This window comes from Eubalaena glacialis, chromosome 8 (assembly GCF_028564815.1).
Source record: "Eubalaena glacialis isolate mEubGla1 chromosome 8, mEubGla1.1.hap2.+ XY, whole genome shotgun sequence".
In the NCBI taxonomy this organism is placed as follows: domain Eukaryota; kingdom Metazoa; phylum Chordata; class Mammalia; order Artiodactyla; family Balaenidae; genus Eubalaena; species Eubalaena glacialis.
The window spans coordinates 86390004-86534182 of NC_083723.1; the positions used below are offsets into that span (position 1 = coordinate 86390004).

Genomic DNA, 144179 nt, shown 5'->3' on the forward strand with positions numbered 1-144179 from the left:
TCTAACTAGGGTGAACAAGACTTTCTTTCCTAATGAGTAGTTTCCTCATTGGTCTTACTGCTTTCAGACTCTTCTCACTTCATTTAATGAATCTTTGTAAGATTATTGTACTAAAACACTACTTTCATAAAATAATTGGCCTATTGTAGAACTTTAAATATCTTTCAGTTATAGTACAGGCTTCTAGGGTTTTTGTTAAAAAAACAAAACAAAACGAACAAAACCAAAACCTTATTTCCTGGGCCCTACCAGCAACATTCTAATTCCCTGCTTCTATGCTAGGGCCCAGGTATTTGTTTTTATCAAGCTTCCCAGATGCTTCTGATTATAGCCAGGTTTGGAAATCATTTAACTGCAAGATAAAAGCCCAGAGGCCTTAATAATAGCTGTTGTCTATTGCACAACCACTATAACAACTGTCTTTTTTTTTTTTTTTTTTAAGGGGGGGAAATAACATTTTAATTATTTATTTATTTTTGCCTGCATTGGGTCTTTGTTGCTGCACGCGGGCTTTCTCTAGTTGCAGCGAGTGGGGGCTACTCTTTGTTGCAGTGCACGGACTTCTCATTGCAGTGGCTTCTCTTGTTGTGGAGCACAGGCTCTAGGCGCGCGGGCTTCAGTAGTTGTGGCATGTGGGCTCAGTAGTTGTGGCTCATGGGCTTTAGAGGGCAGGCTCAGTAGTTGTGGTGCATGGGCTTAGTTGCTCTGCAGCATGTGGGATCCTCCCGGACCAGGGATTGAACCCACGCCCCCTGCATTGGCTGGTGGATTCCTAACCACTGCGCCACCAGGGAAGTCCCCCGACTGTCGTTCATTGTGTTTATTGTATCTGAAATGCCAAATATTTCAAGTATTTCATATATATCTTGTAATTACCTCATAAATATGTTATCCCAGTCTAAGGCTCAGAAAGGTTATGTAGCTTATCCACACAGAGCATAACTTTAAGTTACAGCATGTGCTAGAATTCAGATTTCTAACTATATTTATACAGTGGTCCCCCCTTATCTGTGGAGGATACGTTCCAAGATCCCCAGTGGATGCTTGAAACCACAGATAGTACCAAAACCTATATATACTGGTTTTTTCTATATATACATACCTATAATAGAGTTTAATTTATAAGTTAGGCACAGTAAGAGATGGTCAACAATAGCTAATAATAAAGAACACTTGTAACAATATACTGTAATAAAAGTTATAAAAATGTGGTGTTTCTCTTAATCAACTTCTTCAACTCTGCCAGAAATGTGGCAGTGGCTTCTTCATTGGCAGACTCAGCCTCTCCAGTAATTTTTATATTTTTCAGTCCAAATCTATTCTTGAATCTGTGTAACCATCTCGTATATGTAGTAAATGGCTTGGTGTCACTTGTTTTAGGGGATCCCTTGCTTGCTAAGTTTTCATATAAGCTCTATGCTTTCTGGCGCGACATGTTGCCCTCAGTTGGAACACACTTTATGTTGATGTCTTTCACCCACAATTTTAATGCCTTTTCCATCCTAACTAAGCATTTATTATACACTGTGGCTGTAACTTTGCAGTTTGATGTGCATCAGCAAAACTAGCACAAATTTCTTTTTCCTTCTCTATTTCACGGATAGAAGATTCCTTCTTACCATAGATCTTAGCAACCTCAGCATACAATTTTTTTTTCCCTTGTTAAATCAAGACGTTCACCTTTTCACTTAAAGGAAGTACTTTACATCTTCTCTTTGGCATATCTGAATTGCCAGCATCGCAACTCTCGTGCTTTGGGGCCATTATTAAGTAAAATTATGAAGTAAGGGTTCCTTGAACACAAGCACTGCAATACCACAACAGGCGATCTGATTAACTGAGAAGGCTACTAAGTGACTAACAGGCAGAATACACTGGACAAAAGGATGAATCATGTCATGGGCTGGACGGAGCAGGACAGCACCAGAAGGTGTGAGATTTCATTATAGTACTCAGAACTGCACACAGTTTAAAACTGATGAATTACTTCTTTCTGGAATTTTCCATTTAATATTTTTGGACCGCAGTTGACAGCTGGTAACTGAAACCTCGGAAAGCAAAACTTGAGATAAAGGGGGACTACTGTACTGCCCTATGATTCTCTAATATGCTTTTTCATTAAAAACTTAGGAAGTCATTTTAGGGTCTCTGTTTGGCTTTTTCTTCCATTCAGATCAAATTATGTTTTGTATTCTTGCTTTGCTTCTGCTGTTTTTACCTACCTTGAAGTTGCATTCATCCATTAATGAAGGCCCAGCTCAAAAGTACTCATTCGGGAAACTACCCAACTGAGTCTTTGATCCTTTCCTTGCCTTGAACTCCTTTGACTACTCTCTTAGTAGGTAACAGCATTGTCAGTTTTTAAAAATGTATTATCAGTTATTTATGTTTAATATTACAAATATTGTTGGGGTAGTGTTGCAGTATTGTGATGGGTGGCATGCTTTTTTGAGCCTTCCACTGATCTTTAGCTTTACTATATATAGTACTGATCTTGAGTAGAATGTTGTTTTTATAATGAAATATGTTAAAGACCTTGATTATGGAAAGAAGTAGAATTTGCTGTTTTGAGGTATCAGATTACTTTGGTTGCTTCAGTAGCTCAACAAGGCAGGCTTTTCAAATCTTTTGTTGTAGAGTAAATTTATAAACATACAGAAACATTTATCACAGTCTATTAATAATTTCAACAGTAATAATTTACAATGCAATTTTTTACAAGTATTTTCTTAGGAACTGTATTAGTCTGCTAGGGCTGCCATAATAGAATACCACAGATGAGGTGGCTTAAACCAGTGGTCCCCAACCTTTTTGGCACCAGGGACTGGTTTCATGGAGTACAATTTTTCTATGGACCGGTGGCGGTGGGGGAGGGGTTGGGGATGGTTCAGGTGGTAATGCCAGTGATGGGGAGCGGCAGATGAAGCTTTGCTTACTCGCTGCTCACCTCCTGCTGTGCAGCCCGGTTCCTAACAGGCTGCTGACCTCTACCGGTCCACGGCCTGGGGGTTGGGGACCCCTGGCTTGAATAACAGACATTTGTTTTCTCACAGGAAAGTCCAGGATCAAGTTGCCAGCAGGTTTGGTTTCTGGTGAAGGGTCTTCCTGGATTGCATATGGCCACCTTCTCACTGTGTCCTCACATGGCCTTTGTGCACTCATGGAGGGAGAAAGAGATATCTCTAGTGTCTCTTTCTCTTGTAAGATACCAGTCCCATATGATGGACCCCACTCTTATGACCTCCTTTAACCTAAATTACCCTCTTAAAGGCCCTATCTCCCAAATATAGTTACATTGGGGTTAGGGCTTCATCGTAAAAATTTTGGGGGTACACAATTCAGTCCATAACAGGAATTGAATTTCTGTTTTCCTGTATGGTGTTGTAATGTAGATAAGCTGTAGAAAAATTTTTAAAAAACAGGTAATAATGAATACTTTATTTCTACCTACATTTCTTTTTATTAGGCAAGTAATGCTAAGCTGAATATCAGTCAAACATTTTGTGAGTCATGGGATTCAATATTCTGACAAGAAATGGCTTTTATGTCTTTAAGAAGCTACTTTGAGAGGTATATACTGGAAATAATTTGAATTCTTTGACAAAACTGCTGTGTTGTATACAGAATGCATATATGTCATCAGTGCACAAGATACAGTAGTGACTGATTAAAATGGACTAAAGTTAATCCTTTAAAAATTTTTAGTATGTTCTTGATATTTCTTTTCTTTTTTTTAAAAATAAGTTTATTTACTTATGTGTTTATTTGGCTGCGTTGGGTCTTTGCTGCTGCATGAAGGCTTTCTTTAGTTGCGGTGAGCGGCGTCTACTCTTCATTGAGGTGCGCAGGCTTCTCATTGCGGTGGCTTCTCTTGTTGCGGAGCACGGGCTCTAGGCCTGCGGGCTTCAGTAGTTGTGGCTCGCAGCCTCTAGAGCACAGGCTCAGTAGTTGTGGCACGCGGGTTTAGTTGCTCTGTGGTATGTGGGATCTTCCCGGCCCAGGGCTCAAACCCGTGTTCCCTGCATTGGCAGGTGGATTCCTAACCACTGCGCCACCAGGGAAGCCTTACTTGTTTATTTTTGCTTTTTTAAATGTGGTCTCTAGAAAATTTAAAATTACATGTATGACTTGTGTTATATTTCTAACAAAGAGTGCTGATTTAGTCTGTTAGAAACTCACTGCCTTCTGAGATAGCACATTCATCTTTGAATAGCTGTAACTGTTAATTTTTTTCTTACTATTTTTAAATTTTTTATTTTTTATTTTTTTTATACAGCAGGTTCTTGTTAGTTATCCATTTCATACGTATTACTGTATATATGTCAATCCCAATCTCCCAATTCTTCCCCCCCTCACCCGCCACTTTCCCCCCTTGGTGTCCATACATTTGTTCTCTACATCTGTGTCTCCATTTCTGCCCTGCCAACTGGTTCATCTGTACCATTTTTCTAGGTTCCAAATACATGCGTTAATATACGATATTTGTTTTTTTCTTTCAGACTTACTTCACTCTGTATGACAGTCTCTAGATCCATCCATGTCTCTACAAATGACCCAATTTTGTTTCTTTTTATGGCTGAGTAATATTCCATTGTATATATGGACCACATCTTCTTTATCCATTCGTCTGTTGATGGGCATTTAGGTTGCTTCCATGACCTGGTTATTGTAAATAGTGCTGCAGTGAACATTGGGGTGCCTGTGTCTTTTTGAATTATGGTTTTTTCTGGGTATATGCCCAGTAGTGGGATTGCTGGGTCATATGGTAATTCTAGTTTTAGATTTTTAAGGAACCTCCATACTGTTCTCTGTAGTGACTGTATCGATTTACATTCCCACCAACAGTGCAGGAGGGTTCCCTTTTCTCCACACCCTCTCCAGCATATGTTGTTTGTAGATTTTCTGTTGATGCCCATTCTAACTGGTATGAGGTGATACCTCATTGTAGTTTTGGCTTGCATTTCTCTAATGATTAGTGATGTTGAGCAGCTTTTCATGTGCTTCTTGGCCATCTGTATGTCTTCTTTGGAGAAATGTGTATTTAGGTCTGCCCAATTTTTGATTGGGTTGTTTGGTTTTTTAATATTGAGCTGCATGAACTGTTTATATATTTTGGAGATTAATCCTTTGTCCGTTGATTCATTTGCAAATATTTTCTCCCATTCTGAGGGTTGTCTTTTTATCTTCTTTGTAGTTTCCTTGGCTTTGCAGAAGCTTTTAAGTTTCATTAGGTCCCATTTGTTTATTTTTGTTTTTATTTCCATTATCTAGGAGGTGGATCAAAAAAGATCTTGCTCTGATTTATGTCAAAGAGTGTTCTTCCTATGTTCTCCTCAGAGTTTTACAGTATCTGGTCTTACATTTAGGTTTCTAGTCCATTTTGAGTTTAGTTTTGTGTATGGTGTTAGGGAGTGTTCTACTTTCATTTTTTTACATGTAGCTGTCCAGTTTTCCCAGCACCACTTATTGAAGAGGCTGTCTTTTCTCCATTGTATATCCTTCCCTCTTTGTCATAGATTAGTTGACCATAGGTGCGTGGGTTTATCTCTGAGCTTTCTATCCTGTTCCATTGATCTATATTTCTGTTTTTGTGCCAGTACCATATTGTCTCGATTACTGTAGCCTTGTAGTATAGTCTGAAGTTAGGGAGTCTGATTCCTCCACTCGGTTTTTTTCCCTCAAGACTGCTTTAGCTATTCAGGGTCTTTTGTGTCTCCATACAAATTTTAAGATTTTTTGTTCTAGTTCTGTAAAAAATGCCATTGGTAATTTGATAGGGATTGCATTGAATCTGTAGATTGCTTTGGGTAGTAGAGTCATTTTCACAGTATTGATTCTTCCAATCCAAGAACATGGTATATTTCTCCATCTGTTTCTATCATCTTTAATTTCTTTCGTTAGTGTCTTATAGTTTTCTGCATACAGGTCTTTTGTCTCCCTAGGTAGGTTTATTCCTAGGTATTTTATTCTTTTTGTTGCAGTGGTAAATGGGAGTGTTTTTAAATTTCTCTTTCAGATTTTCCATCATTAGTGTATAGGAATCCAAGACATTTCTGTGCATTAATTTTGTATCCTGCAACTTTACCATATTCATTGATCAGCTCTAGTAGTTTTCTGGTAGCATCTTGAGGATTCTCTATGTATAGTACCATGTCATCTGCAAACAGTGACAGTTTTACTTCTTCTTTTCCAATTTGTATTCCTTTTATTTCTTTTTCTTCTCTGGTTGCCGTGGCTAGGACTTCCAAAACTATGTTGAATAATAGTGGTGAGAGTGGACATCGTTGTCTCGTTCCTGATCTTAGAGGAAATGCTTTCAGTTTTTCACTGTTGAGAATGATGTTGGTTGTGGGTTTGTCGTATATGGCCTTTATTATGTTGAGGTAGGTTCCTCTATGCCCACTTTCTGGAGAGTGTTTACCATAAATGGGTGTTGAATTTTGTCAAAAGCTTTTTCTGTATCTATTGAGGTGATCGTATGGTTTTTCTTCATCAGTTTGTTAATGGTGTATCACATTGATTGATTTGCGTATTTTGAAGAATCCTTGCATCCCTGGGATAAATCCCACTTGATCATGGTGTATGATCCTTTTAATGTGTTGTTGGATTCTGTTTGCTAGTATTTTGTTGAGGATTTTTGCATCTATATTCATCAGTGATGTTGGTCTGTAATTTTCTTTTTTTGTAGTATTTTTGTCTGGGTTTGGTATCAGGGTGATGGTGGCCTCATAGAATGAGTTTAGGAGTGTTCCTTCCTCTGCAATTTTTTGGAAGAGTTTGAGAAGGATGGTTGTTAGCTCTTCTCTAAATGTTTGATAGTATTCACCTGTGAAGCCATCTGGTCCTGGACTTTTGTTTGTTGGAAGATTTTTAATCACAGTTTCAATTTCGTTACTTGCGATTGGTCTGTTCATATTTTCTATTTCTTCCTGGTTCAGTCTTGGAAGGTTATACTTTTCTAAGAATTTGTCCCTTTCTTCCAGGTTGTCCATTTTATTGGCATAGAGTTGCTTGTAGTAGTCTATTTATTTATTTATTTATTTATTTATTTATTTATTTATTTTTGGCTGTGTTGGGTCTTTGTTGCTGCGCGCACGCTTTCTCTAGTTGCGGTGAGTGGGGGCTGCTCTTTGTTGTGGTGCGCGGGCTTCTCATTGCCGTGGCTTCTCTTGTTGTAGAGCACAGGTTCTAGGCGCACGGGCTTCAGTAGTTGTGGCACACGGGCTCAGTAGTTGCGGCTCGCGGGCTCTAGAGCGCAGGCTCAGTAGTTGTGGCGCACGGGTTTAATTGCTCCGCGGCATGTGGGATCTTCCTGGACCAGGGATCAAACCTGTGACCGCTGCATTGGCAGGCGTTTTCTTAACTGCTGCGCCACCAGGGAAGCCCTGTTGTAGTCTCTTATCATGCTTTGTATTTCTGCGGTGTCCGTTGTAACTCTTCTTTTTTTCATTTCTAATTTTATTGATTTGAGTTCTCTCCCTCTTTTTCTTGATGTGACTGTCTAAACGTTTATCAATTTTGTTTATCTACTCAAAGAATGAGCTTTGAGTTTTATTGATCTTTGCTGTTGTTTTTTTTTTTTGTTTCTATTTCATTTATTTCTGCTCTGATCTTTATGATTTCTTTCCTTCTACTAACTGTGGGTTTTGTATGTTCTTTTTCTAGTTCCTTTAGGTGTAAGGTTAGATTGTTTATTTGAGATTTTTTTGTTTCTTGAGGTAGGCTTGTATTGGTATAAAATTCCCTCTTAGAACTGCTTTTGCTGCATCCCATAGGTTTTGGATCGTCGTGTTTTCGTTGTCATTTGTCTCTAGGTATTTTTTGATTTCCTCTTTGATTTCTTCAGTGATCTCTTGGTTATTTAGTAGTGTATCGTCTAGCATCCATGTGTTTGTGTTTTTTACGTTTTTTTCCATGTAATTGATTTCTAATCTCCTAGTGTTGTGGTTGGAAAAGATGCTTGATATGATTTCAATTTTCTTAAATTTACTGAGGCTTGATTTGTGACCCAAGATGTGATCTATCCTGGAGAATGTTCCGTGCACACTTGAGAAGAACGTGTAATCTGCTGTTTTTGGATGGAATGTCCTATAAATATCAATTAATTCTATCTGGTCTATTGTGTCATTTAAAGCTTGTGTTTCCTTAGTAATTTTCTGTCTGGATAATCTGTGCATTGGTGTAAGTGAGGTGTTAAAGTTCCCCACTATTATTGTGTTACTGTCGATTTCCTCTTTTATAGCTGTTAGCAGTTGCCTTATGTATTGAGGTGCTTCTATGTTGGGTGCATATATATTTATAATTGTTATGTGTTCTTGGACTGATCCCTTGATCATTATGTAGTGTCCTTCCTTGTCTCTTGTAACATTCTTTATTTTAAAGTCTATTTTATCTGATATGAGTATTGCTACTCCAGCTTTCTTTTGATTTCCATTTGCATGGAATATCTTTTTCCATCCCCTCACTTTCAGTCTGTATGTGTCCCTAGGTCTGAAGTGGGTCTGTGGTAGACAGCATATATATGGGTCTTGTTTTTGTATCCATTCAGCCAGTCTATGTCTTTTGTTTGGAGCATTTAATCCAGTCACGTTTAAGGTAATTATCGATATGTATATTCCTATTTCCATTTTCTGAATTGTTATGGGTTTGTTTTTGTGGGTCCTTTTCTTCTCTGTGTTTCCCACTTAGAGAAGTTCCTTTAGCATTTGTTGTAGAGCTGGTTTGGTGGTGCTGAATTCTCTTAGCTTTTGCTTGTCTGTAAAGCTTTTGATTTCTCCATCGAATCTGAATGAGATCCTTGCCGGGTAGAGTAATCTTGGTTGTAGGTTCTTCCCTTTCATCACTTTAAATATATCATGCCACTCCTTTCTGTCTTGTAGAGTTTCTGCTGAGAAATCAGCTGTTAACTTTATGGGAGTTCCCTTGTATGTTATTTGTCATTTTTCCCTTGCTGCTTTCAATAATTTTTCCTTGTTTTTAGTTTTTGTCAATTTGATTACTATGTGTCTTGGCATGCTTCTCCTTGGGTTTATCCTACCTGGAACTCTCTGCACTTCCTGGACTGGGTGGCTATTTCTTTTCCCATGTTAGGGAAGTTTTCGAGTATAATTTCTTCAGATATTTTCTCGGGTACTTTCTCTCTCTCTTCTCTTTCTGGGACCCCTATAATGCAAATGTTGTTGTGTTTAATGTTGTCCCAGAGGTCTCTTAGGCTGTCTTCATTTCTTTTCATTCTTTTTTCTTCATTCTGTTCCGCAGCAGTGAATTCCACCATTCTGTCTTCCAGGTCACTTATCCATTCTTCTGCCTCAGTTATTCTGCTACTGATTCCTTCTAGTGTATTTTTCATTTCATTTATTGTATTGTTCATCTCTGTTTGTTCTTTGATTCTTCTAGGTGTTTTTTCTTTAATTCTTCTAGGTCTTTGTTAAACATTTCTTACTTCTTCTTGATCTTTGTCTCCATTCTTTTACCGAGGTCCTGGATCATCTTCACTATCATTATTCTGAATTCTTTTATGGAAGGTTGCCAATCTCCACTTCATTTAGTTGTTTTTTGGGGGTTTTATCTTGTTCCTTCATCTGTTACCTAGCCCTCTGCCTTTTCATCTTTCTGTCTTTCTGTGACTGTGGTTTTTGTTCCACAGGCTGCAGGCTTGTAGTTCTTCTTGCTTTTGCTGTCTGCCCTCTGGTGGATGAGACTATCTAAGAGGCTTATGCAAGTTTTCTGATGGGAGGGACTGATGGTGGGTAGAGCTGGGTGTTGCTCTTGTGGGCAGAGCTCAGTAAAACTTTAATCCGCTTGTCTGCCGATGGGTGGGGCTGGGTTCCCTCCCTGTTAGTTGTTTGGCCTGAGGTGACCCAACACTGGAGCCCACCTGGCTCTTTGGTGGGGCTGTTGGAGGACTCTGGGAGGGCTCTCACCAAGGAGTACTTCCCAGAACTTCTGCTGCCCGTGTCCTTTTCCTCACGGTGAGCCATAGCCACCCTCCACCTCTGCTGGAGGCCTTCCAACACTAGCAGGTAGGTTTGGTTCAGTCTCCTATGGGGTCACTGCTCCTTCCCCTGGGTCCCGGTGCGCACACTACTTTGTGTGTGCCTTCCAAGAGTGGAGTCTCTGTTTCCCCTAGTCCTGTCGAAGTCCTGCAATCAAATCCCGCTAGTCTTCAAAGTCTGATTCTCTAGGAATTCCTCCTCCCGTTGCCGGACCCCCAGCTTGGGAAGCCTGACGTGGGGCTCAGAACCTTCACTCCAGTGGGTGAACTTCTGTGGTATAAGTGTTCTCCAATTTGTGACTCACCCACCCAACAGTTATAGGATTTGATTTTATTGTGATTGCACCCCTGCTACCGTCTCGTTGTGGCTTCTCCTTTTTCTTTGGATGTGGGGTATCTTTTTTGGTGAGTTCCAGTGTCTTCCTCTCAATGACTATTCAGCACTTAGTTGTGATTCCGGTGCTCTTGCAAGAGGGAGTGAGCGCACATCCTTCTACTCTGTCATCTTGAACCCTCTTCCTATTTTTATATGTATCTGTCTTTGATATTTGTATTCAGATGTACTCATTTACTCCTTAAGACCAAAAAGGTATCTGATTTCTGCCTTTAATATTATTATTTAATAGTTTAAAAACAGTTCTCTCTCTGAATCTTTTGTGCCAACTTTTAGTCTTTCCATTTCTTTTAACAAGGAAAATGTTATGTGGCAGGTGGTTATATCCATCCAACCATTGTTACTCCCCTCTGAACTTTCTTCATTTGGTACATATCCCTGCTGACACCTTGAACTGAAATGAATATCTTGTGATTTTAAATTGCAGTTTTGAATAAATCTGTCTTGTGTGTCCGTCTACGTGCTATATAAATCTATTAACGAAGCCTAAAGTTAAGTTATCTTTTAGGGTAACTTTATTTCCTTACTGACATGTGGAGCATAGTGTCAACTAAGGTGTCTCTACCTTTTCCACTTGTGCTGCTATTGTTTCATCTTGCTTCTTCAACACTTTTTTTTTTTTTTTTTAAACTAGAGGAACTTCTTGATTGAGTGGGTGAAATGTGTTCCACCACCTCCTCCTTACTATTTGCAGTCACATTTTGTAGTTCTGCCCTTAACTGAAACTTTATCTTTCAGATTCTGGTTTGAGCGTGGAGAAAAGGACAAGGTTTGGATCCACATATTTCCATACGGAATTTCATTTGTGTTCTGACTGTGTCATATAAAGTATTTGTTACTTTTTCAGCTTTTATCATGTGCACACTTAAAGTATATCTTTTATGTTTTTATCAAAATATTTTTTTAATTATTTTTTTATAAATTTTATTTTATTTATTTTTTAATTTCTTTTTGGCTGCATTGGGTCTTTTGCTTTCTCTAGTTGCAGTGAGCGGGGGCTACTCTTTGTTGCGGTGCACGGGCTTCTCATGGCGTTGGCTTCTCTTGTTGTGGAGCATGGGCTCTAGGGGTGCTGGCTTCAGTAGTTGTGGTTCACGGGCTCTAGGGGTGCTGGCTTCAGTAGTTGTGGTTCGCGGGCTCTAGGGCACAGGCTCAGTAGTGGTGGTGCACGGGCTTAGTTGCTCCGCGGCATGTGGGATCTTCCCAGACCAGGGCTCGAACCTGTGTGCCCTGCATTGGCAGCCGGATTCTTAACCACTGTGCCACCAGGGAAGCCCTCAAAATATTATATAATGTTATCTGGGCTTAATTAGGGCTGGATCCTTGTGGTGTATAATTCTGTTGAAATTGATATACAACTAATCAGCTATTAATCCATCTTATTTTATTTGTACTCCACCCTTTATTTCTCTACCTTGCCCATATTCACATCATGATTGAAATCTTGTCAGAATTATCTGTGTAATTTCTTCCTTTGCAGTCTAATGAACATGTCAGAAATGGAAAATAAAGAAGATCTGATTTATCAAAAAGAAAACCTGTAGTGACTTGTGAATATGACTTCATTTTCTTTCTATGTGATTTTTTTTTTTTGGATGGAAATGCTTCAGGTTCCTTAATAATAACTTGGAAAATAGAAAATAGTATAAAAGTGAATTATCTCCAAATCCAGTTAGCAAAATACAACCAATGTTAACATTTGGATGTATTTTCTCTTTGACTTTTTTCTTTGTAAGCTTTTAAAAACTTTAATGATGGTGGCATATGATTACATTTCTCTTGGGTAAATACTTAGGTTAAGTTATAGGTAGGTGTACATTTAACTTTTTAAGAAATTGCCAAACCATTTTCCCACATAGATGTTAACATTTATGTTCCCATCAACAGTGTATAAAAATTCTAGTTGGTTCACATATTCACCAACACCTGGGATGGCCACTCTGACTAATTTCAGCCTTTCTAGTGGAATTGTAGAGATACCTCATTGTGATCATAATTTGCATTTTCCTAACGACTGATGTTGAGGATCTTATCATGTGCTTATTGCCATCTGTATGTCTTTGGTGGTCTGTTGAAATCTTTGGTCCATTTTTAAGTTGTGCTTGTTGTCTAATTGAGTTGTATATTTTAGATACTAGTCCTTTGTTGAACTATGCAAATAACTTATTTCTCATCATACCTTTATCTACTATCTGTCAATAATTCTTGTCTGTTACAATTATTACTGTGCTGTTTACCTTAGTAGTGATTTTCTGTTTCCAATTTTTTTTTTTTTTTTTTTTTTTTGGCCACTCCTTGTGGCTTGCAGGATCTTAGTTCCCAGATGAGGGATTGAACCCAGTACATGGTAGTGAAAGTGCCAAGTCCTAACCACTGGACTGCCAGGGAATTCCCAATGCTACATTTTTTAATGGGAATTCTTTTGTAAGGAAGAATTGTTCTGTTCTATCTCATGCATTCATTCATTCAATTATTTATTAATATTAGGACACATGAATGTTAATTTTATCATTGCTTATTGCTCCAATTGTCCTGAATTTGACCATTGGGAGCTCTTTCCCATTAGCTCCTATTCATCTTTCAACATGCCTCATCATTTTTTTTGGAGCACTTCCTTATTTTCTGGTTCGTCTTTTATTTTTCTTCCTTAAGCCCTGGAATTGATCATTTTCCAAGGAGTTCAGGTTCCTTTTATTTCAGAATAGTATTTAGAAGCCAAGGTCTCAGCATTAAAAGTGCTCATTACTCCTGGGGTGTCTTTGCTTCTAGGTGTTTTGAACATAGATCTAGGAAGTTATATTTTTGTGTACATTCACACATCTGCACTTCTATACATATCTATGTATATGTATAGATAATATATGTAATATATATGTTAACATAAATATATATGTTTATGTATATTAAAAACCATGAATTCATACTAATACACCAATTCTAATTTACTAACACAAGATTCAGTCTAGCCTTTCTCTCTTCTTATTTGTAACTCCTTTCTCTAACAGTGGAAAACCTGACTCTCATCTACAATTTATTTATTTGTTCAGTTCTGGTATACACATAAGTGTAGTTTCAGAATTGCTGTTATAAATATATTTACTTACTAGAGTATAGTATCGCGTACATTTCTTTTTGTCTTTAGTCTTTTTTTTTATTTTTTATTTATGGCTGTGTTGGGTCTTCGTTTCTGTGCGAGGGCTTTCTCTAGTTATGGCAAACGGGGACCACTCTTCATCGCGGTGCACGGGCCTCTCACTATCGCGGCCTCTCTTGTTGCGGAGCACAGGCTCCAGACGCGCAGGCTCAGTAGTTGTGGCTCACGGGCCTAGTTGCTCCGTGGCATGTGGGATCTTCCCAGACCAGGGCTCGAACCCGTGTCCCCTGCATTGGCAGGCAGATTCTCAACCACTGTGCCACCAGGGAAGCCCCTGTCTTTAGTCTTATACTATACAGTCAACATACTGTTTTCCAGAGTTATGTTCTTTTCTTACCCACCTTGTTCATTGGTGTTATGTTACTCATTTGAAGTACAGTTAGTTTTATTTGTTACTGTTTTTAGTCCATTTTGAGCTCTTCTCACATCCTGGCTGATTTTGGTTATTTTTTTCATTGGAATATGTGAAACATTATTGTGGTGTTAATAGTCAATTCTGTAAAACAGTATGTCTGGAAGTATCCCTTCCACCTCTCATATCATTTATCCTATTCTCATTTTCCTTTTCTGCCATTTAACCACCCATCCATATGGGTAACCAATCTTAATAATTTCTTGCTTAGTTTTTAGTTTCTTCCTATCTTTTTACACAAATGAGAAGATACATGTAGGAAAGGAGATATAAAAATTATATATGTAAGGTAGTATATTATAGACACTACATACTTAATTCTATAACAGCTTTATTGAGATACAATTTACATGCCAGAAAATTCAGTTCTGTCATTTTTAGTATATTCACAGAGTTGTGCAACCATCATCAGTATCTAATTTGAGGACATTTTCATCAGCCCAAAAAGAAACCCTGTACTTATTAACAATTACTCCCATTCTCTCCTATTCCCAGGTCTAGGCAACCACTAATCTACTTTCCATCTCTATAGAGTTTTCCTATTCTGGGCATTTCATATAAATGAAATCATTCAATATTTTTTTGCAACTAGCTTTTTCACTTAGCATGATGTTTTCAAGGTTCATCTATATTGTATTGATAGCATGCATCAGTACTTTGTACCTCTTTATTACTGAATGATATTCTGTTGCATAGATAATACCACATAATTTTGTTTATCCATTCATCAGTTGATGGACATGTGGGTTATTTCTATTTTTTGGCTATTGTGAGTAATGGTGCCAAGAACATTTAAGTAACAGTTTTTATGTGGACTTATGTTTTCAGTTCTCTTGGATCTATACCTTGGGATGGAATTGCTGGATCATAGGGTAACTATGTTTAACTTTCTGAGGAACTACCAAACTGTTTGCCAAAGCAGCTGTAGCATTTTACATTCCCACCAGCAATGTGTGAAGGTTTCAATTTCTCCACATCCATGTCCACATTTGTTATTGTCTGTCCCTTTAAACTATAGTAGTAGGAGTGAGGTGGTATCATTGTGGTTCTAATTTGCATTTCCCTAATGGCTAATGATGTTAAACATCTTTTCATGTGCTTAGTGTCAATTTGTATATCTTCGTTGAGGGAATGTCTGTTAAAGTGCTGTGCCCAATATTTAATTAGGTTATTTATCTATTTATTGCCCTGGCGATTACAATTAATAACTGATAACATTGTAATTTGGGTTATTACCAATTTAGTTTCAGTAGAATACAGTAATTTTGCTCCTGTATACTTTCATTTCCTCTTCCCTCCTTTGTGCTCTTAGTGTCATACAAATTACTTCTTTTTACTTTATAAACCCAAGAATACAGTTTAATAATTATTGCTTCATGAAGTGTTCCTTTAAGTCAGGTAGAAGAGAGTTGCAAATAAAAATTATATTTGTACTGTCTTTTATGGAGTATTTCTTGTAGGGCATATCTGATTGTGAGGAATTCTCTCAGTTTTTGCTTATCAGAGAATGTCTTAAGTTCACCTTCATTTTTGAAAGATACCTTTGGTAGATACTGAATTCTTGGTTGACAGTCTTTTTGTTTTAACATCTTGAATATGTCATCCATCTACTTTCTGGCCTCTGTGGTTTCTGATGACATGTTAGTCATTATTCATTTTAAGAGTCCCCTGTATATGGTCATTTAAAGTCTCTCTTGCTGCTTTCCTGATTTTTTGTCTCTGTTTTTTGGCAGTTTGATTTTGATGTGTCTAGGTGTGGATCTCTTTGCTTTTTTCCTGTTTGGAGTTGCTGAGCTTTTAATGTGTAAACATATTTTTCTTCAGATTTGGGATGTTGTCTGCCTTTGTTTCTTCAAACATACTTTTTGCCTCTTACTCCCTTTCTCCCCCTGTCTCTTTCCCTCTCTCTCTCCCTCCTCCTTTCCACTACTTCAGGGACTCCCGTTATGTGTAGGTTGGTATGCTTGATTTTGTTCCACAGTCTCTGGCTCTGTTCAGTTTTTTCTTCACTCTTTTTTTGTTTCTGTTCCTTAGACTGGTAAATGTTATTTGACCTATCTTCAAGTTTGCTAATTCTTCTGCTAGCTCACATCTGTTTTTGATCCTCTCTCTCTAGTGAAGTTTCATTTCAGTTATTCTGCTTTTCAACTTGAGAATTTTTATTTGGTTCTTCTTAATAATTTCTATCTCTTTATTAATTTTCTCTATTTGGTGAATGTAGTTCTTATACTTTTAGTTTTTTAGACATGATTTCCTTTAGTTATTTGAACATATTTTAAATAGCAGATTTAAAGTCTCTGTCTAATGTCTGAGTTTTCTCAGGGTTAGTTTCTGTTGATTGCTTTTTCCCCCTCTGAATATGGGTTATGCTTTCTTGGGTTTTTTTTGCATGTCTGATAATTTTTTATTGAAAACTGGACATTTTAAACAATACAGCGTGACACCAGTGGTCAGATTCTCCCTCTCCCCTTTCTCCTCCACCCCTCAGTGTTTATTTATTATTGCTGTTTGCTGTTTGCTCGTTTAATGACTTTTGGGGAACTAGTTCTATAAAGTCTATTTTCTTTGTCCTGTGTTGTCACTGAAGCCTCTGGTTATCCTAGTGGTTATTTGTGGGGTCTTGCAGGGAATCATCACATAATGATAAACAGGTCACATAATGTTCTTTGGGAATGGGGCTCTGAAGGAGCCTATTCTGCCTATTCCAGTTGCTGACAGGGTGCTAATTTTTGCCATGATTGCCTGCTGTGGGTTTTCAAGGCTACTGTAGAGCTGATGAGGGAAGATAAGAATAGGCGAGTTAAAATGCAACAAATGCTGCAATTTTTACTGAGATTCAGCCCTTTTTCTTGAATAAGCGCTCTTTGGATTGCTGCAAGCCTTTTGTTAATTTCCAGAGTTCGGAAGAAATTTTCTCTTGCTTTTAATGAAGGAGAGAATTTTCTGAAGTCTTTGTTCTGCTAATTTTGTTAATGTCACTAGTCTATATCCTTTTTTTTTCCAGTGTATACATAAGAGAATGTTTAAAGGTAAATATTACTGCATCAGCTGTCTAATAATAGTTTTTCTATTCAGTATGTTGTTATCTGTCATGTCTGTTCTCCTAAAACTTTAATTTTAATGGCTGCATGGTGTTTTAACACATGGGAGTACCATAATGTATTATTTGTTTCACTTGTTTTTGAAACTTTGGTTTTTATGATTTTTCATTATCATTAATAGTGTTTTGTTGAATGTTCTTTTATCTAAATCTTATAAATTTGTAAGATTATAAATTCATGAAAGTGGAATTTGTTGAGTGTGAGAGCATGAAAACTTAAGTTTTTGATGCACATGGCCAAATTGATCTTCAGGGAAGTGGTTTCAGTTTATATTCTACCAGTCATGTATGAAAGTGCCTATTTTCCCATATCCTCACTTACTACTGGGTACTGCTATTCATTTAGTTTTGTGCTCTCTAGTAGATCTTTTGGTAATGATGAAAATGTCCTATATCTATGAAATTTCTATTTCTATATCTAGTAGGGTAGCCGCTAACCACATGTGGCTCTTGAGCACTTGAAATGTGGCTAGTCCTAAATAAGTCATGCTATATTTCAAAGATTATTACAAAGGAAAAGGAAGTAATGAATAATGTAAAATGAGTCATAATAACTTTTTATATTGATTGCATATTGAAATGATAATATTGTATATACATTGGGTGAAATAAAATGATATTAAAGTTAATTTCACCTTTTTACTCTTACTTCCATGATGTGTCTACTAGAATATTTATAATTACATATGTCATTCACCTTACATTTCTATCAGATAGTGCTTGTCTAGACTCTAGACCATTCTTCCTTTAAAAAAAGCCCTGCTTCTTTAAAGCTTATGCTATTTAACAACAGTATTTTCTCACCTTTCTTAAATTTGTCAGTTACCACATCCCTGTTTTCTCCTTATTTGTTAAAGATGTCACCAAACACTCAGTTTTTCTTTCTACCCCAAGCTCTCTTACCATTCTGGGGCATTTTTAGTGCCCATGTGTAAAACTTGTTCAATAATTTAGCTTCACAGTATCTGGATTATGGTTGAGCCATCATTTTAATGGCTCCATGTGATCATCATCTGGAACTTCTGTTCCACCTCTGAAATCTTAATTGTATGGCTCATTCTATTCACAATTTCATATTCTTTGCTGTCTCATTTCCTTACTTCATACCTTGGATCCTCGACTCTCTCCATTTTGTTCACTAAATCACTTCAACCATACTTGTCAGCTCCCTTGATCCCTTGTAGTTCTGTGTACCCTTTCTGCAAAATAACAGCTTCAAATAACAGCCTATTGGCTTACATTCAAGTTACAGATTACTGTTGGAGTAAAAGATCTCGTGGCTTCAGGGATACATTCACACAGATCTTCAGCCTAAACTAGTGGACAGAATTCCTTGGCTGCCTGCTGTGTATTCCTAGCCCTTCTTTTTGTTTTGGTGGTTGCTCATTCAAATCTTTCTCTCTTAAAGTTCCCTGGTCCATCCCTCCTCTTTTAGGATTAGCAGGTGATTTTTTTTTCTGGAGTTTAGAGAAAATCCTGCCCATCATTCCAGAATGTTATCTGTATCCTGGTTTACCTTCCTTTCTTCAGCTGCTTGTGTAGGTCATCTTTTTTTTTTTTTTTTACTTAATTAACTTTATTTATTTATTTACTTGGCTGCATCGGGTCTTTGTTGCTGTGTGTTAGCTGTCTATAGTTGCAGCGAGCGGGGGCTACTCTTCATTGAGGTGCACAGGCTTCTCATTGCGGTGGCTTCTCTTGTTGCGGAGCATGGGCTCTAGGTGCGTGGGCTTCAGTAGTTGCATCACGCGGGCTCAGTAGTTGCAGTGCACGGGCTTAGTTGCTCCGCAGCATGTGGGATCCTCCCGGACCAGGGATTGAACCCGTGTCCCCTGCATTGGCAGGCAGATTCTTAACCACTGTGCCACCAGGGAAGTCCCTGTCTAGGTAATCTTTTTTTTTTTAACTTATTTTTTACTTTTTAAAGCATTTTTAAAAAATTTATTTATTGGAGTATAGTTGATTTACAGTGTTGTGTTAATTTCTGCTGTACAGCAGAATGACTCAGTTATACACGTATATACATTCTTTTTTATATTCTTTTCCATTGTGGTTTATCCCAGGATATTGAATATAGCTCCCTGTGCTATACAGTAGGACCTTGTTGTTTATCCATTCTATATGTAATAATTTGCATCTACTGACACCAAACTCGCAGCATTTATTAGCATTTAAACATGCAGCTATCCTTTTTTTTTTTAAATTCCTAAAACTTGCATAACCCTTTATTGTCCTCTAGCTTCTACCTTATTGCTCTTCTATTCACAGATAAGCATTCAGAAAGAATTGTTTACCCTTACTGCCTGCAGTTAGTTATTCACTGCTTATTTAATTCCAATCTGCCTTCATCTATCTTTCCCCTGTCTTTCCACTGCTCTGACAGTGGTCCCTGATAATGATATATTGATTCTTCTATGTCTCTATATTGACCACTCCAGAGCATTTGGTACAGTTGACCACTTCTTGAAGGAGGCCACTACAGTTGACCTCCTTGAACTGCTTCTAAGAACTACTTTCCTCATTCTTCTTCTCTCTCCCCTTTTCCTAGGTTTGTGTAGGTGATAGTGGTGGTGGTAGTGGGATGTTGGTGTTGGTTCTGACCTGCTTCCTACTTTGTATACTGTAACTGGATCCATACCCATGGCCTTCATACCGTTTAAATGTTGTTGACTTAAAATGTTAATATCTGCCTAACCTAGACATTTCTAGAACTTCTTTTATATATGTAGCTGCCTACTAGATATTTGTCTCCCTAAAGCCAATTTAGCACCTTAAACTCAAATGAGTTTTGCTTTTAATGATTGCAACAACCGTTAATCCAGTTGCTCAACCTAAATTCATAAACTTGAGTCTTACCACTCACCCCACAAGTTACAAAGACTTGTCAGTTCATGTCATTAATATCTCACCCAGCACTGTCCATTAGAAGTTAATGCAAGCCACATATGTAATTTAAACTGTTCTAGTAGCTACATTTAAAAAGTAAAAAGGAACACGTGAGTTTAACTTTAGTATCAGATTTTATGTAGCCCAGTATAGCTAAGATTTTATTTCAACCTGTAATCAGTATAAAAATTGACATGCTTTATTCTTTTTTTCATAATTGGTCTTCAAAACCTGGTTTGTATTTTATACTTAGAGCATATATCAATTCAGACTAGCTAAATTTCAAGTGCTCGATAGCCACATGTAGCTAGTGGCTACTGTTACGGACAGTAGCATTCTAACTTAATTTCTCTTCATCCCCACTGCTTCTGTCTTCCCTGGGCTACTGCAACAGATCTTGGGATTGCTACCATTATCTCCTGCAGTTCATCCTCAATATTATTGTTAGTGGTAATTTTCTAAAATATGAATGTGACTTGGCATGTGAATTAATGTGATTGTGCAATTTTCTGCTTCAGATCCTTTAATGCTGTTCATAAGTTTTCAAGATGAAGCCTAATCTAAGTTCTTTAGTGTGGCCAACAAAGTCCTTTATAATTTGGCTTTTGCTTAACTTTCCTACCCTGTATCTCCTGGACCCTGATAATGAGTTGTATTGAACTATTTGTAGTTACCATAAAGAACTGTGTTCTCTCCTCTTGCTTTTGGACCTTTACAGTTACCAATTAGCCTGCTTATATTCTCTAGCACCTACCCACATTTCTCATCAGACTAAGGCCTACTAGTCCTTCAGGATCTGAAGGATTTGACTCCAGGATAGGAGAAAGCACCCTTTTTTTCATTCTCATAGCCGTCTTTCTGTGCTTGCCTCCATTATAGTATTTATCACTGTGTTAATATAATTGTCTTCTAACTTACCTGACCTCAGATTCTTAGTTTTATAAGCAGGGACCTTGTTTTTATTAGCTTTTACATCCCTAATTACTAATACAAACATTGTAAGGGTCCAGTAACTGTGTTGATTGAATGAGTGTGGCCAGTAATTCTGTGAGTAGAGATTTAAATTCCAAGTTCAGAGCAAAGAAAAAAATGTATTTAAACTTTTAAGTTATCTCATTCTTACATGTGTTCATACAATTAAATATTAAAATCTTTTAGGTAGATTAACCAAGAATCCAGAATAAGATTAAGAAAGTAAAAGTTGGTTCCATTTGTACACAATTGTTCATCTCAGTAAAAAGGGAGGAGCTGGGGGCATGCAAACTAAGATATGATCTTTAGAGAAAATTGGGGAGGGAACATCAAAGTTAACATTTAGGACAAGTTTATTATCTTGTAACATCTTAGTGTTCTTGTTATATTAAATCTAGAATCTAGGTATTTTTACACCAGTTATATTTAAAATATTTAAGACATTTAAAAAGTGAAGTTCTTTAATTTTCCCCTTGAATTATGTAAGAGATGGGAGGAATTTGACTGAGTGCTAGACAGTTTCATCTATGTGTATGATGTAAGACTTTTGTTAGTAATAATGAGTAGACAAGTAAATTTATGTATCTTTTTTCTTTTGTAGTGAGTAGTTGTTTTTTGTATTTAGAATTACGTAAACTTTAGGTGAAAGAAATTTAATTGTATTTGTCAGTATGTGAAACAGCATACAGTTTGTCTATGTTTTAAAATCCAAAGTGGGGTACAGCTTGAACTTGAAATTATTTAGGAAAGATCAAATGTTACCTTTGAAATTTTAAGTTACTGATGTAAACCTTCCTTGGATCTTTGCAGTCTGTTTTTTTTTTGTTTGTTTGTTTTAATTGTAATTACTAAGGGGAGAAATAGAATCCTGGTCATATTTATGTAATTCGGGGCTGAATATCTCTTTTTGTAAAGATGAGGAGAGCTGAAGGTTTATAGTAGATCCTACCAAAAATGCTTTAATTTTCCTCAAATTCCGACTTTTGTCACTTCCAGCCTGTCACAACTCAATTTCGTTGTTGTTATTGAAAAGCATATTTAGCAGTTTTCAAAACAAGTTGCTGCTTTTCTCCTTTGGAAAATATATATTGATTTATAAATATTAATATTTATAGATACTAATATTCAAACCTTTAAAATGATAACGGATTTTCACATGCCAAGATTTTGATAACTTTATTCTTTGGAATAAGAACAAATGGCAAGAGAATATAAACAAATCTCAAGGGTTCCAATAATCTGTCAATTGAAACCTTTTTGAGGTATCTTGTTCTTTGAATATAATTGATTTCTAGAAGTCAGTTTAAATAAGTTAAACACTGAAATTACTGGATATTGTATTTAAGTTGATTTTTCCACAGGTAGTGAAATAGCAAGCAGTGGAAATGTAGCTTGATTTTCTTAAATGTGAATTTTGGCATAGAGATTTGGCATATCTTTTAGATAGTAACCAAAAGATTTTGTAAACATACTCTTTTAGAAAAGGTGATTTGATAACTGTTTCTTCTTATGTAACTGATGTTTGAAATCAAGTAATACTCTTAAGACCTAGAGGTATTTTGGGTGAATATACTTTTATCTACATTCGCATGCTTATAAATGTCACAGTTATATCACTCAGGTCTATAAGTAATATTTCTTTATTCAGAGGTTATATTTCATACTGGCACTGTGAACATTATATTTGTGCAGAAAAAGAATCAGTGTAGGTCTTCTGAATTATAGACTGTGGTTGATTTTAGAATTTGGGGTAAGGAAAGATTCTTATGAAATGTGAAAAGTCTGTGTGTTTTAGTCAACCAGTGTTATATTATTGGTGTATTTCCTAAGTCTGTCTTTTGTGTTGAGACACAGTTTCTTTCTCAGAAGAAATTTTCCTGAAAGTATGTTTTTGTCATTTATCTTTTTTAATAACTCCTGTGTATCAGCACTCTGTTAGGAATGTAGAGATGAATATGACATGATTCTCTCCTGGGAAATCAGTTGTGTAGGGAAACTGGCAAGTAACATGTTTAATTTTAAAATAATTTAATTTAAAACGTGAAATTATTTAAAATGTTATAGTAGTTATATACAGAGAATTATCTACTCTCAACCTAGTCACTCTTCTTCCTCACTGTTACTGAGACTGCTTTTGTGCAAAACTACCAGTAATCTTATTTCCAAATTTTATGTTCACATCTCTGGTATTTCATTTGACTTTTCAGTAGCATTTAACACAAGTGAGTGACCTTGAGCCAGTCCTAGTTTTCCTTTCTCTTCACTGACTGATCAATCTTTCTCATTCTTTCTCTGCCTAACATCTCAATGTTGGAGTGTTCCAGGACACTGTCTAGACCCCCTTTTATCTATAATCTCTCTTTGGGAATCTGATCCTTTCCCAATACTATCTATATGCTTATGTTTCCTAAATCTATATTTTCAGCACCAACCAATCCTGGAATTTCTGAATTCATATGTTTAACTGCCTACCGGCCATCTCTTCTTGAATATGTAACAGACACCTCCACTTAACATGTTCAAAGCTATTTTTGATTCTGGTGATTTTGGCCCCCACCGCCCACTCTTTTCCTCCCCTTTGTACCCTGTTTCCCTGGAGATATCACTAGCCATTGAGTTGTTCAAGCCAAGTACTTAGGAGTTATCTTTTGTCTCTTTATTTTTTGTCTCTTTTTCTTTTGCCAGTCCCATCTAACCCACCGGCAATGTCCTGACGATTCTTCTTTCAAAACATATTCTGAATCTTCATCTCTCTTTGCATCCATACCATCTAAATTCAGTATACCCTTTCTTTCTTGGACTATTGCAGTAGGCTCCTTACTAGTTTTCTTATTTCCATTTCTTCTCTTAGCAGTAAGAGCTATCTTTAAAACACAAATCAGGTCAGGTCACTTGCCTGTGTAAAACCCTCCAGTGGCTTCCCATCATGCCTAAAATAACATCCATATTTCTTACTTTGGCTGGGTACCACATGATCTGGCCCCTGCCTGCCTCCCTGACCTCATTTTTTGTCACTTATCCCCTGGTCCACTACCTCACCTCATTGTAGTTCATGTACCTTCTTTTTGGTCCTGAAAGTACCAAGTTCATCCCCACTTTAGGGCCCATTCCTTTGCCCTAGAATGCTTTTCTCCCTTTTCTTAATTCAGTCTCCTAGTTGTGCCTGAGACTGTTCTAGGAGTTGAGGATAAAGTAATAAATAAGACACAGGGGTAGATGGAGGTGTTTTTCTTACACCTTTTTGTATGGTGGGTTCCTTGAATATGTAACCTAAAATATTTTCTCTGAAACTTCTTCAGCTCTCCCAGATGGCTTCCTCTTTTTGATGCCACAACTTACGTAATTCATTTAATCTGTACCTTGATGGAGTTTACATTTTAGTTGGAGGTAGGGTGGGTGGAGATCACAATAAACAAGATTTTTAAAATGTATGTTAAATGGTGGTAAGTGCTAAAGAGAAAAACATAAAGCAGCAAAGTGCTGAGATGAGGAATGGGTTGTAATTTTAGATAAGGGTGGTCAGGGCAGTCCTCTCTTTGAAGGTGGCATTTGAATAATCATCATCATCTGTTCTAGGTTGTGATATAACTCATAGATTTCTTCAATGTAGAATAAAGACATACCCTTTTTAAAGACATTTTGTCCAAGGATAGTCTGTTTTCTTCTCTATGCTATATTATTTGCCTTTCAGTTTTTACAGGTCACATTTACTTCATCTTTCCATTTGTTACTGCTTGCCATCTTTAGCTTCCTTCCCTTTCCTGTATCTACAAGTTTGCATTTCTTCCAGTTCTTAACTTTATTTTAATTACTTGAAATATAGCACTGTATAAAGATTTTAACTAAAACATTGGCATTTATCTGAAGTGAGCTGTCTTAATCCAGTGACTGACAAAGCAAAATTGTATGAAATTTACATTTTTTTCTTCTTGGGATTTAAATTTGGCCCCTGTATATCTTCTTGAAACATCATACTTTACACTTTTTTCACCATTTCTTGTAAGACTTCAGGTACAGGGCATAGTAATTGTTCTTTATAAAAAGATAGATAGGAGGCCTCTGATTCTGTGTTTGATCAGGAGAGCTGCTGAAATGGATTAAAACTCACTGGGCCTTATATCCGACAAAAAATATTACCTTGACGTGAGTAGAAAAAAGTCTGCCTTCAATTTATTTGTAATTTACCTCTAATTTGTTGAGTTACATGTAAGTAACTTTCATTTTTTTCCCCTCTATCTTTTACTATGTTCCAATGGATTTCTCTCCTGTTCGACTGAATGTGCCGTGTATGATTCTTGGAATTCCTCGTTTACTGTTCCTCTGTGGATCTGTCTGTTGGAATCTGGAACACTGGAATGATGGAAATGTGTTCTTTACAAAGTAGCTGTGAGTATGCTACATAATTTATAGAGAGGCTTTTTTCTGGTCTAAGTTAAATTTCAGTTACAGTTGGATGAAATATGAACCAAGGAAGCCTTAAATTTGATGCATATTCTTAGCTCTGCACATAGTAGGCTTTCAAATATTTGACTTTAAAATATTCTGATCAGTATCCTAACTAGTATATTTAAAATTAGCCTTTCAATTTAATTGGCTTACTTATCTTCTCAATATTTGTCTTAAAAATTAGTTTATATGAATTTTAAAAAAGGTAAAAATATTATGGATGGAATATTTAGTTACATATGTGATGCTAGTAAGGAATGCAGATTGCTGTTCTTTGTTAAATCCAAATGTATTGAATTAGTAATTTGATCCCATATGAGTTTTTTTGATGAGAATTTAAATGTGGCAAAAATCTTTAAGAAAAATGTGTACCTCTTAGGAATATTTTGCCATTATATTTTAATGAATGAGTAAGACCTACCCCTAAGTAAATTAATCAGTAAGATTCTACTCACTCAGATGGTCTGAACTATGGACAGTGTTTCTCACCAATGGGTAAGTTGAAAATCAGACTGATTTACTATGCCAATTTAGAAGTAGATTTCTTTGAATTACTCATGAAACTTATTGAGGTCATCAAAGAATCAAAACCCACACAGAAAACTGAATTGAAATTTACTTTAAAACCTGGATAAATCTGATGTCCCTGATGATAGAGGCAGCAGGCTCATGTAAAAACCTTGAAGTGACATAATTGGACCTAGTATAACAGTTTGAAAGATAATGTTACTGATTGACATTGATCATGAGAGCTTTTAAGAGTTCATGAAAAATTTTAAACTCCACGTTTTGATTTTACTTCATGAATAAGAAGATAAATTTCAAGAAACTCCTGCCTCTGGTAATTAGTATGAGCAAAGGGGATGATTAAAAGAGTCCTTAATATAATTTTAAGGGGATTTGAATTTTGTATTGTGAAAAATCCTTTGTTTTTTTTTTAGTTGATTGGTTAGAATCTTATTATTAGTAACTTACTATAAATTGAAATCTTTGCTCTGAGGCAGGTTTCTTTAATTTTTATTTTATTCCCTTGGGTTTTTATAATTGTCTATTGTCAGTCAACTTGTGCTCAATTCATTTTGTCCATTTTTGCAATTAACTAATACTTTTATTGGTAACACTATAAAATCAGTTTGATTCACCATGAATAGTAGTTTATATAGTTTTCTAAAAATAGGTTAATGAAGGGAATTTGAAATGTGTGACAGAAGTGATTTGTTGATATATGAATAACCGGACTCCTTTTGCTTTTCTCAGCAACAGAAGAACCTTGAAGGCTATGTGGGATTTGCAAATCTCCCAAATCAAGTATACAGAAAATCAGTGAAGAGAGGGTTTGAATTCACACTTATGGTTGTGGGTAAGATATGATTTCTCACTAAAATTGAGTTTTGATATGTTTCCAACTATTAATGAACTCTGAATGATTTGAGAAAACAATAGCCCAAATAACTGCAGGGATCATGTGTTATATTTTCTTTTGTTATGCGAATACGTTTTAAAATTTAACTTGATGGTGTAAAGGGATTTCAGTATTTTCTTGCCTCTTTCTTGTAGATGGCACAGTTTTGGAAACTCAGTAAAAGTTGAGAAGAGGGGTGGGGGGTGTAGTGGTTGAATAGAACTCTGGAGAAGTTCTCTTCAATCGATGATGCTACAAAAGGAAATAGCATCTGGTGGTTACTTATTACTCCAGGATAATTTTATTCTCTGGCTCAGATAGTGTAGTGAAGCCATATCACATGAGTGTTTAACTTAAACATATGTTCTCTGAATTTGAAAAAGAAGGATGGCGTAGAGGATCCTAATCATGCAAATGATTACCCTGGGAATTCATTCATTAAGTATAAGCCCTGGAATTAGTGAAATATGATGACTCTCCTTGTTCTTTAGTTCACTCTCATTTTTCTTATGAGTGTGTTTTATCCTATGAGCACCTTTCCCTGCCTGTATTCCATTTTAAGAGATTGTCAAGGGTTATTTTGACTGTAGGTTGGTAACATAATCATTATATATGCAAAAACACTTTACCGTGTATAAGATTAGTTATCTTAAATGACAATCTTAAATGACTTTATAATATTTTCACCTCATATAGACTGACTTTATAACCTAGCTCCTCAGTTTGATGCAATTTTGTTGTATTTCTCTATTTGTTTTATGAAGGTAAAAGGCAGAATAGTGGATTGACTATCCATGACAGAGAAAATTGAGTTGATGCTGGACCTTTATGTACTGTGCATTAAATTTTGCTAATTACATTCAACTCCTGGTATTTTTATTTTGGTGTTGAATTAGATTAATTGAATTAGGTATGAAATACCCCTTCATTGAAGGGAAGAATATTTTATCAACTGACCAGAGTATTTTACCTGAGGGTAGGTTTGTGGCTGTTTGGAAATATCTGCATTGTAATAGTTCATAGTTAAAACATGGTGGTACAAAGTCTGCAAACTTGATACTTGGTAGAGTTGGTTAACTTGTCTGTCTCTGGTTGAGTAAGAAGCATAGTATACCTAGCTTGCAAGCTGCTGGTGTAGAGCAGAGGTGTGGGTCTAAATAGGTGGATAAAATATGCAGGACATACCTTTTCTTCCATAGATTGGTAACATAATCATTATATGTGAAGAAATACTACATCTTACCTGTACTATGTAATGTTAGTGATCTTAAATGACAAACCGTAGACAAATATAAGATCATTTTTTAATTTGTAGAAAACTTCCTAGGTGCATTAGGAGAACCATAGCAATTTCCAAAAAAATTTTAATATTAAAATTTAAAGAATAACTTCTTGAATGTATACTTAGTAGAGTAATATCTGGGGGTCCAGGCCAGATATTTGGTTTGAAATCTCTGTGACATTTGTCCAGATGAAATAGTTAATAACCAGCTGTATTTAGAATAAATACACAATCTCTGAATGTTACTTATTTGTTTTTCTGGTCAGTCCTTTTGTCAACTACAGCTTTTGTTTTTCTCTTCTTTGATAAGACTTCAGCTGCAGATAAAGGAGAATGGGTGTTAATATTGTTATTCTGTTATCCCCACTATACCTTGAACATTACTGTTTAATTAGCTGTCTTTGTATAGACTTGTTGAGTGCAGGGTCTAAATCTTTTCATCTACATAGTTGCAGTGCATAACACATAAAAGTCACCTTTTGGAACTTCCCTGGTGGTCCAGTGGGTAAGACTCTGTGCTCCCAATGCAGGGGGCCCAGGTTCAATCCCTCGTCGGGGAACTAGATCCCCCATGCATGTCACGACTAAGACTTCGCATGCTGCAACTAAGAAGTCCGCGTGCTGCAGCTAAAAGACCCTGCATGCCGCAACTAGGACCCAGCGCAGCCAAAATAAATATAAGTTAATAAATAAATATTCTTTAAAAAGTCACCTTTTAAGTAAGTATTTAATACATTGTTTTTCAGACTTTAGGCCAAATCTAACAACAATCTAACATTGTTTGTAAATCACAGAAAGCTAAGACTTACCATACTTTAATATTCTTGACTTAGAGACTACAAGCTATTCCTTATGAGCTAAGTCCTCATTTTTGAGATATATGCTCAGAGCAGCTTTGGCTCTTATAACAATTCTTGGTTTGAGACTTATACATTGATACAAACTGAGAATCTATATTTAACAGTTGATTTCTTTATCTCTTTGTCCTTTGTTGGGAAACCTTTATCCAGTAACCTTGCTTCATAAGCAATATTTAGTATTTACTTGAGTGACTTTTTTGTATAAAAGAGGCATAATTTGTTTTCCCATATTTTCTTCCCTAAAGGAGCTAATAATTTTTATGACAATGTAAAGTATACATAAAAAGATAAGTAACATTTTTAGTAAGTAAATACAAGTCAGTAGAGTCATACAAAAATTAAGAACCATAGATGTTTAAAGGTATAGGAGAGCTTTTCCCTGGTTCCCTGGTTGGAATTATTATTGCCTTACTTGAGAAGGAGGTATTAGGACAGATTTTTGAAGAATAGAACTGGGATAGACATTGAGCGGGCAGTCCAGTTGGGAAAACAATAACCAACCCCTACATAACTTATTATGTGCCAGGGAATATTTCAAGTACATAAAGTACTGATACTTTATGTATGTAACTCATACAGTCCTTAACAGTAACCCTATGATATAAGTATTATATTATTGTTATCTCCTTTTTAGAGATGAAGAAACTGAAGCATGGAGATGTTAGGTTACTTGCCCATGGTCACACTGCTAGCAGATGCCAGAACCAAACCCGGTCTGTTTCTCAGTCTGGTGTGTTCTTAGGCACTATGCAGAGGCTCATTTGGGAATACTGGATATAGTGCAGAGTTCAGTAGAGTGCGTCCAGTATGCCTTGAACTTGTATGATTCCAACTAGATATTGTTTTCCCTAAAAAAATTAAAAGAGGCAGAGGGACAGACAGAGAGAGAGAAAGAGGAAATGAATGAGAATTTTAGAGAAAAAGAGTGCAAGCAATTTTTTCTGCCATTCTACTGGAATGAGTGCCTGTCCTAGGGTAGGCATGGTGGGAGAGGTGAATTCTCTGTTCCCCCAGTCATTTTCAGCTTCCACATACTTTTATAGTGTGAGCATCTCACCTTGCTGAGTTAGTCTAGGTGCCTTAATATAAACTAGTTACTTCTTATGTGCTCAAAGAAACAGGTATCTGCTTTAGTGCAGGAAGAAAAACAAGTCAGTTTATATGTAATTGTGCATTATGGATGATATATTGGGGGACAGTTCAATATTAATTTGCACTGCATGTTGATTTTAGGATCTGACCCCGAAGTGGTAACTTTATAATAGTTGGAAATAAGGCTGGAAGGGTAGGCTAGCCTAAATTTTGAAGACCTTCATTGCCTCCAGGATAAAGAGATTGGAATTCTTGATTTTGACTCTTTATTTGAAAATTTACTTTAAAACCCAGTGTCAGACATATCAAATAATGAAGACAGTTAGGTCTCTAATTCAGCAAGTGTCAAACCTATTCGGGCTTGGAACTTGAAAATCGTTTGTGTGCTTCTTAATTTTTGCTCTGAGAATAAAATATTAATTGTAAAATCTTGATTTTACTAGAATCTTTCAAAGAGGTAGAACTCAGAAAGATTGTAGACTGCTTTATCTGACCAGAAAATATTTTGAAAAACAAGTGGCATTAAGTCTATTATTTTGGATTCTTTGAAGATAAAATTCACAGTTCAATCATTTTTATAATATTAAGCTTTGCTAAATTTTTTTTTTTTTAATTAATTAATTTATTTTTTGGCTGCACCGTGCAGCAACCAGGGATTGAACCCACACCCCCTGCACTCGGAGCACAGAGTCTTTTTTTTTTTTTAATTTTATTTATTTATTTATTTATTTATTTATGGCTGTGTTGGGTCTTCATTTCTGTGCGAGGGCTTTCTCTAGTTGCGGCAAGCGGGGGCCACTCTTCATCGCGGTGCGCGGGCCTCTCACTATCGCGGCCTCTCTTGTTGCGGAGCACAGGCTCCAGACGCGCAGGCTCAGTAGTTGTGGCTCACGGGTCCAGTTGCTCCGCGGCATGTGGGATCTTCCCAGACCAGGGCTCGAACCCGTGTCCCCTGCATTGGCAGGCAGATTCTCAACCACTGCGCCACCAGGGAAGCCCCTCAATGTGATTTTAATAATATATATAGGTTAATCCTTGAATTATAATTTTTAATCTATTTTTGCTTTTCATTCATATTCTGTCTTTGAAAATAGACCATTTAAAATACTCTAATGTTGAAAAACACAGCCACCCTTTTAACAGCCTTTCTGAGAGCCCTCAGATGAACTCCATAGTATGTGGGCTAAATTAAGGAAGAGAGGGTGAGAATGCTGATATTTTTTTGCCATAAGAAAATTGTCCTCTTGATATTGAATATACTCAAGATTCATTGTGAAGGTGAACTGAAAAGTTAGGAAACATTTGTTGATTTTCATTAGCTAGACTTAGGTACAAATATGAGATGGTTACATAGTCTAAAAAGACTGGGCACTGTATGCAAAGAAAGGTGCTTAGGACTTTAAAGACTAGGTAATAAAGGGAGCAACTTCTTTACAGATAGAAATAGAATTTTCACACAGGAGATTATTGTGTGGTTTTCCTCTTGGTTTGGCAGACTGCTTTTTCTTGATCCTTAAGGGGCAATTTCTAAATCTTCTTTAATCTAAGGCATGGAGATCAAATACTATTGTTGGTCAAATTGGTCCGTCCTTTTCCTAGGTAGTTCTATCACATGTCTCTGAAATACAGTTTTAAATATGAAATTGTCTTACTGTCTCTTCTTCCTAGCTGTGACTACAGACAGCCCAGTACCACAGGAAGTCAGAATTTCCCCTTCATACTCTTAGTCCACCAAAACAAGTCCACTCTCCAAAGCATTTGTAGACTGAGTTTTTTTCTGTGTTAGGAACCAGGTTTACTCTGTCCCAAAGCAGGACGTTTTCTATCATTACTTTTTTGGGTGCTCAGCTGGTGGATTTTGTTGGCAAGATAGTTTTAGGCCAATATATCATACTTGTTTCACCAGTGTAATACAGAACCTCAGAATTATTTTAAAGGTCGGAAAGTTATAACCTGCCTCCCATGAAAGGCCTTGCAAAGGTGGTTGAAATTGTTGACGTTGTTAATTTTACCCCAATTTTATTTTTCAATAAACATAAACATATTTTAAGTATATAATTTTCATGCATTTACATGAGTCCTTTTGACATATTTTACTATATAGGAGTAATAATTTAAAGCAGTGCCTAAGATACTAAAGACTATGGACCTGATTTTTTAGGGGAAACAGGGTGACTAAATGGGTTCAGTGACTGAACTTCCTGAAATGTCATTGAGATTTTTATCATGTATTTATTTTCTGGGGAGAGATTGCATATTTAGATTCTCAGAGGGGTGGTTATTCACCTAAAAATTGAGAACTATAGGTACGAAGTATTTTATGTAATTGGAAGTATGTGGCATTGATTTATTGATTCTTGTGCTGAAATAATGTTTTAATTAATTTAGTAACATTTCTAAACACAAAAGTTACAATTACAGTATACAGCTTTTTTTCCCCTGAAACATTTGAAATGCGTGATCCATCATTGCCCCCTAAATACTTGTGTATTTCTCTTCCTCAAGGATCTTCTCGGACATAACCATTAATGTACCATCAAAATCAGAAAATAGCAAATGTATGTTTGTATACATGCACACGTATATATAGACACACACCCACATATATACTTTTATATCTATAGTTCATCTGCATCTATTATGTATGTTGAAAATCATTAAGTTCACACTGATATCTACAATTTCAGTTCATCACCACAGTGGTCATTCTACTTTTCATCTTTTCTCTAGTTGTAACATCCTTCTGATGGTGAGAAATCATTATCCTTAATACGTTTACTTTTTTTTTAATTGAAGTATAGTTGCTGTACAATATTATATAAGTTACAGGTATACAATATAGTGGCTCACAATATTTAACTTAATATGTTTACTTATTTGATCAGTTCCCCTGTATGTTAACTAATTTCCTGCCATGTCCCCCAGGCTTTTCTCTTCCTCTCTCTGATGGAGTATCCCTATCCCTACTCACCCCTCTCAAGTGCTGTGACACCCTGTGGCAGGCCACTCTTCTCATGCTGATGCCCTCCTCATCCCTTTTTGGGTTCAGGCCTTCTCCCAGACCCCCTTGGAACCTGTCCTTATCTTGCAGACTCTGACACCCTGCTCTGGGCCACTGTGGCTCTCCCTCCAGCATGTTCACCTGCCATTCTCAGCCTCAGATAATGATTTCTGGACTGAATTTTCAGGAAGGAAAGTGGAAGAGAAAGAGCTGAAATAATTTTGAAGGGTTTAAAAACTAATATTTAACTGTATTATAGAGTTAACTGGCATATGAATAGAAGAACTAATTTGATTTTTTTATTCTTATGTTAAAAAAAGTAAAAAAAAAGAAAAGATAAAATTGTAGTTTGGGGCTACCATAGAAAAAAAAAAATGACTAAATGGAGATAAAACTCTGGAAAAATTTAGCCTGGAAATGAAAGTTATTTGCAGGTGTGTATAGTGTTGTAGAGATACCATTGGTTACATTTACATATATTTTGACAAACTGAGTTTGTAAAACTTTTGTATGACCTCCAAATTTATTAATAGCTGAGACAAATAGGTTAATATTTAGAAGGAAGAAAGCTTTCGACTTTGGGGCTCTGTTCTTATACTGCCTAGAACTCTCAAGCGAGTAGATGATAAACACAAGGTAATTGTGCATATCAAGGAATCAAATGTGTAGCATAACTTGTGGTTCATTCTTAACTAACTCAAGTTTTTATGATAGAAGACTATGAATTATTTATTATGTTACAAGTGGTAATATTTATAGTAATAACATAATAATATTTCCATAGAATTCCTGTCATGGTCCTGAGAATAGATTTTAACTGAATGGTCAGTAATTCAAGTGACACACACTGATCAGCAGTAAAGTGCTAAGAGTTATAGACTAAGCTAATGATATAAAAATGAAAAAGACCACTTCAACTCTCAAAGGTATTTCCAGGGAAACACACACTACTAATTACAATTTAATTTAATAAATGTTTCAGTAGTATACATTTAACATGCCATGTAAAGAGGGGAGTTATTATATGGGCTTAATGGGGAAAACATCTTATTTGTCTGAAAGGATAGAGTCCTGAAGCCAGTAACTCATATTGTGCTTGCATTTCAAATGCATTATTTAGTTTGGAAATTTTGTAAAAGAGTTATTTATTCTTATGCTTGTTATTTTGTTGTTAGCATACCATGAAAATCAGCTTCTATATTTAAACTAACTTAAATCTACCTTATAATACTAAGTACAGCAACTGTTAAATTAAAAAGAATATTGTGCTTAATCTAGCTTCAAACTCCAATTTCTGCCACAAATGGTCATTTTGAATCTCAGTTTCCTTATCACAACAGACATTTACCTGGTCTTTCTAAACCACTGAGATTTAAAACAAACAAACAAAAAAGCCATGCCCTCTAAGAACCTGAGTGTATGGGATGGGGGTAGAGTGGAGACACTTGGACAATAATACTGTCTGCTATTTGTAACCACCTCTTCCTCACAGAGGGCTTGAGATAATTGTGTATATAAATGTACATTGTACATATACTATATATATATAAAATGTACCTAGTAAATCTGTAAACTAAATAAAATGTTAATTTTAAGCAAATATTTGTTAGTGCATTTTTACGACTTAGTTTTAAGATCTAAATACCAGGCATGAAGAGAAGAGAAAGATCAGGGATGGTTGAGAATGATATGGCAGTTAATAGGTTAAATACTTGATTAATCCTTACTTTGAACTTCTGCTTTAGTTGAACTCCTTTGATTATTAAACATTTAGAGTACATGTGCCCTTACTTTGCAATTCAGTATACACATTGCTGGGCAAACCTTTTTTTCTGGTGAGAGATTTAGCTAATTTGAAAGATGGTTGAGAACTTGTTCTTTTCTCATTATAAATAAGGTTTAGCTGGGTAGCTTGCATTCTTGTTAACAAAATTGATTTTTGTATTTGCTATTATGTACATTTCAATAAAGACATGATGTTTAAGTATTTTGCTCAAGTTACTTATGTGACATCTCTGATTATTATTTTTTTAATTTTTAATTAACAAATTTTTTTTTTAAATTATTTATTTTATTTATTTATTTTTGGCTGTGTTGGGTCTTCCTTGCTGCGCGTGGGCTTTCTCTGGTTGTGGCGAGCAGGGGCTACTCTTCGTTGCGCTGCGCGGGCTTCTCATTGCAGTGGCTTCTCTTGTTGAGGAGCACAGACTCTAGGCGCACGGGCTTCAGTAGTTGCAGCACGTGGGCTCAGTAGTTGTGGCTCGCAGGCTGTAGAGCGCAGGCTCAGTAGTTCTGGCGCACGGGCTCAGTTGCTTGGCGGCATGTGGGATCTTCCCGGACCAGGGCTCGAACCCATGTCCCCTGCATTGGCAGGCGGATTCTTAACCACTGAGCCACCAGGGAGGCCCTAGTTTCATTTTTATAAGAGAAGTGAAAAACCTTGATTCCTGTGAAACAGTCTGTGTAGACTTCTTTATTTTAATAGTTTTTTCTCCAGTTAAATCTATATTCAGTTACCTGTTAGCTCTTACTAGATGCCTTTTACTTCTCTAATACTAATTATTTTATTTCTTACTTCTAAGCTTATTTATCCTCCTGTATTTTCTTTCCTTTTCATTCAAATTCTAAACCAGAGGTTGAAGATTTCATCTTTTTAAAAGAACTGTTCCACATTTTAGCATTACTTAAGTGCTCATTGGTTTGCTTGATTAGTTCCTATGGATGTCTCAGTGAAATGCTGCTTGCTTGCTTGCTCTCTGAAGCCATCCTTGATTTCCTTCAAACTGTACTTAGGTGTTCTTTATGTATTCCTACTGTATTTTTTGTTTAACTGTAACTATAGCTCGTTTCTCAACAAAATTACACTTTTTGAAGGCAAAATGTCCCCAGTTCTAGCATTTAGCAGCTGTTCAATAAATAATAAAATGAATTTATGTCTTTGCTTTTTATCAATTGTAATAGTCCATCAGAGGATAGCTGTTGGAATGGAAAAGCTGTAGGATGTTGGGATGAGATTATTCATCTGAGTTAAACCTTTTTGCTCCTTGGCAGGTTTTTTTTTTCAAGCTGGATCATTAAATCAATTTAGTGAATCATTTTAAAAAATGAAAAATAGAAATGATTAGAAAATAGACTGCATTTTGCTTAGCAAGAGTATTGTTTCATGAAAGTTTTAAATTTGTACACATACATTTATACAATACAGATAAGTATACCTATATATTTGTGTATACTGCGTTTGGATGCAAAATGTATGTTTGGGGTTTTTTTGTTTGTTTGTTTTTAACTGTAAACTGTGGTAAAGTAAGTTGGAAAGCCACTGCCCAGTGGGAGAGTCCAGTAGAGAATATCAAGAGAATTCGTTTAGAAGCAGATTTACATGAAGAGCAGAATTGAGGACTAGGAGTTAGAACACTGCTGTTCTGGTATCTCTAAGGACTATTCCAGTTCTAATGTTCTGAAACTCTACATAATTTAGCAAGATGATGTAGAACACATTGTATGTGTTCATTACACAGTTTGTGTAATGAAATGGGTTTTCCCAAGCTGCTAATGATAGAACTGAGGAGCGTCTGTGGTTAAGTGTTTATGTGCAATATACAAAGGAAAAATCCTCAAGGTTTAAGCTGCCTATGAATTTTCTACTTAACTAATACAGTAATACAGTATTATTTATATCAGTTGCTATAACTATATATGGTTAAGGAAAAATAATTTACCAAAGAATTATATGGTATAATGTCTCAGTGTGTTTCATGTGTCAGATATTAATAAATATTTCAAGGAGTTGGTGGAAATGATATAAGGCTGTAGAATTGAGGAGGTGCTGGGTAAAACAAAGATAAGCAGTTTCTTTAATTGTAGGACTTCTCAGACCCCTTATAATCCCAAGGACCTATAGGAACGTGACTTTATTATAAATAATTATTGATCTAACTTTTTTCAAAACCTTATGAACAAACATTTCATGAATGTTTCATTCTTAGGCTTGAAGTGTAATATTCTTGAATGATGATGGCATGGGTTTCATGGGCTAGACTTCAAAGATAAAGAGGACATGGGTTATTTTAACCTGCTGATAATGTTAAACTACAGGTATAATATTAGACTCTAGTTAATTACTCTTATTTTATAATTTTCATAAAGTATTTAACATCTTAAATTGTGTTAACAATATTTTGTTTTAATAAGAACAGAAAAAAATTTAATTCCAGTTATTTCCTTTTAAAGTCAGTAAAATAAGGGAATGATAATGACTTTGTTGCAGAACGTTTATAGTGCATTTCAAAGTAAAATAAATGTGTCGTTAATTTGGATCATTTAACAGATCTTAAAATATTATGTTAATTATAAAGAAATAGAAAATGTTACGGATAGGTATTCTGTTTATATTTATTTATTAATTTTGTTTTCTTAAGCTAGGATATGTGATTCTGAATTTTGTTATTCTTAAATGTTTCCTAAATAATAATGATAAATAACTTGATTGAGGTTCTTTCCACAGATTCTTTAAGTAGAGTTGGAGTTGATGGGACTAATGTAACTCAATTATTTTGCATTAGCAACGCTATTGCTTTCCCTTTAGTAAAGCCAGTGAGCAAGAGTCTATTGTAGTTATGTCACCTTGAGAGTATTAGGACAAAGCTACTATATTTTGTATTATGATTATAGGATATCTGACATTTTGGTTTGGAAGTAAATATCACTCTACTAAAGATAGATAGGAATTAATAATTTAATGTTCAAACTCAGGCATAACTTCCCTGCAGTCAACATTTCTTTTTATTTATTTTGAGGCTAGTACCTGTTAGAATCATTATGTTGTCAACCTTACCTTTCTACTCTGTTCTCAAATGTCTCACATGTTTATTCCCCCCAAAAAAGAAAAGTTTATAAATATAAACATTTTTATTTTCTAAAAGATGTAAATTCTAAAGACATTTAGTAAGGTGAAGTCCCTTTTTCTCCCTCCTTCAGTTCCAGTCCCTTCTCTAGTGACAAGCATTATTAAGTTGTTACAAGTTTTCTGGCATTTTTCTATAATTTTATATACACTAGTCATTCCCATGTAGATTTCTTTTTTATATAAATGGTACTGTGCTGTAAATACTGTTCTGTGAATGTTTTTTTCCCTATCATTTAATATATTATATTTATATTCATGTCTGTACATAAAGTAACTCATTCTTTAGAGTATGGGATATTCCATACTGTGTGATTATCATGATTTATACAGTCTACTGTTGATGGACAACTAAACAATGCTTAATTTCCTTGAATTTTTAGGCACACGTATAAATGCTTGTATAATGTACATTTCTAAAAGTGAAATTGCTGGGTCAAAAGGCATGTGCATTTAAGTTGTGATAGACTGCCAAATTGTTCCTCAGAAAAGTGATACCATGGCACAAAAACAGAAACATAGATCAATGGAACAAGATAGAAAGCCCAGAGATAAACCCACGAACCTATGGTCAACTGATCTATGACAAAGGAGGCAAAGATATACAATGGGGAAAAGACAGTCTCTTCAATAAGTGGTGCTGGGAAAATTGGACAGCTACATGTAAAAGAATGAAAGTAGAACACTCCCTAACACCATACACAAAATAAACTCAAAATGGATTTGAGACCTAAATGTAAGACCGGACACTATAAAACTCTTAGAGGAAAACATAGGAAGAACACTCTTTGACATAAATCAGAGCAAGATCTTTTTTGATCCACCTCCTAGAGTAATGGAAATAAAAACAAAAATAAACAAATGGGACCTAATGAAACTTCAAAGCTTTTGCACAGCAAAGGAAACCATAAACAAGACGAAAAGACAACCCTCAGAATGGGAGAAAATACTTGCAAACGAATCAACGGACAAAGGATTAATTTCCAAAATATATAAACAGCTCATGCAGCTCAATATTAAAGAAACAAACAACCCAATCCAAAAATGGGCAGAAGACCTAAATAGACATTTCTCCAAAGAAGACATACAGATGGCCAAGAAGCACATGAAAAGCTGCTCAACATCACTAATTATTAGAGAAATGCAAATCTAAACTACAATGAGGTATCACCTCACACCAGTTAGAATGGGCATCATCAGAAAATCTACAAACAACAAATGCTGGAGAGGGTGTGGAGAAAAGGGAACCCTCTTGCACTGTTGGTGGGAGTGTAAATTGATACAGCCACTATGTAGAACAGTATGGAGGTTCCTTAAAAAACTAAAAATAGAATTACCATATGATCCAGCAATCCCACTACTGGGCATATACCCAGAGAAAACCATAATTCAAAAATATACATGCACCCCAGTGTTCATTGCAGCACTGTTTACAATAGCCAGGTCATGGAAGCAACCTAAATGCCCGACAGACGAATGGAAAAAGATGTGGTACATATATACAATGGAATATTACTCAGCCATAAAAAGGAACGAAATTGAGTCATTTGTTGAGACGTGGATGGATCTAGAGACTGTCATACAGAGTGAAGTAAGTCAGAAAGAGAAAAACAAATATCGTATATTAACGCATGTATGTGGGACCTAGAAAAATGGTACAGATGAACCGGTTTTCAGGGCAGAAGTTGAGACACAGATGTAGAGAACAAACGTATGGACACCAAGGGGGGAAAACCGCGGTGGGGTGGGGATGGTGGTGTGCTGAATTGGGCGATTGGGATTGACTTGTATACACTGATGTGTATAAAATTGATGACTAATAAGAACCTGCAGTATAAAAAAGCAAACAAACAAAAAAACTAATACTAAACTTTTTTTGGGTTATTTGTATGGAAATATGTTAATATAAATGTTTCAGACATTACATAAAATTTCTAAAAATCTTATATGTTCTGGTATAATGTTGTAAGTCATAATTCTAGTTATTACTTTAAAATGTATATCTCAGAAATAACTAAATTTCCTTGTCAGTTGCATTATTATGAACTTTCATCAAATCTTTAACCATGGTCATTTTTAAGTCTTTTGTCATTTACAGACAGTTCTGGGTGTACTCTGATGCTTTTGCAAAAATGTTCCTATAAAAGGGTTTCATCTTCAAGGAATTCATGGAAAAGACTCTGACGAGTACATGTTTCTGGTAACTGACTATACTGCTGAACTGAATGAATAAGCATTTTCAGAACTCTAATGGAAAAGTGCTAACAAAAGATCAAGATGAAAAAAAAAATTAATTACATGGGACTCAGTGAACTGATGAGGATGATTATAATTTTTGTGACTTTCTGTTTGAATTAAAAAAAAAAAAGAAAAAGCAATAGTGCAGCGATGGGGCGAGGTCCTGGTTCCTCCTCAAGGAATATACACAGCAATACCTTTGAGTTCTTCTGTGGAACTAAGGCTCCCACCCAGGTGGAAGATGGTAACTTCAGGCTGAGCACAAGATTCCTGGAATGTCACCCTGTTACCTCACCACCAACCAATCAGAAGAAAGTCTGCACACAGTGGAAGATAATAAAGACCCTGACCCCCTCCGCTAATGAGTCTCCCTTTAAAAACTTTCATGGTTGAGCAGAATCTTTGGAGTTGGTTTTTGGACACAAGTTGCCAGTCTCTTGCATAAAGCAACCTTTCCATTCCTACCAGCACTTGTCTCTCAAAAGTATTAGCTTTTGAGCAGCGAGCAGTCAAACCTGAGTTCAGTAACATGGGGGCAGGAGTCTACACACCACCAAGCAATTCTCGGACACCATCTGAGTTTCCTACAATCAACTCAATTCTGAAACTATCTACCTGGAGATAGCATCAGATTCTACAAGTTAAAGGCTCAGTCCTATAATACTGCCCCCTTCCCCCAGTTGCCACTTCAGACACCAGTCACAAGTCCAGGTCTTTCTGACCCACCAGCTGTGAAGTCGGAGCTTCCAATGACCCCTTCCTTGAGTTTCCATACCAGGGAAGAGCTAAATAGGACTCCTTGTTGGATCTGTTTCTTTGAGTTTAACCTTTGCTTTTTGTTGCTTTTGTTATTATAATCATACATAATGGCCTGCCTCGGGACCCTGACCCTCTGTCTGAATGTTAAACCAAAGTGCCTTTGTTCAGGGAAACATCCTGACCCTGTCTACCTGTGAGTTGCTGCAGAAAAGAGGAAATTAACACCTCCCCTCCCCGAGGCTGGCCATTCTAGGAGATATTTGCAAGGCTTATGGCCTTTTTACTTTACTTGCTCACCTCCTCCCCCCTCTCTGTTCTATAAAAGAAACTGGCATTCAGATCAAAATAATGTGGTTTTTTGGGGACCCTTGTCCGCCATCTTCTCGGTCTGCCGGCTTTTTGAATAAAGTCGTTACTCCTTGCCTCAAAAAAAAAAGAAAAGCGATACCGGTTTACAGTTTCAAGGGCCACTCTGAAGGTTGATCTATTTTCTTTAGGCTTAATTAGGCACAGGTTTTTCTCTGAACACCACTTTAGTCATATCTCTTAGGTTTTTGTATATATTACTCATTTTGTTTGTATTTGAGTAGTTTTTCAGATAAGAAGAGTTGAGGGGAGATACTGTTTTATGTCTAAGTGGGCAAATGGATTGTGTTATTTTGTTGTTAATTTATAATTTCACTGCATTGTAGTCAGAGAATATGATCTGTAGATTTCTGTGTTTTTCAGTACTGATTGATTTTCTTTATAGCCAAAACATGATCTGATTATGTAAGTGCTTCATAGGTATTTGAAAAATATGTTTATTCTCTGGGTAGGAATTTTTGTATTTTTTTGAAAATCAGCCATATTAATTATTTAGATCATTTCCATTTTTTAATCACTTTATCAGTATCTGAGAGGCCTGTTTGCCTTTCACTGTATATGTTCTCTTAATTCCTCATTGTTTCTAAGTTTTTGTCTTATGGAATTTGTCCTTTTCATTTATGTTATCCAGTTTATTGACATACAGTTATTAATAGTACTCTTATAATTTTTTTTATTTCTGTAAAATTGGGAGTAATATCCACACTTTCTGATCCACACTTTCTGATTTTTTTTGTTTGAGTGTATTGTTTAATTTCCTTATATGTGTTAATTTTTTCATTTTCTTTCTGTTATTGATCTCAAGTCTCATTTCCTTGTGATAGGAAAAGATGATTTAAATCTTTTAAAGTTTATCAAGATGTACTTGGTTTTATGGTCAGTCTTGAAAAATACTCCCTGTGCACGTGAGAAAAATGTGTACTTTGGTGTTGTTGAATGGAGTATTTTGTCTATGTTTATTAGGTCCAGTTGGTTTATAGTGTTGTTCAAGTCCTCTGTTTTCTAATTTATCTTCTGTCTGGTTCTTCTATCCATTATTTAAAGTGGAATATTGAACTCTCCAATTATTATTGTAAAACTGTCTATTTTCCCCTTCAAAATTTTGTCAGTGTTTCCTTTATATATTTTGGGGCTCTGATGTTTGGTGTATATATGTTTATAATTCTGTAATAATATCCACGTCATGAATTGACCCTTTTATTGATAATAAATCCTAATTTGTATCTTGTAACAATTTTTTACTTAAGTCTCTTTTGTCTGATACAAGTATAGCCATCTCACCTCTTTTGATTACTGCTTACATGGAATATCTTTTTTATCCTTTTACTTTCAACTTGTGTGTGTCCTTAGATCTAAAGTCTTTAGATCTTACAGATAGCATACAGTTGGATCGGGTTATTTTAGCCATTCTGGCAGTCTGTGCCTTTGATTAAGGCATTTAATCCATGTACATGTAAAGTAATTACTGGTAACAGAGAACTTAGTTTTGTCGTTTTGTTGTTTTCTGTATGTGTTACAGCTTTTGAATATATCATTTTCTCCTTTACTGCCTTCTTTTGTGTTTAGTTGATGTTTCGTAGCATCGTGTTTTGATTCCCTTTCTCATTTCCTTATTTGTATTTTCTGTAGATGCTTTCTTTGTAGTTATCATAGAGATTATATATAAAATCTTAAATTATAATAACCTAACTTGAATTTATACCAATTTAATTTTAATTACATATACAAACTACTCATATACAGCCCCCACATACTTTTTTTTTATTATTGATGTCACAAATTGTATCTTTAAACATTGTATACTCAATAACACAGACTTCTAATTATTTCTTATTCATTCGTCTTTCAAGTCTTACAGAAAATGTAAAGTGGAGTTAGAAACCGAAATTACAATAATACCAGTTTTTATATTTGTCCATGTATTTACCTTTACTGGGGATGTTTATGTGGCTTTGAATTATTGTCCAGGGTTCTTTCATTTCAAATGAAGGACTCCCTTCAGCATTCCTTGTGGAGGATGTGTAGTGATAATGAATCCCCTCAGTTTTTGTTTATCTGGAAATATCTTAATTTCTGCCTCAGCTTTTCAGCACGATTTTGCCAGACATAGAATTCTCATTTGACAGTTGTATCATCACATTGTCTTCTGGTCTCCAAAGTTTCTGCTGAGAAATCAGCTGCTAATCTTATTGATGATACCTTATATGTGATATGTTGCTTCTCTCTTGCTGCTTTCAAGATTCTCTTTTTGTCTTTGTTTTTTATCAGTTTTATCATGTGTCTCAGTGCGGGTTCCTGGGTTTATCCTACTAGTTCAGTGAGATTCTTGGATTTGTAGATTCATCTCTGTCATCAAATTGGGAAAAAATTTGGTCATTTTTTTTTTCCTTCAAATAATCTATTTGACCCTTTCCCTTTTTCCTTCTAAAACTCATACTGTATATAATAGTTCAATAAATGGTGTCCCACATAGATCCCTTAGGCTGTGTTTACTTTTCTTCATTCTTTTTTCTCCTTAGACTCAATCATTTTAATTGTCCTGTCTTCCAAGTTTGCTGATTCTTTTTTAGACATGCTCAGTTGCTTTTGAACCTCTCTAGTGAATTTTTTCAATTGTGTTTTTGAGCTCCAGAATTTTTGTTTTTCTGTTTTGTTTTGGTTTGGTTTGGTTTTTTTACACAATTTCTATTTCTTTGTTAAATTCTGGTTTTGTTCTTACGTTGTTTTCCTGATCTCCATCAATTGTTCATTGTTTTCTTTAGCTCTTTGGACATATTTAAGACAGCTATTTTGTTTAATTTATTATTATTATTTTTTTGCTATTTAAATTTATTTACTTATTTATTTGGCTGTACCAGGTCTTTAGTTGTGTTATGTGGGCTCTTAGTTGCGGCATGCGGGATCTAGTTCCCTGACCAGGGATTGAACCCGGGCCACCTGCATTGGGAGCGCAGAGTCTTAACCGCTGGACCACCAGGGAAGTCCCTAAATTTATTTATTTAAAAAAAATTTTTATTGGAGTATAGTTGATTTACAGCATTGTGTTAGTTTCAGATGTACAGCAAAGTGAATCAGTTATACATATATCCACTCTTCTTTGGATTCTTTTCCCATATAGGCCATTACAGAGTATTGAGTAAAGTTCCCTGAGCTATACAGTAGGTCCTTATTAGTTATGTATTTTATATATAGTAGTGTATATATATAAATCCCAATCTTCTCATTTATCCCCCCAACCCCCATAACCATAAGTTTGTTTTCTACTTTGTTTCTACAAAACTCTATCTCTGTTTTGTAAATAAATTCATTTGTACCCCCGTTTTTTTTAGATTTCACATATAAGAGATATGATATTTGTCTTTCTCTAAGACAGCTATTTTAAAGTCCTCATCTAGCAAGTCCACTATCTATGCTGCTTCAGGGATGGTTTCTGGGATTTTGTTTTGTTCCTTTCTATGGGCTATGTTTTCTTGTTTCTTTGAATGCCTTGTGATTTGTTGTTGTTGTTGTTGTTGAAAAATATGCATTTGAAAAACCTCACCCTGCCCTGTCTTTGCAGACTTGGTCATATGTCAGGGCAGATGTCTGATGATTAGCTGGGCATGCTCTGAGCCTAGAGATCCAGCCTAAAGTGAAAGTTTAATACCTTTTCACAACTTTTCTGAGCATGTTTATTGCTTGAGCCTGTATGTGGCTTTCTCAGTTCCCCCTGCATACATGGTTTCTTTTGAATGTCTTAATTCTCCAAGGAGTTTTACCTCAAAGTCTCCTCAGGGCCTTAGGTGGTCTGTTGTGTCTCTCCACCCATAATTTTTTGCTTCAGGCATCTGTAGTCCTCCTGCACTTTAACCAGCGATGCCCCGTGCTTCTCCAACCTGAAATCCCAGTTAGGCAACACTAGTCCTTCTGACAGCCCCAAAGAGGTTAGAATGTTTTATCTGAGTAAAGTCTGCTCTGTTCCTTCTTGTTTGAGGGAATGACGCTGAAAACTCAGCCTCTGTGCACTGGTGCTGAATTGAATCTTGGAGACAGAGTTTTGGGTGAAGTAGAAAGTAATAGCTTTATTGCTTTGCCAAGCAAAGGGGGACACAGCGGCCTTGTGCCTCGAAAACTGTGTGTCCCAACCAAGGAGGATTTGGTGAGGAGTTTTATAGCAATGGTTCAAGGGCAGGGTTGCTTCTAAATGAAAATATTGTAGATACTTCTGATTATCCCCAAGTACTTGGGTTTTATTCTAGTCTTTCCTTCTTTATTCAAGGTTTAAGAGTTTAGAAAGAAGCAGGTATGGGGAACCTATAACTTATTTTCCTGTGACTTAGAAATTTCTACGTCTAGAAGAAAGGGTATCCTTCCTCATTCAAAGGGACTAAGCCCAGACCACCTACAATGGTTCTTACCTTTCTTTCTTTTCTTTTTTTTTAAATTTTATTTATTTATTTATTTATTTTTGGCTGCGCTGGGGCTTCATTGCTGCACACGGGCTTTCTCTAGTTGCAGCGGGTGGGGGCTACTCTTCGTTGCAGAGCACGGGCTCTAGGTGCATGGGCTTCAGTAGTTGTGGTGCATGGGCTCAGTAGTTGTGGCTCACAGGCTCTAGAGCGCAGGCTCAGTAGTTGTGGCACACGGGCTTAGTTGCTCCGCGGCATGTGGGATCTTCTCGGGCCAGGGAATCGAACCTGTGTCCCCTGCATTGGCAGGCGGATTCTTAACCACTGCGCCACCAAGGAAGTCACCCGGTTCTTACCTTTCTTGAGAGCCAATATCAAAAGAACTCAACCTAGAAATAGAAATAGTAAGGTTAATATTGTGATATCAGTTATTTAGGCTAAAGATGCCTATTAAACTCACTGAACTATTAACAATAACTAGATTCTTTAACCTGGTGCCATATTAATTGATAATTATTATATGACTTTTAATCTATTTTAACTTTGTATTATGTATATCCTGAAGCTGTTTACATTTTAGTAAAAAATATCTGTACATTTGGTATGTTGTACTAGACTTGACATGAAGGGTCAGAGAAGAGTATGTGAATCTTAGTGGAAATCGTGTCTTACCTCCCTCCTTTCCTACTTCAAGCAGGAGCATTTTTATAAAAAGTAATTACCCATGATTTTTTGGAGTCTGGTTTATAGAGAAGTACCCTTTATACTTAAGCTGATTGGTATATGGGTAAATTGGAAGTATTTTTTTGTGGTTCACTTTTGTACTAATATGCATTGTGATTAATTTTTCTTCTTTTTATCAGCAGATTTCTACTTTTCATAGCTGCATGATTTGTTGCCTTGGTCATTCATTGTGTGTAATAAACGTTTATACTTCTTTTATTTTTTTATTTCACTGAAGCAGCAATATATAATCCAGCTGGGATGTTTCCTTCATGACTAACTTTTATCTCTAGGAATACATTACTGTTAAAAATGGTGACTACAGATACATTACTTTTAAAGAACACAGATGGTAGAATTATAAAGGTAAAAATCCTTGGAAACATGAGTCTAATTTGATAGATAAGAAAATGAGGGCAAAGAATTTATTCTAATAGAGAGTCTTTATAGTATATTTTCTAATGTCACTTCCTTGTCCCACTAAGAAGTACTTGCATAAAAGCAAGTTTGATTATAGCATTGGTTGAATATTTAAGCTTGATAAGGTAGCTGAGTTTAACAGATTTCCACCTCTATTTCTTTTAGGTGAATCTGGACTGGGAAAGTCAACATTAATCAACTCATTATTCCTCACAGATTTGTATTCTCCAGAGTATCCAGGTCCTTCCCATAGAATAAAAAAGACTGTACAGGTATGTATATTGTTAACTTATGATAAGGTGGGGTAATGTTAACAGATACAAAACACATTCTATAACTTGTATTATATTTCCATAGAGGTAGATTTCAAGTTTGGCCTTAGCCAATGTAAAGTGGTAAACATGGTTGCTGATAAAAAAGAGAGATTGATTTATTGAGAGAAGTGCAGGTAATTAGAGGAATTTTCTTGATTAGAACCTTATAAATTTGTCTTGAGGAACCTCCTAGAGAGTATACTGGGATGTAGTAACAGCTGGAGTTATGCTGCATTATGGTAGCTACTTGTCATATGTAGTAGCTATTTAAGTTTGCATGAGTTAAAAGTCAATAAAACTAAAAATTCACTTTCTCAGTTGCACCAGTCACATTTCAAATGCTCAGTAGTCATATGTGGCAAGTGGCTACCATTTGGGGCAGCACAGATATGTTTCCACCATTGCAGAAAATTCTGTTGGACAGTGTAGAGAAAACATGATTCCTGTGGAAGCCATTATTATTTAAATACAGTGTTCTGTATTAGTGAGTGGCATGATACCACATGGTAGTTGAACGGCAATAGCAATTTGTTAAGGCTTACAAGCTATGTGTGGTCTAATTTAGTACTTCTTGATCTTTAATGTATATTCAGATCACCTGGGGAGCTTGTTAAATTTAGTTCCTGTTCTAGTAGGTCTGAGGTGGGCTGAGATTCAGTATTTCTAACAAAATCCAAGGTGATGCTCATGTTGCTGGCCCATATAGTGAAGTGCTAGACTCTCTAGCTCTGCATTGTCCAGTACAGTAGCTGGTAGCCACATGTGGCTGTTGAGCTCTTAAAATGTGGGTAGTCCAAATTGAGATGTTATGCAAGTATAAAATACACCCCAGATTTTGAAGACTTAGTTTGTAAAAAAAAAGAATGTTATTTCATTAATAAATTTTTCTATTGATTACATTTTGCAGTAATGATAATTGGTTATATTGGGTTAAATAAAATACATTAATTTCACCTGTTACTACTTTCTAAAGTGGCTACTGAAAATTTTAAAATTATGTGGCTCACATTACATTTTTTTTGGGCAGCACTGCTCTAAACTATTGATTGAAAAAATTGTTGGTGGATTGATGTGGTAATACACAGCACAGAAGCGGAAGAGAAGTGGAGAAAACAGTTCTGGCAGGAGCATGTTTTATTGAGGCAGTGACTCTGGAGCTGGATATTTTATTTCTCCTTTTTAAAGTTTTCTCTGTTTTAGGAATTAAAAAAAAATTTTTTTTTACATTTGTTTATTTTATTTATTTTTGGCTGCGTTGGGTCTTCGTTGCTGCGAGCGGGTCCTACTCTTCGTTGCAGTAGGCACGCGAGCTTCAGTAGTTGTGGCACACGGGCTCAGTAGTTGCGGCTTGTGGGCCCTAAAGCGCACACTCAGTAGTTGCGGTGCGCGGGCTTAGTTGCTCCGCGGCATGTGGGATCTTCCCAGACCAGGGCTCGAACCCGTGTCCCCTGCATTGGCAGGTGGATTCTTAACCACTGTGCCACCAGGGACGCCCAGGAATTTTAAAAATATCCTTCATGGAGCTTGAGATTTCAAATTACCTGCAAATATGTGTTCTGTTGATAAAAACTTGATACTGTACTGCATTGCTTATTTTGTGATGCATTGAATATTTTAACCCTAAGCAAGAAGATATACTTTTAGCTTTCTTAATTTAAGTATTTAAATCCAGGATTAGTAACTAGGTATGTAGAAATGTTAAGGGAACCCCACAGTGTAGATTCCTAAATTCAGTAATATTTACTGTAAAATATCTGTTAAATATTAATGGTTATGTATCTACGAGTGGTATTCTTGGTGATTAGTGCTGGTGAGGAAATTTTCTGAGTCCTCTTTGTAGTTTTAGCACATAGCATAGTGCCAGGTCTAGATTAATAATAATAAAACAACATTCCGTGAGTCATTAACATCTTCCAGGTACTATTCCAAACACTTTAGATGCATTTACTTATTTAATTCTTTCAGTAACTTTATGAGGTAAGTGGTATTCTTATCCCCATTTTACAGATGTGGAAATTGAGGCACAGAGATGGTGATATGCCAAGATCATGTAGTTAGAGTACCAGAACTAGGATACAAATCTAAGCAAATCTGGTTTAGTCTGTAGTGTATCAACTGTACTATCTTTATACTGTAGATATTTAATAAGTGTTAGTTTAACAGATTAACCATTTCTTAATAAGTGGATTAGCTTTTCTTTACTTTTTAATAATGTTTGGTCCAACAAGTTGTCAATTTTCTTTGATTTATATTGCCTTTGCCTTTAAAAATCTTACATTTGGAGATATTTTGTCTAATCCCAGTTAGGCAATTTAGACAAAATGAAGACAAAATGATTTGATCGGTGAAGTCATCACTTCATAGTTATGTAATATATGAAAGTTTAGTTTAAAAAAAAACAACCCAGAAAATTAGGTCATAAGGCTGATCTATCTGATGCTGGCAAGTAAGGAATACTTAAGAGAAGTGTTTTTTTGTTTGTTTGTTTTATTTTTAAAATATCAAATGGTGCACACATAATGTTTGCTGTTGCTTATTAGATTTGAATTTTCCAGCTGGACTCTGGAGGGTATTGACTGACTGTAGGACTAGGCTTGAAATTCCAGTAAACTGCTTGGTGGATGATGGGAGCCAATTAACTCATAAAAGTTTTGTACCTTACCATGTTTTATTTTACTTTGTTTAATAAAGGCAAATGGACAATATTTCTAGCTCTCTTGATTCACCCAATGCAGTGATTTTTGCTAGTGTCTGAACAGGTGAAAGTATTGGCACATGCAATCTAAGGAATTCATCACATAGAAATCTAGTTTAACATGCTCTGCAACAAAGTATTTGCTCAAACAATGAGAGATTGTTTTACTCCCCCTCCCCCCAACCTAGTTCTTACACTTGTCCACTTTTGGCTTATTCTGCTCTGACCAAACCAACCTCCTTGTTGTTCTTTGAACAGGCTAATCCTACTTCCACCACAGGGGCCTTCCACTTCTGTTTCTCTGCTTGCAGTGGTTTTCCCTGAGATATCCTCATGGCTTGCTTCATAATTTTCATCAGTTCTCTGCTTAAAAGTTGCTTTCTTAAGGAGGCCTTTCCTGACCACCCTATAAACTCCTTCTAATTCCCACCCCAGGCTCCAAATGTGTAAGCTCTATAAGGGTAGGAACTTCACTTTATTCACTGCTGCAAGCTAAGTTCCTAGAACTGCATCTGTTATACGTTAGCATCCCATATTTGTTGAATGACTGAACAAAGAAGTTTTAAAAATTTATAAGACTTAGTGTTTAGTTGGGATATTTCAAACTTTGAGGGTCTTTGAAGTTTTGTTTATCTTTCTTTGGGTCTGTGAAGTTTTATAAAACACTATCATAGATTAAGTGGAATAATTTTAAATTTGATTATCTTTTTTGAAGTTTTGTTGATTATTTTTATTTTGTCTTGAGCAGAATTTTTTTAATTTAATTTTTAAATTGATGTGTAATTTGTGTACTAAAAGGGCACAAATTTAAGCATAGAACTTGATGAGTTTTTATATATGTATTCATATATCCAGTTAACCACACCCAGATTAAGATATAGTATGTTTCTAGGACCCTGGAAGGCTTCCTTATGCCTCCTCTCACTCAGTATTATACCCACCCCCAAATTAAACACCTTTCTGACTTCTATCTCCATAGATTAATTTTGTCTGTTCTTGAACTTCATTTAGATATATTCCTGTCTGATTTCTTTCACTGAAGATTATGTCTGTGGTATTTATTCATGTTGTGTAGCTGTAGTTCTTTTCATTGTTGCATAATATTCCACTGCATGAATATATCACAGTGTATCCCCTCTGTTGTAGATAAGCATTTGGGCTTTCACTTTTTGACTAACATAAATATTCTTGTATACATCTTTTGGTGGACATAAGTACTCATTTCTGTTGTGCATGTGTGTGTGCATAAACACATTTCATCATTTCAGTTTATTTTCTTTGATTTCTTATGAGATTGAACGTATCTTTTATACTCATTAATTGTTCAGATTTCATTGAAGTGCTTGGACCATCTTAATATTTCCTATCTTTTCCTTCTTAATTTGGAGAAGTGTCTTATCTAGGTGATGGTCCCTTACATTTCAGTCATTGCAGATAATTTCTCCCAGGCTGGCATTTGTTAAAGGTGGTGGGAGAGGCTCTCAGTTTGTAAGAATTCTGTTTACATTGGTCTGTCTCCAAAATAATCCTGTCTAAACTCACTTTGCCTTCCTTTTTAAGATAACACAAGTGTCCTCTTCTATTGTGAATATCTTCCTAGTTCTCCCTGTTTTGAAAACAAAGGAGTAATTAGGACTAAGGGTATCTCTAGTAAGATTTTTAAGACAAAGGCTTGTGTACCACTGTTAAATCTCCCCCCTTTACCAAAAGTGAGACATTAACATTTGAGAACTGGGTTGATCCTGATTAGAATCCCAGAGAAGTCCTCTTTCCTGACTATACCATGGAGGTATTCCTTGATATACTGGAAACAAGATGAAGATCATCTGAACTGTTTTCTTCACTTACCCAGGAGAGAACATGACATGTTCCTAGTCATTCGGTGTAGTTAGAGAATAGAATGTAGTTTTCTTTTACAGTTGACTGGCTTTTCACCAAGCTCGATAATCTAGCAGATGATCTGCTCTTAGAAGCTCTTAAATTCTTTTAGTGAAGAGTGATCAGAAGTATTACATCTCAGCCCAGACATATTAGACCAGGAAAAACATACAATCCTGAGTTTCAAAAGGCAAATGTCTGCAATTTCCCTGACCTGAAGCCTTTCTGGAACACTTCCAACTGTCAAAAAGAAGAAGAAGAGAAGAAACATCTGTGATGTGGCCAAACAGGGAGTGAAATTTTAATAAAGACCACAATTTCATAATCTCTTCCCTGAGCATTGTTTATTTACAAGAGGCTTATATCTTAAAGAAGAAATTCCTTCACATTCACAGTCTTGGAAGGAAGGAGAAACCATCTACTCTGAGCAGAGAAATGATTCTGAGTTTCTGGTATATCAGTGGTTCTGATTTGAGTGAACTTTCAGTAATAGATAGAAATCTTCTGAGATTAATTCCCAACCTCCTATCTTTGGCCTTAGGTACCTGAGCTGTGCAGTTCCAAATGTGAGCTGACATTCTAGTCCTGTAGTTCTTTATACCAGTGGTTCTCAAAGTTCAGTGTGTATCACAATCACTTGGAAGCCTTGCTCAAACAGATTGTTGAGTCCCCCTCCCCAGAGTTTTCTGTTTGGTAGGTTTGAGGCAGGGCCCAAAGAATTTGCATTTCCAGTAAGTTCCCAAACTATGCAGCTGCCAGTCTGGGTACTATACTTTGTGGACCACTCCTCTGTAGTGTTTCTGGCCTGCTGCAGACTGGTTTCATCCTATCTCTGTGGGAAGAAAGAGAGTGAACTGTTTTTCCTTAGTTCTTTCAGAATATTTCAAATTGAATGAAATGGCACCATGTTACTTTCCCTTTCATTCATATATATATTTTCCCAATAGACTGATTAAAATAAAGTGATAGAAAAAATTGAACACTTGAGCTCTACTTCATATTCCAATCTCAAATATAGGCGCTCAGATTAACAAAAATTTTAAGAAAAATATTACAATGTTGTATATATGGTAGCAAATTTTATAGTTTTGTTATATTTGAAAATATATCTTATTTCATGTCAGCAAAAGGTTGCCAGCTGTCTCCTAGGGAAAGACTGTCCTTTATTCTGAGACTAAATCCATTTCAGTTTCTTTTGTGAAATGACAGTGGTAGTTTTTTTTTTTCAAGTTCTTTGTTGGTAGCCTTATGTTGGTCCCCTTTAAAACATTTTTTCTTCGTCTGTGAAGTCTAATAAATCACTATTTTAGATTAAATGGGTACAAAAATTTTGGAGGTGAGAAGAAGTGAAAACAGTGAATCCTATCCCTAAGATAACATCTTATGACTCCTTGAAACATTTTTACAGAGTCCAATTAGGAAACTCTCCTGTTGATGTTGGTCCAGTTTTGATAGTTTTTTGAACCAGTCATACACAGAACAGATGATTGAATGCTTGTCTTTTACCAGGTTTGAGGGCTTCAAGGATGATGGACACAGAGTTCTCAAGGATGTCACAGTCATATGAAGGATATAGCAAACAACTATGATTTAGTGAGAAAGGTGCTGCTATAGGGTGGTATAGGTGACCTTGGCAAAGTATATTTTAGTGAAATAGTAGGAATAGAGGGGCAGATGACAGTGGGTTGAGAAGTGATTTGTGAGGCAGTGAAGATGGGGGTAGAGCTATGAAGAAAGGGATGAGAGGGAATACCTAGAGGTTGAGTGTAGGGGACAGAGACAGTGGTTTGGTTTTTATTTCCAAAAAAGACCTGAGAATGTTTATATCCTATGGGGAATCACTCCCTAAGAGATAAGAGATTGAAGATACAGGGGAAATAGTCTAAATATTTGTCAAAATGACTCTAAAATGGAAATTGGTCAGATCCCCAGCATAGATTGAGAAATTAGCCTTAGGAAAAAAAGGGATCTATTCCACTGAACAGGAGGGAAGATTCAGTGTTGCTTCAAACAAATTGGGGATGCTGTTGGGAACTCTCCTACACTGTTGGTGGGAATGTGAATTGGTGAAGCCACTATGGAGAACAGTATGGAGGTTCCTTAAAAAGCTAAAAATAGAGGTACCATATGACCCAGCAATCCCACTCCTGGGCATATATCTGGAGAGAACTCTAATTCGAAAAGATACATGTACCCCAGTGTTCACAGCAGCACTATCTAAGACATGGAAGCAACCTAAATGTCTACTGACAGATGAATGGATAAACAAGATGTGGTGTATACACACACACACACACACACAATGGAATATTACTCAGCCATAAAAAAGAATGAAATAATGCCATTGCAGCAACATGGACGGACCTAGAGATTATTATACGAAGTGAAGTAAGTCAGAAAGAGAAAGACAAATACCATATGATATCACTTATGTGGAATCTAAAAAAATGATACAAATGAATTTGTTTACAAAACAGAAGCAGACTCACAGACTTAGAAAACAAACTTATAGTTACCAAGGGGGAAGGGGGGGGATTAATTAGGAATTTGGGATTAACATATACACACCACTATACATAAAATAGATAAACAACAGGGACCTACTGTATAGCACAGGGAACTATATTCAATATCTTGTAATAACCTATAATGGAAAAGAATCTGAATATATATATATATATACACACACACATATATACATACATACATACTTTGCTATACACCTGAAACAATGTAAATCAACTATACTTCAATTTTTAAAGATTAAATAATAAATAGCAACAACAAATTGGGGGTGCTCTCCTCTTCCAGTGGAGATCAAGTGCTTTGCTGAGCATGGTGGCAGAGATTGTAAGGTAGAGCTTGGGAAGAGCCATACTGGGAGGGACATGAGTTGAAGGAGCAAATAAAAGCCATACTGTGAGAGGCATGAGATGAAGGAACAAGTAAAAGGATCATCATATGGCATGGAAATTACTGTCAAAGTTGAAGTTTATGAATTTTATGGAAAGGTATCTGAGCTGGAAAGGAAAAGAAAGGATTTAGGAGGGGGCTTGCTAATAGAAAATGAAACGGACAAGGGGATTAAGATCTCAGTGTAAGGAGACAAGGGAATGAGGTATAGTGGTTCAGAGAGTGGAAGGCAGAATTAGAATCTTCAGATCAAGTGTCTTTTCAGCTAGTTCTGGGTCTTGATGAGAGGGAAGTAGTCTTTAAGCATAACTATTCTATTGGTCATTGCCTCTTTAAGTTTCTTGTTGAACATAATGAAGTGTTTAAGATGATGTTTGTCTTTTGAGTTATTAAATAATCAAAATAGATTTTGTGTTTGAGCTAAGTGGAATATCACAGGCTGTTCAAGTATCTACTATTCAAGTCTCTGCAGAGTTTTGGCTATAATGCCACCTCCTGAGCAAGTATAGTTGGAGGTAAACTCCTGACAGAAAATTTTAACCCTCTCCTCAAATTTTAATATAGTTAATTAAGTAACACTTTTTATTTATCTTTAAAAAATGACTCAAACATTAAGTTAGAAAAGTGTAGTGTATTTAATAGTCTTTCAAAAATGGAAGAACTGAAGCTGTATAAACAGTGAAAGTTTGACTTTTTCTTTCTCTCAGATTGAAAAACTGAAAATATTAGAAAAAAGTGTGGGTTTCTGGAATCTAGGCATCCAAAAGAGGCCTTAATTAATTAATTATACATAGACAATAAAATAGGCTTTAGTTTTATTTTTCAGAGAGAAACTCAGTTGAAAGTGCCCTTGATTCATTCTTTTGGAACTCTGAGTGATGCCATAAAATATGCTGATGTGACCTGCTTAAGTAAAGTGCATGGGAAAGTGGCCATTTGGAATAGATTTCTTAAGAAAAGTTTGAAATTCCTGGACTTGAACTAATTTGTTTTCCATGGATCCCATGAGGATACTTGCAAAACCAGATGATAGGATACAGTTGGATCCTGTGAATGGCACTAGTTTACAGTTATGTTTTCTGGATTTCTTCCATATGTTGCCGTCTTCTTTGTATTTGACCATGTATGGATACACAGAATTTCATAGGCCAAAGAAGAAAAGAAGCTTTATAAACAGACTCGTTAAAGCATATAAAATACAGATCTTCATTTTTCTTGTCATTTCAATAAACAATTAAGTTGTTCAACTAATTTTTTTTAAACAAGGAAACAAAAATCTTAAAATTTAAGCGGTTATGGTGTGTGATTAGTGTACAACCTAGTACTGAAGGTAGAAATGGGCTTTGTTTGGTAATAAGGGAACCAGAAATGGTTTGGAGTAAAATCAGGAGATGATTCATGTAGAACAATTACATTTTTGCATCAGTTCTAATATACGGTACTGTGTCATTTAAAAGAATTGTTAGGTGAAGGCCTGGTATGATTACTTTGGATATTTCTGCTTCAATGACAGTTACCATAAACGAATAACCTGTTTTTATTGAAGGAGATGGAGGAGAATTAGATATATATTGACATGTTAGATTTGAATAGATTATCCGTTTTTCTTTTTTTTTTTTTTAAATGGAGATATAATTGACATATAACCAGATTGTCCTTTTTAACTATAGAGGACTACCAGATATATAGAATGTGAACTTCCTAAGCCACATGAAGTAATATCACTTAATTTTTTTTAGTTTTGATAATGTGCCCTGATGAGTCTGATTATTTCTGCAGTTATTTGGTTTCCCTCATGTTATTACAGTAAGCTGATATCAGACAAACTGTATTATCTTAGCTATGTGGTGTGAAACAGTGGTCTCCCAAGCAGTGTTGCAACCATTGTTGATATTGAAGGTGACCAGAAAATATTAGAACCCTTATTTATTGATGTTTACTTTTTTAATTTACGAGAAATTGACACTAATATTTAATGTTCAGATTGCCAATTGTGTATGTTTGGTAGGTAAATAAACATACTTATATTTGGGATGTTTAAAATTTTCACTGATAGTTTACACTAGGATCAAAGCAGTCTGAAGACCATTGGTCTAAAAGATAAGAGCTTTGTCCCTTATTTGTCTAAAAGATTGGAAGCCTCGCCATGGACATGCATGTCCAAATCTCAGGCAGTATTTTCGGTTTCAGCAAGTTTTTTTTTTGATAATACTCTTTTAACAAAATAATTTTTGATTGCTATCAGCCTTCACTGTCCAATTCAGTAGTCACTAAGCCACATGAAGTTATTTGAATTTAAGTTAATTCAAGTTAAATAAAATTAAACATTCAGCTCCTCAGTCGCTCTAGTCACATTTCAAGGGATAAGTAGCCACATGGACAAGCAGCTGCCATATTGGATAGTGTAGACAAAGAACATTTCCATCATTTCAGAAAGTTCTATTGGACAATGCTGCTATACACTTTCTTGCTCAGCAGTCTTAGTCTCAACTCCTCGTCCATCAGCTAACATCTGTAAGAAAATGTCGAAGGGAAATGGAAAGACATCATCATTTCTGTAATCTCTAAATGTGAACCAAACTTTTTCTACCCAGAAATTAGTCGCTCTTCCTTTCCAAACACTGTTAACCAACATAAATAGTTGAAGTTGCTTTTCATGTGATTACCTTTCCCTCTTTTTTAAAACAAATTTATTTATTTATTTATTTATCGCTGTGTTGGGTCTTCATTTCTGTGCGAGGGCTTTCTCTAGTTGTGGCAAGCGGGGGCCACTCTTCATCGCGGTGCGCGGGCCTCTCACTATCGCGGCCTCTCTTGTTGTGGAGCACAGGCTCCAGACACGCAGGCTCAGTAGTTGTGGCTCACGGGCCCAGTTGCTCCGCGGCATGTGGGATCTTCCCAGACCAGGGCTCAAACCCGTGTCCCCTGCATTGGCAGGCAGATTCTCAACCACTGTGCCACCAGGGAAGCCCCCTTTCCCTCTTAAGTCTAATAGTACTTATTGGTACCATAATTTGTACCATCTTATGGCTTGTAGCACTCAAAGTTTGAGTATAATTCTTGCCTCTTAAGTTAGCTTATCAGCATAACTGAAACCTCTAGTTTTAATAAACATTTGATATAAATTGAATGAAAGCCTATCTTTTTCTAGGAGAATGATTCCCCTTTTCTGTTTGAATCAGTGTTTGCTTTATGTAGCAGCAGGGTATGCCCAAGATGAATGATTTTTACATTCTAAAACAGTTTGGGGTTACAAAAATATCTTAGACTGTAGGAGGAAATGTTGTTATTGTTTTTAAGTCCAATACCTTTTCTCAAATAGAACGTTTTTACAAATTATAAAGAGAACTGAAGATTTTAATCAGAGTTAGTAGGGTTTTACCCTACCAGAATACATTTTTTTTTCAATGCCTTGACCTTTGCTGATTGCTTTGGCCTGAGTGTACAGTAACACATTTGAGAAGAGAATTGTATCTTAGCCATAACGTAAACACAGTATAAATAATTACAGCCATGCTGAGAAAGATTTGCAAATGGTAATAAGTTCACTTGAGTAATTGGTTTGGACTAAACTAGATGGAGATAGTGCAGGAAAACGTTTACTGCAAATGGTAAATTAAATGTACTTGTCTGATTAATAACATTTGATCTCTATGAATTACTTAATCATTCAAGCACATTGTTTATTTGTATTATTAGATGTGCATTTAGGTTACATACGTATTGTATGGCTTTAGTAATTAATATTATTTTATCAGTTCCTGTTTTCCTTCTCTGTACCAACAGTGAGCCGTAAACCCACTATTTACATATGTGCTTTTCTTTTAAGTAACCAAGACTTCTAACAGTAATTGATTCTAAAGAAAGTGTGTGGGTGGGTCGATTTAGTTTGCAAAAAGCTTCCCATTTGGTTTTGATTAACACTCATCTCCCTACCTCTTACGTTGTAGGAAACCAAGGATATAATGTATGGTATTAATATCTGTATCAATGACTTTTACAGGTGGAACAATCCAAAGTTTTAATCAAAGAAGGTGGTGTTCAGTTGCTGCTCACAATAGTTGATACCCCAGGATTTGGAGATGCAGTGGATAATAGTAATTGGTAAGAAGGGTTTGTCACTGCTGCTTTCCACTGCATTTGGGAATGGGAGTGGTTAGACTTTTTGACCTTAACATTTTAAAACTTCTCATCTTAGTGAAGGTCACTGAACTTTATGTAATATGACTTGGGTTCATATATCAACTTTGCCACTTACTTGTCATGTTGCGTAACTTCTTTGAACTGATTTCCTCTTCTATAAAATGAAAATAACACCTTTCATAGAAGTATTTTGAAGACAGATTCTAAAACATAGATAAAAGAATTCTCATTATTATAAGAAACTTGAAACTTTTCATTCTTTACTATAATTTTATCCATTTTCTATCACATCCTAATTTAAACCTGATTTTAGACCTTCAGTTTTTCCATAAGTCATAAGTGAAGAAAACATCCATGGCTTTCTAATTGGAAGCAATATCTTAGTAGCTTATAAAAAATATTTTAATTTTTCTTTGAGTTCCACACTGTTGTTTTTATTTATTTATTTATTTATTTATTTGGCTGCGTTTGGTCTTTGTTGGGGCACGCGGGATCTTCGTTGGGGCACGTGGGCTTCTCTCTAGTTGCGGCGAGCAGGCTCTAGAGTGCGCAGGCTTAGTTGCCTCACGGCATGTGGGATCTTAGTTCCCCAACCAGGGATCGAACCTACTTCCCCTGCATTGGAAGGTGGATTCTTAACCACTGGACCACCAGGGAAGTCCCAAGTTCCACATTGTTTTTTGAAGTAAATTTCTGTCAACTTTTGAAACACCTACGTAACAGTTCATTATGAGGTTTCTGTATTGTTTAATCTTTTCATTTGAAATATAAAACTCTTTGAATATAATTTTTCGTATTGTAAAGTGTCTTAGCATTGATATACTTATTAATGCAAATAATATGATAATTTAGTTGTGTTTGACTCTAAACAGTTTTCTTCCGTTTGGAAAGTTTAGAAATAATGAATCAAGATTTATTCAATGTAATTTATATCTGTTTTTGAATCAGTATATGTAGAATAATTTGAGATGTCTTCCATTGGTTACATTGGTTTTGTGTATTTAAAAATATTGATTATTGCCCTTTAACAGAGTCATCAGTTGTATGTTCATATGTAGAATTACAACTTAATTATTTTATTTATCTGCATTCTACAGCTGGCAGCCTGTTATCGACTACATTGATAGTAAGTTTGAGGACTACCTAAATGCAGAATCTAGGGTGAACAGACGTCAGATGCCTGATAACAGAGTGCAGTGTTGTTTATACTTCATTGCTCCTTCAGGACATGGGTCAGTACCTTGATGCTTCTGATAACCTTTTTTGTTGTTGTTGTTTTATTATTACTCATCTTTGGGTGCGTATTTTAGTAACCCTCATCTCTATGGAGTACATTTAACTTTACCAGTTGTAAAGTTCCAAATTCCATATAAAAATGGCTTATAGGAAGCCTTTTTTTAAGTCCTAGACAAGCTAACAATGATTTTACTTCTTAGTTTGTCATGCATAAGACTTTACCTGCTTCATGGAAAGGAATATTGTTTCCATCATGTTTGGTGTCTCAGTGTGGCTAATTTAGCTTTCTTTTTGACCAATCTGCCACTAATTGAACGATCAAATAAGGAGAAACAGCCATAAAAATTAGCTAGACATATTCTAAGAAACTCCAAAGATGTTATTTACTATAGATCTGGTAGAGAAGGCTACAAAAAAAACTTAAATACCAAGGTTCTCATGTGCCATTTCTTTCTTCACTAAATCTACTTGTCTTCTTGTTTCACCTTAGCTGTCACAGTCAGATTGTTTAAGTATCATATCATCAGTACTAACCTTCTACTTATTAGGAGTTAAAATTAAGATCTGAGTATCTAGACATTTATCTGATCTGATTGTTCTGTTTGTTAGTACGGCCAGCCTATACTCCTTGTTTTGTTGTTTGTATTTCTTTGTCATTTTGAGTAGATATGTGGGTCATTGTCAACTGCAGATGTTCGTAATTACTCTTCTTTCATCTTTGGATAAATGACTCAGCATAACTCCGCCACCTGATGATTGTAACTCCACCATCTCTCCACCAGAAGGAACTGGACTGTTTTATAGCATCAGACTAAATAGCATTAAGTCATCTAACACACAAATTACAGTAGTGTAAACCAGTCCCTTCAAAGGAGTACCTTTCTCTTCTGTTTTTTGCTTTTTTCACCTTTTGCCTAGATAGGCTAGTGCCCATTATCACCATCTTGGTTGAGCAGAAAGCCTTAATTATTTAGTTTACCATTTTTGCACTGTCTGACTGTAGTGGTGCAAATGTTTCTTCTTTTATTTCTAATATTATTCTACAGTATTCTCAGAAATTTACATATTTAAAGCACAAAATTGACTCATCTACTTAAAAGGCTCAAAAAAAAAATTCTCAGAAATACCACAGTGTATAGCTTTTTCTGTGTCCTTGTTAGCTTCTTCCTGAATTTATATATATACATATTTTATCATTCTAGTTTAACTTGTTAAGGCTTTTTCCTGGAAGCCAACAGGATAAAATCTTAACCTGCAGTTAAGTCAATAGAAATTTGTCAGTTTATATCCAGTTTTATTATTTTAGATCTTTTGGACTCTCACCAAGATTTAGTAATTCTCATGAAATCACATTTCTCTTATTCCCTACGGGAAAATATATTTCTTAAAATTGCATGGGAAATACGATTTTTTTATTTAAAGAAAAAATTTTGAAATTATGTGTTGTGGCTTTGGGCCATTTCTTGTTTGTCACAAGGAATGAGAGTTCCAAATTTTAATTTCTTATGTATAAAAATGTGATTTTGAGTAGTTTCTCAGCTTAACTATTTTTAGAAATGGAACAAAGTTTTGCCCATTGGTATGTGCTGCTATGGATTAAGTGAAAGAATATGACACTGAATTTTCCGTAGAGAGTTCCAAATTCCCTGCTCACTACATAGTGAAATTCCAGGCAACATAATAGATGAATTAGGACCTTTCTGTCTTATCTGGGTAATCCCTGGATTCCCTTTTTAGACGTTCTGTTTTTGGAGTAAATATAAATTGGTGCAACAGCGTATTTTTGGTGTCCCCCATCTCACCCCACCAATTGTAGTCACTGAACAAAGGGTTAGTTTATGATTTCAGCTGTTGTTGCTTCATTTTCTTTGTTCAGTGATTGGTAACTGACTTGGAACTTGAATTTTGTTTTGTTTTGTTTTTAATTTATTTGGTTGTGCCAGGTCTTAGTTGTGGCAGGTGGGCTACTTAGCTGCAGCTCGCCAGCTCCTTAGTTGCGGCTTGCCAGCTCCTCAGTTGTGGCTTGCCAGCTCCTTAGTTGCAGCATGTGAACTCTTAGTTGCGGCATGCATGTGGGATCTAGTTCCCTGACCAGGGATCGAACCTGGGCCCCCTGCATTGGGAGTACAGAGTCTTATCCCCTGCGCCACCAGGGGAGCCCCTGAACTTGAAATTTTAAATGGTGTTTTTACAAACCTTTTGAATGTTGATTGCCACTTTGAAAAAACAGTGTCACTCAGTGAGTTTTATATAGGTTTTTTTTCCCTTAGAAATATATATATGTATGTATATTTAATAAATACTTGTCATTTGCCCTCTAGTCATTTTACTTATTTTGCTGTAGGCTTTGAGGTTAAGTAGTCTTTTCCCTCTAATTTGGGTTTATCTTTTAGAAATTCTAAAAAGGACTTTCCATTGTGTAAAAAAAACATTTAAAAACTAAATTTGTTGGAAAAGATGACCTGAAATAAAATTAAATGGACAGAGGAAAAATTTCAACCAGAATGTAATCTACTGTGAAATAAGTGTTTTCTGCTGTTGACATTTTGTATGCTTCTGAAATTTGTATTCTAATTTAAAAGGGCGGAACGATTTTATCGGGGCTTTAATGAAGGTTACATTTAAAGTTTGGTTTTTTTTGACTGATTTAAATGTACTTCAGCCCTGTTGTTTTATATTTGAGAAGCTGACTTCCCCAATTTCCTTGTCATGGCTATTTTCAAACATCTTTCTCTTTAAAAGTTGAAATAATATAATAAATGTTCTGCAAATGTTGTTTTAAGTGTAAAATCTTGTTAACTTGGATTTTGATTTTAATATTTTATATTAAATGCTCTTATGATTTATTAAAATTTTAGATTAACTGATTCTGTCACCAGTTTAATGAGGTGGTAGTGGTGGTAATTTAAATCTGTCATGAGTATAATCTGGAAGGTGAACCCTAAAAATTTACAAATCTGAGATTGATTGACTGGGCCATGGCTTTTATATTTAGTGTCGTGATATAATGATTGATTAAAACAAGCAAAACTTAAATTTTTTCTCAAAAATCGAAAGGTTTTTCAGTTAGCACTAGTGAGGTAAGGGTGCTATTTACAGATAAATTTAGTGTTATTTCAGCCACACACTCTTTTCTGAAGTTTTTTCTGTAGTGTTCTCTGAATGCCAATATCAAAATTCAGAGGATTTAAGATGAGAATTAGTATTGGAGGTAGCTATCTTATTTCTCTGTATCTGCCTTCCTGCCTCCTTACCCCATCTTTCTGCCAGTCAGCGTCACTACCACAAAGAAGTATAGTATTATTTGTTAGTAAAAAGGAATACCTCATTAGTCTCTGGACCCCCAATATGCCCAACATTGTATATATATTAAACTATAGTACTCTAAGAGAACCCTAAGAAGGGCTTTCTCTTTATTTTAAAATATTAGTCAATAAAATTTATAATGAAATTAGATCTTTATTCCATTTTCCTCATGTTTTATAAAAGTTAAGGAATACCACATTTCTGTGCAAAATATTGCTGTTACTTTCATTTATTTTTGTAGATTAATTTTTAGTCTACAGTGTGTTCTAGATGTGAGGAATAGCTGGTTTTTATTTAAAGTTATTCAAAGATGTAAGGAAAATCACAGCAACTTACTTTTTTAGTCAACAGATATTGGATACCTTCTCAAGTATTGACACTGTATTAGATATAAGAGATACAGATGAATGAGACAAAGGCCTTGCTTTTGAGGATCTTCTAGTGAGAAGATGGGAAAAACAAATACATAAGTAAGCAGTTACTATGTGGCAAATTAAGTGTTGTGATCCCTTAGAAAGATGCCTAGTCTTAGGTTAGAGAAGAATTCCCGGAGGAAATGAGAATAGTAAGCTAGGTCCTAAAGGATGACTAGGAATTAGGCAAGCCAAGTAGAAGGGGGATGGGAATGGAGTGTGTTCCAGGCAAAAGCAGTAGTAGCCTATGACCAGAGATCAAAGTATGGTGCTTTCAAGGAGTTGTGAGAAGTTCAAAAAGGCTGGCACATTGGAAGTAGGAGGTAGCAAAAATGCTAAGGGATGCTAAGAGATGAGGACAGCTGGAGAGGCTATGTTTTCACAGGCCTTGTAGGCCACACTAGCTAAGGAATCTAGCTTTAGTAAGGTTTTTAGTCAAGGAATGACCTGATGATCAGATTTGGATTTTAGAAAAACCATTCTGACTGCAGTGTGCATGGTTTGGAGAGATAGATTCTTGTCATTATCCATACCAAAAGTATACTTTGGTGGCCTGAACCAAAGTAATGGAAATGGAGATAAATATATAAATATCTTTATTTGTTCAGCAGGTCCTGGGGAATCTTTGTAATTGAGGATTAGAAGAAGGAGGAATTCTAGGTTTCAGACTTGAGTAATTGGGTGGATTGTAGTGCTGTTCACTGAGATAGAAAGCACAGAAGGGGAGGGAAAACGTGGGGGCTCAGATGAGCTTTTGATTTTGAGGCGCCAAAATGGGATGTCCGAGTAGTATTTCCACTGGGTGGACACAAGCCTGGAACACAGGAGTGAGATCTGAGCTGGGTATAAAGACTCGGGAGTCATTGACCCATAGAGGATAATAGAAGTCATTGTAGTTAATGATAAGCTTACAGAATGCAGAGTGAGAAGAGAAGACCTTCTAGAGAATTCTGAGGAACATACCTATTAAGGAGACTAGCTTACAAAGAGGATCCTGAAAATTACCCTAAGGTAACAGCTTGTGAGGGAGTAATGTCAATGCTGCATAGTGGGCAAATTAAAAAATACTGGTACACACCACAGTATTTATGAGTTGGCTGCTGCTAATTAATTTGCAGCATGGTAGTATTTGGTGACCTTCTTGAAAGTATAATGGCAAAGTGGAGGCGGCAGTTAGAGTGTAATAGGTAAAAGGGATGAAGAAGAAGATTCTCTTTTGAGCCTCTTCTCTGAGAAATATAGTTGGTAGCAAGAAGTGACGGAGGACTAAATTTTTCATTTAAAAACAAAACAAAGATTTCCCAAGTTTTGAGTAGTAAATGTAGAGACTACTGTAGGAAAGCCTATTAGGAGCCCTTCTGGTTTTTCTAATTCTTCTTTAGGGCCCAAACCCTATGACCAGGGTGTTAAAGGGCAGGAGTCAAAGCCTTCTTAGCCACTCCAATGCTTCTTGAAATCCTGTTCTTCCTAACTGTTGCTGGCCCAATACACCTTCAGGGAGTGTTTCTGATGAGTAAGTAAAGTAGTTCCAATGTATGTAATTTAACATTGGGATGTGAAGAATCTATTCTCCCAAACTGATCAATTCAGTCATATTTAATATTGTGTATTTCAGACTTAAACCATTGGATATTGAGTTTATGAAGCGTTTGCATGAAAAAGTGAATATCATTCCACTTATTGCCAAAGCAGACACACTCACACCAGAGGAGTGCCAACAGTTTAAGAAACAGGTAAGTAGAATGAGTTTGAACTCTTGGGTTTCTAATACCATTCATGTAATTTGCAGTTTTTCGTATTTTCAGTATAATGTATTACAGTGTATTCCTCTTGCTACTTTACTATATGGTTGTTTACACTGTATTAAAAATAACTCTTGAAAATAGTCTTCTGCTTTAGTTTTCTCCTTGGAGCCCGTAAGTATTATCATATGCCCTTATCCTTTCAATTTAAGTAGGCTATTTTAGATGTTTCCGTATAGCTTCCACCAGCACCCCTCCCACACCCTTTAGAATTACTTTCCTAGACTGAATTCCCAGGAATAGGATTTCTTTTTGAAAGGGTATGATTATTTTATCTCCCTCCCCCACCTACCCATTTTGTCATGGTGCTTTCCCAATAAAACAATCAAATTCATTTTATAACGGGTGTATTTGTTCCAATGTCTTGCCAGCATTGTTTGTCATTTTTATTTTTAAAACTTTTTTGGAATAAAGTGGTACCTAATTTGATTTAATTTAATTTTCCAGAAAATCTGAACACTTTAAAGCAGGGGTTTATTTTTCCCTCATTGTTGTGTTTGGTTTATTATATATTACATTTTATGAAATGTAGGGTCAGTTTCTGGAACTATTATACTTTCCTATTCCACTTTCCTATTCCAATTTCCTATTTTTAAATTTTAGGCCAGTTTTATGTCTTTTAAACTGCGGCTGTGTTGCATAATATTTTTAAATAGATCTTAGAGTTAATCATCTCTTATTGTCCTTATAGTCCCCTTTGTAACAAGGTACTTTGGTTCTTCACGTTTTTCAGTATGAATTTTAGAATAACTTGAAACCTATTACAAAAACAAAAACCTGTGGAAATTTGCTTCAAAATTGTGTTAAATCTGTATAAATTTTGAGAATGTTTTAGTGTATCATTTTTACTACATATATCTGGTATTTCTACCAGGAGTATATGTTTTTATTTTATGTTTATTCACTCCATTTTTATTTTGTAATGTGCTGTTTCTAAGTTCAAATACTAATCATATAATAACATTTCTCCTCTTCTGTCTTGATTTGTATGTACCTTGATTTGTATTTGTTCTAAGAACTAAGAGATAAAGACGAATAAGCAATGATCTCTACTTCCGGATTGGTCACATTGTAGGGTTGTACAATTTTCTTTTTCTTCATTTATGCTTTTAAAAAACGTTTTTTTTTTTGTTTGTTTTTTTTTGATAAATTTATTTGTTTTATTTATTTACTTTTGGCTGTGTTGGGTCTTCGTTGCTGCACACGGGCTTTCTCTAGTTGCGGCAAGCGGGGGCTACTCTTCGTTGCAGTGCACGGGCTTCTCATTGCGGTGGCTTCTCTTGTTGCAGAGCACGGGCTCTAGGGCATGCAGGCTCAGTAGTTGTGGCTCGCGGGCTCTAGAGCACAGGCTCAGTAGTTGCGGTGCACGGGCTTAGTTGCTCCACGGCATGTGGGATCTTCCCGGACCAGGGCTCAAACCCGTGTCCCCTGCATTGGCAGGCGGATTCTTAACCACTGCGCCACCAGGGAAGCCCTTAGAAACGTTTTTAACCAAGGGTGTTTATCAGAGTCATCTAGAGAACTTTTTCAAAATGAGTTACTGGACCATATCTCTACCAGTTGGTTCTGTAAGTTAAGATAGGGCTTTTGTATTCATTATTTTGAAGATGCTCACTCAGGCCATTTTAATATACAACCTCTGACTAAGAACCACTGCTCCTAGAGCTAGCTGCTAGTGTTCCTTTTTTCTTCTAGTCATGTATTTGACATCTCATCGTTTATCTTCTTGGTTTTTTTTGTATATAGACATATATAACTCAATTGTAAAAGATATGTGGTCCTATTTTTCTCAGTGGCAGTTTTACTTCTGTCTGCTTTAGTAACTGTGTCGCACATTTTGTTTAGGTTCCCTTTGCTGCTGCTGGGGACCCCGGCAGTGAGAGTAGCGCTGAACTACCAGTACAGGCAGGGAGCTAGCTATAGGTATATTAGCCATCAGTTTGTTATGAGTTTGAATAGGGTAGGTATTCAACATTATTTGGATGTCTGTATTCTTATTAGAATTTGGAGTGATTTTGGACAAGTTAATTTAATTTGAACTAGGTCATTCTGATGTTATTAATAAGTTGTCTTTCTTTTTTCTGCACTCTCATTGATTATTATTATAAACTCATTAGCTTCTTAATTTCCAGGGCATGTTTTCTCCCTGTATGCTTGCTTGATCTTATATGTGTTGCTCCTTGATTTGTGTGTATGCACATGTACATGCAAGGATATTTTCTGATAAGTGTGCACTTTTTTTTTCCTGGAGCCAATGCTATACTTAATTTTACTTACCTTTGCTAAATTCTACTAAAAATTTTAGGTGAGTTTAAGCTTTGTTGATTCAGATGAATAAAACAGTTGGTAAGAGTTTATCTAGAGGAAGTATCTCAGTCATTATAAATAAATGACCTAAAGCCATTAGAGTAGAAATCAGCTAGAGAAAGCCCTTTCTGGGTTCTTACATCATTTTTAGAACTCTTTTGGTATTATAACCATATGACTTTAACACTTCTGAAGTAATTGGATTTTGAGAATGGTACCTTTATATATCAACTTTATGGTTAAAAAAAGACTAGCATAGTACTTTGGTTTTAGATTACATTTTGCATCATTGAAAAACAGTACAGGAACTGGAACTGAGGACTCAGGAATTTAAGAAGAGTAATAAGGCTAATGTACTAAAATTATGTGTGATGCTCTTTTGCTGACTTCCTCTTTCATTTTAGATAATGAAAGAAATCCAAGAACATAAAATTAAAATATATGAATTCCCAGAGACAGATGATGAAGAAGAAAATAAGCTTGTTAAAAAGATAAAGGTAGGTTCATTCCCATACATATACTAAAATGTTTTAGGAACTTAAAAATACTATAATAGCTGCTGGAAAGACCAAAAATATCAGCATTTTTAAACAGTTGACTTACAAAATAAATAGAGAGATTATTCAATATTGAATTCAACTTTATGATTAACTTTGTTGTTTGGCTATTATGTATCATAAAGCATTATATGGAATAGAGAGATGAATAATGTAATTCTTGTCTTCATGTGGTTTTCAGTTAACTGATTTCATATTTTATAATTTCCCCCCCTGAAAACAGGTAATGGGAAAGAAAAGGGGGGCGTAATAAGAAGGGAAAGGATTTGTTCTTAAGCACTGTTATGCTTAATCTTTGTTTTAAGAGCCAGAAATATGTTTTCTTTTGTCCTTTCATACGAATCAACCAAAAATCCATACCGACATAATTTTCTGTATTTTTAAATTATAGTGGTTTCCTAAGTACCCTGGACCTAAAAATGATGTACTGATTAGTGGCATTCTCTGCCTCCAGGGCTGTTAGGGTTGGTTTGTGATCAGGTAGGCAAGCTAGCCACAAGCCTCATTTTTTTCCTCTAACTGCTAATATATTTTTTATCCTTTTTAATTTTTCCAATATGGGGCAGCTTCTTTTTGGAATGATGTTTTAACAAATAATTTGATCAGCATATGCCTTAGTATTCTTAAATTTTCAGTGAAAATATTTTATTTATTGTTTACATTGGTGGCAATGCCATCTAATGGCATCTTACTAAATAGTAATTGAATGGCCTATAAAAATGAATGCAGAAACTGTCGGGGTAATAATTTTTTTTGCTTATCTGTTGAGTAATGTAACTTCTTTATTCTTGAATTTGTGAGGACTACAGAGATATATTTGAACAATAGTACTTTGTTTTATAGGACCGTTTACCTCTTGCTGTGGTAGGTAGTAATACTATCATTGAAGTTAATGGCAAAAGGGTCAGAGGAAGGCAGTATCCTTGGGGTGTTGCTGAAGGTAAGGTTTTCTTCAGTGAATGGCTTTCTATAAGATCTCACAAATGTGATTAAAAATATTTGTATTTATAGTAAGTAGTATGATATGCATACTGCATTGATATAGTCTAGATTTTCAAAGATAGTTCTGAATTCAGTTTCATTGAGTCTCATTTCCTCAAGTTTCTCAGACCTTGTGTCCTACTAAGTCAGGCAAGTATGTGTTAAATCTTAAAGGTGTAGTACTTTAGAAGCCACTTGTCAGTACCCACCCTCCCACCTCTGCCTCACCATTAAGTCTATTCCTGTTTTTTTGTTTGAAAACTCTTATAATGCAGGAATTCTTTACGTGGGGACCAAAGATTGCTTCCAAGGGATCTAATAAACCTTCTGAAATTGAGAACAATTTTGGAGAAAAGGCCTGTCACTTTTATCTGAGTCTCAGATGGGTCTGGGACCCTCAAGCATGAGAACAACTGTCAGAAGCTCAATTAAAACATTCACAGTTTCTTTTCCTCAGGACAGAAGTCACCTTTTTTGGCATCACATCTTTAGAGCAAAAAAATTTCATTATTAAGAGATCCTCTACTAGTTTTTAAGGAGTGTTAAACAACAATAAAATCTTAGTTATAGCATGAATTCTCAACAAGCCTTCTTGGCAATAGACATGTTTCCCCAAATTTGTGTTTCTTATACTGGTTTTACTAATATTTAATCTTATGTGTTATAGTAACTTGGAATCAAGATTTGAGTCATGATTGTTCTATTTGTTGGTATTACTTTGAAAAATTCTGTAATTTTTAGAATATTTTCCAAGTTACTGTTGTTATCAGTGACTTTCCCTACCAGTGATACTCTGCTCATTCCCAGCTCTGTCATCGCCATGTAACCTTCAGTTGCTGAGCTGAGGCTTTAGAACTAGTACAGCCCTTAGAAATACGCACAGAAGAAATTGCTTTGTATCTTTAGTTTTAGGTACCTCCCCCACCAAAGAGTGTTCTTTTAGTGATACGTTTTTAAAAAATAAAGAACTTTAATGTTCTTGGCTCAAGTTTTCATCTTGGTTCCCTTAGGGAGGTTTTTCTAAAGTGATCCCCTGCTCACCCCCAACACTGAACTTTTTAAATGCATTTTATTATGGAATAAATATATTTTCAACCAATAAAGAGAAATATATGATGTCCTCTTTCAAAATGTCAAAATTGTTTGCTTTTGGAGAGCTCATTTGTTAGGTTTATATTTTATCATTGAGGATTAAACTACAGTAAAGTAATATAGTACAGTCGTCTGATGTGCCCTTAAATTAAGTACTATGTTACAGTGTTAAATCTTAATGAAAAATTGATCTAAGCTATTTTGCATATTCTCTCATTGTTGTTAACACCCAGTTTCCTTTGAAAAGACTGGGTTTAGTGGAAATAATGTATGTGATCTATTTTTTTTTTTTTATAGTTGAAAATGGTGAACATTGTGATTTTACAATTCTAAGAAATATGTTGATAAGGTAAGTGTGAGTAATAATGAAAATAACATAAATTTTTTCTTTCCCTAAATAAAATCAGAGTTAGACAGATTTAACTTTTTGTCTTCTATAAATTTAGCTAATTTAAAGTGGTATCTTCATTCTCGCACTGAAGTAAGCACTGCAGTAAGCACTGCATGGAGACAGCTTGGGTTATTTTGCCAAGGTTTTGAAGTCAAGAGCAAAAATACAAAATAGGCTGTGTGGCTAGGGATATATAGGAAAATGGGTCTCTTGATCATTATACTTTGTGTTAAGGTTTAATACTGAAAGAGGTATGGAAAGTGGAAAGGAAAAGGCTTTTGCTCTTCTTTAATGTGAAAACTGTGGAAGGGAAGGCTAAATTTTGGGTCAAAAACTTGACTTTGAATATTTAAAAATACATAGCTTGGTAGCTGGTGAGTGGAGCGTTTTTGTTACTGGAACACTGTGAACAAAACTGATCTTCCTCCCAGGAGGGAAAACATTACTCCTAAATTGTACTTTGTGCACCTGATGAAAGAGAAGGAAAGCATGTGAGAACAGGACATTGAGGTTTTTCTGATTAGAGGACCTGAATTAGAAAATCAATAGCAGAGAGGAAATCCTGAAGAAAAAGTTGAAAAGAACCAGAGACATAAGTGGGAAAGGAACAGAAAGGGGATCAAAATGAACCTCAGTGTTTTCATGCTGAGATAAATCCCTTTCTCATGCCATTTCATACCCTTTTGCTACTTCTCTCCTCTCTCATCTTGCTTGCTTCTCCAGACCCTCACTATGTACTATTCTCTTCAACCTCCAGTTTTGGATGGCCATCTTAAGTTGGTGTCTATTCATTTTCATACTATCCACTTTCCCAAAACACAGGAATCTCTTTAGCTATGTTGAAGTAGTAACATGCATATTGATGATAATTGGAAATCATGGAACAAGAATAAGATCATTCTTAAAAATGGGGGAAAATATGAGTCAAACTGCTACCTCAAGAAATATACAAGAGGTGAAAGTGAATTTTGAAATCAAAGAGATTGCCATGTAATTGGTTTTTCTCAAAAGAGCTCATGACAAGATGTTTTGGTAGAAAGTGGATGACGGAGTTAATTCAGCCATTGGGGTTGCCATGCCTCACACAGTGGGAGAAGAGCAAATGCATATGAAAGGGTGGTCATCTCTCGGTTTTGAGAATACAACACTTCAGGTTCTGTTACGAACTCTTTCCTTTCACTTCCATTTTTAAGATGTGACTTCAGAAGAACTAATAATCTCTTATGACATTATGTAAGGAATGTTTCATAAGTATTAATTGCCAGTACATTCCCTCTGATTTTATTCTTTTCCTCAATTTTAAATCTATGCTACTTGCCTAGTGCCTGACACAATGATATTCTATAACTTTGTCTTATGTGTTTTTTAAATATGCAATCAATAATTGCCTATATACCTAAAATACTACAGAAAGGAAGGCTAGTTACTGAGTCAGAAGCTAGACTTTGAACATTTGAAGGTACACAGTGACATCTGGTGAGTGGGACTCACTAGTATGGAAGCATTATAAGCAGGAAGGACCATTCCTGCAGGAAGATTTAGTACAGGCAAGCAACAGGACAATCATACATGTATGAATATATAAAAAATTCTAAAATTATGTAATATATAAGTAGATGTGTGCTGTGATGAGGTTGCTTAGATGTATTAAAGAAACTCAGAGTAAGTGGTAAGTGGTATGTTATCATGGAGTGGGTCAGATAGGAAGAGATTCATGGAAATAGATGCCTTAAGATGGATTAGGATAAATACAGTCCTTAAATGTTTATTTGTGGGATTGGGAGTGGTCCTACTTAACATTTTTAACAAGTAGGATGAAGATATTGACTTCAGCTCCTTGAGGTAGATGATTAGGCAATTTTGCTTAATAAAAAATTCATTTATTTGTTAAATTTGATTTAGCACACTTGTTTTTCTTTCCTAAGGCATAAATGTTCACTTACGCTAGATGTTCATTTGGCTTCTTAACACAATTTTTCATTTATAGTCTTTGAGACGTGTAAAACATCCTTGATAAGTATGGTTTGAAAATGGTAAGCTTAGGAATATTTTACTTTATTGCTTTTCCTTTTAAGTTCGGAGGAGAGATGAGAAAGATGTATGTATTATGTAGCTCATGTCTTTATGATAAAGGCACCTAGTGGATATTTAATAAATACATGAAGGAAATATCAATGCCAGTGTTCCATATGTCTGTAAGTTCCAAGTATTAAAATCCTGCATGTTAAATTTAGGAGTAGTGGTTGCTTCTAAGAAAGATTCAAGTTCAAAGCTGTGTCACTTTGCTAATTAAGAGAACTAGCTGTTGCAGGCAAACCAAGGAAGACAATGGAAAGAGGAAAACTTGATAAAAATAGTTTCAGGGTGTGACAGTGGACAGTGCAGAAATCAAATAGAGAAGGAAAACAAAAGGAGAGAAGAGAGTGCTTTGTTATCAGCAATAGGAAGTGGAAAAGATGAATAAATTCTGGAAACTGTGGAGAAAACTATATTACTAACTAATTATTTTCAGAGTGGAGGAACGGGTTGATTTTTAAAAGGATAAAGTAAAATATTTAAGTAAGTGCAAATAGAGACTTTTATATCCTGAAAAATACCAGAAGCAGGTAATCATAAAGAAAGTTATTTTAGTGAAAGGGAAAAATACTTCACTATCTAAAATGTTGATGACATTAACAAAAATAGTTTAACAACTAGTTAATAAGTCCACCTTATTTTTATTTTATACATCTTGTATTTCAGCTACTAAAGTACTTTACCTCAGGTCCTTTAGTTATTTTTCAGTGATTCATTGATGAGATAATATATAATATTTAAAAATTACAAGAAGATTGTTTCATATTGGCACAGTTATTATTCTCTGCTTAGAGAAACTGATAACAGTAATTCTAGAAAGTCAACAGTGTTTATCATAACTCAGCTTCAAATCAGTTCTTTTTAAAGGGCCCATTATGTGCTATCTGTGGCAAGAGTACAAAAGGTGATGGCATGTTTTTTGTAAAAGGGGGTGTTTACAATATAGTTGAAAACGTTATGTGGTGTCACCTATAACATATACTGGTACCAAAAAAATGACTGACAGCCAAGGAGAAAGTTGTCCTGGGTTAGAGTGGTTTGACTTCGAGACTGCAAAGAGAGCTCCCAAAGCAGTAGAATTCTGAAGTTTGAGAGTCAGTGACAAATTAACATGAACTATTCAGTCCCAGTCATTGGATACACTAGGAGTAAGGAACTGTCTGACTTGACTGACGTACAGAAGGATAGAGCTTTAGGTGTAACTCTAGTGGCCATAGAGAGGATATATTCATCAAGGGACAGAGTATAAAGGGAGATGAGGCTTGTGGAAAACCCAGTCTTAGAAATAGGAGGAGTTAAACTATCAGAAAACTGCATGGAAATGTCCAATACTAGGTGAATCAGAGTAATTGAACATCACATTCTGTTTACAAAAGGGAAAGTAGTAGTAACTGTTTCCTGGATATCAGGAAGAAAAAATACAGAGTAACACCTTTATGTTTGTCTCCCATAAGGGGATTTTGGTAAAGTGGTGGAGATGAAAGATGGGGGATTGCAGGTGCAGGAATGGATGTTGAGAAAAAGGAAGATCAAATGATACAGAGTACTCCCACACCACGTATATCCAAAAACACTGCTGCATTGGTAAAGGATACCGTAGAGCAGCTCAGGGAGTCTTTTAGCATCTTGAAACATTAAGGAATGATGAAATTGTCTCATGTATTGTATAGTTGTCTCCTATGGATTGACTTTATGTATGATAGATATGCTAGGAGCAGACATTCATTTAACCAAAATACCACATTTACTGGACAATTTGAATAAACAAATTTACTCAAAATTAAAATTCCCCCGTTTGCATCCAACTTGATATGTGATCTAAAGTGTCCCTATGTATTACCTGAATAAAAACTCAAATATTAATAATATTGCTAAAAGGAAAGCAATTTCTTTTGATTTGTGAACTTTAGTAGGAGCTAATCTACTTTTCCTTCTCTAGTAAAATAAAATACATACTAAAAAGGTAAATACTCTTCTCTAGAAATGTCATTCTTTAGTAACTGCTTTGAGAAGATTTATGCTCCTAAACTTTCATTTGGAACCTAATTTTCCATTGGTGTCAAGTTAGCTCATTGTGTCTTACTCTGCCTTACATGTGAATAAAGACAGATGAATGCCATCTTCCTTAAGAATAGTCTTTTGCTCATTTTAAGTCTGAAATTTTTGTTTTGCTAAAATTTTGAATTTACACCAAAGCTTTCTTAATAGAAACAAACTCTTGATGTGTCATTTATTTATGACAGAACACACATGCAGGACTTGAAAGATGTCACTAATAATGTACACTATGAGAACTACCGGAGCAGAAAACTGGCAGCTGTGACTTACAATGGAGTTGATAATAACAAGAATAAAGGGCAGCTTACTAAGTAAGTATACATTGTTTCCTCCAGAAAAGGTATTATTTATGTAGTAAGTAATCATATTGTTTCATCACTTTCCTCTTGGCTACTCAATAGAAAATTGGGATAATGTTCTTTAGGTACAACAGCCAAATTTATATTGTCAAGCTTTGTTTGTTGGAGGAAGTGTAGTTTTATAACCTTGTTCCTTAAGTGAAAGAGCCATGCATTCTCTTCTGGTCTTTGCCATCATCTTAATAATCTACGTAACACATTTAATAGATCCCCAGTTAGAAATCAAATAGCTCCTTCAGCATTTTTTTTTTTTTAAGGGAAGAGAACAGTTTCTACCAAGTAACCCTTAAACCCATTTTACTCTTAAGATAAACATCCCATAGTCTCTTTAAGGAGACTAAACATAGAGCTTCTACCTTTTATTATGTCTTTTTAAAATAAACCATTTTGGAAGCAGAGTATTTACTAGAAGATTATATAGAAATAAGGGACAGGACCAAACAAAAGGAACATTTAATTATTGTAGTCTTGGTTACCTTTTCTATTCCTATTGTGTATTTCCAGGGAGTAAATTAGCTGGAGTTTGGATTTCTTCTGTTGGTTGTTAGAGTGGTGTGAGTGACTCCTGAGTGTATAGCTTCACCCACCCGAGCTAGTATCTTCAAGATGTGGTTTTATGATGGTGTAGGGAAAAGAGATGTGTGAGGAGGCTGGTGAGTTAGCTGGTATAGACTTGGTAACCATGTCTGTGCCCTGTTTTTCCTTTATTTGGGGTTGTTGAAGACCGTAAGTATTACAAAAACCATTTTAACAATGTATGCACATTTTTAGCCAGGTGTTATGTATTGATACTATTAGAGGATAATCCTGAAGGATCTTCTGCATAATAAATAATAAGGGAAGCAAGTTCTCAAAGTAGCAATACTGTGTTATAGTGGTCAGCATTCCTTATAATGGAAGAGAAAAATGTTCCTTTTTGCTTTTTTAGTTATGTCTCCGCAGTGGCCCTAAATTCCATAAGAAAGTGCACAAAGCATTAATAATCATTGGCAGAGTCACAAGCAGTTCTCTTTTAAAACTGATCTTGGACCTAACTCTGTGTTTATTTTCTTCATGATGTTTGGGTTATAGCCCCTAATCTCTTTCTTAATTTTTAATTTCTTCTTACACTATTATTAGTGTGCTTATTTGAGGAACTTTATTGATCAGTTTTTAGATTTTCTGGCTTTAGAGATCTCCCAAGAGCAATTGCTTTTTTTTTTTTTTTTTAATTAATTTGTTTATTTTTGGCTGCATTGGGTCTTCGTTGCTGCACTCTGACTTTCTCTAGTTGCAGAGAGTGGGGGCTGCTCTTCGTTGCAGTGGGTGGGCTTCTCATTGCGGAGCATGGGCTCTCTAGTGCAGGCTCAGTAGTTGTGGTGCATGGGCTTTAGAGCGCAGGCTCAGTAGTTGTGGCGCGCGGGCTCTAGAGCGCAGGCTCAGTAGTTGTGGTGCACGGGCTTAGTTGCTCCGCAGCATGTGAGATCTTCCCGGACTAGGGCTTGAACCCGAGTCCCCTGCATTGGCAGGCGGATTCTTAACCACTGTGCCACCAGGGAAGTCCCAGAGTAATTGGTAAAAAGGTAAATTTCTAGACTCAGTCATTAGCAAGAGATTCTGATTCAGTACATGTGGGATGGGCCTGAGAGTTTGTATTTTTAATGAGCACCCTAGACGATTTTTTGTTTTTTGGGGTTTTTTTTGGCCATGCCGCACAGCATGTGGGATCTTAGTTCCCCAGCCAGGGATTGAACCCATGCCCCCTGCAGTGGAAGTGTGGAGTCCTAACCACTGGACCTCCAGGGAATCCACGCCCCCCCCCCCCCCTTTTTTTTTTTTAACCCTTGATGGTTTCGATATAGGTGATTAGTAACGCATGCTTTGCAAAACACTGACTTCTAGGAATTTACTACTGCTATTTTAAAAATTGATTTTTTTAAGTATTTAAAATACAAGATTCTACTTGAGGTAAGGTTCAGTGCATGAAAAAAGGCAACGTTTTTAATCTATTTCTTTTTAGCAGAATTTGTATCAAACAACTATTATTTAGCACAGAAATATAAAGATCCATCATAGTGAATATTGTTCATAAAATTGAATCCATTTTAAATGCATTTCACTAGTTTATGGACTTTTTAACTGTTTAAAAGAAAAACGTACACAATTAAAGCCACTGGTAATTTTATAATATGTTAAAGCAAAATGTACTGTCAGTACATATCTTTCATTAAATGCATACATTAAATGTATGCACTTAATGTTCGATTTTTTTCTTTTAAACATTTGTTTATGTGCTAGAAATAAGGAATTTTTTTTTTCCATAGTTTGAATTTAAGGCTTTTAAAATAGTGCTATTGGGATATTTTTTACTGTTGGATGCAGGTAAGGTAATTCAGAGAAAAATGTGAACCTTATAGTGTTGTTAAAAATTCTTCTGCATATACAGAATTCTAGTGTGGATTACTTGAGTTAAACTATAACCCAGGTGAAAACATGAAAAGTAGGATTCTATTGGAAATGTATTTCTTAATGAGATGAATCATGTCTAAACTTTGCCTATGAAAATAATAAAAAAGTTTGTACTGCTAAAAAGCAGATTGCCCCAGGAGTTAGTATATTATTTAATTTTACTTTAAGTAATAGAAAAATAAATATTTTTGAAGATTGAACCAACCGGGGAATGGTTGTAATTAGAACAGGTATTGATATATGATTTGTTAAATTAGGTTTTTACTACTTTATTGAATGATACATACTGAATCTGAAAGAAGTCACTTGGAATTTTTATCCTTTGATTGTATCTCATATTGTCTTGAAAATGTTAGCTGTTCATTCCAGTTGAATTTTTGGGAAAAAAAAAAAATCAGTACCAGCAATTTACGGTGCTTTAGCCAATGTAAGGTGCCTTTCTTTATAGCTATGGACCCATCCACAGATAACTGAAAAGAATGGCTAATATTTAAATACGTAAAGTAAGCAAATGTGAGTCTGGGCTTCTTACTGATGTTCTATTTGTATTGCTCCCATGGGACTTTTTTCTCCCTAGCAATGCATCCTTTGATAATGGTGGCACGGAGAGATTGAGGTTTCAGGGAGCTCAGAGTGGAAAAGGTAGTCATTAAACAGAAATTGCCAGTTCTCCAGCCACCTCCCTTTGCTATATATCTTAATTCAGAGCATCCTGACAGGGACCCAAATACCATGTTTCTAACACCTAACACCACACCATGCCCTTAATAGAAACATATTTAATACTTGGAGATACACTCTTACAGGTTTATGTTATAGTGTTTGATTAATCATTGAAAGAGACTTCTCTCTTGTCACCTGGAGGTTTTCATACCTTCAGGTACAGTGTACCTTAGTAAGGGATAGGTAAGAAAGAGTAGGTCTTTCTTCTGTAATGTGAGAAACGGACTATCTGTTAACTTGGAAATTTTCCGGTAGATCACTTTAGGCAAAACTTTGTATGGAAGTTGAGGATCTGGAAATTGATTCTCTTAAAACTGCACAGACTTGGGCTTCCCTGGTGGCGCAGTGGTTGAGAGTCTGCCTGCCAATGCAGGGGACATGGGTTCGAGCCCTGGTCTGGGAAGATCCCACATGCCGCGGAGCAGCTAGGCCTGTGAGCCACAACTACTGAGCCTGCGCGTCTGGAGCCTGTGCTCCGCAACAAGTAAAGCCGCGGTGGTGAGAGGCCCGCGCACCGCGATGAAGAGTGGCCCCCGCTTGCCACAACTAGAGAAAGCCCTCACACAGAAACGAGGACCCAACACAGCCATAAATAAATAAATACAATAAATTAAAAAAAAAAAAAACTGCACAGACTCAAGTAACTCTCTTCATATAAATAGAGACCTCAGTTTGAAGACCACTGAACTTTGGTCCTTTAAAAAAAAAAAAAGTGGTCATTTTATCACTTTCTTTATTACTTCGTATGGTCTCTAAACAGCATCTGCAGGGAATATGAGAAAGAAATAAACTTGAGAATAAGGTCATTTATTCATCTGATTGCTGATGGACCTGTGTTTCTTTTTTTTTTTTTTTTTAATTTATTTATTATTTTTGGCTGCATTGGGTCTTCATTGCTGGGCACGGGCTTTCTCTAGTTGCGGCGAGTGGGGGCTACTCTTCGTTGCGGTGTGTGGACTTCTCATTGCGGTGGCTTCTCTTGTTGCGGAGCACGGGCTGTAGGCACGCGGGCTTCAGTAGTTGTGGCACGCAGGCTCAGTAGTTGTGGCTCGCGGGCTCTAGAGCGCAGGCTCAGTAGTTGCGGCACACGGGCTTAGTTGCTCCGCGGCATGTGGGATCTTCCTGGACCAGGGCTCGAACCCTTGTCCCCTGCATTGGCAGGCAGATTCTTAACCTCTGTGCCACCAGGGAAGCCCAGACCTGTGTTTTTTAATTGTTCTTATATAATATATAGACATATACATACATATACAGATATACATCTATTTAAAATTTATAGTTACATTAATCTTTGGCAGTGTACGCTCCATAGAGTGCTAATTACACTTGGTTTTAGTATATAAGTTAATTTTTTTTAATGTTAAGCATAAAGTAGATTAATTTATCTTATATTTAATTTTCGGAGCCAGTTTTGGATGGACTGTAGAGTGTACTGAACCATGGGTTAAAAATAAAAATATTTGGTATTTGGTTTATATGTTTGAAAATGTGCCTTTCTGTTATGTTAGTGGTCCTCGACATCACATTGTATACCTTAAACTGAGACCATATTATATGTCAATTATATCTCAGTAAAGCTGGGGACAAAACCCAAGATTTAGATTATATGGTTAAAATCTGAAACATAGCTGAGCTTGTCTCATCAAATACTGATTTGTCTCAAGGCTGGAGTCTGGAAAAGTGAGCTCTTTTCTTAGCAGCTGTTCGGGTATTACTTGTGTCTGGCAAAGAAAATATCAAGTCATCTGTTTTCCTCAGGGAGAGTATATCTTGCCCACCCCTGTCCGGAGGGTGGAGGATGGTTAGAAGTAACAGAAAGGGAGGTCAGGTTCCAAATTAAAAGAGATTCAACAAGATTGTAAAGGAAAGTGGAGAATTAACCATGTCAAGATTGCAGATCTCTTAAAGTAATCCCCAATAAGGGGAGGGTTATCCTTTTTTTTTTTAAATTAACTTTTTTTTAAAAAAATATTTATTTATTTATTTATTTTTGGCTGTGTTGGGTCTTCGTTTCTGTGCGAGGGCTTTCTCTAGTTGCGGCAAGCGGGGGCCACTCTTCATCGCGGTGCGCGGGCCTCTCACTATCGTGGCCTCTCTTGTTGCGGAGCACAGGCTCCAGACGCGCAGGCTCAGTAGTTGTGGCTCACGGGACTAGTTGCTCCACGGCACGTGGGATCTTCCCAGACCAGGGCTCAAACCCGTGTCCCCTGCATTGGCAGGCAGATTCTCAACCACTGCGCCACCAGGGAAGCCCGAGGGTTATCCTTTTTTGTTCAACATGCTTTTTTAAAGTTTTACTTGCTTCTTCCTTCGTGGTCTTCCTTACATCTTTTACAGGCATACCTTGTTTTATTGCACTTTGCTTTATTACACTTCGCAGATAATGTGTTTTTTACAAATTGAAGGTTCGTGGCATACTGCATCAAGCAAATCTGTCTTTGCCATTTTCCCACCAGCATTTGCTTTCTTCATGTCTCTGTGTTACATTGGTAATTCTCGCAATGTTTTAAACCAGGGTTCCCCAACCCCCAGGCCGCGGACTGGTATTGGTCCATGGCCTGTTAGGAACTGGGCCGCACAGCAGGAGGTGAGCGGCGGGCAAGCGAAGCTTCATCTGCTGCTCCCCATCGCTCCCCATTGCTCGCATTACCACCTGAACAACCCCCCCAGCCACCACCAAGTCTGTGGAAAAACTGTCTTCCACAAAACCGGTCCCTGGTGCCAAAAAGTTTGGGGACCGCTGTTTTAAACTTTATTATTATTATATTTGTTATGTTGATCTGTAATCAGTGATATTTGATGTTCCTACTACGACTCACTAAAGGCTCAGATGATGGTTAGCATTCTTCAGCAACAACATATTTTTAAATTAAGGTATATACATTGTTTTCTAAGACATAATGCTGCTGCACATCTAGTAGACTACAGTGTAGTGTAAACATAACTTTTATATGCTCTAAGAAGCCAAAAAACTTGTGTGACTCACTTTATTTCTATATCTGTTCTGCTTTATTGAGGTGGTCAAGTTGGAGTTACCTCTTCCCCATATATTAATTTTATTTTTGTTTTCTACAGCCTTCTGCATCTGTAGTCTTGGGAAAACTCTATGGATAACTGAATTCCTATTAATGACTGAAAATACAGTTTTCTAAAGGCTAATCCTCAGAACTCTTTTGGTACATGACAAAGTTTTCATTGATCTAAAGAGATATAAAGACAATTTTCTGAAATTTGTCCCAAGTTTTTCCAAAAAAAAAATAATTTATTCAGTTATATCTTTTACTCTTGTTCATGTGTCCTTTCATGAAAATATAATGATAGTATTGTTTTATTTACATTTAGTTTTAACACTCTCACTTGGCAAAATAAAATGCTGGTAACAATTGTTTCCCAGAATGTTTGGAAATTTTTGTTGCTCTTTGAAATTCTTATTTTAAGTGAAATTCCTTTGGAAAATTTTGTATGAAAATTGCTACATGTCTGTATACATAGTGACTTACCACACCACTGAAGCAAAAATATGTAAATGTACTTGCTTAATGAGTTCTTCAGGAAAGACCACACGTAATTTAAATGAAATGTGGTTGTCTTTCCATTACACTCAAAATGTGGGTCATGTAAGACAACCACAGTAGGGCCTTACTGGGTCAGCCTTAAGTGTGGTCCTTGCTGTGATTCTATTGTTGGTCACATGAAAAGGGTAAGTCATCTGGTGGCTTTCAGGAACTGTCACCCCTTGAATAGATCCCTGAAAGGAGCTAAGTTATATCTTTGGGGATTTAATGTGCTGTTCAGGTTATATTGTAGCCTTTTTTAAAAAAAATTTTTTACCAGGTCTTTTCATTTTTTTTGACTGAGTTGCTTTAAATTTCTCTGACAAGTTTAAGTTTATAAGCTTTAGCTTATCTACGTGTGTGAAGAAGAGTTTTCATTAAAAAGCAGGCAGGTAATGATATAATTTAAATGGTTTTTCTAGTCACCTAATAAAAAAAACTATCATTTGAGAAGAAAAATGTGATGACAGAAAGTGATCCTTTTTCCAGGATCATACACCATGATCAAGTGGGATTTATCCCAGGGATGCAAGGGTTCTTCAATATACACAAATCAATCAATGTGATACACCATATTAACAAATTGAAGAAGAAAACCCATATGATCATCTCAATAGATGCAGAAAAAGCCTTTGACAAAATTCAGCACCCATTTATGATAAAAACTCTCCAGAAAGTGGGGAGAGAGGGACCCTACCTCAACATAATAAAGGCCATATACGACAAACCCACAGCCAACATCATTCTCAATGGTGAAAAACTGAAAGCATTTCCTCTAAGATCAGGAACAAGACAAGGATGTCCACTCTTGCCACTGTTATTCAACGTAGTTTTGGAAGTCCTAGCCACGGAAATCAGAGAAGAAAAATAAATAAAAGGAATACAAATTGGAAAAGAAGAAGTAAAACTGTCACTGTTTGCAGATGACATGATACTATACATAGAGAATCCTAAAGATGCTACCAGAAAACTACTAGAGCTAATCAATGAATTTGGTAAAGTTGCAGGATACAAAATTAATGCACAGAAATCTCTTGCATTCCTATACACTAACAACGAAAGATCAGAAAGAGAAATTAAGGAAACAATCCCATTCACCATCGCAACAAAAAGAATAAAGTACCTAGGAATAAACCTACAAAAGGAGGTAAAAGACCTGTACTCAGAAAACTATAAGACACTGATGAAAGAGATCGAAGATGACACAAACAGATGGAGAGACATATCATGTTCTTGGATTGGAAGAATCAATATTGTGAAGATGACTATACTACCCAAAGCAATCTACAGATTCAGTGCAATCCCTGTCAAATTACCAATGGCATTTTTTACAGAACTAGAACAAAAAATCTTAAAATTTGTATGGAAACACAAAAGACCCCGAATAGCCAAAGCAGTCTTGAGGGAAAAAAAACAGAGCTGGAGGAATCAGACTCCCTGACTTCAGACTATACTACAAAGCTACAGTAATCAAGACAATATGGTGCTGGCACAAAAACAGAAATATAGATCAATGGAACAGGATAGAAAACCCAGAGATAAACCCACACACCTATGGTCAACTAATCTATGACAAAGGAGGCAAGGATATACAATGGAGAAAAGACAGTCTCTTCAATAAGTGGTGCTGGGAAAACTGGACAGCTACATGTAAAAGAATGAAATTAGAACACTCCCTAACACCATACACAAAAATAAACTCAAAATGGATTAGAGACCTAAATGTAAGACCGGACACTAAAACTCTTAAGAGGAAAACATAGGAAGAACACTCTTTGACATAAATCAGAGCAAGATCTTTTTTGATCCACCTCCTAGAGTAATGGAAATAAAAACAAAAATAAACAAATGGGACCTAATAAAAAAAGCTTTTGCAAAGCAAAGGAAACTACAAACAAGACAAAAAGACAACCCTCAGAATGGGAGAAAATATTTGCAAACGAATCAACAGACAAAGGATTAATCTCCAAAATATATAAACAACTCATGCAGCTCAATATAAAAAAAAAACCCAATCCAAAAATGGGCAGAAGACCTAAATAGACATTTCTCCAAAGAAGACATACAGATGGCCAAGAAGCACATGAAAAGCTGCTCAACATCACTAATTATTAGAGAAATGCAAATCAGAACTACAACGAGGTATCACCTCACACCAGTTAGAATGGGCATCATCAGAAAATCTACAAACAACAAATGCTGGAGAGGGTGTGGAGAAAAGGGAACCCTCTTGCACTGTTGGTGGGAATGTAAATTGATACAGTCACTATGGAGAACAGTATGGAGTTTCCTTAAAAAACTAAAACTGGAATTACCATATGACCCAGCAATCCCACTACTGGGCATATACCCAGAGAAAACCATAATTCAAAAAGACACATGCACCCCAGTTCATTGCAGCACTATTTACAGTAGCCAGGTCACGGAAACAACCTAAATTCCCATCGACAGACCAATGGATAAAGAAGATGTGGTACAAATATACAATGGAATATTACTCAGCCATAAAAAGGAATGAAATTGGGTCATTTGTAGAGACGTGGATGGATCTAGAGACTGTCATACAGGGTGAAGTAAGTCAGAAAGAGGAAAACAAATATCGTATATTAATGCATATATGTGGAACCTAGAAAAATGGTAACGATGAACCGGTTTGCAGGGCAGAAATAGAGACACAGATGTAGAGAACAAACGTATGGACACCAGGGGGGAAAGTGGCGGGGTGGTGGTGGTGGTGGGATGAATTGGGAGGTTGGGATTGACATATATACACTAATATGTATAAAATAGATAACTAATAAGCACCTGCTGTATAAAAAATAAAATTAATTTTTAAAAAGTGATCCTTTTTCCTGCATTTTCTACATTATAGGCACAATTTTGTGTTACAGTTTTCTAAATATCACTTTAATAAAAATGACTAGAATTGGGGTGCTAATTAATTTAAAAATTAGATTTGAAACATCATTTTGACTGGTGAGAGGCTTCCAAAAATTCATTTTAGATACATGTAACCATTTTCTTATAATACTGGAATATCACTTCATTTGGTTAAGGAGTCAAGTATTTTTACAAGGCTGAAAAGCTTGAAGTATCTCAAATGTGAAATATTGCAAATTTCTTTGAAAGTATACATATTTAAATAAGTTTAGAAATTTGAGCAGGCTGTCAGAAGATAATCGCACAGCGTATTTATTTTCATAATGATTTGGTATAGGGATTACTGACAGAATTTGGAAAAGAAATTAACTAGCTTTAACAAATTTGGCCATAAACTTTTGTTTTAGGGCCCATACTTTCATTGTGAAATCTGTGGATTTGCCTTTAGTTGCTGCTTTTAGTTTGGTTTACTTTAAGTGTGCTAAGTCTCTGTATTTTTTGTTCTTTTAGATATGACACAGTTGAAGGCATGTAAGTGGTTATTTGTTTTTCCAAAGACATAAGCAGTTTTAGTATGTGAAGATTTTTAATATTTAAATTTTGAATTTAAAAGCAAACTTCAAAACATCATAGCATGTTTCTCTGCAGTCTTCTATTTTCCCCCAAGAGTTATTTAAATAATAATCTAGATGACAGTGTTTACTCTTGGTAAGGTGGTAGCCTTTTCATGTGCAAATTATACTGCAGATTCTTTACATTTATATGGATTGCCTTATTCCTCCCAAGGATGAAATTAAATGAGCATTTTATAGATAGGTTATTATAAGTAAGAGTATATATTTAAAATCTCAATTCTGTGTGAATTCTAATTTATTTTTTTAATTTCTAGTTTTTTATAATTTGTTTACAATATGTTTATTTGTTTTCAAATTGCAGCAGTATTGTTGGATAATCTAAGTTGCTTAAACATACAGTTTCAATTATTTAAGACTGCCAATTCATAAATCGTTATTAGAGTATTTTTTTTTCTAGAACCTAAAAATGTTTTGGGGAGTGGCAGAAGTGAGTTTTACAGAAATCAAACAAAAGCTTTGAACCCTCTCACTGGAATAATGCTTGCATGAATACACAACACAAACACACATTTATTTGGTATGTCATTTCAGGGCATTCATTGACACTCTGCCCAAGAGATCCGAGGCCCCTATATTAAAAACACCTGCCATAAAGATGAGAAATATATTAATATGAAGGACCTTATTGGCTTTTAATGAAATAATGATATTTACGCTTTAAAATTTATTTCAGTTTACCTCACTTTTTGAATGTTGATTCTTCTTCTAAGTTAATGTTTGGTTTATTTTCATTTTCAGAACTTCTGATTAGTTGTTTAATTAAGACATACTGAAGGTTTGTAAGTTTTCTTTTGGTGAAGGAATATCCTTTAGTTAAGTAACATTTTGTTCTAACTTACACTAACTGCAAAAACAAATCCTTTTGGTCACAACAGTACATTACATCTTTGTCCTTCCTTTTTGCTAAGAAAAATCAGTAGCCAGTGTTCTTTCTGTCCTGTTGCTCGTTTAATATTTTCCATCTTGCTCTCTTGTCCTCCTCCTTGAGAGGGAAGAATAGTGTTGTAATGGTCAAAATACTCAGCCTTGTAAGGAGAGAAGTCACCATAATCAAGAGTGTGTCAAATCAGGATTAAAGTGACTAGCCTTGAAGTTATGGATAAAATACAAAGCCTGACTTTGTTTTTAAGCCATGATTTAACTTTTTAACCACTTTATTGAGATAAAGTTCACCAATTTAATATGTACAATTAAATGGTCAAAGCCTGTTTTTGTGGAGGCAAAATAAACATGTTTTATCAATAAAGTCAGAAAAGGGCCTACCTCTTTTAAGTTGTCCCAGTGTATTGAATTGTTTTTAGAGATCGTGAAAGCCACAGAGCCCACCTTTCTTTCCTCCCTGGGGCTGTAATAGGTTACTGATACTTCGGCATTCTCTTGTGTCTGTAAATATACTAGCCTTCACATAAAGCTCATTTGTAGTATTTTTCAACATGAAAATTTTGAACAAAATTGTGCAGAGATTTGAGTCTGTGGAGTTTAATGTCAATAGAGTGAACTACTTTTATTTAACTGTGCTTGTGTCTATTGTTTGGCATTTCAGAAATGTCAAGATATTCATTTGCTTCTTCGCTGTCTCTCTCTCTCTCTCTCTCTCTCTCTCTCACGTGTGTGTGATCACTGACCATCTTTAAAACTTAAGACACTAAAATATTTGACATAGGTGGAATGAATTTTTCAAGAGCATTAAAATTACATTAAGTGGCCTAGAAATACTCTGCTTGCCTAAACGGAGGGTGTTCTCGGTATTGCCTGGTAGTTTTTTCTAGCATATCAATTCAGTAACCAAAATAGGTTTGAATTATTGTGATGTCAGTAGTCATCTAAAAGGAGCATTATAACACTTGGAAAATTGTAGAACTAAAAGTATTCTACATTTATTGACTTCATTAACTCAGTACCTTTTTTCACATTAAAATTTTGTTTAAAATACAAAATTAAGTAATTTTCTTCTAGTTTTCCTTTCTAAGAATGTATTTAGGGAATGTGTCCTTTCCATTTTCCTTCTACAGTTTATTTTATGTGTTATCTTTAGATTTGATATGCATTAGATTTAGAGAAACATTCTGCTAAGAGTTGCCTTTGGTAGATCTATTTTCATAATAATTATTCACTAGAGATTTTCAAGTTTAGCTATGAAACTTCATGGAAGGAAGTTCTAAATTGTAAATATTTATAAATTTTAAAAGTTTCTAAAGAATTTTTAACATGTTCATATATAAAACTTCAAATCTGTGTTCCATGTCATTTAAGGTGGTGTCAGAATAATTGAAAAATTATTTTGAAACTTATTTTCAAAAAACAGCAGAGAATTTAGTAATGGCACACAGCAGCTCATTTGTTTTCATCACTGTTTCAGAGTTTTGTATTACACTTTTCATTTTTAGACATTTAATGATTATCTTTAATGTTCACAGGAGCCCTCTTGCACAAATGGAAGAAGAAAGAAGGGAGCATGTAGCTAAGATGAAGAAGATGGAGATGGAGATGGAGCAGGTGTTTGAGATGAAGGTCAAAGAAAAAGTTCAAAAACTGAAGGACTCTGAAGCTGAGGTAATCAACCTAATATTTTCACCTTTTATAGGCACAGTATTCCTTTAAAAAATATCTTTAATAAAATTCATAGATAATATAACCTTTCTCCAGATTTTTTCAAATATAATACGCTAACATAATAAAATGGAAAAATAAAAGCAAGCACTATGTTTACAATAATATATATTTTAATATGTACTTGAATACAAGTATACTTGGTAGGAAGACATAGTAGAAAACTTACAATAAATTTTATTAGCTATAATTAACAACTAATAAGAAATGAAATTATAAGCCATTCCATCTAGTCAATATAAGAAAAGTAAAGATCAGAGTTTTGGGTGGATGTAAGAATAAAAACTAGTGTTAGGGTAATAATAATAGAACAGACTTACTTGCATATGAATGAAAAAGAAAGAACCTTAGTTAAACTATAGGCATGCCAGGGTAAATTACAGACAGAGGAAGAAATGAAGAAATGTGATTTTTATAAATGAGTTGGGCCTTATTTGTAATACAGTGTCAACGTAATTCCCACTGTTACAAAAATCAGGTAGGGTAGTGACAAAGCATTCCAGCAAGCTGATATACTACCTTGGAATCTCTCTAGATGTTGAGGCATATATTTAGTTTCTATTAATCAAAAAGATCATGAAGACATGTCCTTCAGTAAGTGATAAGAAATAAAAGATGGAGAAAAAAACACACTAACACAAGCACCTATACAGTAAGTAGTTGGCTTGATGTCCAAGAGCAGTAGAAGAAACTCTAGGTAAACACAAAATAAATCAACAATTTCAGTATAATTTCTCAGCACAGATTTATTATCATTGTGCTGAAAATTACTTTTAAATATATGGGATGACATTAATATGAAATACTTTTAAAATTACTTTTAACGATAAAATTCAGTGAGATCCCTGTGTTTATATGTGGCTCCACTAATATAATAATATCTGTGTTTAAATATATTAAAAGGAGACTCCGATCTAGTCTGTTAGATCCTTACAGTTGGTCTCTTTGCTTTTGTAATGAATTACTGCATAAAATACATAAACCTTCTTTGACTAAATACGTAACCAAAAGTACTCTGATCCACTGAGTAGATGGAATGCATGGAGTAAAGTATTCAGTAATTTTGAGGAAATGTTTTTATTCCACATTAGATTTCTCTTAAATCACTGGGCTTTTCATGTAATCTCTTATTAAAAAAAACTTTCACTGTTGTTATATTTATCATATGCTTAATTCAGTGGGGATACAGAATAGCTCCTCCTGGTCTAAGACTACCAAGCACTGCAGAACTAGCATCCCTGGCATCTGTTATTAAGATGACATTTAGGAGATTAAGTTTAGTCTTTTTTATTAATTAGCTTTTTGTTAAATCTATCCATCTGAGTCTCTACCCCTTCACTAATTAATAAATAATCTGGAAAATCCCTATCAGAAGGTGAATAAAAACAGGAGTAATCAACAGTCTGCATTATCTCCACACTTAGATTATGGTGAAAATCTAAAAGGAGTTGAATTTACATTTGGTATAGACATATTTTAGGGCCTGCTCCTAAGAGTAAATGTTATAAACAAATAATTATAAAACTGTAGTTATAGAACCCTTTGAGAGTTTTTACGATTACTGTGAATGGTGAAAACAGAGTTTTCCGAAACTTAACTGCTCTTTGAAGGATAGAATCTTTATTAACATTAAAAGGACCTGTAAAGAGATCTGGACCAAGTTTCTGCTAATTCAGTAAGCCATATAAGTATGTAAATATATAGGTGAAGAAACCTATTTAACCTTGTTTAATACTGTTTTTTCTCAAGTGCTAGAAATATTTGTTTGGGGCACAGTTGCTAATATCCAGCAGCACAGCGTATCAGGCACATTCATGGATTATGTCATTTAATTCATACCACAGCCCTTCAAGATGGGTATTATTGTCCATTTCCCTTTTTTACATGAGAGGAAAGATAAATTAACTTGGTCTATGCTGCATAACTGTAAGCCATTATTTGAATACACTTAACTTTGTTCTTAATCGCTAGACAAGTCCACAATCATATATCCACAATTTCAGAAAACTGCAAAACCAGACATAGAACTAATAGTTTTATCCCACTTGATGTGAATATTTATATACTTCACTGCAAAAAATAGTAATGTATTTGGTTATAGGTGTTACCTTAGACAGCCCAGGAGTTGTTTTGTAAATAGAGTATATAGACCTTTCTAAGTAGTATTGGCTTTCTGAAATCTGAAAAATTTTGAACTATGAAACACATCTAACCCCAAGGGTTTCTAGGAAGTGAGGGATTGTGACCTGTACTTTTAACCTACATGCAGTTAACACAAAGATACGTATATGTGACAGAAATGTACAGGTAAAGAATGATGAACACTGGTGAACCTATGGTCCAGCTTAAAAAAATAAGGCATCATCAGTTCATTTGAGGCCCCTTTGTGTCTCTCCCCTATTGTATCCCTCTCTCTCCTTCTCAGAGGTGACTATTCTGAATTGTGTGTATATAATTCCCTTGCATTTTTTTTTTTTTAATAACCAAAGGCATTTTCCTGTGTTCCTATTTTCTGACATTTTCTTAGTAACTTGTTTGCTATCATCAGGAAGATGTTACCTCAAATTTGATTCATGTTTGCTTAAATATATCTTAGATGGTTTTGTTTTGTAAGAACTGCATGAAATAATTTGGAATGGGAATGAATATGAAGTCACTTTTTGTGGGTTTACAAAGTAATTAAGAAAACAAGTTGTATGCGAAATTACAATCCAAATTCAAGATGTTAATTCATTGGTGTAATACAGTCTTTAATAAAACATAGTTCCTGGACATCTGAAAGTTTTTTAATATTAATAGTTCTTAGTTATTCGTTGTAGTTTTTTTTTTCTATGACTGTTTTCCTCAGAAATGGATTAACTAGCACCTAAATGAATTATTTAATGAACTATTAGATAAGCTCTTTGTTTCTGCAGTTACTTTGCATGAGTGTTTTCCACCTTTCAGCCAGCATTCTTTATAGCATTAATTCTCAATGTAGAAAGAACCACCTGCTTTAGAATCACGGGGGCTTGTTGAAAATGTAGATTTCTAGACTTAACAAAAACCCAGAGATTCTAATTCAGTATGTCTTTGTGAGGTCCAGGATTCTATATTTTTAACAAGCATTCAGGTGATTTGTACGAAGACTGATACTTGAGAACCACTGCTTTATAAGAATCGGGGACCTTATCCCGTGATCTTGTAACTCTTAGATCCTCATCTATTTGCTTTCTTTTCACTTGTCTCAGCTTTCTGAACTTGGAATTACGAGACAGGTTCGAATCCTGGTTCTGCCACTTTTTGACTAATGACTTTGGGCAAGTGACATAAACTCTGCAACTGTTTGGTCATCTATGAAGTGGGAGCAGTGGTGTCTTCCCTGCCCAGCTTCCTACATGTTTTGTGAGTAAGGAAAAATGAGATGATAAGATAGGGTATGCCCATTATAAAGTGCCACACACTGTAGCTTATTGTACTCTTTTTTTCCCTGTTTACCAAGATTATTGTCTTCGATCACTGGCCTTTTGGGTGGTAAGTCCTATAGGCAGAGGAATTTTAGACAGTGCTAAAATTTTAGACAGTGCTAAAACCAGGTGGTACTTTGAATTTATAGCATAAGAACTGAATGCTCATACTGTTAACATTAGGATGCCTGGATGAAATGTACTTCTGCTCCTGATTTCTCAAACAGTTTTATTTTATATATTGTGCTCTGAATTAGCTCCAACGGCGCCATGAGCAAATGAAAAAGAATTTGGAAGCACAGCACAAAGAATTAGAGGAAAAACGTCGTCAGTTTGAAGATGAGAAAGCAAATTGGGAAGCCCAACAACGTATTTTAGAGCAACAGAACTCTTCAAGGTATCTAATATCAGATTCCCAAGAAATGTGTGTATTAATGCTTTAAAGAATTATTTTCCTATTTATTTTAAAAACATTAAAATAACATTTAAAAAGACATCATCCATTATCATAAATCCCAAGCACAAACAATTTTCATGGATGAATCTTTTATATAGATGGATGCAGTCTGTCTATTATAACAGTATTTTTTTCACTGTAAACATTTTCCATGACTTAACAATCTTCGTAATTATAATTTAGTAGCTTCATAACATTCTCTTCAGTTGACTCACCATAATCAGTTGCTTACCTTTTCCCATCAAATGTTGGACATAATGGTTGTATTTAATTTTTGGCAAACATAGAGAACACTGCTACAAAGATCTTTTATACATTTAGAGGTATGTCTTTATTGTGTTGAATTATTTCATTAAGATAAAATTTTGGATATCTAATTCCTAATGCAGCTAATTAGTTACTCTTAATTTACACAAAAATCAGTAGTATTTATACTTTGGTTTTCTTCTTTTCCTCATTAGTCCCATTTAAAACTGAAAAGTTGTATCCCTATAAGGATTCTACAGTTTACCCTCACTGCTAAACATTTTCAAGATTTTCAACACTATCCTTCTATTAACTTTTTCCCCAAGGAAGAAGAAAATATATTTGTAAAAGCGAAGCATTTCAGAATACAAATGGCAGTAGGAGAAAAGGATACCCTGGTTGATGTCAGTTGATCTTTTTTGATTTGCACTGTTTCATTTAGGAAAAATTGTGCTTGTATATTAAAAATGGGTTTTTGTCATGTTTTTTACTGTTTGTATTGGAATTTTGTCAAATATTTGTCCAAGAAAATAATATTATAGACTAGCATTGTCCTTATTGTTAACTTTAAATCTTCTAATTTTTAAATGAAAACGTAGTGTTTGAAAATCCAACACAGTTGTAGTTGGTTTAGCTATTGCTACCATATGTTATCTATGTTTATAAAGTGGTCACTCATTTTGATTATTTTCCTTTAATCATTTAGAACCTTGGAAAAGAACAAGAAGAAAGGGAAGATCTTTTAAACCCTCTTTTGACCACCAGTTACATATTAGTTGCCAACATGCCAGCTTGGACATCAGTGTTTGTTGGATCCGTTTGACCAATTTGCACCGGTTTTATCCTTAATGATGGATTTAACAGCATGACAAAAATTATTATTATTTTTTTTTGTTCTTGACGGAGATTAAGATGCCTTTAATTGTCTAGGGTGTTGTGTACTTAGAAACTAACAGCTCTAAGTACCTTTCCTATGTTTTCTTTTTTTATTAAACAGATGTCTTCAATTTAATGCAAGAAAACATTTTACTGTTGTACAATCATGTTCTGGTAGTTTGATTGTTTACAGGATATTCCAAAATAAAAGGACTCTGGAAGGTTTTCACTGAGGATAAATTGCCATAATATGATGCAAACTATGCTTCTTTATGATAATTATAATACAAAGGTTCCATTCAGTGCAACATACACAGTAATGTAATTTAGTCTAACACAGTTGACCCTATTTTTTGACACTTCCATTGTTTAAAAATACACATGGAAAAAAAAAACCTATATGCTTACAACGCACCTAGAGCTTTTTTATAACAACCTCTTTTTTTGTTTGTTTGTTTTGGATTCTTTAAATATATATTATTCTCATTTAGTGCCCTCTTTAGCCAGAATCTCATTACTGCTTCATTTTTGTAATAACATTTAATTTAGGTATTTTCCATATATTGGCCCTGCTAAAATAGAATATAGCATCTTTCATATGGTAGGAACCAACAAGGAAACTTTCCTTTAATTCCCTTTTTACACTTTATGGTAAGTAGCAGGGGGAAAAAATGCATTTATAGATCATTTCTAGGCAAAATTGTGAAGCTAACAACCAACCTATTTCTGCCTATGTGCAGTCTCTTTATTTTACTAGAAATGGGAATCATGGCCTCTTGAAAAGAAAAAAAAGTCACCATTCTGCATTTAGCTGTATTCATATATTGCATTTCTGTATTTTTTTGTTTGTATTGTAAAAAATTCACATAATAAACAATGTTGTGATGTAACTGAGCGTGGGGTCTTAAATATTCTCCAGTTGATATACAAGAGTGTACAGTGTGTTTGGGAAGAAGCTTTTCAGCTTGAATTTGCCTCCTCCATGATTGTAACTCTTACCTTTGCTCTTGTATGTTTGTTTCATTTAGAGTGCATACGCCCTGATTTTCTAACTAACGGGATATAGTATCTCTCTACTCATTTCTGTCTCCTATTAACACGTTATTTCTCTGAGAATGAATTTCAACTCCCCAGGTGAACTCACAAGTCCTTGGACTGAAATTTTTTAACTGGAAGGAGGGTGGTATAATTTCTTTTCACTATAAGATCAAATGATATAGATTTTAACAAAATGCTTTATGATATTTTAAGTATAATTAATGCAACACAGTTTGTTACCTTAAAAAGTTTCACCGTATCTGTTACTTTTTAAAATTAATGATCCAAGCAGAAGGAAGTAACTGATATTTCTGATTAGTCAATATTTTTGTTTACATCAGAGGCTGATGGGTTTAAACAAATCAGTATGCTTGAAAGATCTTGTTGCTTTTCAAAGATATATAAAGTGTAAAGCATATTAGGAAGATTATTCACCTTACAGAATCTTGACTTTACATATAAGTTCACCCTGGAGTGCTATTTTTAAAGCAGATCTTATAGGGCATTAAAAACATGATTTTAAGAATACTGCAGTAAATACTTATCCTTATTTGATGGCCATCACTAGTTAAAGATTGTCTTGGAAAACTTTTGTTAATCCTAAAATGCTTTCTGCTATTGCAGAATATACTGTAGTGCAAATGGCTTTTTCTTTTGGCTGCATTGGGTCTTTGCTGCTGTGTGCTGCGGGCTTTCTCTAGTTGTGGCAAGTGGGGGCTCCTCTTCGTTGCGGTGCGCGGGCTTCTCGTTGCGGTGACTTCTCTTTTGTTGTGGAGCATTGGCTGTAGGCGTGCGGGCTTTGGTATTTGTGGCTCGCGGGCTCTAGAGCGCAGGCTTGGTAGTTGTGGGATCTTCCCGGACCAGGGCTTGAACCTGTGTCCCCTGCATTTGCAGGCGGATTCTTAACCACTGCGCCACCAGGGAAGCCCTGCAGATGGCTTAAAAAAAAAAAAAAAAATTGGCTTTTATTTCAAGACCAGAATCAGATATTCAGGAATAACTGTAAGTAAACGTGCAGGGTTTTTTTTTTGTTTGGTTTGGTTCTTATATTAAGAGAGATTGGGTTAACACCCCTAACCAGAAAAGTTTGGTTTTAGGAAGTTAAGAATAACCCACTGAATTTGAAGACTGCAAAATGAGGAAGTTTATATTGACCACCTGCCTAACTGGTAAGTACTGCTGCTTCTAGAAACAGGTTCTCATAGGTGCCATTTAAAAATTCTGTACATTTTGATAACTTTATAAAGCCACCTTTATTCTACTTCCCTAGTGAAAACTTTCAGTAGTCTTTATCCATGTCATGCCTAAGGTTTTATCTGAATCTGATGTAGGACCCATACAACTTGACTGGGTCTTTTGATGGTTGGCTCCAAGCTTTTCAAGCATACTGAGGGCTTTTTTGTTATATGGCCTGTGGATTTTTGAGAAGTGTTAGATGATTATTCACAATACATGTAACATTCAGGAAGGCATAAGGAAAGGCCAGCTTGTAAACAGCAAAATGGGCAATACCTAGACTCCATTGTCAGAGGCATTATATAATTGAAGTCACTCATTAACCACTATGCTATCTTTCTAATTAAGTGAGGCTGACCAAGTATGCACTAATCCCAGTGAACATCTTGGGCACCACATGGCAGAGTTTTACTGCCACCTACTGGAAGTAAGATCTAATTGTTTTTATCAAGTTCACCAGTAACTGGGGAAGTTGATAATAAATTGGACATATGGCTTATTTCTGTGTAGCTCAGGTTGTAACTTTGAAAGCTGAGGAGATAGAAACTCCTGCTTTTCAGACTCATTAGCTTAGTGTCACAGTACAACCGACAGATTCTGACTCTGCACCTTTTGTGCCTTTTATTCTCTTGGAGAAAGACCTAGGAATGTGGAGGTCAGGGTATAGTAGGTGAGAAAAAATAAGAAGGAAAGAAGGTTGTCTGATAACGCAACAAGAGCAAAGTGTTGACTTAGCAAGTCATCTAGATCACTGTTTCCAAACCTGATCCTGTTTCCTTACGAAAATATTTTTGAACATGTATCTGTGATTATAATTGTTTAGTAAATTGTATACATGTAGTACTATGTTAATGTGAATATTATGAAACAAAATTTTAAAAATTGAAAAAAAGTTTAGCACTCTTCCCAAGCCCAGTGAATTATTTAATACACTCTACTTTGGAAGCCCTTGATTTAGTATGGTTGTAGGTAGTATGTAGATGATTAATATTCAGTTATTGTTGAATCCCCAAGGAAGTCCTAGTGAATACTGCTGTGGTATCCTACTTGATGTTAAAGGGAAGATTATTGTCTGCCACTCCAGTAAATTGAAATCCTTTCTAATAAATAGCTTACAAGTGAAAACAAAAGTTCATGTCCTTCATTTAGGATATTTACCCTACCCCACACAGTCAGCTAAATGGTTTATGTGCATTATCTTCATTTAATCCTTAATAGATACCAGTGTCATCCTTTTCCAGATGTGGAAACAGCTTTGGAGATGGTTAGTGACTTACCCTATAAACGGGTGGTAACTGGCAGAGCTGGAGTTTGAACTGGTCTTGGCAACACCAGGACCTGTGTGCTTCAACCTTATGCCATATGACCCCCTGGTGTGTGCTAGAAAACACTGGACACACTAATCATCTAGGTTCAAATCCCATCTCTGTATAAATTATGTTACCTTTCCTTTCTGAATATTTGTTTCTTAAGCCATAAAGTAGGGCCCATATCTCCCTTGCTGGTTCAGAGTGAAGATTACATTGTGACTGCACATGTGAAGGTGTCTGGACCTTGAGAGATTATCCTTGAATTTTAAGAAAATTCAGTTAACACAAAACCAAAAACAGTTCCAACACCTCCCTCCTCTCCCAGAATGTTGATGGATGTGGTGATGCCAGGGCCATGACAAATCAAAAGTATTGTCTTTTCCCACTTTTAGGGAAGTTTGCATGGTGCCATGATAAGTCTCCAGACCTGCTTCTTTGTACACAGCCTTTTGGAGTTACTAAATGAGGTATGTTTCAACAGTAGGGTACATCATGGAAATAAGGTAATTCTGGTTAAGAGCAGGTTTTCTGCAGTGCTAGTAATGGGAGTTATAAAACTTGAACTTCTTTGTAAGTAATGCTGAGATGGTTTATCAGTATCTCATCTATGAAAACATTGCTGCTTTTCCAGCAAACTTGGTCCCCATGATTTGGGATTAATCCATAGAATGTTCAGAGTTTAGTGTCAGCCGTTTTCAACAGAAAATAGGGACTGACAATTTCCTGTGTTCTTTAGAAGACTTTCAAAGCTTCACAGGAAGAATGAAGACTATTCTTGGCCTGAACATTTGCCCCATGGAGTGCTGGGCCCAGCCAAACAGCATTGTATTAGCAAAGGAGGGTCAAGTGAAAGGAGACCTTGTTCTGTTCCAGGCTCTCAAAGGGTAGCCTGAAACCCCACTGGCCACCCAGATGCAGTGTTTGTGGACCTGCTGAAACCTAATGCCATTCAGGCTTCCTGAAATCCTTTGGGATGGGGAGAGGGAGTAGTAGTTGACACTTCTGAGAATAGAGATCTGTGAGGACTTGGCATAAGGTGGGAGGCTAATTGGCGGAGATGGTAAGACGCTGCCAACAAGTGTCTATTTTTGGTTCTCTTCTTCAAAGTGAGTCCTTAGCTTCCTAGCTTACAGGTGTGTTGCAAGGAACAGTGTTTCACCCTGGCTACTTACAAGGAAACAGACCACAGAAGCCCCACGAGTAGGAGTCTGCTTCTCATCCAAGTGTGCAGTACTGAACTAGGTCTAGCAGGGGCTTACAACTTTTCCCCCCCTCATTTAATTCTGTTGTCTTTAAATTTCACTGGGCTCTTTCATATTTAAATGTATGCTCCAAGCCCAGAACAGTTCCCTGTGTTTGGGGTAAGCTAGTAATTTAAGCAACTTGGCAAATGGTGGGTGAAGTGATAGGTGCCGTGGCACAGACCCCAGAATTAATGTGAGCTTTTTCCCCTTGGTTTTCAGAAGTAAAGGAATATATGTTTTGTCTGGTTGGGAGTGGGGGTAGCTGTCAATTTTTTCCCTAGGGATAAATCTCTTGATTATACAAATCTATGGCTTAGTGTGGTTTACGTTTCAAACCAAAAAAAAAGCAGTGTTGTAATTAACATTTTAGGAACACAGTTCTTTCACTCAGACACCAAAATTAAATCTTCCTTAGACCTTCGGGTTACTGGGTAAAGGTATAAGAAACTCAAGTTGGCATTTTCTCTCCCAAACCTCTACTTCATTAGTGCTTAATTAGGCCTCATCCCTCATAGTCATGCTTGGAAGATGGAGTAGAGGCCACTGAGGCAAGCTCACTTCTGTGAACTCTTCATTCAGATGGGATTGACCCAAGTATAACCCATGCCCTGAAGAGGAGATGGGCTTTCTCTCCAACTTGTACTATGAGGACTGAGGAACTCATCCTACCAAATGTGAACATTTTGACAGTATTCAAACTGGGAAGAATTCCTATTTATCAAAGGAGAGAAAGCTCACTTGGAAATTGAGGCAAGGGAACAAAATCATCGAAAAGCGAAGCAACAAGTGTTTGTTGAGTACCTGCTATGTGCCAAATACAGAGTTCACATAGATTCTCAGTGAAAGATCAGTAGAATTTTATGACATGGCCATTTTAATCCCTCATTAATAACAAGTAGACTAGAATGGATAAAGAAGATGTGGTATATATATTCAATGGAATAGTACTCAGCCATAAAAAAGAAGGAAATAATGCCATTTGCAGCAACATGGATGGACCTGGAGATTATCATACTAAGTGAAGTAAGTCAGAAAGACAAATATCATACGATATCACATGTGGAATCTAAAAAAATGATACAAATGAATTTATTTACAAAACAGAAACAGACTCACAGACATAGAAAACAAACTTATGGTTACCAAAGGGGAAAGGAGGGGGATGGATAAATTAGGACTTCGTGATTAACAGATACACTACTGTATATAAAATAGATAAACAACACAGACCTACTGTATAGCACAGGGAACCATATTCAATATCTTGTAATAACCTATAATGGAAAAGAATCTGAAAAAAATATATATATATAAAGCTGAATCACTTAGCTGTACTCCTGAAACTAACACAACATTGTAAATCAACTATACTTCAATTAAAAAAAGCAAAAAAAAAAAGACTAAACTTTAACTGTAAAATTATATAATATTTGTATTAGTTATCCATTGCTGTATGCAAAGCAACAACTGCCCCCTAACCTTAGTAATGATAACATTTAAACTAATAATAACATTTGTTTTCTTAGTTTTTGCACATCAGGAATTAGCTGGGTGGTTCTGGCTGGGGGATGGCATTAAAGATGTTGGCTGGAGGGCCTGCTTACAAGATGGCTCTGTCAGATCACTGGCGAGTTGATGTCAGGAGCCCTCAGTCCCTTACTACATGGACCTCTCCATAGGGCTTCTTGAATGTCCTTCTGACATGGTGACTGGTTTTCTCCCAGAACAAGTGATCCAAGAGAGATCAAGGTTTAAGTCACAATGTCTTTTATGACCTAGCTTTGGAAGTCACACAATGTCCTTTCTTCAATATGCTATTTATTGCTGATGCAGCTCAGCCCTGTTCAGTGTGGGAGGCAGCTGTACAAAAGCTGGAGTGCCAGGAGGCCACTGCTACAATATTTTATCTTTTTGTTTAATAAATAGTTTTTCAAATTTTTGTTTAATAAACAAAATTATTTAAGTATTTTGTTTAATAAACATTTTTACAAATAACGCTGCAGTGAACATTTCTGTACACATCTTCTTGCCCAAATATGCGAGTTTCTATAGGCTTATGTATCAACATCAACAAAGTCAGCAAGTCTGTGCCTTTTAGGTTCATAAACCTCTGTCAAGGTTTCTGGGAGGCATCACGAAGAATATTTTATCCACTGCCTCCTCCCCACTCAGATCAGATGTCCCTACAGGCCCAACCCATGGCCTTAGTTAACTCCAGGCTTCCATCTTTACAGTTTCAACCAGAGAAGAGAGCAGGAGTTCTTCCCCTGCCCGAAAGTTTGAAAAATCTCAGGGAAGAACTACAACAGGTCCAGTAGGGTGGGTGGCAAAGCCGTGGTCACAGAAATAAGAACTGTGAGCCAAACAGTACCCCTGCTCCCCTGCAAACTTGTCTCCCCCTAGGGATTATGGGTAAATGAGGTACCAATTCTGCAGCCAACCTGGGCATTTGAATCAGTTCACCCCATGCACACCCCACATTCCAGCTCGGGCTTTGCTTGTGTTGGCTGTTGTGGAGCTCCACCTGGCCTACAACCTTCTTCCCTACACCCAGGCAGCCCCCGAACCTTGGCCCGCATGAGACTGCACCTCTCTCCCTCCCTCCTTGCTGCCCACCCTGGGCCAGGGTTTACACTGGCCCCTACTCCATGGGTCATGGGTGCACCCAAAGCCCACATCTCAGCACTTCCCCCCTCAGAGGGCTGGCTTCCCGTTGGTACCCACAACAGATTGTCAAATACCTCCTCCCCATTTATAGATTTTTTAAAAAATATATTTTATTTATATTTATTTTTGGCTGCATCAGGTCTTGGTTGCGGCGCGTGGGCTTGGTAGTTGCAGTGCGTGGGCTTAGTTGCCCCACAGGATGTGGGATCTTAGTTTCCTGACCAGGGATCAAACCCGCGTCCCTTGCATTGGACGGTGGATTCTTAAACCACTGGAACACCAGGGAAGTCCCCCCATTTATAGATTTTTAATGAACTTTTTTCCTTCTGATTTTCAATTTTGGCAAAAAGTACTTTTTTCCAAACCATTTTTGAGTCATTTGAAGCCCAATGCCCTTTATATTAAATACTTAGGTGTGTATTTCCTAGAAAAAAGGAAATTCTCATATAATAGAATAATAATCAAAACTTGATGAAATTTAATGAGCTTTTAATAAAACTTAACATTTATAGATCCTCTTTGTCAGATCACTGACAAGTTGATGTCAGGAGGCCTCAGTCCCTTGCTACATGGACCTGCTTGAGTGTTCTTATCTTCAACTGTATATTTGTGTGTTCATATTTATGTACACTGCACTTTGCATTATGGCCCAAAGCTCCCAGTTCTGGCTGTTGTGCTTGCATATTCCTTCAAATTTAAAAGGAATCAACTCAGCATCCCTGGGCCTGGACCTCTTCATCACCAATAAACCCTGTGAGTTGATTGGATGGGATCAGTGGCCAGGTTGACACCTGAGCCTAGGTGTCACTTCTCTCTCTACCATCCATTCATTCGTTCGTTCATTCTCATTCTCTCCATCTGACCTCTGAGCACGGGACAGCCAGGTGTCCTCTGCCCCACACCAAGAGTTCCGCTTTCCGCGGTGAGACAAAAATGCACCGCCACTTCAAGGGGGCTTCGAAGATTAAGGCAGCGGAAGGTAGTGGCCCCAGCCAGGCCCCACCGGTGCTGGGGAAGGCGGGCTCCGTGCTGCCCCCTGGCGGCCTAGAAGCCCGCGCAGGGCCTTGCTCCCCATGCAAGTAGCTCGCGAGGCTGCCCTGCGCCTGTCCAGCCACTTCCCTCTCGGGCCTCCCATCTCTTGGGGTCAAGTGGGGGCTAGGATCTGTGGAGACAGCCCCTGCCTTACTCCCACGGGCCGCCATTCGAGCGTCAGCGGCGGATGGTGGCTGTTGGGACAGAAGGTGGCAGCATCCTCACGCACCCTGTGACCCTGCGCCAGGAGGTGGCTTTCCAGGGGGCTCCCAGGGCACCCGCCAACCCTGAATTCCACGCCACTCAACTGTTGGATTTTATTTTGTTTCAGAAACACTTCAAGACCTTTTATTATTTTTATTTATTTAGGGAAGAGTTTTAAGAATGTTACAAAAGTAACTTAGGGAAAAAAAAAGTAACTTAGACTCTTGAAACAGAACATTACAACCAAACATAAAGAAAACAATAACAGTTTAAAGGTTCCTCAAAATGTTAAACATAGAATTACCATATGACCCAGAAATTCCTCTTCTGGGCATATACCCAAAAGAAGTAAAAGCAAGGACTAGAGCAGGTATTTGCACATCCGTGTTCATAGCAGCATTATTCACAATAGCCAAAAGGTGGAAGCAACCCAAGTGTCCATGGACAGATGAAAGGATAAACAGAATGTGGTGTATACATACAGTAGACTATATTCATCAGCCATAAAAAGGAAATTCTGACACAGGCTACAACATGGGTGAGCGTGCTACGTGAAAAAAACAGACACCAAACACAAAAGGACAAATGTATGATTCCACTTATATGAAATATCTAGAATAGGAAAATTATAGGGACAGAAAGTAGACCAGATGTTACCGGGCCCTTGGGGGAGGGGAAATGGGGAGTTGTTGCTTAATGGGTACAGAGTTTTGCTTTGGAATGTTGAAAATTTTTGAAAATGGTGGTGATGGCTGCACACTGTCAGTGTAATTAATGTCACTGAATTGTACACTAAAAAACGGTTAAAATGAAATTTTCATGTTATATATATTTTCCATAATTTAAAAAATAGTTAAGAAAGAGAGAAAAGAAAACATTGAGTTTACCTCTCTACCTACCATTCTACCTCTCTGAGGCAGGAGCAGTCAAGTAACTTAACTGGAGCCTGAAGTCATGTAAATGGAAGGGATTGGATTTGAGCTGATTGCAAACCATGCGAGATCACTATGGACAGCTTGTCTCTAAGCATCCAGCAGCCATGGTCAAGTGCCTTCCACACCCTCGCATCTCCCTGGGAGCACCAGTTGGTGAGTCATCACTGCTTCATTCTTCTCCCTTTGCTTTCCAGTGGGGACTGACCATGGCCTGGACCTGGTCTGGGCTTTAGCATACTGGCCCCAAGTTTCCCCAAGACAGAGACTGACAATGACCGTTCTAGAACCCAGTGCAGCCAGTTCAAAGCCCAGATTAGCATAATGGGCAGGAGGCCTTGGTGGCCTCCCAAGGCTCCTCTCTCCTCCTTAGGCCCCATGGCTGGGGCCACCATGGCCACCTCATCTCCAGAGACCTTCCCCTCTCCTGCAGCCCCCTCCTCATGCCCTGCCCTTCTGAATTCTCAAGCTCCCTCTCCCCATCCCATCACTGTCTCCACCCACTCCTGTTCTTACCTCAGAGTCTCCACACTCTACCTCACCTCCCTCCCTCCCCAACCCTGTGTGCATTGCCCAACAGGCACATCAAACGTCTGCTTATGTATCCAAAAACTGGGAGGAGAAAAGTTTGCAGGTTGATATTTTTTTAAAGAGACATCAAATTATTTTCCATGGGAAACCAAGATTTTGTCAGAATCCTGGATTTTTTTTGCACTGTTTACAATTTTAAATTGGTTTTTATTTTGAATTGGATGGATGGGGGGCAGGGTGCTAATCTTTAAGGGTTTACAGCCTCTATGCATTTTGATCTGGCCCTGCCCAGCCTGCCTGGTGGTGGCTCTTCTCCTTCTTGCTTCTTGCTTACTCTCATGGGGGCCTGAACATCACAAGGAGGCCAGATCTGAGAAGAGCTGGGAGAGCAGGAGGTGGAAGGAAAGGAGGTGGAAGGAACCTTCAGCCAGGGGAGTTTGCTCTCTTTGCAATGTGGTGTAGGGCAGCCCGAGTGCCCAGTGGAAATGCTTAGGAGTAATGGGACTGGGTCAGGGAGAAGTTAGGGTCAGGGGAGGATGATCACCCTAGTGGTGCCCATTTTGGGCAGTGGTCAAGGACAATACGGCATCAGCTCTCTGGTGGCTGGGAAGGGGGAGACACTGACCTCTTCCTGAGTATCAGCCTGGCCTAGGAGTCGCCAGTGACCTTACCATGTCCTCGGTGGATGGGGGAACCTCTCTGGAAAAGGGGTTTGACACACACTCATGTGCTTCTCCTGGGGTTGTGATAGCACACAGTGGGCCCTCACAGGGTTATTTTGGCCACTTGAAAAGCCTGCTGACCTTGCCTGGCAGGTAGTCTATTTATAGGAATGGATGTGTGGGTGGAAGCCGGTCTGTCCTCATCCCTCTTCTCTGGAGAAGATGAAGGGGGGAGCAAGTGTGTGCCAGGATCCCACTTTGGGAGAGCTGGGAACACAACTCCCAGTGGGCACCAGGGGGCAGCACTGGCCCAGCATCAGGCTCCTTCCACTGAGTAACCTTTCCTGGCCTCAGCAGCTGTAGTGGCACTAAGTTCCAGGGGCTATATTAATGTTTTTGGATTTTAAGAAATAAAAGGCATTTTGAGGGCCATGAACTTGGTGTGGGCCCTTATAGCATCAGGTGGAAAAACTTGGTCTGAGGGAAAAAGCATGAGACAGGTTCTGCTCTCCAACTCTCTGATGAGAAACAAGCCCTTCATCCTCTCTTTGCCTCAGTTTCTCCATCTGTCTGACTGGGGTGATCTCTTCCTCACCTACAGCTTAAGGAATTCTTATACTAAAAGGAGCAATTGATGGGAAGTGATTTCCCCATGTTTAAGGCAGTTGGCCTGTAGTCATGGGCATTTCTACAGTGAAGAAATGTGCCAGTGTAGCACCTTTACAATTGGATTCATGAGTCCATCCTTTGGAATTAATTTTCCATAGTTAGAAACATGTAGCAGATGAGTGATGCTTCCTGCTTCCGCAAGTTGACACAGCCAAGGGGCTATGGGTGGGCTGGCAGAGTGAAAGACTAGTTTGGCCTCAAAAGAAGTGAGAACCCACAAAGTCAAGGTCAAACCTGGCCAGTGGAGACCTCACAGCAACTGGAGTCTCTCTTGGGGATGTTGTGGAGGGGTGATTTGTGGTACCCGCTGTTGGACGTCCAGTTCCAGGGCCTTCCCTTTGCTGTCTGGTTCTATCACTGAACATAATCCCCCTGAAAGTGAGGGGAGGGAGAAGAAGTAGGAGACCAATTTCCTTGTGGCTGAACTTCTTGTCAACCTTTTCTGAAAGAGCCTGGCCCTGCTCATCCCAGGAAGGTAGTGACCAGGGCAGCACAAGACATAACAGAATGAATTTCTGGAGCTTTGGCAGAGCCCTGGGAGGGGCAGGCGGAATGCACTACGTAATCCAGCAAGTTGTCCTTACCGTTAGACAAAGGAAGGCTTAGCAGATGGTATGCAGTTTTCTATTGATGGAAGGCATTGGGTTATAACCATTCAGCCCAGAATATTTACACAAATCTCAACCACAGGCATCAGGTAGGTGCCAGTCCTGGCTCTACTACTCGACGCTGAGGAAGTTCCCCAACTTTTTTTTTAAGTCTCACATTCCTCATTTGGAGAACAGAGACTGTTACCTCTTCCTTGCAGCATCGTTGTGAAGATAAAATGAGCTCGCTTCTATCAAGTGCCTAGCAGAGCATCTAGAGCGCAGCCAAGTGCTCGGTAAATATCAGTGTAGCAGGATGCTGGGTGAGAGGTTGAGAATTTTTGGTTGTTTAGTTTTGTGGATGTTTTGTTTAAGTAATTCTGTTCATCCTTGTGGGGTGGGAGCAGAGTCGACTTATGACTAATTAGGAAAAAAACGAAAGCTATGTTTCTTCTTCCAGGAAGAGAACCAGACTTAGGTATCCTTAAGATCTCAAGATTCTTAAGAACCCTCCTTACATCCAGAAAACCTTTGTGGTTTTAAGGCTGATGCCCTGTCATGGCACAAAGGGGCAGAATGCATGTGTTGTGTTTTGGAGGTGTGAAAAGCGGACAGTGGCCTGAGCCTGCCCTCTCTCTCTGAGGGGCCAGGAAGAAGCAGCCTTGCGCAGACCTGTGAGGGAGAGATGGCTGCAGGGCGTGGTGGGCCCGTGTGGAGGGCCCTGGCAGGCCCAGCAGGGAGGGCACGGGGTTGCCCTGGAGGCCCCCTCCTTGGCAGGGTCCTTCCAGATGGAGGCAGGAGGCCAGTGCATGTGTGCTATGGGGTGAGGCCCAGCACTGCCCAGAGCGGGGAGCCACCCTGATCTGGACACCTGGGGGACGTCTCTGGGACTGTGTGACCCCCACCCCCACCCAGAGTCTTTGTGAGACCCAAAGGAGGAAACTGATTTTAAATGACTCCCGGTCTTAGTGGGTGGTTCATAATAAATCAGAGGGAAGAAAATCTGACATTATGTGCATCTCGAGGAGAATAATTCCTCGTGAGTGAATTGCAAAGATAACATGGATAACATTTGTTTGGGTCTTGGAATCTCAGCAAGTCAGCACCATACAAAACTGCTGAAGTGTGTTTTTCATCTAGTGGTTTTGGTTTTCTTGACATCAGACTGATAGAGACCCGAGGAACGACAAACCATACACACACAGCAACAACACAGGGCTGAGGAAGAAAGGTAAGAAACGGAACAGGGTCTAAAGCCCACTACCATTCCTATTATCTAAAATACATGTGAACACACAGTGGCACCACATGTGTCATACATTCAAAGATCTCTCTCACACTGGTAAGGGAGGTGAGTGTGGGCTCAGAGGGAATCTATAGGTAAAGAAAAGATGTCAAGAGGGGGCTACCTGCCCTGGCAAGTGATGCACGGGTCCTGAGGCTGGGAGGGTGACTAGGGCAGCTCTACAGGGGCCATCCAGTGAGGTGGGGGACAGGCAAAAATGATGGGCATGAACCGTGGAGGTCCTGCCACAGACTCCATCAAACCTACAGGCAATGCCATGAGGCTTCAGGGAATCTGCTGGGCACACAGGGAGCTTTCCAGGCCTGTGTCTGCCCTTCTGTTCATGTTGAGTGTCCAGCGTTGACTCACCCAGACCCTGGCACCTGGGTGGATTCATGTGGGCTCACCCAGCAATTTCTCAGGTTCCCATAAACACTGTAAACAGCCTGTGTCTAACAGGAACTTCCCATTTAATTTCTTTCAGGATTGACATTAAAAGTAAACTGGTCCACTTAAAGTGTAGAATCTTAACACACCCCATTGGGAAAACTGTCTTCTTCTGTAGCCCAAAGCCTATCAGGCTTCGCGGATTTTACAGAAGAACCCAAACTGAGGGCCAGGCCACACCTGGCCACTGACCCTGAAGTGATGGGAGTTGCCTGTGGATTGTCCCAGTTGGGGAGATGGGGCGTGACTGTAGTGCTGGTGACAGTACTCCAATGCCGGTGACACACAGCTTCATCCAAGGAGGTCTCTTAGGAACCGAGCGTCTGTGCCCCACAGAGGTCCCAGTCTCTTTCTGGAGGACATGGTTAAACGTCAGTTACAATCAGACAGTGTAATATTTTGCACGGATAAAAATGCTACTTTTGAACCATCCTTATTGACATGGGGAAATGGTAATGTCACATCCGTTCAGATACTACTTAGCCAATGCCTCTGCGGCAGGAGGCCAGCTGAATAGAGAGAAGAGCAGAAGCATAAACAGGCCACGTAAGAATCTACTGGGAATAACACTCTTTCTTTGGCAGAAAAAACTGTTTTCCATCCCATAGCTAATTGGCCTGCTTTTCAGACCTCGTGAGCCAGAAGAGATCGCCCCAGGATCACAAACTTCGCAATTGCTGGGGCCCAGCGTGTCGCAGGCGCAGCGGGAGAGCTTCGGCCCCGCAAACCACCGGGTGATCTGGGGTCTCGGGAGGCGTGGGGGCGGTCCCGCACTGGGGACCGTGGCTTTTCCCCGGCTGGCTGCTCATGGGGGCTGCGCCTTCCTGCCTCCTGACGCCGAGGTCCTAAGGTCCTGCCCAAGCAGTCTCGGGACCCTCGCCTATGGTAAAGAGTACCGGGAAAACTAGGGGTTTGGGGTACTTGGACATTTGCAAAAGCCGAAGAAATCCAGGCGGCCCCCGCGACCCTGATTTCCACCCGGGAGGAAGGATACCAGGAAGCGCGGAGCGCGAGATGGCGCGCCCTCCGGCGGCTCTGTTAGGTCGCCGGGCTTCTCCGCTTTCCTCCCGCACAATTGAAGGGTTCAGTCCGGCTTGATCTCTGCGACAGGAATCCCGGGTCGGAGGCACCGCAACAGGTAACCTGAAAGAGGCCTTGCTGGTGACATTACTGACCAAATGGAAAAAGATGCTTTCTAAGCTCCTTGAACGGCTCAGCCAGGGCGATTTCTGTTCCCAGCTAACACCAAGTGTCCTTTGGAAATAATAAAGGAACTTGGTAACAAGAAGAGAGAGAGCGAGTGTACTTGCATAAGGATTGCCATATAGAGCAATGAAATAGAACTGAGAATCCAGAAATAAACTCTCACAGTACAGTCAATTGAACTACAAGAGTGAGGAAACAATTCAATGAGGAAAGAATAGACTTTTCAACAAATTGATATCCACGTGCAAAAGAATGAACTTGGACCTATAATTAACTCAAATGGACCAAAGACCTAAATGTAAGAACTAAAATTTTAAAACTCTCTATTTATTTATTTTTGGCTGCGTTGGGTCTTCATTGCTGTGTGCGGGCTTTCTCTAGCTGCGGCGAATGGGAGGCTACTCTTCCTTGCGGTGCGCGGGCTTCTCCCTGCAGTGGCTTCTCTTGTTGCAGAATATGGGCTCTAGGCGTGTGGACTTCAGTAGTTGTGCCTCACAGGCTCTAGAGGGCAGGCTCAATAGTTGTGGTTGCTCCGTGGCATGTGGGATCTTCCCTGACCAGGGCTCGAACCGGTGTCCCCTGCAATGGCAGGCGGATTCTTAACCATTGTGCCACCAGTGAAGTCCCTAGAAAAGTCTTAGAAGGAAACATAGGGACAGATCTTTATGACCTTGGATTTGGCAATGGTTTCTTACACCAAAAGTATAAGTAACAAAAGAAAAAATAAGAGTTCATCAAGATTAAAACTTTTGTGCTTAAAAGGGTACCATCCAGAAGTAAAACGATACCCCACAGAATGGAAGAAACTATTTGCAAATCATGTATCCGATAAGGGACTTGTATCTAGACTATGTAAAGAACTCTTACAACTTAATTATTTTTAAATTTTTTAATACATTTTTAAAGGTTACTTTCCATTTACAGTTATTACAAAATATTGGCTATGTTCCCCATGTCTTACAACTTAATTATAAAAAGGCAAATAAGCCAATTAAAAAATGGGCAAAGGATCTTAATAGACATATGTCCACATAAGATATATAAATACATAAACACAGGAAAAGATGCTCAACATCACTAGTTGTCAGGGAAATGCCAATCAAAACCACAACCAGATACCAATTCATACCCAGTAGGATGGCTATTAATAAAAAGCCAGATAATAACGATTGCTGGTGAGGATGTGGAAAAAGCAAAACCCTCACACACTGTTGGTGGGAATGTAAAATGGTGCATCCAGTCTGGAAAATAGGCTGGCAATTCCTCCAAAAGTTAAACATAGAGCTACCAGTTGACCCAGCAATTTCACTCCTAGGTATATACCTAAGAGAATTGAAAACATATGTTCACACAAAAAACTTGACCACGAATGTTCATATAGCAGTATTATTCAATAGCAGTACTGTTCAATAGCAGTATTATTCATAGTAGCCAAAGGTGGAAAGAACCCAAATGTCCATCAAGTGATGGACAACAAAATGTTATGTAGCCATACAATGGAACATTATTTGTTATAAAAAGGAAAGACATCTGCTACATGCTATAACAATGGATGAACTTGAAAACATTATGCTAAATGAAAGAAGGCAGTTGCAAAAGACCATATATTGCATGATTCTATTTATACAAAATGTCCAGGAGAGGTAAATCTATAGAGACAGAAAGTAGATCAGTGGTTTCCGAGGACTGGGAGGTGGGTAGGGGGCAGTAGATGAGGTGGAGGGTGATAGCTTACATGTACAGGTTTCTTTTTGAAGTGATGAAAATGTTCTAAAATTAATTGTAGTGATGGTGGCATGACTATGTTGAAATTACATTTTAAATGCGTGAATTGTAAGGTAAGTGAATTATATCTCAATAAAGTTGTTACAAAGAAAACTTAGGGACTAATTACTTTAAAAAGGTCCTTACTTTAAAACTAATTCACAGCAGAATTCCCTTAACTATCAGACTTAATAGGCACATTTTAAAATATGGCTCAATTCACACATATTTAATGTATGAATTGTTATAAGGAGCGTGGCATACATGTGTGAACTAAATTCACTCATCCGCTATCCAGAGCACCTGTGAAGGTGATGATTCCTGAATTTGGTCAACTCCTACGTATGAAAACCAAAGTAAACAAACAATGTGTAGTCATATACTCTTTCATAAATACCATCTCCCAAGAAAAATGCCATATCCTCTAAGAAAAGGATTTCAGGAATTAGTGTGTATGTAAAGAAACTATTTCTAGCGATCTTTTCAATGCAGCTCCTCAAGTTGGGTCCATACTCTTGAATCACTTTTCCTCTCTGCCAAGCCTTGAGCAGGCCATAGGGGCCTGGCTGAGCCCAGGGCCACTCAGTGTGCCGAGACCCCAGTCCTGGGGTGAAATCAGACAAAAGTCGTGGGCTTTCCTGGGCCATCTGATGCCTCCCCTGGGACATTGCCTATAAGTTGCCATGCCCAACTAAACAATGAACTCACCTCATTGAGTCGTCAATACCTTATCTGTAAGGAAGAACACTGGTACCTGCCCACAGAAGAGCTGTAAAGATTAAGTGGGAGTCAGTGTATTTAAAGAACACACACTAACTGCTACATAAATTGTAGCTGTTATTATTGTGATTACACCTAAGTTTAGAGCAGTGTGCATCAACATTATCATGTTTCATCAGCATCATCCATAGACTTGAAACAAAGAAAGGGTATTTTTGGAGCAGAGGGTGGGAAAGGAAAGTTTGGAAAACGTGCAGGAGGAGGAAAGTGCATGATGGGTACATGGGAAAGTTAGGAGAAAATGGTCTTTCTGGAGTGAAGTTCTGTGACACAGAGCCGTGGAAAACTGAGTCCAAAAAATCAGCAGGAGCCAGACAGCGAAGTCCTCTCACAGCTAGAATAAGACCTTTGATCTTGATCCTGAGTGTGTCAGGCCCTGAACTCTGTTTTTAGTGCTGGCCAGAGTGACTGGATTCCTCCCTGGTCACCCAGTACCAGGGCCTCACAGCAGCAGAACTTCTGAGCAAATAGGGCAGTAGGCGGGGCCCACAGCACAGAGTGACCCTTGTTGGGTCACTTTGCTGAGGGCCCCTGTGGTCAGCCCTAGGGTCATTGGCTCCCTGGCCAATGTGCCAGCCGGGCTCACTCTCTTATTTGTTTATCAGTGACCTTGCCTGATGCTCTGGCCATCAGGTCCTCAGGTGCCATCTAATACCTTGACTATGTGTTTATTTTTAAATCAGTTTTTTAGAAAGTAATAAGTGATTATTATTGTGGAATATTCTCCAAATTACAAAGAAGACAATAAAAAACAGTAATTCCATTTCTCAGACCTAATTACTATCATTTTACTTCTACTATGTAGTTTTTTTTTTTTTTAAGACTTTTTTTTAGAGCAGTTTAAGGTTCACAGAAAAATTGAGGGGAAGGTGCAGATTTCCCATATACCCCCTGCCTCCAACATATGCACAGCTTCCCATGTTGTCAACATCCTACACTAGAGTGGGACATCTGTTATAATGGATGAGCTTACGCTGACATATTGTTATCACCCAAAGTCCATAGTTTGTTTACTTTGGGGTTCACTCTTGGCGTCATATATTTTATGAGTTTGGACAAATGTATGGTGACCTGTATCCATCCTTATGGTATCATTTAGAGTATTTTCACTGCCCTAAAAATCTCTGTGTTCCACCTGGCATCACTCCCCACCAACCCCCCATCCCCTGGCAATCACTGACCTTTTTACTGTTTTTATAGTTTTGCCTTTTCCAGAATGTCATATAGTTGGAATGATACAGTATGTAGCCTTTTCAGATGGGCTTCCTTCACTTAGAAATATGCATTTAAGTTTCCTCTATGTCATTTCATGGCTTAATATCTCATTACTTTTTAGCACTGAATAACATTCCATTATCTGGATGTACCACAGTTTATTTATCCATTAACCTACTGTAGGGCATCTTGGTTGCTTCCACATTTTGGCAATTATGAATAAAGCTGCTATAAACTTATAGTTTTTAAACATAATTTTTTAATATGCTTCTTTCATTCAACAATAGATCATGAACAGGACTTCCCTGGTGGTTAAGACTCCGCGCTGCCATTGCAGGGAGCACTGGTTCAACCCCTGGTCAGTCGGGGAACTAAGATCCCTCAAACCACGTGGCTCAGCCAAAAAAAAAGATCATGAACATTTTCTCAAGCCATAAGTATTCCTGTGCAATCTCATTTTAAGGATCATACTGTAATCCACCACATGGTTTAAATGAGTTAATACCAATAAAGCCCTTGAAACAATGAGTGGCACATGGTAAGCACTCAGTATATCTTAACAATTATTATAATATGGGTATGTGTATAAACTGTATGTATAATTTAATCAGCCCTTTATTATTGGACTTGAGGGTTGTTTTCACTAATATAAATAATGCTCCAGTGTGCATCCTTGCAGACAAACGTGTACTCATGGTTCTGATTTCCTCAGGATGTATTTATTCCTAGTTGTAGAATGGCTGAGTCACAGAATATGTATGTAGCTTTTCTGTTTATCAACACAGATTCCTTTACCAATTTATATTTGCTCTAGGCTGCTAAAAATTTTTTTTCTCTCCCAATAAGTCTGGGTTTGAAGCTAGTTTCTCCCCTGAGATTGAGGGGTGCTATGGCAGATAAAAACAGGACCACCCCATTTTATGACAGGAGCTGGAAGGTGAACCAGAAGCTAAACAAGAGCCCACGTAACCAGTAATGAAGCCGGGAGTAAAGTGCCTGACTCGGCTGCATCTCAGTTTCTTGACCTGTAAAATGATTTCAGCAACACCTACAACTCTTAAATTTGATGAGAGGATTAAATGAGGTGACCAAGTCTCTTCCTACGGTGTTGAGCACATAGGAAGGGCTCACACATGGCAGCAGTCATTAGCAGATAGAGAAGCAATACAGTTAGTAGTGGCTCCACAGCAACATCGGAGGCACTTGATAGATTTATGAATGCTAACCTAAGGGGCATAGACTTGCACTATAGAGCGTGAGGATCCATCAGTGTTTTCGGTACAGGGACCAGCATGCCTAAGCCAGGGCTTTGGGGACTGGACCCTGGACAGGGGCAGTGGCACCTGGAGGCCAGTCCAGAGGTCACTGGAACTGTCCAGAGGGGACAGTTCACATCAGAGATTTTTGCCTGATGCATATTAAAAGCAATTATTTCCAATATTTGTTTTGTGAACAGGAGAGATGACAAGCTCTAAAGCCCAGCATTTCTGTGTTGTTTTTATTTAAAATCCATTGGTCAATTAAGAATAGTGTGTGCTCTGGCACAACATGGGAATGTACTTAATACCCCTGAACCGTATACTTAAAATGGTTAAGATGGTAAATTTTATGTTATGTACATTTTACCACAATTTAAAATAATTTAAAAAATAGGTTAAAAAAAAGGACTCAGAGGAATTCATAGTTAGAACAAGGGTCAGGGCAGCAGGAAAAAAAATATGGACAATATCTGATGGGGGTGGCCACATGTAGCCCTCTTTTGGGACAATAGCGAATGATGAAGAAGAAAGGCCATGGGCATAACGGTGGCCTAATAGTCACAAGTCTTGGATTTAAATCATGGTTCTGAATTTAATCTGTGAACTTGAACTAATCGCTGTAACTGTTATAAGCTTCAGCAGCCTCCTCTGTAGAAGGGAGATAACAGTACCAGATCTCCCTGCTTAAGGGATGAAGCAGAGATCAAACCAGACAGTGAAATCAAATAAGTAATAAGCTCTGAGTTGTCCCCATTTTGTAAACTTTCAGTTCTACACTCCAGGCAGATTCAAGATGCTGCTGAAGTAAGCTCCTGTTATGAAATTGAAAATATTAAGTCGCAGTTCTGATCCTACCAGCGTCGTGGGATTTCATCTCAGGGCTTGGGATGCTTTATATCAAATTGTGGTGGGAGGAGATGCAGACATGGAAGGAAACAGCATCTGTCTGCACATTCCCTTTTCCCCTCCAACTTCCAGGTATTCAGTAAAGGAATCTGACTGCTCCAAAAGGTCACACTCTGTCTTGTTCTATTATAGCAGGTCATGTCGGAAGTGGCTGTTCCACGCTGCAGTTGATAAATTGATGTTTAATAGTTTTCCATGTCTTTTAAGAGTTTCATAATGGAAACATTAAATAAATGTAATATATGGAAGTATATGTACAAAAAATAAATAAAATAATAGTGTGTGCCTCTTTTGGAAGTGGAGTTTAAGAATGTGAGTTCCATTACTGCTGGGTCTGATATCAATAATGCTCTGCTTAAATCATGGCACATGGTTTAGAAATAAACGTAAAGGATCCTTGACACAGGACGGATGGCTCTTGGTTACTTGGCAGCTGGTCATCCCGTTTATGGATGATTATTTTTCGACCCTCCTTCCATCTTTTCTCAGCCAGTTCTCTCAGTTAACACATACATCAAAGTAGAGGAAGGGGGCAAAGATGAAAAATCATGTCATGTTACAAGCACTACCTCCAGCGAGGGTTATATAAGATTAGCGGATTGACATCGTTGGATACTATGTCAATTATTTGTATTGTTCAGAGCCCCCATTCAGACAGAAAACACTGAGGTAGCTTCAGTCTCCATCTTGGCAATCTGGAAGGATGATGTTTCTCTCAGCATGCACCGGGGATGGCTAATGGTCCATGTGAACAAATCAGAAGTTAAGTCTATTGCAATATTAATGATTATGACTTAGTTTTGGTTTGGGCTTGAATTAATAATTCATCCATCATTGCTTGACTGTTTGAATGTGGCCAATTCTCCAACTGAGTCCTCGGCTCACACACAAATGTCTGTTGCAGGGGGTTCCCAGGCCTGCTTCTGCATTGTCAGTGCTTCCCAGGGGGCTCAAAGACGCCTAGATCCACACTCTGCCTTCAGAGAGCTGAGTTGGGACCTTGTTTTGGTGACTTGTTCGGACTTCTGTGACTAATGGATTTACTCTTTGGTTCTTCGGGCTCTGTGGATTTTGGTGACCTCTACAATGGGAGTTGTGAGATTTTCTCTGTCAACCTTAGTTCCACAGCTTCCTTACAGACTTAACTATGTTTCCACCTCCTCCATTTTTCCCGACACATGATGTATTTATGAGAAAGCAGATGTCATCTCATTAGTGCCTCACGAAACGCTGCACCAGGCAGCTCCTCATTGGAAAGATGTTTAATTCATATAGTATAACCCAGATATCGACTGTGGTCTCAGGACCTCTCGAGATCTAGATAAGCTTAATTCTAACCTTTTCCCATTGATTGTAGAGGTCCACAGACTTGGCAAGATTCATCTGAATTCCTGACAGTTTTTTACGATCAACTTCCCACTAAATTCGTTTCTTTGCCCAGTTTTGTTCTCCTCTCTGCAGCTTGTGGCTGTTCTCTATTTCTGCAGTTCCCTCGACCCAAACCAGGGGCCCAGCACTTCCTCCTGTTTTCTCAGTCCCTCTGATGTGATGATGAAAGCAAATGGTTGCATGTACCAGAACTTTGGCTGCAACCATTTGAAATCCATGTTCGTCCTGAGAAATGCTCACTTCCTGCAGCACCCGCAGTACCCCTGTTCCTTCTCTCTGGCTGACTCCTCTTGCTCTTCCCTTTCCTTTCCTCTTCTCTCTTTTTTGTTTTTCCCCTCCTTCTTAGGAACAAATAACTAACATTTGCAACAGCTTCACTCACTTTTTTTGTTTGTTTGTTTTTTACATGTATTGTTAGAGTTTCACTTTCTGCCCCCAGAAACAGCATTTCTGTGGGGAAGCAGAGCACTGAAGGGAGCCAAACTTCCTGGGTTCCAATCCCTGTGCTACCTTGTCCTATACATATGACTCTGGGCAAGTCACTTCACTTCTCTGTGCCTCAGTTTCCTGTCCTGTAAAAAGCAAACAAAAAATCCTCATAGGACTGTAGAGAGGATTAAATGAGTTAATAATATACGTGCCATCAGTGGAGGAGTGGATAAACAAATTGTAGTATATCCATACAGTGGAATACTATTCAGCTATGAAAAAGGAATGCAGTACTGATATCTGCTGTAACTTGAATGACCCTCAAAAACATTACACTAAGCGAAAGAAGTCAGACAAAAATGTTACATATCATATGATTCCTTTTCTAAGATATATCCAGAATAGGTAAATCCACAGAAACAGAAAGCAGATTAATGGTTACCAGGGGACAGAGGGAGGGGCAATGGAGAGTGACTGCTTAATTGTACAGGATGTTCTTCTGAGATGATGAAAAATTTTGAAACTAGAAAGAGGTGATAGTTGTACAACATTTGTGAATGCACTAAATGCCCCTGAATTGTACATTTTAAAATGGTTAATCGTATGCTACATGAATCTCACCCTTTAAAATAAATAAATGTAAAGCATTTTGTGTATTTCCTGGTATACAGTAAATAATCAAAATATTATTACTACCCATCACCCCCTCTACCCAGCATAGAAGATTATTAATCTCAGCTGTTTTCAAAATAAGAGAAAAAAATCATTAAATAGCAAGCAGTATGAGGGAGTCTCAGGCCCCAGGGAGAGAATTTTCCTGAGGCCTTCCCATATGCGACTGCTAAGATAGTAACATTTCATCTCGTTGCAAGGAGAACAAATGGGAACCTGGGTCTTGCAGTAAAATTAGTAGTTCTTGGAGAGTCTTTTGTCTCATTAATGTGGCTCCAGGAATTGGAAGTTGGAAAACTATTCCACTGTTTAAATATCTCTGGCATCCACAACCTTCCTTCCATCCTTGTTTAGCGTCTTAGCCACACAGGCTTGCTCTACCATGCTGCGTCCCCCAAATCAGGCTCATTAGAAAGACTGGACTATGTCACGGGGAGGTCTTCAGACCTCACCAAAATTTCATCGAGGCCTTCTGTGGGGGCTGCATCTTGTTCAAGATGCTCGGACCAGCCAGTCATGTGCCCCAGCTGAATGCAACTGCAGCCTTTCTAATTGCTGTTGCTAAATATATAGGATGCCCTGTACGATGCAAGTAGCACATCTTCATCACCATGGTGACCGGGCAACTTCTGTCTCCAAACACGTTCCTTTGCAGCATATGTCTACCAGGTACTGAAGGGAGCCAGTGAAGCTGTGAGTCTGGCAAAGGAGGGTCTCATCCCCTAGTCTCTGATTCTTAGATCTGAGTGGCCTGTGCTCTACTCTTTGACTGTCTGAGGCAATTTTGAGAGACCTTCTTTGTCAACACCAAACTCACAAATTTCCATCACCTAAAACTGGTTCAGGAAAAAAGCACCCAAGAGAAGGAGGCTCTAAAGGTGACAGCTGGGAATCTGGGGTAAGTCAGAGGATGCAGGATTCACCGGGTCATCCAGAAGGTGCAGACTCAGTGCTGACAGAACCAATTCCAGAAGCATCCGCCGGAATACCTTTTTTGGGAGATTCTCTTCAAGGATGGAGCTAAAAAAGATGTAGGTGCCTCAAGAGAGCCTCTTGCTTCTAAGGATATTGTAAGGTAAGCCATTTCCCCTACGTTTCCCATTTGGGGCAGGGACAGACAGAAAGCCAGTGGGTGTGGGCAGCTGGCAGGGGCTGTCCCACTTGCAACAACCACAGCTTGCTCTCTCGGGACTCTTGCATCCCTCCAGCACTACCAAGGCAGTCCGCTGATTTTCACTTGAGTGCCTTTGGGCCTCTTTTTAACACGATCACTTTTTATTAACACCACTCCCCGCCGGCCCTTCTCGGGCACCAGTCAGTGCTGCTCTCAGCTCACAGTGGAGATTCACTGCCTCAACCTGACACCCAGGAGTATGGAACTGCCTTCAGAGTTTCCAAGTTGCTGACTAGGAAACCCAGCTCACGAATTGGAGCTGTTTTCCTCAGGTCACCTCTTGGGTCCCACAACTCACAGGGCCAGGGATTTGACAAGCCTTTTTCTTGTGACTTAGAACAGCATTCTTCAACTCTTCCTGAGGCATTGGGGCTACCTGTGATGATGGGGGACAGGATGTCCCCTACGCAATTCAAGTGCAGACTCCCAATTTTATCTGTTTTACAGGTTAAAAAATCCACGTGAGATTTCCTTTGAAGAAAAGTTTCAGAGGCCAAAGAGATGAGGAAAATCACTTCTTTGGACATACGATCTTTTAAAAAAACAGCTACATGGAGGTATCATTTATATACAGTATAATTTATCCTTTTTAGTGCACAGTTCTGAATTTTGATAACCACATATACTAAGGGAACCACCACCGCAATCAAGGTCTAGAACATTTCTGTCACTCCAGGAGGTTTCCCGCTGCCCCTTTAGAGTCACCTGCAAGTCAAGCTCACACTCAGCTCCTGCAAGACAGATCTTCTTCTGCCCCTTTTTTGTTTTGCCCCAGAATGCCATATAGGTGAACTCATAACATGTGTGGCCCTTTTTTAAAATAAATTTTTTTTATGTTGAAATAATTGTAGATTCACATGCAAGTGTTAGAAGTAATACACTCAGAGAGAAACAATACAGAGGGAACCCTGCACCCTTTAGTCAGTTTCTCCCAATGGTAACAGTCACAAAACTGCAGTACAGTGTCACCACCAGGGTGCTGACAAGGAAAGTTAGGACACAGCACTGCCATCTCCACGAGGATCCCTCACGCTGCCCTTTATAGCTGCACTGTCTTCCCTCTCCTTCCCCCTCCCCAACTGTTCTTAGATTAACACTAAACTTTCCTTCATTTGTATAAATTTGTCATTTCGAGATTGTTACATAAGTGGAATCATACAGTGTGTAACCTTTAGCGATTGGCTTTTTTTTTTTTCCCACTCAGCATAGTTCTTTGGAGATTCACCCAGGTTGTGTGGCCGCAGGTTTTCTATGGTGTTTGGCTGGAGTAGGTCGGTCATTGTCCAAAAGTTTTCTATCTTGCAGATGCCCCTTTCCTGGTCCTTTGACTAGAGAAAGCGGGCTTCTCTTAGGACTTTTTGGGTCTGCGTTTGTTGATGTTTCAGATTGCTGCCTTCTTTAGTTCCAAATCTGGGGTCTATGAGACAAAAAGAAAACCCACGTTGTCATCAGGTGCCTAGCTGGTCTGTACCTTCTCTCCCCCTTTCAGAATCTTCTTATGTTTATTTTATATATATAATGTTCAGGATTTTTATTTGTACTCAACAGGAAGAACAGAGAAAAGTATATCTACTCCATCTTCCCAGAAGCAGCGATCTTTTTAAACAATAATGCATCTAAGATTTACACTTCAACGCATTTTGGCAAAGGTTTACATTTGTGTAACCTCTATCATGATATAGAATATTTCCATCACTCCAGAAAATTCCTTTATGGGTGCATGATTTTTTTGATACGAATCTGATTATGCTCCCTGTGAGGCCAGCTTCCAAGATGACCCCAAATGGTCCCCACATCTTGGTATTCTCACCCTCGTGTAACACCCTCTCTTGGGTGTGGACTGGATTTAGACTACCTTCTGGCCAATGAAATAGGGCAGAAAGGATGGCTTGTCATTTCTGAGATTAGGTCATAAAAGACTGTGGCTTCCATTTTTGGTGCCCTCCCTCTCAGATTACTCATTCTGGGAGAAGCAGCGGCCACTTCATGGGTTCTCTCCTAGTGCAGAGGCCCAGGAGGCGAGGACCTGGACTCCAGGCAGCAGCCAAGTGCGTGAGCCTCCCTGGAAACAGATCCCTTGGAGCCGTCAGGGACTGCAGACTCATGAGAGACCCTGAGCTGGACCACTCAGCTAAGGTGCTGTGGGTTTATGACCCTCAGAAATTCTGTGATGTAATATGTTTTTGTAGTTTTAAGCAGCTAAATTTTGGGGTAACTAATTACGCAGCAGTAGGTAACTGATACACTCTTTGGTCCTCCCCTCCCCCGGGTCTGAGCTCTGCCAGCCTCCCTAGCCCCATCCCACCCCACTCTCTCCCTCTCCCCCTCCTCTCTCCACGCTCCAGCCACATTGGTGTTTTGGTGTCTCTTCCCTCAAGACTCCATTCCTGGGACGCTCCGCCACCCCCACCTCCCCAGGCCAATCTCACCCTCAGTTAATCTCACTTGTCCTGCTGGTTGGCTCCAATGTCAGGTCTCCAAGGAAGACCCTTGATGATTAGGGTAGGTTGCCCAGATATACCCTCCTTTGATTAAAATTACCCATCATAATTGCAATGTATTTTCATGCTTGTTTAACATGTCTCCCCCTATGAGGATGGAAGCTCCCTGAGGGTGGGACTGTGTCTGTCTTGTTCACCCCTGTATCCCCAGTGGCATGAGGCCTGGGATCCTGTGTGTGTGATGAATAGATGGAGAGATGCATGAATTTCCTCTCAAGAAAGAGTGTATGGAGGAAGGTTTGGGAACAGAGCATTTCCTGGAGGTCTCCAAGAAATTGTCCTACTTCTGAACAGAAAGTATGAGATCCTAACGAAAAAAGGCAAAATAGGTGTTTTAAAAATGTGCAAACTGTAGGCAGAAGTGGAGACCCTTCACCTCAGAGGGGGTCCTGGAGGTCGTCAACTCAGAATGCGCAGCAGAACCTGGAAGCTTGAACAAATTATGACTCTTGGGCTCCTCCTGGGCCAGGTGGGCATGGGTGTCTTTTCCAGGTAAGAGTCGAGAGCTCTGATGGGACCTCCAGATGAGGTTTTAGGGATTTTCACATGTTGAGGGAAGCTTCTGGAACTTAGAGGGCTCTTAAAGGGCCAGCAAGGAGGCCCTGACCTCAAGTCTGGCAGGATCATTTGTAAACGTACTCCTGGTATTGAGGAGGCCTTCAAGGCCAGATCCCCTGCGAATGGAAGGGGAGTCAGGAATTGGGAGTGGGGGTGAAGTTCGGGTAAGAATGGCCATTGGTCCTGGGCAATGGCGGCCCCTGCCCTGGGCCCCGCGCTTTCGAAGACCCTGCTCTGGCCCTCCCCAGGGACCCCTCCCGCAGGAGTCCACGGGGCTTAGGGATCTACCTACCCAGAGCCTGTGCACTCCTTTTGAGACTACGCCCCGGTTACCTGGGATTCTGGAATACCTGCCCAAACGCGCTGAGCCTGCTTCTGGGTCTGTGGGGCCTCCTCCCTGGTTCTGTCTTCTCCAGGGGAGACTGCACAGCAAGTTGTTCTCCCTAGTTGTGCACACAAGGGATGGCCAAGGGGTGGCTATCTGCAAGCTGGTATGGAGGGACCGGGCTGAGCTGTCCACATACATGCATGCTCATGAGGCCCTTTATGGTAGGAGATGGGAGGTGGGGGTTAGGTTGGGTCAGGGGCCAGAGACCTTCACTTGTGTTCTTGCTGCAACTCCCACAGTTACTGAGGGCAGGCCTGACATATGCCCCCAGTTTTGGTTCTCCTACTCAGCTCCTCCCGTGATTGCATTTGCTGTGGTCTCCAAATTGCCCCTCATTGCATGTCCCTGAGCCTGTGTACCCCGTTCTTTCCACCAGCAGTGTTCCCTCCTTGCCTGCCCCTTGGCCTCCTGCCCCGCCTTCCAGGCTCAGCGCAGGCGTGCTCTCTTCAGCAAAGCATCCCTGGCCTCCCCAGCTGGAGTCCTCCCTTCCCTCCTCTGTGCCCTGTGGCTTGTCTGCTGCCTCTGGTCTGGGACCGGTTGCTCTAAACTGCATGTATGGTCAGAAAGCTTCGTCTCTCCCATTCATGGCTCCTGTTCTCCTCTGGGTCCCCAGCGGCTGGCCACTGCACCTGGCACAGGAAGCCATTTAAAGACCTGCTCATGGACCAAATTGAATCATTTTGATAATTATGGGAAGAAGGCTTTGGAGGCCTCCTCTCAAATTTACTCCCAAATTTTCTTTTGGAAAATTCAGTGCGTGTTCTGAAGATTCAGTTTCTTCAGTTGCAGTGAGAGCATTGATCTGCTCACCCATTTCCCACCTCTGAGCTGTCCCCATGGGTGTGGAGACGCCCAGCCTCCCCCCTTCCCTCACCGACCACGTGGAGAAGGCTGGACAGCAAGCGTGAGCACTTGAGTCTCTGCACTGTCTGCTGCCCAGAAGTATCTCAGGGGCTCAGCTGCCTGCAGAGGAGGTGGCCATGTGTCCTGGTTTGCAGGGACAAGCTGTGTGTGTATAACTGCTGTCTTGGAATGATTTTTAATAGGGCCCCTTTCACTCTCAAAAGTGTCCCGTCACTTAATAAGATAGATGATAAGGTCCTCTACGCAGCAGATCTTTTTTTTTTTTTTTAATTTATTTATTTATTATTTATGGCTGTGTTGGGTCTTCGTTTCTGTGTGAGGGCTTTCTCTAGTCGGGGCAAGTGGGGGCCACTCTTCATCGCGGTGCGCGGGCCTCTCATTATCGCGGCCTCTCTTGTTGCGGAGCACAGGCTCCAGACGTGCAGGCTCAGTAATTGTGGCTCACGGGCCTAGTTGCTCTGCGGCATATGGGATCTTCCCAGACCAGGGCTCGAACCCGTGTCCCCCTGCATTGGCAGGCAGATTCTCAACCACTGCGCCACCAGGGAAGCCCTACGCAGCAGAATCTTGCCTTGCTGCCGAGCTCATCAGCCTGAGCATTTGCACTGTTTTCCTTGAGTTCTAGGATTTCTCAGATTTACTGGATTCTTAGAGAGGTTGGCACAAAGCAGGGCGATTTTCATGGCCTCATTACGAATCCTAACTGGTTCTCTTTAAAAGCAAGTGGTTATAAATATTCTGTCCAATCCAGCGGCTCTCAGACTCTGCTTCCAAAGGACACTTCTGAAGATTCCCAAAGGAGTGCATTGAATAACGATGGCTGTGTCCCATGTCACAAGGAAATTATAAGTCAGCGGATAGAATGGATTCAAGTTCAGTTTCTTTTCCAACAAGTTTTTATATACCTTTGGTAGCCGATCCTGCTTGTCAGCTGGCAGAAAAACAAATACACAAGTGTTAAGTGAGTATGAATTTTTAAACATTCAAGAAAGTGTTTAATAACTTATGTATTTTTAATGAGGTAAAGAATTCCTGCATACCTGGAACGCGGTCATATTTTCATTAGGTAAAATTAGTTTATGTGATGGAATTTAACATATCAACATGTCATAGTACTTCAGTATTAAATTCATATCTAACATCTGTTGAGTCTTAGTATGTGCCAGACAAGTGCTGAATGAGTCACATACATAATTTCGTCCTTGCAATGACCCCATGAGGTAGGTAGCAGGACCACCCATATAAAACAGGAAACTGGGGATTTGGGAAAGGACTCCAGGTCTCATGACGTCCAGGTGCTCTGCCACCTAAACTCTTTTGAAATGCTCTTTGAAACTTCCTAGCTAGTCATTATAGTCAAAAACGGATCTATCATTTGACCTTTGCCCTTAGGCCATGATTCCGTAGCAATTAGAGAAAGCTTCTGAAGCTACAGTGACATCCGAGTTTTCCTTTTGACACTGAAAAGACCTCTTCTTTTGCTATAGTTTTTTTTTTTCTTAGAAGAGTGTAATGAATCTGGAAAAACCGAGGCCATGTCGTATAAAATACAATGCTGCTGGTTTGCCTAGGGACCTCTCTAAGTCATGGGCTCAGCACACTTTTTGCTGTAATGCTCTGTTCCTTCCAGACCCCCACTTTAGTCCGCTTCTACCCGTTTCTTAGTTTACCTAAGGAGGGCACATTGGGATTGTTGTAATCTGGTACAAAATAGATGCTCAATAAACACTGGTTTTAAGAATGAATGCATTAAGGTAAGGGAATAAAGGAATGACTCAACATCACTTTCATCAAGATTATGAGATGGAATCCTGCAGAAACTGCTGCATTTTGCCAAATCCCCTTCCTTAAGTTTCTGGGTGACTGCCAGGAAATTGAATCTCTGCGTTCCCTGGTTAGTCAAACGAAAGAGACTGACTAGTGGTGTAAAAGTTTCCCCTTGGTCCTATGGCCTCATCAAGACCTTTGGAAGGTGGGGAAGAGAAATATTACCTATCTGTTTTGCTGACTGAACATGCCTTTCAGTCTGGTCGCTTCTAAACTCACCAGCGAGCCTTTCATTGCTGTGTGTGAGCAGCCCTGCTTCCTACACTTGCCACTGGACCACCCTAAGCTCACCTTTACTTTGGGACCTGGCATGTCATCGCCTCCAGTGAACAGAGCCATCTTGCTCTGCCCGCCACCCACATGTGCATTTGCCCTGTTCACACCAGGCCGCCAGACCACGTTCCTGCTATTTCCCTTTCAGTGATTGGCAACAGGCCACTCAAACCTGGAAAACATTTCCTGCATCCTGACTGTCGGCGGGGAGGACCCAGAGAGCTGACTGACCCAGCCGAGATGCTTTTCTTGCTCATGCAGGGAGAGCACTTACTGCCAAAAGTGCTGAAGGCCTTTGTGTCCCCCTGAGCATGTCAGAGCCTGAACAAGCTTTGCATTCCAATGCTCCACTTTCCTGGAAAGCTCCTTCCCTTCTCTCCAGGGCTTCGTCTCATTTCTCCTCAGCTCCAGACAGAATTATAATGGGTACATCTTCTGGCCTCTGGGCCTTCTCGGGCCCACAGACAGAGTGTAGGTCACTTTTTCTCCATATGACTTTTAAAATAATGTTTTATTTTTAAAACAATTATTACAAAGTTAATAATAAATATATTCATAGAAGGAAATTGAGAAATGCAGGAAACAAAAGTAAAATTATCTATCACTATCTTGCACTAACATCTATTAACATTTTGCTATGGATGTGTCTAGTCTTTTTTTTCAATCTGTTTTATTGATTATTAGGGGGAAAAAAACTCCAAATAGAATTATACCAGCTTGAATATTTGCTTAACTATTGATTCATTTTTATGCATTCTCCTTACTAATTTTTTAAAATTTTGTCATAATTTTAGATTTACAGAAAAGTGGCAGAGATAGTACAGAGAGTTCCCATATACCCTTCATCCAGCTTACCGTCATGTTAACATCTTGTATAACTATGGTATATTTGTCAAAAATAAGAAATTCACACTGGTGCGATCCTAATAACTAAACTACAGATTTTTTTTTTTTTTTTTTAGGATTTTACCAGTCTTTCCTTGCTTTTCATGACCTTGGTACTTCCGAAGAGTATTGGTCAGGTATTTTGTAGGATATCCCTCAATTTGGGTTTGTCTGATGTTTTTCTCATGATTAGATTTGGGTTATGGACTTTGAAGAAGACCACAGAGGTGTCTTTTCACTTCCTTATGTTGTCCTATGAAATACACACACACACACACACACACCCCTCACCTAAAACTTTTGGATCGAAGAGGAGGTTAAAACTATGATTTATTAGACAGCCTCTTGAAGTGTATCTTCAACTACTTCATGCCCAGTGCCTGGCCTGGGGATGCCCCCAGTAGGTGCTACCTCAGTGTTTGTTTCATGGTTGGCATTAGTGTCCAGGCCGGGACACTTCCCTCTGGGGAAATGATGGACGGGGTGGCAGCTACTTTGTTCATCTTGAGAGACAACAGAAAAAGAAAGATAAAAATAAAAAGCAGAGACCAAATTTGTGCTGAGAAGAAATATATCATTTCCTTGAAAATAAAGACATAAGATGTAAAAAATGGAAATGAGGAAAGGGAAAGATATTAAGGGAAGAGAGAATATCAGAGCACAAACTGCTGGAGACAGTTGTGGGTCCCAGTTATCCCCAAATTCAGAAACCTTCTGGGATCACCATTTGTTTTGATATCCAAAATAATTCTCCCTCTTTTGCCACATAAGTGTGGTAAGTGCAGGACACTCGCTGAGAAGGCAGGAGCTCTGGGACAGGAGAGCAGGGGGGAAGCTGACTCTCACACAGAACCCGGTCCAGGCCTCTCCCTGACCATGTCTGGAATTAAGGAATATTAATGGGGAACAAATTCATAACTCCTCAAACCCTTCCAAAATCTCTTTTGTCTATTTCCTAGCAGATAATAGATGCTCCAGAGCATATCACTTGTCAAATTCCCTTTGAGCTCTTTCTGATGCCTAGTTTCCTCCTACAGTTCAGGGCCTGTTTCTCTCTACCCCTGTTTCCAGGGTTGACACAAACATTTTATAACTTGGTTAGTAAAGACTAACCTCTTTTTTTTTTTTTTTAATTTATTTTATTTTTGGCTGCTTTGGGTCTTCGTTGTTGCGAGCGGGCTTTCCCTAGTTGTGGTGAGCGGGGGCTAAACTCTTTTTATGGAGTAGGGAAAAGGGAAAATCTGAGTAGGAAAAGACAAAATTATCTTTAGCTGGTTAGGGGTGGGAGGAGAGAGAGAACATACTGAAACCCTGGGTAATCATTAGTTAAATCCATTTCACCTGTAACCTGCCTTCACTAATCAAGGTTGTTTTAATTGTTGCTACAAAAGACTTGCATGTCCTCCAAGTGGCACGTAGCCTAATAAGATATTTGCCTCGGCTGTTTTCCAGGAATGTGGAGTCAGCTGTGTCTAGTTCGAGCTGAGCTGGTTAAGACCAGTTAAGACCACCAACCCTCCAACTGGGCATGCGTGAGTGTCAGCTCAGTGACCTTTTGGCGTCAGAGGGCCCAAAACTCCACCCTCAGATCGTGCTAAGCGCCTCCATTTTGAACGTGCTGAAACCTGTAGCTTAGTTACACCTGTACAGAGTGACAATTACCGCACCTTTTTTCAATCACCTTTCCCTATTCTCCTCACGCTCTCCACGCCTCAGACCGCCCTGCTGCTTTATTCTTTATCTCATAAATACCGCATGGCTTGGGCGTAAACTCTCTCTCTGCTGCAAACCTCAGTCAGCGTCTCAGTATCTCGGCTTGCTGCACGTCAGGCAAAACGATCATGGTTCGGTCACAGTACCTCCATCATACAGCGATGAAAGGAATCAGGTACTTGCCTTGTTTGATAAAGGAGCCCGAAAGGAAGGCAGATCAGAGGCCTGCACACCTCCGCTTGGGGTTGGGGGGTGTATCAGGGAAAGTCACATTAGTGTTTGAGGGCTATGTAAAGAGTAGGAATTTCAGGAGGGGTAGAATTCATCACATGGTGAAAGCATAATGACTCTGAGAGGTAGTTTTACCGTTTCTGATTACAGATGAGAAAAATTAGCTCAAAGAGGAACTATAACTTGCACACCCATGATCACCCTGTTGGTAGGTGGCAGAAGTAGAACTAGAGTCCTTCTCCGACTTGAAAGACCACATTTTTAGCCCTGAACCACACTACTGCTCTTAACTGAAACACCACTTTCTCCAGATTTTACCAGCTACATCCAGATCTTGGGTCTCAGGTCACAGAACCTCACAGTGATCAAGGTGAAATTGACTGGATTCTAACTTCAGTATATTGCTATTTTCCATCTTATACACTGGGTGTGACAAAATAGCAGAGACGTCTATCTTTCTCGAGAAACTAAACTAGAATTGGAAAGAGATGCAAGGTGACTTGACAAGAAAGCCCCGCCCTCTCCTCACAGGACTCTTCCTCTGCCTTGTTGCTTGGGAGCAGCTCTGCCCAGTGACTGTTTACACTCTCCCCACCCTCCAGTGCTGCCTGTGGATAGCCCTTCTCTGAACTGAGCTGCCGAGTGTTCCAGACTGCTTCTGGGAGAAATGTGCTGTGAAGAGTGGAGAAAGAGTAGGACAAACCACATGTGAAGGATAGCTGTCAAAGACCATCACTCCATATGTTTGTTCACGATCTTTTTGGATTCTCAGATCTTTCTGATTAACAGCTAGGAAGCTTGCATGTCAGTGCTGCAGTGGGGACGCCACTCCATCTCCAACCTGTAAATAAAGGCAGAGCTCCATTCCCTGCCAATGCACTGCCTGGGACACTGGCCAGGTGCCTGGGGGGTGGGAATGTTATTAGACGCTCAATAAATATTTGTTGAATCTTGAATAAATTCACCCCTGCTCAGAGGTGGTGAATAGACAGAGGTGAGAAAAAGTACCCTTCTCTTCTCCTAGGAGATTGATTTGGTTATTATATTAGAAATAGAAATGCAAATTAGCATGTGCTCAGAGCTGGTTGGAAATCTGTCCATTGATCCAAATAAAATTTAACATACTCCATAGCTCTTCTTGCTATCCTTGGGTTAGGTTTTTAGGGGGTTTAAAATAATGTATCTACAAAATGGAAAGCTAGAAAAACTCCAAAGTGATCTAAGATTGATCTGAACAAGGAGATATGATCTTGACCTTCAAGGGGTACATGTGAGAAATGCTGGGACATCCCCATATATACTGTCATAAAGAAAACCAGTCCTCTGGGAATTTGGAGGAATGAGATTATTTTGGCCAGAGGTGGTAAGGAAAGTGTTTATATAGGGAGTGGGCATCATTCATTTTTTTTAAAAGAAATATTTCTGAGCATCACCCCAGCTAAGCACTGATATCGGGGTGAGCAAGATTCGGTTCTTGCCTCCAAGGAGCTCATGATACTGGAAGAGCAGACTCAGTACCAACGCTTATGGTACTAGTTACTGCTGCTCTGTGTGCTGTGCAGGGGGAGCAGGCAGGGGAGGGGGAGGGACCCCCAACTGAGCTAGCTAGACAACAGGGGATGCTTTCTGGGGAAAGTGTCTCTGGAACTGGACCTTGAAGAATGAGTCAGACAGACAGTGAAGGATAATTCCAGGCAAGAGGAACAGCATGAAAGTGCTCTGGAAAGAGAGAGGTTTGGTTTTGCTGCAGTGAGAGTGCTCAGAGACGAGGCCCTAACAGCTGAAAGGGTTGATCACAAAGGGCTTCGTAGACTTTGCTGCCGGAACCACCAACCAGAGGCTGGAGGCAGGGAGTGCTGTGAAGACACCTGACGTGAGTGAAAAGTAATGAGGTGCAACTTGGCTTTGCCAGTGGAAAGAAATGAGACAGAGGAGAGACCTATGGATATTCTGGGTGGCAGTAGGAGTCTGAGGTAGGAATTTTCTGCATGTTTGTGGGTGCGATAAGTAGGCTGCGGTAGCTGGAAGTGGTGGTGACGTGCTGGATGCCAAGGGCTGGGAAGGGGTTGAGATTTTCCCTGCTTGCAAGCAGATGAGTTAGCCTGCCCCAGTGCGTGGATGCTGACAGAAGACATACAACTCCTGAGTTGGGGACCAAGGACTCTATTACTTGTAGCAATAGCAAGATCCAGAGTGTCAGCACAGTCACATCAGTTCTGAGCCCCAAGGCCCACAGGGGCCATGCAGGTGGGCGACACACAGGAAAGGGATCCTGGGCCTTGAGAGCCCACCACCTTACAGCAGCCTGCTGTTTGAGAGAGAGACAATATCTCATCTCTCAAGGGTGCTTGCTGCAAATGCAACCAGGAGAAACAGCCTGGGACCAGTTAAAGAGAGACCAAGGCCTTGGCAAGATGTGCAGGAGTGCCAGAGACCCTTGGAGAAGCATCTCCCAACATTGGAAAGATGTTTTGTGTCAAATGTTGAAGGCCCATGGATCCAAAATAAGCAATTTGGAATTTATCCTGTAGGCAAAGGGAAACCACTGTAACTGTTTTTGGGGTAACCGAGGACTGTTAAATTGGGGAGCTTAATCTGGAAATGGGTGTAAGGCTGGGGCAGACTAAAGATATCCATACATTCCTGGACATTCCTTTCCCAGAGAGATAAGATCTTTCTTGACACTGAGCAGGCTCTGTGACTGATTTGGTGGGAGTAACACCTGGGCTTGGATAGTGGTAGCTTCTGTCTCCTCAATCTTGGGACTCTCTCTGGGATCCCTGAGTTATGTAGGAGGACAGACTACTCTGGGATTGCCATGCTAGAAAGCCTACATCTAGGCCCTCCAGCTTCCAACCAGCTCTACCACAATGCCATATCTGTGGATGAAGTTGTCTTGGACCCGCCACACCAGCCTATCTGTCAGCTATGAACCCCTGGGTGACTTAAGTGGACACCACATGGAGCAGAAGACTCACCCAGCTGAACCCTGTTCGGATGCAAACACAATCTTAAGATGTAATAAAATGATTGTTGTTTGAAAACACTGAATTTTATAGTAGAGGCACACCTTGTTTTATTTGTTTCACTATATCATGCTTGCAGATACTGTGATTTTACAAATTAAAAGTTTGTGGCAACCCTGCATTGAGCAAGACTATCAGCGCCATTTTTCCAACAGCATTTGTTCATTTCATGTCTGTGTCACATTTTCGTAATTCTCACAATATTTCAAACTTTTTCATTATTGTGTTCTGTGATCAGTGATCTTTGTTACTGTGGCAAAAAGATTATATGACTCACTGAAAGCTCAGATGATGGCACTTTTTAGCAATAAAGTATTTTTTTCTAGCAATAAAGTATTTTAAGGTATGTATTTTTGTAAAGACACAGTGCTATTTCACACTTAATTGACTACAGTATAGTGTAAACATAACTTTTGTATGCACTAGGAAAGAAAAAATTCATGTGACTTGCTTTATTGCGGTATTCTTATTGCAGTGGTCTGGAACTGAACCCACAATATCTCTGAGGTATGCCTGTAGCTGTTAAGCTGTAGGTGAGATTGGAGGCTAGGAGTCCAATAAAGAGTCTCTACAAATCGGAAAGGAGATAAGCAGGGTTTGCCTTAGAAAGCCAATGGAAGCAAGAGTCCTTAAAAAGGCACAATGGGGGTGCTTGGGTGGATAAAAGTCAAAACCTTCAGCAGAGCCACCTTGGAGCACTGACTGCTCCTCCAGTGAGGGTGCAAAACACACATCCATGGGCCTTTGTTATGCTGGTCCTTGGCCTGGGAACCTTCTCTCCAACTTCATCTTTTAAGACTTAGGTTGAGTTAACTCCTTCTGTGCAGTCTTTTCCTGAAAGAGTATTCATTGCTTCCTCTTTTCCCAGATTCCCCAGGCGTGCCTCTGGTGTGGGACTTGCTGGCTGCTTGATGTGAGCATATGCCCCATGGACTGGCGTTCCTTCAGGTCAGAGTCTGTGTCCTTTCATTTCCATGTCCTCAGGCGCCAGCTTCCAGTCTCAAGGCCTGGGTATTTGGAGGCACGTAGTAGATGATCAACAAACGATTTGCAAACAAAATGTTGGTTGAGTTTCTAGAACGGGATGCAGAGTTTGGTGGTTCTCTTGTTTCTTGTTCAAGTTGAAGTTTTTGTTTCTGGATACTTTTTTCCCACCATTTTCTTTTTTATTGAGGTATAGTTGTTTTACAATGTTGTGCTAGTTTCTACTGTACAGCGAAGTGGAGTTCTCTGTGCTATACAGCAGTGGACACTCTTTTGTAAAAAAAAAAAAAAAAAAAAATACTGATGTCTGGATCCCACTCCCAGTCTTCTGGTACAATTGGTCTGGGTTGCAGCTTGGGCATTGAGAATTTTAAAAACTTCTCAGATGACTCTAGTACACAGTCAGGGCTGGGACCATGATTGTGATCCAATGTCCATTCCTGAGGTTGCTCTTCCATTTCTTAGTCTCTCCTCTCACCAGGAAGACCACGTGCTCTTCATTAAACCAGCTGGGGGAGAGCCAGCCCCAGCGGCAAGGGCCCAGGGTGAAATGCATGCAAGAACTGAAGGATAAAGACTGAGAGTGAACGTGCGTATGAGCGTGTGTATGTGTGTACACGTACATGCTACCTGAGTACATATAGTGCACCTTCATGATAATAGCTGTCATCATGTATTGATATATATTTTTGAGTCTCATTTTTCTCACCTGGAAAATTAGACTCTTATCTTAATTTCTAAAGTCTCATTTAATTCTAAAATGGTCAGATTTCAACAGGCACATGTCCTGGGAGCGGCCACATCACAGTGAGAGCAGAGCGAGAGCAGCCCACAGAGACAGGAGCCTGCAGGGATGGGGGGATATCATCTCTTTGCCTACAGCAGAGATGAGGCTGGGGTTACATTTGGGACCACATCTTGGGGACCTTGAATGCCAGGCTGAGGTGAGTGTGCTTACTGCAGCAGGTGACGGGGGTTAGTGAAAGGCCTTATCAAGGAATTGACATGATTGGAGCTGGGTTTTCAAGATGAGTTTGGTGAGGCTGTGCACATGGCTGGGAGGGAGAGAGATGAGCCGGGAGGAGAGACCCAGTACGAGAGGCCAGTCCGGCTCTAGCTAGGAGGGGAACGGGGCCTGAGCTGCTGCGGACCAGGGGCAGAGAGAAAGGACAGATGACGGGGAAGCTGAAGGGGTCCATGAGGCAAGACTTGGCCATGGATGGCTGGGAGGAAAGAGAGAGCAAGGAGAGTTGGAGTGACTCCAGCTTTGGAACCTGGAAAGGTTGCTTGAGGCCTCTTTTCATCTGCGTTACCACCCAAGCCCCCTCTTGAAAGCTGCCTGTCCAAATAGGCCTGGCAGCCTCAGTAGGCAGAGTGGCAGGGGTTGAGAGCTTGATTTGTAGAGTAATCCAGATCTGAGTTCAACTCCCAGCGCTGGCCTTTCTATCTGTGTGCCCTTAGACAACTGACTTAACCTCTCTGAGCCTCAGTTTCCTTATATACAAAATGTACATTTTAATAAGGTTTTTGAGAGGATTAAATGAGGTTGTAGTTATAAAATGTATATTTATAAAAGGCTTGGCGCAAGTATACAGTTGAGAGCTCAGTAAACGTTAGCTGTTAGAATTACTGTCTTCTCTCTGTCTCTCTTTCTCTCTCACACACACACGCACACAGACACACTAGCATTTCAGGGTCTCTTTTCTTTTGCTGTTCTGAAGCCTCCAATTGGACAGGGCGGTGACCAGGGCACCCGTCCTCCAGCTGTGGGCTGCTGAGGGCTCAGATCTGCCCCCCTTCCCTCCAGAGTTGTCCTTAGCCCAGCAGAAACCACCTCACCCAGGGGTATCCATCAACCTGCCTCCCCCACAAGCCCATCTAATGCCTGACAGGGACAGGGTACAAAAGTGTGGCCTCTTTGTCTCATGGTGAAGTCAACTCTGTGCTGCAATTCTTACTCCAAAGCACCCTCTGGGAAGGCTGAAGCCAGACGCCAGCTGAGACTATATCGCCTGCCTTACCCTCCCTCTCTCCCTCTCTCCCCTTGTCTTGAAAGCATCCCCCCAATAAAGCAAGTGAATCCCTGCCTCAGACTCTTGGCAGGTTTTGGGAGCATGGCCCACGGCTGACGGTCCTTTGGTTCTCTATTCAGGCTTCCCCTCAGACACTGTCAAGCCTGGACTCCATGCTGCGGGGCCAGACAGAGCAATCCTTGCTCCCAGCCCAGGTGCCTGGATCTCTGGCATGGGAAGGGGAACCAGGTTCCTTCTGGAACAGGAGAGACATTTAGATAACACTCAAACCATGAAGCACCCAACCCCTCCTCTGACTTCTCCAGGTCGTATTTGTATGTCACCTATGACCCTCTCTGCCCTGTGGAGTTGCTGCTCTGCCCTCCCATTGGGCTGTGAGCATCCATTGGACAGAAATTGCAGCCAAGTGGTTGCTGCACCCCCAGCACTCAACATGGGCCTGCACACAGTAGGTGTGCAGGAAAACATTTCAGGAAGTGCATTTACTTGGAATGAAAAACAGTTACAGCAAGATTACCAAAGAGAGCAGACAGTAATGGCCGAAGTGAAGGGTCCCTGCAGGGACCCACTGAGAGCTGGGCCTGCCTGGTAAGATGGAAGATTCCAAAGAGAAGCAGCTGTCAATCACCAGGCAGAGTCACAATGCTGCGAGCACTCTGTAGGCTCTCATTTAGTTCTTAAAACCTTCCTTGGTATATCTTACCATCTCCATTTTACTGATGAGGTCATTGAGGCTCAGAAAAATAAGTAACTTGACCAATATGAAGTGTGAGAATGTGGTGGAGTTGGATTTCCAGCCCTTGTCCGGCTGCACTCTTTCCATGATCACAGGGTCTGAAATGATATTCTGAAGAGTTTGGAGTTGCTCTTCTGGGAATCTGCATCCCTACTGACACGAGCTAGAAAGGACTGGCTGGCGACCGTGTTGGAGACAGACTGCTTGGACGGCTGGATGGAGGTGGGAAAGGAGTTTGGATATGAATACACTCTTTTACTGGGGGACAGCAGAGTCAGGAGCATCACAGCGTGGCTCTGAGGAGTCGGGCGACAGAGGCCGGGCTGATGCAATGGATTGTCCAGCGAAGGGAGACGCCGGGCTAGATGCCTGATTCACTGGGACCTCCTGGCTCTGGGCAGGCGGGAGCCCCCGGCGCTGAGCTGTGTGACCCTCTCTGGGCTCCATTTCTCATCAGTCAAGGGAGCGGGGTGATTGGAAGGTTTCTTCCAGCTCCGGGTCCCTGATTCTCAGTCAGTGAAAGGTCTGATGTTTCCCATCCCTCTTTGCTCCTTTCTGTGTAAATCCTGGGCTGCCGACCAGTGATCCAAGTCCCTCAGCCCAGCCAAGGCGACAGAAAGCCTGACTTTCTCAGCCCTGAAAAGAGCTGACAGGCTGTTCTCTGGGCTCCCCTCTGCAGGGAGCATTGACAAGAGCTGGAAGAGGAGGCTGGCATGGGAGCCTTCTCGAGTTGTTCCACAAAGGACCTCTTCTCCTTCCCAGGCATGATGACAAATACTGCTGCTGCCTCTGGCTGTAAGGGCTGGGGTGTATGGACAAGGTTCCCATGCCTGGGCTCTTAGGAAAATTGCAAGCAAAGAAAAAAAAATGTGCATGGGCTTTTGGCTGTGCTTTTTTGACTTGATGCCAGATAACCACTGGGTTCAAAATTACATCACCATTGACTATCTGAGTAATCAGAGTAATTTCTCTGTTTGAGCATCTTGGAAGAATAGCTACCTTGGCAACAGATTGTTATCAGTTCCTTAATGATTTGTGCTGAGGAACAGTTTCCTTTATGCTGAAAACCGGTGGCCTAAAAGCTGAATCTGGCCAGCTAACCCATCTATCTCTGAGTGGACTGCATAGTATTGAGAAATGGAGCTGGGTTTGACAGCCTACTTTGTCTGTTAAGCAGCAAAGGCCAGGCCAGTGGTGCTGGGATTCCCAGTGTCAGCCCCCCTCACCTCCAGCATTGGACTCAGCTGAGCCTCTGGAATACACAGTCCCTGCTCACTGAGGGTTGCTCAGCGCTGCAGGAGGGTCTGATATGACACATCCAGCACTGGCCCCACATGCTGGCCCATCCTTCTGAAGCCACTGGGGCTTCTGTTCCTGATAGAACAGTGTTCTGTTCACTCTCCCTTGCTTCTTGCTCAGCTCACTGGATGCCATGCGTTGGCCTCTGTGCTTCAGATGAATTTAAAAAGCAGGCTGGAATATCCAGGAAGGATCTAAAAGGAACTTCTAGAAGATTCACAACAAAATAGATGGTAGAGGAAGGTGCAATGTGGTTTTTAATGGTCGTGCAGCGTTGCAGAAAGTGGGAGGGGAGTTGAAGGTGAGGAAATGATGTTCAGAAAGTTGAACTGACAGCACAGCTGCTAAGTGGTGAGGCTGGGATTTGAACCTGAGTCTGTGCCTCACTGACCCCTGTAGGAGGTGGGATAGTGGGCTGTCTCGGTGAGAGCTAGTAGAGCCCAGAATGTGCCTTAAAAAAAAAAAAAAAAAGACTCTGCATAATAGCAACTATCCCCATGCCTTTGATAATGCAAGGGATCACAAATGCTGTGGAGTGAATGAGTGATAACGTTTTGTCATGTATTGTGGGTCTGAGGCCCTCTTACTACACATAAGCTTAGAGAGACAAAGCTGCCCTGATCTCTTCTCCTGACTTTGCTCTCGGGCTTCAGGGAGGGAAAAGCTTTCCAGCTCCGGTAGGCCTTCCTATAGTCTCCGAAATGCTTCCTGCAGGTAGCAGAAAGGCTGCCCAGGCCAGCTTCCCCATCATCTATCTTTGGACAAAAGGAGGTTGCATTCAACCCTCTAAGTCAAGGGAAGGGAAGTCAAAGGTGACTAGAATTATTGGAGGCCAGCTATTTGCAGGGGTAGAGCTATACTTTACACATAAAATCTCATTTCTAATTTACTGTAACCCTATAAGTAGATATTATTGTACCCATTTTGCAGATCAGAGCACAGAGGTTCAGAGAGGGCAAAAAATGTGGGGCAATAGAATTAAACTTATTTTTGTAGCAGACACCAACATTTTTTTTTTTAGAGAGGAAATGTCTTTATTTGCTTAGATACCTTTATAAACACTTTGGGTGGGAAGTAAGGCCAGAAGGGCAGGAGCCTCAGCTAGGACACAAAGCAGAGGCTCAGCTGCCTTCTGTGGGGTAGGAGGCAGGGGGCAGAGAGGAGAGAAGGATGGAAAGAGGGTCAGCAAGATGCCGAGAGAGCCTGGGGCTAAGTGACTCCAAGTGCCCAGGGAAAATCTCCAGCTGCAACTGCCCGTGTACTCCCCATACCTGCTTGAAACCTTGATAGAGAATTGTGTTTATGAGTGGGGTTTCTTTGCAGAAACTGCAGAAATGGGTGTTTCCTTGTCTGCTTCCGTGTGGTGAGGAGCAGGTTCAGCCTGTGTGGAATCAGAACCCTAGAGCCTAAGGTGGCCCTGAGAGTGGGAGATTCAGGCCCCTCCACGTGCAATACTGGCACCAGCAGGAATCCTGACCTTCTCTAGAGGATGGAAGGGATCCTAGCAGACCTCAGGGCAGTGGTGTGCTGGAGCTGGCTTCCCTGCAGAGCCAGTGCCACACATCCCTTCCCAGAACCCCATTCAGTGGCACTGTCTTAGCTGCACATCTGCATGGTAGGAGTATTTATACCATGGAAAATGGCAAATGCTGCAAATCAGGGCTTTTTTTTTTTTTTTTTTTTTTTTTGATAGCTGATTGTTGAACATTTATCAGAACACCCCTGCTTCAGGGGGTCAAGAGACCTTTTGACATCTGTTTACCTTCTCTTGCCAGGCTGTTCATCAAATGTTGAAGGAAGGTTAAAAGTTGCAAGTTCTGAAGGTAAGATTTGTGAACTGTTTCCATTTCTGAGTTATGAGAGAGCGTTGGCAAGAGTGGGGACATAGAGTGAGAGCTTGTAGGTTTAAAAAAGGAGAAGGGGGGAAATGCTACAAATAATTGCCTTTTGCATGGGAGACTAGAATACTACTCAGCAATAAAAAGGAATAAACTATTTGATACCTGTTATAATTATGCTGAGCGAAAGAAACCAGATGGAATATGATTTTATTTATATGAAGTTCTAGAAAAACAAATCTATAGTGACAGAAAACAGATCAGTGGTTGCTTATGAATGGGGGTGCAGTAGGGGTAGGGAGGAGTGGTCAGGAGGGATTACAAAAGGGCATGAAGAAATTTGGAGGAAGTAATAGATATAGTCACTATCTTGCTTGTGGTGATGGTTTCATGGATGTATACACGTCAAAATTTACCAAATTGCACACTTTAAATATGTACAGGTTATTGTATGTTAATTACACTTCAGTAAAGCCGATTTATTTTAAAGCATGATTTCATACTGATGCTGCCAATTCTAATCCAACACGACCAACTTCATTATAGCTTTTCCCCTTTCATTATTTGTAATATTTTTCTCTGATAGTGAGAAATATGGCTCTCATTATTCACAATAGAGTTATAAATTTGTTCAATCCAAGTATACACATGAAGTAGTTTCAGAATTGCCAGCCCATGGCGCTGTGAGACACACTTTTACTAACCAGGCTACAGCATTTATATAAGGTTCTATTTGTCTTCAGTCTTGCTACCATCTTCATCAGGATACTGTTTTCTGAAGTCATGTTAAGGTCCTTCCTTCCGCATCGCCTTCAGTGTGATTATAATATTCACTCAAAATATTGTTAGGTGTGTTTGTTACCATTTGTATTCCTTTTTGGGTTAATCCCATATTCTGGTTGGATTTAAGTGGGGGAGGAGAGGGGTACTTGAAGCATTCCATGATTCTAAGAGTCAAAGTTCTACAAAAAGTATATTGAGAGAAGTGATGCTTCTTCGTCATCCCTTCTCACTCATCCCATTTCCTTCCTCCTTTCACCCCAGTTTCCATCCATGCTCTGTAGGTAACCAATCTCTTTACTTTCTGGTTTATCCTTCCTATATTTCTTTTGCACCAATGAGCAGATACATGTGTATTTTTTTCTATCCCCTTCTGTCTCATGCTAGACATATTCTATGGCACTTTGCTTTTTTCCTTAACTCTGTGTCTTAGGAATCACTCCAAATCATTTTGTAGAGATTTTTCTGCCTCAGATTTTTCATAGCTGCATAGTACTCGATTGTGTGGATGTACCATAGTTTATTCAACCACTCTCCTATACATAGGCATTTAGGTTGTTTCCAATGTTTTACAATTACAAATAATACTATTTTGAGTAACCTTGTTCATATGTATTTTTGTGATGTTGGAGGTATATGTTCATGGTAGATTCCCAGTAGTGGGTCAAAGGGTAATTACACATGTAGTTCTGTTAGTTATTGCCCAATATCCCTCCATGGGGTCATGTCAGTTAGCATTCCCACCATGCATGAGTTCCTGTTTACCCACAGTCTTGCCTAGAGAATGTATTATCACGCCTTTCAATTTCTGTTAGTCTGGTAAGTGAGAAATGGTATCTCAGTGTTTTAATTTACATTTTTCTAATTTTGAATGAGGTTAGTCTTTTTTTTTTCATTTGAGGACCACTTTTATATCTTTTTTGTGTGAATTGTCTGTTCATGTCCTTTCCCAGTTTTCTGGTTTTTGGTCCCTCAATTTTTTTGAGTTATTTATGTATTAAGGATATTAATCCCTTGTCTGTGCTATATGTCACAAATATTTTCTCCCAGTTTGTTAGCTGTCTTTCAACTTTGTTTACAAGGTATTTTGCCATGCAAAATTTTTTGTTTTTATGTCATCAAATTTATCAATCTTTTCTTGCCTCTGGATTTTAAATCATAGATAACTTTTATTCTATGCCAAGATTATAGAGAAATTCACCCATGTTTTCTTCTAGTAATTGTATGGTTTCATTTTTTATGTTAAGATCTTTCAACCATTTGGAGTTTATTCTTGTGTGTGGTGTAAGATGTTGTACTAATATTATTTTTCCTACATGGCTACCCAGTTGTCCTAACATTATTTCTTAAAAAGCTCCATCTTGACTCCAGTGATTTGAGAGATGGCTCAACTCCATTTGGAGGAATAAAATAATAATACTATTAACGGCTGACGGTTTCCCCAGGATTTACTGTGTTAAGAGAAATACAGGCACTGTGTCATTTAATCTTCACAATCCAATTAGACAGTTAATATCAGCAACCCCATTTTACAGGTTAATAAACTGAGGCTTTATAAGGTAAGTGATTTAATAAATGTCACACAGCTGATGAAATAAAAACCCAGATCTGTCTGCCTCTTACCCATTCTCTAGAAAAACTTAATCTGGAAGTTAGGCCATTCGTGTATCTATTATCAAAACCCATTATTCACCATCTTGAACTCATAGCTATTAACTCAGGCCACATGCATTTTGGCTGAGGTCGTACTGTTGGTCATGTTGATTGGCGCATTCTTTTTTTTTTTTTTTAAACATCTTTATTGAAGTATAATTGCTTTACAATGGTGTGTTAGTTTCTGCTTTATAACAAAGTGAATCAGTTATACATATACATATGTTCCCATATCTCTTTCCTCTTGCATCTCCCTCCCTCCCACCCCTCTAGGTGGTCACAAATCACCGAGCTGATCTCCCTGTGCTATGCGACTGCTTCCCACTAGCTATCTATTTTACATTTGGTAGTGTATATATGTCCATGACACTCTCTCACCCTGTCACATCTCACCCCTCCCCCTCCCCATATCCTCAAGTCCATTCTCTAGTAGGTCTGTGTCTTTATTCCCGTCTTGCCACTAGGTTCTTCATGACCTTTTTTTTTTTTTTTTTCCTTAGATTCCATATATATGTGTTAGCATACTGTATTTGTTTTTCTCTTTCTGACTTACTTCACTCTGTATGACAGACTCTAACTCCATCCACCTCATTACAAATACCTCCATTTCATTTCTTTTTATGGCTGAGTAATATTCCATTGTATGTATGTGCCACATCTTCTTTATCCATTCATCCAATGATGGACACTTAGGTTGCTTCCATGTCCTGGCTGTTGTAAATAGAGCTGCAATGAACATTTTGGTACATGACTCTTTTTGAATTATGGTTTTCTCAGGGGATTGGCACATTCTTGAGATGAGTGAGGACAGCTGCCTCGTTTAGAACAGCAGACTGTGAACCCCTCAAACCTACTGAGGGCTTGCCTCTTAGTATGTTTATTCTAGCGGAGTAGGCTAGACAAAATCAAACCAACAATAAAGTATCACAAATGACAAGTCCTTTAATGAAAATAAAATCGGGTGCTTAGTGGCCAGGTGGTCCTTTAGATGGATGATCAGGGAAAATCTCTCTGAGAAACTTACATGTAAGCTGGGGCCTGAGAGACAAGAAAGGTCAGGCCATGGGCATATGTAGAGGAAGAGTGTTCCAGGCAGAAGGACAAGCAAATTCAAAGGCCCTGAGTCAGGACCAAGTTTGAGGCGCTGGAAGAATAAGATGAAGGCAAGCATGGCTGGAGTAGAGAGAGGAAAGGCCTCAATAATAGAACATCAACAGAGGCCATATCATGTAGGGTGTGTGGCCAGGATACAAAATTTCCTCGTGCAATGGGAAATCTTGGGTGGTTTAAATCCAAGGAGTGGCATCAGTTTTGTTTTTTGTACATATGATTCTGGAAGATCTGTAGAAAATGGACTGTGTGGGGCTAGAAGCTGGGAGGACAGTTAGGGCTTTTGCAGGAATCCAGGCTAGTGATGGTGAGGACCCGGGTTAGCGTGCTAGCAGTGGATATGGAAAAAATGTCTCGAGACTGAGTCAGCAGGAATCCTTAAATGATTGGGTGTGAGGGGAGAGGGAAAGTTAGTGGGTGGATGATGGTGGTACTTGCCAAGATGGGATAGGCTGGAGGAGAAGCATTTTTAGGGAGGATGGGAGAATCAGTAGTTCACTTTGGACTTGTCAAACTTGGCATGCCTACTGGATATCAAAGTGGAAAAGTGGGCAGATAGACATGAATTTGGAATTGGAGAAAGAAGATGAGCTGCAGATGCAAATGTGAGAGTTGCTGCCAAGTCAAGAGTATTTAAAGTTATGAATTGAATGAGATTATCCAAAGAAAGTATGTAGATTTTACCTAGAACTGATCTCTCAAGGGGAGATAAACCTTTAGGAGTTCAAATAAAAAATAATCCAGCAAATGGGACAGAGAAAGAGTTCAGTGAAGTAAGATGGAAACCAGAACAGTGGTATAAGGAATGTTTCAAGAAGGAAAGAGTAGTGTGGAATATTGATAAGGGGTTGCATAAGATGAGAACCAAAAAATAACTGATAGATTTGTCAAGCTAGAGGTCATTGGTGATCTTGACAAAAGCCGCTTCAGGGACATGTGGGGCTGGAAAACCAACTGGAGTGGGTTGAGGAGAGAATGCAAGGGAAGAGGTGGAGACTTAGTCAACTCCTCTTAGAAGTTATGCTGTGAGGGGGAGCTGAGAATTTGCGGGAACAGTTAGAGGGGAATGGGAGGGGCAAGGAAAAGTTTATCCAAACACTAGAGATACTGGTTTGTCGAATGTGCCTGGGAATGGACCAGTAGAAAGGAGGAAGAGAGGGAGGTCCTGAGACAGTGAGAGGTGACGGGCTCCAGAGTTGATGGAGCACAGGTGGCCAGAGGAAGGAAGGCAGAGACGATGGATTTAGATACAGTTAGGGTGCATCTGGGTTTATGTGGAGACAGGAAATGAGGGAGGGAGTCCCTGTCGGATTACTTGCTCTGTGGGGCATGGGCTGAGGTCAGCCGCTGAGATAAGGGGAGAGATGCAGGCAGCTTCGTGGAAGCAGGACTTGACGGGGGCCTTGAAGAACTGAGATGGGAGATGGAAGGAAAGGCTGTGCTAGGTGACAGGGAGCAGGGGCAAAGGCACAGAGACTGGGCTGGACTTAGCTCACCCCAAGACTGAGAAAACCAGCTTGAGTGGAGCAGAGGCCCTGGGGAGCAGTACGAGGAAATCAATGGGGGATGCAGGAAGGCCAGTTCCAGGAGAGCCCCAAAGCACCAGAGAGACTGACCCCTATGGAGAAAAGTGAGAATCTCGTTGACTTCGGGGCTGGAAATGGCCTGGTGCAAGTGTGTCTGAGCAGGTGGACCTGTGTCAAGGGCTGAGGCAGCGTTTCAGGATGGGCCGGGGGGAGGGTTGCCTCCAGAATGAGAAAGAGGGAAGTGTGAGACACTTCAAAGGAAAGTCTACAGGATATGTGAATTAAATGCCTCCCTCCCAGCCCTCCACGGCCCCAGTTGCCCAGGACTGAACCCAGAGCGCACCCCAACCCCAGGTCCTGTCTGTCTCCAAGCCCTGCTGCTGCCTCCCTCCGTGTCTCCGGCTGCTCTTCAGCTCCTTGTAGCACCTTTCTTCAGACTGCCATCATCTGCCACCTGTCCCCTCTCCTGGTCTCTCGTCTGCCCCTATGCAATTTCTCATCCACACCCCCACCAAGGTGAGCTTCCTAAAACCCAGATCCGATCATGCCATGCGCCTGCATATAACAATGTGTTCGCCTTTCTCGTACCTTCTCCCATCTTATAGGATCTCTTAAGAAACACTGGCAGCTCTATTTAACAAAAGACAAGGTCTGTGTTCTGAAATTTCTAAGAAAAACACGAGGATTAGTTTTTTTGTTTGTTTGTTTTTTTCACACACACACACTGTATTTTATTTTTACAAGAGATAAATAGACTGACACCAAGCATTGTACATGGATGACCACAACAAAAGCAACAATGATTGTAATTACCAAACATGAAACACACTCATACTATGTCATAATATTGACATTCAGTCCAGTAATCCTCCACTGTAATAGCTCCTTTACTTTGCAGTGAAAATTGATTTGTATATTCTTTGCCTCTGAGTCCTTGTGGGATTTTTTTTTTTTAATTCAAACAGAAAGTCACAAAAATTATAATCATCCTCATCAGTTCACTCAGTCCCATGTAATTAATTTTTTTTATCTTGATCTTTTGTTAGCACTTTTATGAGTTCATCAGTTTTTCATTAGAGTTCTGAAAATGCTTATTCATTCAGTTCAGCAGTACAGTCAGTTACCAGAAACCTGTACTTGTCAGAGTCTTTTCCATGAATTTCTTGAATATGAAACCCTTTTATAGGAACATATTTGCAAAAGCATCAGAGTACACCCAGAACTGTCTGTAAATGACAAAAGACTTAAAAATGACCACGGTTAAAGATTTGATGAAAGTTCATAATAATGCAGTTGACAAGAAAATTTTTCTGAGATACACATTTTAAAGTAATAACTCGGATTATGACTTATAACATTATACCAGAACATATAAGATTTTTAGAAATTTCATGTAATGTCTGAAACATTTATATTAACATATTTCCATACCAATAACCCAATGAAAGTTTAGTATTAGTTGTTTTGTTTGTTTGTTTTTTTATACTGCAGGTTCTTATTAGTCATCAATTTTATACACATCAGTGTATACATGTCAATCCCAATCGCCCAATTCAGCACACCACCATCCCCACCCCACCGCAGTTTTCCCCCCTTGGTGTCCATATGTCTGTTCTCTACATCTGTGTCTCAACTTCTGCCCTGCAAACCGGCTCATCTGTACCATTTTTCTAGGTTCCACATACATGCATTAATATACGATATTTGTTTTTCTCTTTCTGACTTACTTCACTCTGTATGACAGTCTCTAGATCCATCCACGTCTCAACAAATGACTCAATTTCGTTCCTTTTTATGGCTGAGTAATATTCCATTGTATATATGTACCACATTTTCTTTATCCCTTTGTCTGTTGATGGGCATTTAGGTTGCTTGTAAACAGTGCTGCAATGAACATTGGGGTGCATGTATATTTTTGAATTACGGTTTTCTCTGGGTATATGCCCAGTAGTGGGATTGCTGGGTCATATGGTAATTCTAGTTTTAGTTTTTTAAGGAAACTCCATATTGTCCTCCATAGTGGCTGTTTCAATTTACATTCCCAGCAACAGTGCAAGAGGGTTCCCTTTTCTCCACACCCTCTCCAGCATTTGTTGTCTGTAGATTTTCTGATGATGCCCATTCTAAC

At 38.5% G+C, this 144179-nt stretch overlaps 1 protein-coding gene across 3 annotated transcripts; it reads left to right on the plus strand.

Annotated features, from left to right (window-relative positions):
* The first annotated feature begins 25188 nt into the window (after positions 1-25188).
* Positions 25189-94065, plus strand: SEPTIN7 (septin 7). 3 transcript variants are annotated; one of them, XM_061197915.1, is made up of 14 exons: positions 25189-25298; positions 26616-26718; positions 46958-47064; positions 58596-58696; positions 59833-59967; positions 65306-65423; positions 68204-68296; positions 69200-69296; positions 70727-70778; positions 75140-75265; positions 85429-85449; positions 87971-88106; positions 91867-92006; positions 93019-94065. In XM_061197915.1, exons 2-14 carry the CDS (start codon positions 26709-26711, stop codon positions 93056-93058), a joined length of 1176 nt encoding a protein of 391 aa, XP_061053898.1. In that variant the 5' UTR covers positions 25189-25298; positions 26616-26708; the 3' UTR covers positions 93059-94065. The 3 variants fall into 3 exon arrangements, with proteins under 3 accessions (XP_061053898.1, XP_061053896.1, XP_061053897.1); XM_061197913.1 differs by lacking the exon at positions 25189-25298 and adding an exon at positions 25792-25853; XM_061197914.1 differs by lacking the exons at positions 25189-25298; positions 85429-85449 and adding an exon at positions 25792-25853.
* Positions 94066-144179: the final 50114 nt, after the last annotated feature.

Excerpts from the sequence above, each read along its gene's own strand:
- SEPTIN7 (XM_061197913.1), top strand. The coding sequence starts at position 25,830 with ATGGACAGTGTTTCTCACCAATGG. Across the intron at positions 25,854-26,615 it reads ACAGTGTTTCTCACCAATGG|CAACAGAAGAACCTTGAAGG; the intron begins GTAAGTTGAAAA and ends TGCTTTTCTCAG. Across the intron at positions 70,779-75,139 it reads CTAAGAAATATGTTGATAAG|AACACACATGCAGGACTTGA; the intron begins GTAAGTGTGAGT and ends TATTTATGACAG.